The sequence below is a fragment of the Astatotilapia calliptera genome, chromosome 17 (genome assembly GCF_900246225.1).
Source record: "Astatotilapia calliptera chromosome 17, fAstCal1.2, whole genome shotgun sequence".
NCBI lineage: Eukaryota > Metazoa > Chordata > Actinopteri > Cichliformes > Cichlidae > Astatotilapia > Astatotilapia calliptera.
Window position 1 is genome coordinate 14873063 of NC_039318.1, and position 144179 is coordinate 15017241.

Genomic DNA, 144179 nt, shown 5'->3' on the forward strand with positions numbered 1-144179 from the left:
TTAAAGCAACAAAACAACCTGAAGAGCCGGTTCGGAGCCGAAAGAGCCGGCTCTTTTTATTGAGTCGAACCGAAAGAACCGGCTCTCTAAAAAGAGCCGGAAATCCCATCACTAGTTGTTGTACTTTACGTACCTCCGCTGACTGGGGCAAAGGCTAGCATGATGACACGCTCTGTGAATGTGCTGTTATGCAAAACACCTACAGTCGTTTATGGATCCGTTAAAACACAGCCCAGTCATTATCACAACGCCGTAACAAGTTTAATAGAATCAAAAATACTTCAATGATTTGTAAGGGAAATTATATTTCCCCTCCTGTGACTAGATGAACGGATCCTTTAAAAATAGCAGGAATATCGCAAAAATGCTAATGGTGTAAACGGGTAAAGAAAAATCAAAACTCTATTGTAGAGTTCAAGCATTTTTATCCCTTTAGCAAACCTTTTCAGCTGTTAGTGAACGTTATTTATTGCAAACAACGGGATTTCATAAGGATTATTTCCAGCATCACTAGTAATTAAAGTTTTATCCAGCAGGGGGGCGCCACACAACAATAATTATTCTCATCAGCTTTATAATTTATGCTAATTTCGAAGCTGTTGAAACCCTGAGCGCTATTTAACCATTCCATCATTTTTGGCATCTTCAACAAACACAGACTATTTTGTAATAGAAGTTGAATCGATGAAATAATCGATCTACTCATTTAAAGACTGAAATGGACAGTGTTGCATTGTTATAGTGATGAGTTACAAATGAAAAGGAACGGTATGCTAACAAAACCTGCAGCTGTTTCTTATTTTATCTATTTCCCAACTTTGACAAACTATACTGTACTTAACTTCTAGTTTTACCTACGAGCTAACAAACAAAAAGGCACACAAAATAGCACTTAGAATGTATAATATGCAGTATGTATGTATGTATGTATAGTTTTTGGTGTATGCGTCTATCTAGACGTTTTTCTTTACGTTTTTCAAGTCTATGATGTGGAAGATGTCTGTACAAAAAAAACAGCTTTTAGTTTGCACACTGACCAGATAGACATCACAGTGGCTTTTATTTTGGAAATTGCAATAGAACAGACCTTTGTTTTGAAATGTCAGCGGAAGTGCCATTATCGTAATTCTACCTTACATGCTCGCACCCCTCCCGTCTCCGCACTCGACATCCTCCAGCCTCTTTAAACTGTCTCCGCTGCCGAAACAGACGACTTTTTCGGGTTTCGGTCTGTGTCTGTTCGCCCGCACACTCGCACACCCTTCTGCTTGTTTCGGAGGATATTTCTTTCTCTGGCGGAGCGTGTGGAGCACAACCCGAGCACAGACGGAGCTGTGTTTCAGGCTACTTCAGTGGGCGGGTAAAGCGGAGGAGGGCATCCGGGCCTGGCAGCTCCGGAGGGTCGGCTTGAAAACGACGGAATTCACCATTTTCAGGTAAATTCGTTGATGGGTCACTTTCAGGTAACGCTTAATGAACAAGCAGGAGGCTAGGCTTCGCCCGGCGACAAAAGACGAAGTCTGAATGGTGGCCATTGGAAATGGCAAAACAGAGGAAACGGCAGCTGGAGAATAATTCAGCCAGACTCTTACTGTAATTCATATATTACTCTTTATCCAGCACGATTATACGTGTTGTTTTTGCGCCTCAAACAATATCTTATTTCACGGTATGTTTGTTTACATAACGTGGCTCAGGCATCGGCAGCCAGAATGTCACCAGCGATAGAAAGCGAACTGTAGATTAAAGGATGAAATAATGCATCCTCGAAATCGCCCTAAATCCCAATGAAAACAGTATGGATCATTGCAGGTATAATGCAAGACCTGTACACAACATATTCATGTCACCCCAAACCTGCTCACAATACACTGTAGCTATACAATGAGGCTTCCCTTTAAAGGAGTAGAGGTGCATTTACCATCAACCGGCCTTTGACTTCATATAAGTGTGAAAGAAATGGCTTCTCTGCTACAGTCAGCGCCTTTACTTCAGCTTGTGCCACGTTTTTGCTGATGTGAAAGCACTGTGGAACAAAGTTGGAATACAAACATTATGAAACTGAGTTAAATCCCTTAAAATAACCTCCAAAGAACTCTTGACTTTTACCAAACTGTGGTTGTTCCTGTCAAGTTATTTGAATACGGTTGAGACACGTTGCTGAAAGTGGAAGATAAGAGACATGCCCTTGAAAATAAGTATTATGGACTGACTGTGTTTAAGCAGACACAAGCTCAAGGGTATTTTAATCTAATGCACCAGGAACACACTGCCCTGCTGTTACCCTGAAAACAGTGACCTGATCTTAGGTACACTATTGTCCTAGAGTTTCGCCTTTTTTTTTCTTCTCCCAAATCGAATACAAAAGCATAAAAAACAAGCAATTACACAACTAGAAATCCAGCATAAATCATTTCAGTTATTATCACCATTCAATAATATTAGAGCTCTGCCTATATGAAAGTTAAAAATTTCTGATTATGAAATTAGAAAGACAGTTTGCATTGTTGAAAGGGAAATAGCTCTGCAGTATTGAGCACTTCTCACCCATCTTTGCCGGGAAATGCCTGTGATGCTTTTAGGCTCTTTTCTATTTCCCGTTTGACCTGCATTCAATTCCAGTGTCCTTCATCTGGAACAACTAGCTGTTCAATTATGTGTATTTGCGAATCTGCATGTGTGCGTTTTGACCCACATTCAGATCTGGGCTGCTGGCTGTGGGAACGATACACCCTGAGAGAGCGACATTAATTACCCCGACAGCTCCCACTCCATGCCTGTAGGCCCGTATAGCAGTGCACATATCGATCAGTCTCTGCATTGTGCCACGATTGTGGGAGGTGTATGTGTGTGCACACCCACTCTATGTTTCTCTCTTTTGCTCCTGGGACTGACACATGAGGATGTATATTATAATGATCTGTCTTCTAGAAGAATGTGGGATGTGTCAGTGGTTTCGATCTGAGAAATCAAAGTGTCTTGTGAAGGACTTGTGAAGCAGGTGTCAGCGATTAGTTTGGAACTTCCTGTCAGAGCGAGTAAGTGACGAATTGGATCAGAGTACTAACTTTGGTGTAGAAGCAAGTATGAGATTGTTAGAACAAAAGGTTTTTGTTTTGTTTTTTTCTTTTACCATTCAGAGTGACACTGGGCTGTGATTTTAATTTTTCTGTGTCATATTAAAATCAGACAATGTGACTTTGCAGGTGGTTTCCCACATCTCAGAAAAAAATCCTAATGAGATCATCGGGGGATATCCAGTCTTAGCTTAGACAAAAAACTGAAAGGACAGAAAAAGACATGTTTGTGTCATTGAAAACATTACCTTAGTATGGGGTAAACCGCTGTCTCCCTGGTGAACAGCTGTACAGCTCTCTGTATCTGCTATCTGCAATTTTAACTTGAATCAGTTAGTTTTTGCCTGCATCACTGCCGTGGCTTATGTTATGGAGCTCTATATTTTTATTCTACCAGGGTAGCTTTGAGTGATTTACAGGTCAGGACGGTCCTTACTTTTCTTATACTGTGCCTTGATGCAGCACTTAGGATACATCCTTTCTGAACCAAAACATTTTTTTTAAATTCTCCATTGCGTTAAGCCAGCTTTTTTTTCTGATTGGCTGCCACATTTAAACAGAAGGTTTGAACAGTAGGTGAGTGGGGCTTCTGTCCTTACGGCTAGATGTGACCATATTAGGGACCTGCTGACCATTAACATAGAGCAGGGGTCCCCAATCCCAGTCCATGAGGGCCGGTGTCTCTGCAGGTTTTAGATCTCACCCTGGGTCAACACACCTGAATCACATGATTAGTTCATTACCAGGCCTCTGGAGAACTTCAAGACATGTTGAGAAGGTAATCCCAGTCCACCGGCCCTCGTGGACTGGGATTGGGGACCCCTGACATAGAGTTAAAAATCTGAATGTCTTAAACACAGCAGTGGGAGCAGTCTGTAGCCGTACAGGGATAAATTATACATACACTGACCTTAATATTTTAGATTTCTGAAATCTGTAATCTGAGCAGGAACTGCTGTAAGAGTATAAACATAACAGGAAATAAGGAAAAGCTCAGTAGATCCACTGTAACTGCCACAAAGTATTTAGGAAAATATGTTATATTCCATCACATTTTAACTTAGCTGCTGCAGTGATGTAGATGATAATGGCAAGAAAATCATCAGAAAAGTGTTTTGTTTGGTTTTTTTTCTTCTTTTTACTCGTTAGTTTTTCACAAAACACCTAAATGTTTTGTAGGAAGAAGTGAATTAGCGAATGGTGGCTTATAATAATTGTGGCAATATCCCAACATGCTTTGTAGCCAAGCAGACTGCACTTCCAAAACACTGTTGCTATTGACAACCAGTCGAATAGCTTTCTCTCTCCCTCGTCAAAGGAGCTTGTAAAGAAAAGCGTCTGGACTTCTTTAAGTTGCATGAAGACGTTTCACCTCTCAGCCGAGAAGCTTCGTCAGTTCTAAGGTCAAATGGCAGAGAGTCCCAGATTTAAACCCAGTGGGGGTATCCCCCCCACAGAGGGACAAAAGGACCCCCTGATGATCCTTTAATCACCTGAGCCAAGGTGTGAAAGCGGGTGTGGGTCCCAATCAGCCAGAGTTTCGGGTGAGCTCATTGTGAAACCTGGCCCCACCTTATCATGTGATTTCCTGTGGTCAGATGGCCCAGGATGTGTGTGGGCGTTAAGGCGTCTGGGGAGGGATCTCAAAACTGGATTATACATGGCAGACAGTTGGTGTCGTAAACCACCGCCTCTGTTCAAAGATGGTCGCTCACAGTGGACATAGATGGCTTCTTTCACTCCTCTTTCAAACCATCTGTCCTCTCTGTCCAAAATGTGAACATTGGCATCCTCGAAAGAGTGTCCTTTATCCTTAAGATGCAGATGGACTGCTGAGTCTTGTCCTGTGGAGGTGGCTCTTCTGTGTTGTGCCATGCGCTTGTGAAGTGGCTGTTTGGTCTCTCCAATGTAGAGGTCTGGACATTCCTCGCTGCACTGTACAACAAACACCACGTTGTTAAGTCTGTGTTTTGAAGTTTTGTCTTTCGGGTGAACCAGTTTTTGTCTGAGCGTGTTGCTGGGTCTGAAGTACACCGGGATGTTGTGCTTGGAGAAAACTCTCCTGAGTTTCTCTGATACACCGGCTACATAGGGGATGACAATGCTGTTGCGTCTGTCCTCCCTCGCTGGTGTCTGGTCTTCTTTTCTGTGCATCTTTGCTAACTTTATAAACGCCCAATTAGGATAACCGCATGTTTTGAGTGCTTCCTTTACATGTGTGTGTTCCTTCTTTTTTCCCTCACGCTTAGAGGGAACATGTTCTACCCGGTGGTGTAGGGTCCTAATTACTCCAAGTTTGTGTTCCAGAGGGTGATGGGAGTCAAAGAGGAGGTACTGGTCCGTGTGTGTGGGCTTCCGGTAAACTTCGATGTTGAGGTTGCCGTTCTCTTCAATGTGCACTGCGCAGGTGATTAGAGGATCATCAGGGGGTCCTTTTGTCCCTCTTTGGGGGGGATACCCCCACTGGTTTTAAATCTGGGATTCTCTGCCATTTGACCTTAGAACTGAAGAAGCTTCTCGGATGAGAGGTGAAACGTCTTCAAGCAACTTAAAGAAGTCCAGACGCTTTTCTTTGCAAGCTCCTTTGACTACGATGACCTGGATGACTGAGAACCTTCACAGACATCTTCTCTCTCCCTCCTTCTACCTCTTGTTTATATAACTCCAACTTGTGCCATATTTTCCAATCAGATAGGTGTTTTTGTGTGTGTGTGTTTCTGTTTCCACACCTCTTTTTTGACTCTTTGTGCTTTTTAGAATGTTTCTCCCTTCATCTTTGAAAAATGTGTGTGTGTGTGTGTGTGTGTGTGTGTGTGTGTGTGTGCGCGCATGCTGTTTCTGTTTAATTCATGATTTTTCAACTCTGGTGTTTGCTTGTGCTTTTTCATCCTTGTTCTGTGTGTGCGCTGAATTTATTAACCCAATAAGCTTTTCTTCCAGCACTGCGTAGCTTATTGTTGTGTAGAATTTGACAAAAACTAAGAGGTGGACTAGCTAACAGCCAGGGGGAATGAAAGGGAGGCTGTTACTGTGCTGCTACAGGGTGGGCATGATGTAGGTGAAGTGGTAATTTCTGGGTTCTTTGGGGGACTGACAAAATTGTAGGGCTTTCAAATGAATACAGTTAGTGTGGGCTGGGTGCAGCGCAACCACACACACACACACACACACACACACACACACACACACTCTCTCTCTCTCTCATTCACGCACTCAGTCGTAGCCACATGAACACACACAGATGAGAAAGTTATGTGAGCCATGCAAGGAATGTGAATTGGGAGTTGACTGTCTCTTTTACACACACACACACACACACACACACACACACACACACACACACACACACACACACACACACACACACACACAGCTTCTTTCAAGCTTCAAAAAGTGAAAAATTTAGGTCATATCATCAAGCATTTCTGTCAGCCCTACTGCTGTGTGTGGGTGTGTGTGCTGTCATCTTGTATGAATTTATTTGGCTGTTAGAGGTCTTGTAGGATGTATGTGTGTTGGTGTTAAATGGATTGAGCAGGTGTGTTACTTCTCTTTATTCTCTTCTGAATAACAATTTTCATACATTGTCTTTTCACATAAACAAATTTAGTCTTCTATTATTGCTGTATTCTGTAGCATTATGGAGCCCTGTCCAGTTTTCCCCCATGGAAGTCTTTTAATTACACTTCTCTGTGCGATTGCTTGTGTACCCAGGGTTGAGTTGAGTGAAATTGACTCATAATCTGGAGTTTAAGCATTGTTAGAACCACAGCATCCCCCCAGCGAGCTAGAGATCAGTCAGTGCAACTGTTTGATTTGTCGCTTCCCTACCGAAATGGTGTCCAGGCTAGCAGTTGACATCTGCTATTTTGAGCTGTAAGCTTGACTTCTGCGGGACGTTTACATGCTACCTTATGCAGTAACCGGAAACTCCTTTTTGGTTCAAATGGGGGTCCGGTAGAGCAGGGTGATATGACCAAAAATATTTATCACGATATACATTTGAAAATTTGCGATAACGATATAACTGATGATATAATTGACACTAGACAAAATACTTTACAACTCCACAACTTTATTAATACAAAAAAAATCAATGTATTTTCACTTAAACAAGCAGCTGTTTTTATGTGCATTAAAGTTATATAAAAATTTAACAGTGCAAATTCCTTGCCGACAGTTTAAATGGCATTTCCAGTGGAAATTGGCCGACACATCCTCAGCATAACCATGTATAATATCCACAAAACTTAAAAAGAGGTTATATACACACAATACGGTAATATTATGTTGAAGCACAGTACGTATCACTCCGCGAGGCTCCTCCCTACGATAGCCGTAATGCGGGATTATAAGGGACTCTGTCGATTTTCAGAAAAATCAAAGGATTGATTTTAAGTGCGCCGTATTTTCCGAAAAACACGGTAATAACGACGGCCCGCTAGCATGCTCTACCAAAAATAGTGCTTTGTTGTGTATCTGATGGACGAAAGCTAAACCAGTTCCACACCACTGAAGTTGCAGCATTTTTACAAACCAATTCTGGTTCATCCGTTTCATTCAACGATCCGCTTTCGTCCTTCTCATTCTCCGCCATGCTTTTTCCGCCATGTGCGTATGAAAACAAAGGCGATGCGCATGCGCGTTTTACCCATATTCTATCGCGATATTTCATTTTCTTATCGTTGCCCAACATTATACCGGTATTACCGTGAACGGTATGAATGGCCCAGCCCTAGGGTCCGGTTATGGCGTAAGTTACGGCAAGGATCTGAAGCACAAGTATAATTTACATGTTACGCCTTACCTGACAACCCTTTGTCCCCCACTAACTCTTTTTCTCATTGATTGTTTTTTCATTGGAATTATGTCATCTAAAAGATCTCTATCCATCCATTTTCCATTTTCACTGCTTCGTCACAGGGACAGGCACCCTTGGATATGTTGACCAAAATAAACGTGGTTAGGATTTCTGCTGTAATCGAGCAGGCTCACTGCTTCGTCACAGGGACAGGCCCCAGAGCACTGCACTCAGGTGATGATCTAAAAAGGCTACAAGGTCAAGAGGTGGGATTCAGACTACTTCCAACATCTCCCAGTTGCTCTCTGTTGATATAATGGCGCTGTAGCTCAGTAGTCATATTGTATACCATCAGTAAAGCAGATGGATTTGTGTTTCTAGGTTGAAACATAAAGACATTTAGCTGTTCCGCTTGTCAAGTTGAAATTGGATTTTTGGAATGCAACGTTGTACGAGTAGCTGATTTGTGCCCAGAGAAAAGTGGCACAGTGTTGATGCCAATTAGTCAGCTGGAGTTGATGTTCTGCTGTTTAGTTCATCCCGTCCTACACAACTCTCACCATCTGCCTACTTTTCACAAACAATTCTTCCAACATTTCACATAATCACAACAAGGACACGACAGTCGACATTATTCACCATCGGTAACGATTCTCCTTCTTGAGCATCAAACCCGTGAGCTCTTTGAATTTCAAGGTTGTGTAACTGTGTTCTCATTGCCCTCTTTTTAGCCGGCTGCCTACTTTAACTTTAAATTCCACTCTCATTCTAAAATTGAGTTTCCCTTTTAATCGTGAGCAGGAATCTCTAATTATCCCGCTTTCTTCCCGTCGGGTTAATCATTGCCTCCCAGATAGGCGTTATCTGCAATCAATGCCAGCAAAGTGCACCGAAAGTTCACAGGAAACAGACACAGAAATTGGACCGTAGTTGCTTATGATACCTAGAGCGTAAATACTCAGGCCATGATGCTTTTTAATTTAGCCACTTTTAACGATTCTTCTGTGACATGTTGCTGAAAGGAGTCAAGTTTCGCCGTACTCCTCTTCCTATTTCTGGAGCTGTTCTCTGCATTAGCATGAGCAAGTGTCCCCTTCATCTTTATTTGAGAGGTCAGATGGCTGTGGATGCTGATAATCTTATGTAATCACACTAAAGAAACACTCCACGATGAGTAGTAAAACACAGAAGCTTTTACTGACAGCAGTGGTGTGTACTACAAAAGAAGTTTGACATAGCTTGGCTTTCTTTGTATTATCTAGCCTGAAGAAACCTAAAATCCCAGTCTGAGATAACGGATACAACTTTCCACAATCAGGCTGTGCGTGGGCTCAATAAAAGGGGCTGTTTTAATGCGTCATTAGATGTGCTTCTCTGTAGAAAATGGACCATCTGCAGAATAACTACTGAAATGTGGCACTTAAGGGCAATTCACACTCTGACACTGAAAACTGGTTTTAGGCTCAACAAACCCATTGATCTTGCTTTGCAGTGCAACCTTCAGGTCTCAGAGAAGTACATCACAGCTGTGAGCACTGGGTATTAAGGGCACAAGATAAAGTCAGAAAACAGTCATCCACCATGAATTTGGCAGAGTTGCATCGAGGCAAGAAATAGAAAATTTGTTCCATCATGTTTCCTGATTGCTGGCAGCAGGGAAAGAAAATGAGGAGTAGCAGGTCTTTGGTCTTCAACATTATGTGTTAGGGTAGAAGACATGCAGAGTTATTTTCTGAAAACTGAAGCGGTTATTAGGTACAGAGGGGTGGCAGAAAGAAACGAAAAGCGGATCTGGTTTCTGCAAATGAGTGCATGTCCAAATCTAATCACTGCAGTAGACTCTGATGTGGAGTCTGAAATCTTTAGGAAACGCCGCCATAAATTAGTTTCCTTACCATCTCTAGGTACAGTAAATACAGAGCTATCTCCTGCATATAATGTTGGTAAGAGGCTATAGGGGCTTTACAGCAAGGCACAGTAACATGCTTGTGTAAAGTTGGTCAGAAGGTTCCTTTGTGAGTGCGCATGCGCCATTAGCGTGCTGCCTGCTGTAACCCCTAATTTCCCTCGGGATGAATAAAGTATTCTGATTCTGATTCTGACTCTTATAACAGAGTGCCACAGAACCTGTGGGAAACCACAGTGTTGTTTTTACAGTTCTTATATGTTAGCTTTTGGCAGAGATGTAGGTACCATCCAGCTGTAACATATGACAAGTTTCTAAAAATGTCAGGATGTAGGCATTAAAGATATTGCATATGAAAGTCACACACAAAAAAGATGATTTAATGATGTATTGTCTAGTTTTGATCTCCAGCAACCACAAATTTCAACCATGCTTGGGGCACTGCTGCGACAGAAGTTGACATGAAAAATTCTTTAGCCTGCAAATGTGCATTTTAATCAATTTATGGAGAATTTTGCATCTCTGGCTGCCTGGTGAATTTTGTAAGTAACATGCACCTCAGGCAGGGAACACCTGTTTCCAAAGGCCTTGGGGTAATGAAGGTGGTTCTAGAAACTGTGTGTGGGGGGGGATGCGTGACAGAAACCCATTCAAAAGACAGAGTCGAAGAGGAGGAGCAGATGGAAGTAGGGAGGATTAGAGTTCTGTTTTACACATATGAAAGTAGGGCTGCTCGATTATGGCAAAAATGATAATCACGATTATTTTCACTGAAATTAAGATCGCGATTATTTGACGATATTTATTTAACCCTTTAAGACCTACCATAGAACCAAGTCTGCCAGAGCTTATATTATTTTTTACATGTTGTAGTGCCATTTGTGGGAGCATTTCAAGTTGCTATACAACTGTTATAGCCCATATTTTAATAATACGTATGCATTAAGTCCATAGTAACTACATTAATTGCAAAAAAGTGCAATAAACTACAAAAAAATTGAAAATTGTTTTTGTTTTGTTTACATATATTTCTACTTGGAGAAATTTAAGAGGTTTATCCCTCAAAACTTTAAATACAAAAAAGTTTATTTTGAGTGTCTTCATAGTTTTATTTTGGAGATACAGCAATTTTTATATACTGCAGGAAAAACAAAAACAATCCTATGATGCAAATTTGCAAAGAAAACAGCAGGTGCATCAAAATAAACTATTTCCAGCAGTGCAATTCGAGTTCTAAGCATCCCAGAAACTATTCAGAAAAGTCAAACATGACCAGTATAGGCTTTTAAGGCCTACAAGTAAAAAAAAACTACATTTTCCGCAAAAATGACATCACTTCCGGTTTCGGGCAGGAAATGGCGGACATGTGATAGTTAGCGGTGACGTCTGTTTCAATGTGGGAAGTGTTACGAACAGCTGATCGGCAAAGCGTGTTTCTGGAATATTATGTTTTTGTTCCTGCAAGCGCTTTTTATGCAATTTATGTGGGAGGAAACCGTGACCGAGTACAAGCTGATGGCATAAGATGTAAGTTTCATATGCAAAACAAATTATTGCGCTAGCTTACACGGTTCATGTTCTACAGGGATTTAAAAATAGTTACACAAAACAGAGCGTGCTGCTCTGACCGGCTTTAAAGGGTTAACAATAACAATGTATTGAATAATGACTTTAAAAAATAATATAAAATAGTGTGCAACACCACTGAAGTTTTTTTTTTTTTTTTTTTTTTTGAAAATATTTTTATTGAAAAAAGAAAACAGTACTTGCAGTTACCGAAATACAATCAACCTTTCTTAATTTTCCTAATTAACACACACACACACATATACATATATATATATATACATATATACACATACACATATACATACATATATACATATATATATATATATATATATATATATATATATATATATACATACACATACATACACACACATATATATATGAAAAGAAAAACAAAAAAAACAAAACACAACGCCCCCCCCCCCCCCCCCCCGTCCCACACAGATCAACACAACCATCAAACATATTAGAGGAATATAACAGTAACAAAAGTAGATTTAAACAGGCAATACCTCTAGACTAGCAAAATAAGAGATAAAGGGTTGCCACTTGTGAAAAAATTTGGCTGTGCAACCTCTCAACGTATATTTAATTTTTTCAAGTTTTAAAAAAAACATGACATCTTTAAGCCACCGGGAAATAGTAGGACACTTAACAGACTTCCAATGCAACAATATTAGACGTCTCGCTAATAGGGATGTGAAGGCTATAATATCCCTTTGTGTGGAATCAAGTGTAAGTGAGCGAGCAGGAATCCCAAATACAGCAATCAAAGGACAAGGATGAAGAGTTACCCCAAGAACAGTTGACATAATAGCAAAATACCTTGTCCAGAAACCTTGTAGCTCAGGGCACAGAAAAAACATGTGGCTAAGGTGACAAGGAGAACCATGGCATTTATCACATTTATTTTCCACTTCTGGATACAATTCAGAAAGTCTAGACTTAGAGAAATGCACCCTGTGTATGACCTTAAATTGAATAAGTCCAAGACGAGCACAGGAGGTGGAAGATCGTACTCTCGCTATAGCCTGTTCCCAAGACTCCTCATGTATTCGAAATCCCAGTTCTTCTTCCCATGTACGCTTAAGCTTAACATTAGAGTGGTTACTAAAAGACAGAATAGCATCATAGAGTTTCGAAATGGTTCCTCTGTGATGAGGAATAAATGATAACGTAGTTTCCCACTGCTGTTCTGGAGGCAAAGAGGGGAAATTTGGGAAACACTTAGCAACAAAATTTCGAATTTGAAAATAGCGAAACAAATGGGTAACAGGGAGATTGTAACGAGAAGACAAGTTGGGAAAACTATCGAAAACACCATCCACATATAAATGTTTGAACTGTTTTATACCCTTGTCACACCACACTGAAAATGTCGAGTCCAAAAGTGAAGGGGGAAACAAATGGTTGTCGCTTAGAGGACCCGAGGAAGACGGCATTACAAAATTAAAGTGACGTCTAAACTGAAACCAGATTTTGAGTGTGTTAAGAACCACCTGATTATCAGTGTACAGAGAGGGTCTCACGGGTAAAGAGGAATAGAGCAAAGCCGGTAAAGAAGAGCCCTTACATGATGATAGCTCCAATTTACACCACGAGGAACCAGAAGATTTTAGCCAGTAGCAAAGTTTATGGATGTGAGCGGCCCAGTAATAGACTAAAAAATTAGGTAATGCAAGTCCTCCACTAAATCTGCATCGCTGCAGCAAGGTTTTAGAGACCCTAGGTGGCTTCCCTCCCCAAATGAAAGAACCAATAATCTTGTCCAGTGAAACCACTGAAGTTTTTTTTACCTCTCTTTTCAACCAACGGCAGTCACTCTCCTCTCCAAATAACTTCTGCTTAGCTTTCAGAGCTTCCCTCGGGTCCTCATAATCAGCGGTCTCCAACCTTTTTTGCGCCACGGACAGGTTTATGCCCGACAATATTTTCACGGACCGGCCTTTAAGGTGTCGCGGATAAATGAGGGAGGGGCTAATAATCGGCTCAGTCATTTTTAATGATCGTTGAAAGCCCAGATCGTAATCGTGATTAAAATTCGATTAATTGAGCAGCCCTATATGAAAGGCTACCTCAAAGCTGTCAGCAGTTAAGCAGTGTTTTTGTATTTTGTCATCAGATGTGGGTCACTCTAGCTGCTGTTGCATTTATGCAACTGAAATGAATTTAAAAGCTTTAAAATGTGGCTATATTTTGCTTGTTTTTAAACTCTGTGGGACACAGACTGACAGTGCCCAACACTGGTCTGTGACTCATTGGTCAGATAAAGCACTGTTGTTGCATTATCATTACTATGTGCAAATATATAGCACATATATTTATTTTTGTGGCAGAATAAATCATCATTGGGAAGAATGTTTTTTTGTGTGTTTGTGTGTTGTTGTATTTTTTATTTTTTTGTATTATTTCTTTAGTTCTGTTTTTGTTTTGTGTGAGTGCTTGCATGTAATCTTAACATCGCATAATTCCCTGTCCTTCTCTCTGCTGGAATGTGCCATCTGTTTGGACCAACCAAACATCCACACAGGAAAATACACATTCTTGAGTGTTGCGTTCATCCAGCTGTGTGTGTGTGTGCGTGCATGCATGCATGCATGCCAGTTAGACCGGAAGCTTCTTGTTAACCCTGGTTAATCTGGTGAACGTTAAGACGGATGAGCATCACATAGCAGGAGGAATAACAGTAGGACCGAGAAGAAGGAAGGTGTTGTTTTCAAACACATTGTTATTGTGTAGTTTGAAGTGTCAGCGTAGTAGCTGGAGGAGCAAATTGAAAAAGAGAATTGACAGCAGGTGGTTAGTGTCCTTTTAGTTTTTGGAAATACAAACTGATACTTTTTTTTTTTTTGCTGCCTTAAAAAGATCTCCAAGAGTTGAGAGTGAAAGACATGGGGCAAAGCAGGACGGACTCAAACCCGGACGCAGCTGCGTCCGGGTTTGAGTCCGTCCAGGTCACCTGCTCATTGAGCTAAACCAGTTTTCTCAACAGTACATCAATACATAAGTGAGCTTAAAATGTCTGTTTATGGCTTCCTGTTGTACTGTGTAGCAGGCTATAGAAAGCAGAACTTAAACAAAATTTAAAGCTGTGGTTGGCTTTGGAGCACACTTCTACAAGTCAGTAGTAACAAGTAGAGCAGGGCGATATGACCAAAAATATTTATCACGATATACATTTGAAAATTTGCGATAACAATATAACTGACGACATAATTGACACTAGACAAAATACTTTACAGCTCCACAACTTTGATGGGGTTTTTTTGCACTAATAATGTATTTTCACTTAAACAAGCAGCTGTTTTTTTATGTGCATTAAAGTTATATAAAAATGTAACAGTGCAAATGCAAATTCCTTGCTGACAGTTTAACCAAAAGGCATTTCCAGTGGAAATTGGCCGACATATCCTCAGCATAACCATGTATAATATCCACAAAACTTAAAAAGAGGTTATACACACACACAATACGGTCGTACTAAAGTCGTACTAAAACATTTGACAGATTTTCAAGCGCTGTGTACATAAAATCGTTTCGAGGTCAGTAAACACAACCAGAATTCATACAATAAGGCACACAGGATTATAAGAGGCACTGTAGATTTTCAGAATTGGATTGATTTTAAGTGTGCCGTATTTTCCAAAAAACACGGCAATAACGACGGTCCGCTAGCATGCTCTACCAAAAATAGTGCTTTGTTGTGTATCTGATGGACAAAAGCTAAACCAGTTCCACACCACTGAAGTTGCAGCATTTTTACAAACCAATTCTGGTTCATCCGTTTCATTCAACGATCTGCTTTCGTCCTTCTCATTCTGCGTCACCGCCATGTGAGTATGTAAACAAAGGCACTGCGCATGCGCGTTTACCCATATTCTATCGCGATATTTCATTTTCTTATCGTTGCCCAAAATTACACCAGTATTACCGTGAACGGTATGATATAGCCCAGCCCTAGTAACAAGTCACCTATTTATGCAAGTACATGCAACAATGAGCTAAACGAGGCCACACAAACATCATTCATGGGAAATAAAACTACTAGTTGCAGATTGCACTAGATGACAATCACGCTCACTACACAAACAAAACAGATTGTGTGTGTGAGTGGAAGAGGACACAGAGAGCAGCAACACTTACTGAAACAGCACCAGGTGCCTGCCTGTTTGTTTTTTGTGAACTCAGGAGCAATGTGGGAAACCAGTAGCTGTATTAGGCACCAGCTAATTCTGTCATGTAAAGTCGTGTAATAACAGTTGAAAAAATGTGGGTTGCTCGTCATAGAATCCACCCATGAGACAAATGGTTTTTTTGGGAATCCTTACATTTTGGTTGATTGTCCATGAAGATAATGAAAATACAGATTGCATTTGTGGTGGAAGGGGGGCTACAGGGGAGTTTGCATCTGACTTTATTTTGCTTTGCTATTTGAAGAAGTGCCACCCAAACTTCTGAAACCCGTAGTGATCTCTGGCTTTTCATAATTCTTCTGTTTGTACATTCCTGCTGATCTCAGGATTTCTCACACCTGTATGATACTGTAAGGCAGCATCAGAAAATAGCTTCTAGGTGCAAGGCACTATACACAGTACAAAAAAAAAATCACAAAACTGACATACAGTTTTCGTGACCTTCTTTATGTAAGGCTGTAAACATTTTTAATGCCCTTTTGTTGGACATTTTAACATCTGAGTGCACACTGACAAATTCTTTGGAGTCAGCCTCCCTGTGAAAAACAGTTGTTTAATACAGTAACAAAAAGAGCTGAGTGATTAAATTCATGTTCATTACTATGATGTACATCATCATAGTACATCTGGTAATTGCATTCCTTTTATATGAAAACATTGAGGAGTCCAACTTTAAACAAAAAAAAAAATACTCTAGAAAATGTGGTTCATTTTCAAGCCATGCTCCACTCTGCTTACGTCAGTGTTCGTGTTTGTGTTGAATTGTATACAGTTACCTAGATTGCACCAGAGCAGTCTACGTGCTGCTGATGGCTCTGCCGCCTACCGAGAGAGAGAGTATGTGTGTGTGTGTGTGTGTGTGTTTGTGGACTGATTACAATGCTGGTGTGAACAACTGATAAGAGGATAATCTATCCTGCACGCGATCGCCGCTTTGTAATTGGAAGACGGATAAGGTGTATTGCCTTTGGTGTGACCTCAGGCTTACCGGCCTCCCTGCACAGACGTACATACACATGCAGCGTGTTTGTTTCTTTGAACCTCCTCTTGTTGCAAACAGATGACACTGGAGTGTCTGGGCGTGCAGTCAAATCGTGAGTGTGTGCGTCTGTGCATGGATGTGTGTGTCTCTGTCAGCTGAGTTCCTTGTATGTTTTGTGGCCTGTGGGCTTTGTGTTTTGTTTTTTTTTTTGTTTTGTTTTTTTGTGTGTCATGTGGCAAAAAGAGCTATGGGGTAATGGTGCTCTATGTGCTGTGTTAACATATGTTTGTTTGTGTGTGTATTCAGCTGACAGACCCTGCGGCATTTTTTTTTTTCTCACCTAAAATTAACTCCAACGCACTCTTCCTCTCAATCTTTATCTTCATTCTTTCCATCTCCCCCATTATGCCTCAAGATCTGCGTTCTTCTTCTTCCTCTCTTCCTTGTTCTTTCTCTCTCCTTTCAGGATCACATTTTGTTTATGTCTCTCTGTCATAGATTATCACTTAGTTGTTTTTAATGGAAGCAATTAAGCGTGGACTGTTTTGATACAGTAGGTAGACACTAGAAGCATAAACCAAACTGAGATATTTGTCAGGTACACTTTCACATCCATTTAACTGATATGATCACATTTGATCATTTTATATGAACTGTTTTACTCTTCTTGGGCGAAAAAACAATACAGTATTTTTTTTTTTGTTTTGTTTCTACACTTAAAATTTTAAATTTGTTAATGTAAGTCTTAGTGGCCTACATGTAACTCTTTCTCGAGGATAGCCCATGCCAGAAGGGATATGTAATCACACCTGTTAGTAGGATTGTCACGATGTTAGAATTTCAAACTTGATACCGATACCCAGGAAAATACTTTATCACTGTTGATACCGTGGGAAAATTTTTGACCCCATCAAAGTTCATCGTCTTGTCTACATCTCCCAACAGCCTCTCTTACTCTCTCATCAAATCCTCACACTGCTCCGCCTTAGTCTGCAGCTCTTCAGCCTTGAAATCAATCTAATTCTGCTGCCCTGCTCCAGATTTCACTCTTTATATGCTAAGATTAGTTCTCCACACTCTGGACTCTCTGCTCTGTTCAGGTTAGGCTGTAGCTGAAGGTCATAATGAAGATCACTTAGTAAATTGAAGCTTCATCTTCGGGCTTAATCCTGTCTCACTTGGATTACTGATGATGTCAAAGCTATGTGAATGCCATGCTTCATCCTACGCTGCACTATACACAAGACCTTGATAAACACAGTGTTTAAATTGAGGGCTGGGCAGTGGGGAACAGAAATTATAGCTCAGTATTTTTAGATTGAATGGCCTTACACAATACAAAAATGACATGTGAGATATGAAAATCACTTTTGTTTAAACATGCTGGTCAAAAGCAGTTGGTGTCTCAGTCAGGAGCAGCTGCACTGTCAGGAAAATTTGTAAAAACCATCTGATGTTTAAAATAAGCATATCCTGTTTTTGCTCATTTTGGGGCAGTTTTATATCTTTGCAGTACGATTCTGAGCGGTAAGTTACTTACAGTACAGGGCTGCAGGTAAGACCCCAAGCAGACAGGAGCAAAATAGATTAGAGCCACCTAAAAGAATCAATGCTGGTTTAAGTGTACACTATATTTAGAACATCTTTATCACTTTACGTAGCGTCAGACAGCTCTTTCCAACAAAGAAGTAAAGCTGTTAGATACCTCCAGACCCCAGTGACAAAAAAGTCACTTTATCTCATAAAACACAGCAGTTTTCTGCTACTGCTTCCTCTGTTATTAGTTAGGTGGTGTTATTGTGTGGCTTTGGTATTTTAATTGGTTAGTTGACTAACCAAAGCCACACAACTGTGCAAAAGTGAAAACCTACAATTTCTTCAAGGTCTCCTATTTTTTATTAACAACGTTTGGTGGATTTGAAAAGAGCAACACTTAGAATTTTAACATTAATTTAGCTTCTAACGCCAAACTTTGAGCTGTTCCTCATTGTTGCCCCAGAGCTGCGTCTCCCAGGTTGCTGCAGGAAATCTTTGAAAGCTAATTTAAGTTTAAGGAAAATGTTGATCTGTCTGTGCCAAAACATGTGAAGACTTTATTGCAACATCAAACTTCCGTTTATATGTGCAAACTTTTCTAATTATCAATTGAGAAACGGTGCTAAGGTGGACCTGAGAGGTCAAATACACTGCAACTTAAGAAAACATCTGCACATAGAAAAAGTGTTGCAAAAGCACCCAAAAAGTTGAATACAACAAAATGGAAGTAGGAAAAAAAAGCAAATCTCAAAACACAACTAAGGTTTTATTGGGGAGACGATAACGTGACGGGACAGCTGTGAAAGTGAAGGAAACTGGTTTCAAAAAAGGAGAGGGTTGGTCAGTGTATGATGCAGGTAATGGGTTTTAATCACACACGTCACATAATACTATAGATCGGGGTAGGCAACTTGAGGCCTCGACTGCCGGTGTCCTGGGATTTTAGATGTGTCCTTGATACAACGCAGCTGATTTAAATTGCTAAATGACCTCCTCAACATGTCTTGAAGTTCTCCAGAGCCCTGGTAAAGAACTAATCATTTGATTCAGGTGTGTTGACACAGGGAGATATCTAAAACCTGCAAGACACCAGAACCCAAGGCCTGGAGTTGCCTACCCCTGCTATAGATACATATTCACTGTTAGCACTTTACTGTTAGCTTCACACATTTTTTTTGTTTTGTTTTGTTCTATTGAGAAAACCCCTTAGGAGCAAGCACTCGGTGACAGTGGGAAGAAAAAACTCCTTTTAAACAGGAAGAAACCTTTGACAGAACTTGACTCAAAGAGGAGCAGCCATCTGCCCCAACCTCATTTGTGAAGGTTGGGGCTGAACTGAAATTGTGCTGAACTGAAATTGTACACAGCATCCTCTTAGCATATACATTTTGCGACTGAGAGCCTGTGGACATGCTTCTGTTCCTCTGTATATTATTTTAGAGATGGAAGCAGAAACATGGTTATAGACTCTCGTTACATCACATTTTATCTAAATTGGAGCATTTTCAGTCACAATGTACAGTACAACTCACTTAACACATGGCACAACAGATTACAGATCACTTCGATTTGCTGCTGCAAGAAGTTCTTTCTTCTTTTTCCGATCATACTACATTCTTCCTGTTACTCAGCACTCTGAAGTGCTGTGATGGTGCATTAACATTAGCATTGCAAATGACCATGTGGGTGATTCTGGTGTCAACTAGAAAAGCTAACTTCAATCTCACTTCACTTTTTATCCCCACCGAAACCGTTCTCACTTGTTCCTGTTTTCCTCCTACATCTCTTCATCACCCAAAGGCATGCTTTCACTCATGCTCATTGGTCATTTCCCATTCATTAACATTGCAAGCTTTTGTGCACTTGCAGGCACACACATACAGGGTTATTTCAGCTCTGCCCTCTGGGTCAGTCATGCTGAAGCTCCTTTTTTCAGTTTTTAGACAAACAAAACAAAGGGTCTTTCAGTGAAAAGCGCCCACTGCGCTGGGCAATAGCACTGATGCTCTCTGTGTGTGTGTGTGTGTGTGTGTGTGTGTGTGTTTTCTTATAGGCTCACAAACACATACTTGTGACTGTACTCAGTAGGCTTTAGATAAAATGCGTGCTTGAAAGCTGATGACAGTGCTAATAGTTTTGCAGTGACGCTATGCTTGCAGATCAGAATAATTTTTCTTTAATTAATTTTCGTTGGTGTTTAAAAGCCTCCAAAACAAAGATTGGCAGATTTCAAAGTGGTTTTAGTGAGATGTAGGGATTCATCCACCCTGTTGGCTTTAGGGAAGGGACATCCTTTCATCTGTTTGAAGTCTTTGTCCTCGTGCACATCGTGTAAGACAGATGGTGGTACTTTGATTGTAACGTATACCAGCAGTGTGAGGGGAAACTCCCTGGTGTCTGTGTGCGCCCTGCTGTGATCTGATGATATGAGTGGTGTAAGGAAGCCCGAGGCAGACATGCGCATCTTTTATCCTAAGTGGTAAATGAAGGAAAATGAAAAGTCAGCACCTGCGCGAGGTTGGATTTCGCCTTCGAGCTTTGTTTTGGGCGATTTGTATTTTGTTTTCCATATAAACTTGTCCGACTATGGCGCTTGTCACCATCTCATTCAAAGAGCTGTGACTTCCACCATCTGTAGGCAGCGAGCAGCCTGCAAATGTGGGAGAAATGGAGCAGAGAGCCAGATAGATGTCACTCGACAATTGAATTATTACACAATCTGCAAATAAAGGAAATGTTGTGAAACAGATGCGGTGTTAGATAATGTGAACGGTTTGGATGACGGCAACGTTAAGCTTACGTGTCACATCAAAGATTACAGGCCACTTTGATCAACGCTATACATAAAAGGAGAAAAGCAAAGAGTGACTAAATGAGTAATACTTGGGCTTCTCCATGTTCCTAGCTTTAAAACCTAAGCTACAAGACACTTTTTTTTACATGTAGAAAACTAAAGAAATCTTCCAAAATTGATATGTACTGTATTTTCTATCAAATGTCATTCACTGTGAGCACAAAGCTTTGTGGTGCCTTGCCTGTGCCTGCTTTTGGCAACGACTCTAAGCCCGTTTTCTGTGGAAATGCAGGAAACTGGTTCTAATTTAGGCACCAGCATCGACACCACAGTAGTGGAGGTAAAAGAGGAGTATTTGTATTTGTTAGGGATCATTTTTAGTAAGTGCGTACGCCAAAAAATTCAGGCTACATATTTGACCTTCAAAAGCTCTTAAGTAGCTATAATTATTATTGTAGTTCATATAAAGCTAAATTAAACAGAAACATGTATAATTATCCAGCCAGCCAAATTTTAGTGGTTAACATAATCCCAAATTTTTACAGATATTTAAAAATAAACATCCCGTCCTCTAAAATGTCCCAAATAGATGGCATCATCTGGACAATGGATTAAATATGAATGGTTTGCTTACTGACTGCTTTGTCTGGTTCTGTCTAGCAAGTGTAGGAATGTTTAATCATTTAGTTTATTCACCATATGCATTTCTAATTTTGAACACAAGCATTTTTGGGATTTTAAAAAACAGAAATAAAAGGTAAAATCTGAACGTTTTGGTTTTGTATCGGGAGATTTTGCTGTTTTAGACCATTTACATCAGTACCAAGTTATTACTGTGTCCCATTGAGACTTTCTGTTTTGTAAGAATGGCCTAGTCAAAAGGCAGTTCATCACACAAACCCAAAAGCTCACACAATGACTCGATAATCCTTGAGGGATGAACCACAAATAAAACTTAATCATTAATAAGCAGATCAGTGTGGCATGTGACATCACTTTCCCGTTTGGGTCCCGTTCAGTCCTGGCTCCTTTATGTCCACTCTCCAAAAAGAAACTGATGATTTTATCTATTTTAAAAGCAGTTGTGATTCTCATATGAGAGGCTCTATTTTGAGAAACTGCTTTAACAATATTAGCTGTTGTTTTTCCCTTTGAGAAGAAGCGGTGCTGGTGACTATTTAACCTTCTGTTCAACTCTCCCTCTGTTCATTGTTCCTGCTCCGATTCTGTCACGTCTGTAAACATTTATAGAACGGAGAGGAGTATTAAAGGACAGCTCGTTTTTGACATAAGCTGATAAAAATAGCATCTGATGGTGTTTGTACAACAGCTTAGGCTCTGAAGCGTATGCACAGACTTCAAAAAATTGACATAAGTATAGTTAATGTTTTTAGTAGGATCAGAATTCACTTTGACAGTAAATGATAAGCTGAAACTAAATAATTCCTCTTAAATAATGGCCTTGAGAACAGGGCTTCAGTTTGGGGAAATGCAGTCAGTGACTGCGTGAATTAGGGAACAAACAATATTAATAACAGGAACGGCAATGTCACTGAATAAATCCTGTTTAAATCCTCCATTTAGTTGTGCTGTAAATATTCTGCACACCAGCTGTTAGTCTGTTGTGCTTGATGTGTTATCTGCCCCGAGTGGTTGATCCACACATTACCAAGTGGGACTGGAAGCAAATGGACTGAGTGAACTTGAAAATGTATGTGTCTGATTTAGAGCAGATAGCAAGAAAACAGTGGTCCATTCTAGGGTACTGAGGGAGGATTCACACAGATGGCTTTCAGCTTTCAATGCTCTCGCTTCTCATTCACTTTGAATGGAGTGACATCATGTGTTGCCAAACTGAGTGTTGGATCCCATGCTTTGTTTTGCTCCCTCTGATTGAAATTCAACATAAACAAATGCTCCAGCATGGCAAGTAGCCAGTAAGATCACATCATACAGACATCATTTTTTTCTGCTGTTAATTGCATTAGAAAGTTTAATTGCTGGATAGCGCTACACGGTGACCTTTTCTTGATGTGTTGAGCTTATATGCAGACATGCAGGAAATGTCTTCTGTATTAGTTAGCCGAATTTTATTTTAAAAAACTAATTTTCAAGGGTTTTTTTTATACTTATAGAGAGAGCTGCAAAATTATCACATAATTAAACTGGAGGGGCGGCAAGATGCATACGATTTTAAGTATAATAGTTGGGATTGTGCTGCAGTTGCCTGTTATTGGACTTGGAGCAAAAGGGAAATGGACTGATTCTTATATAGTGCTTTTCTCCTCTCCCAGAGGACTCAAAGCGCTCTATACAACATGCCACATTCACCTATTCACACGTGGACTGTTTCGAGTGCTTTCTAACTACCATTAACACTCCGATGGAGAGATGCATTGGAGAGCAACTTTTATATCCTTGGGTTTAATATCTTTCCCAAGGATATTTGGCATGCAGAGAGCCATGGATTGAACCACCGACCTTCCGATCAGTAGATGACCTGTTCTACCTTCTGAGCTACAGACACCTCAGTTATACTTTTCCTTATTTCCTTATTGTGAAACACATGTAGAATTACTCAGCGGGTTAAAAGTAGCTTATATTAAACATGGCCAGAGTTTTAAATACTCAGGTGACCACATGTAGAAGGAATTCCCTGTGCAGCAAAAACTGAAGGCTCAGCTTCAGAAAGTATTTTCTACTCTTACTGTGATGTCAGTCAGAGTGGATATTCCTAATATGGTCATTGCAGGTTGTACCCACCGACTGTTAAAACCTTTTATTTGCGAGTGGCAGTCAATCAGAAGGAAGGTGGAGCTGAAACAGCTTGAAGGCCCTTGATAGGATTGTTTTATACTTTGAACCATGCAACAGTGTTGTAATAGAATTAACAATAAACATATAGGCTATGTAAAATCCCCCCTTTAGTATTGCAGGACACCCTAGTATGCCATAAAAACACAGTTAAAAGGAAAAACATACACTCATCATGTAAGCTTAACTGGGTAGGCTCTAAAGAGCACTTGTTTTTAGTGAATAAATATTGTGTAATTACAATGAGAACATGGACTAGCAGGATTTGGGAATCACACTTCAGTGGTCACCGGGAGTGCTAGCAGTTTCAATTCCCAAGCCTGTGATATGCTAAATTGTAGCTACTGAAACCAAACCTAATTTCAGGCTGGACACCCCCACCCCGACCAGCGAATCTTTCTTGACAGTACTGTACACGCTTGCAGTCACTTGGGTGATTTCATGGCTCTTAACCAAACACAAAGGCTCCATTATGGCTCCGCTCACTGAAATAAACTCACTTTCTCTCCCCTATTCCTTCTCGCCCATTTTGTCCTCTTCCATCTCCTCCCACTCTTCCGCCTCTTTAAATTCACACTTTCACCCACTTCTCTCTGAAATCAAATCTAAAGCCATATTTTCCATTTTGTTACCTCATTCTCGTGTGGAAGTGGGGGAAGACGGAAAGAAGGGGAAATAAGGCAAGGAAGACGAGGAATCGAGGAGAATGCGAGTATAATAATTAGCCCAGTAATTAGGTCTCGTCCCTAGTTCCCCCTCCCACCTTCCTGTCCTTTGAAGTTCCCTCCTCCAGACTACCTTGGATGCACTTGGGAGGCATCCAAGAGGAATGGGGGATCACAGGTGTGTGTGTGTGTGTGTGTGTGTGTGTGTGTGTGTGTGTGTGAGAGAGAGAGAGAGAAAGAGTGGGGGGTTTTTTTTGCAATGCTGATGATGAAAAAGAGAGAAAGTTGTGGTGCACTCCCTCAGTGTCTTTCTGTCATTGGCAGATTGCTTGTTTTTTATGTTGAAACCCCCCACCCCCGTCTCTCACTCACTCACACACACACACACACACACACACACACACACACACACACACATCACTCATATGTGCCAGATGCTGTATTTTCAACACACACAGATTCAGACACACACACACACACACACAGATTCAGACACACACACACGTCACATGAGGTTCTTTGTTTTGGTTTGCTGCAGAGATAAAACCCGGCTCTGTTACACTTCTCTGTAAGGGAGACAAAGAGCGCTTATCTCATAACACTGAATGTGTGTGTCTGAGGGAGAGAATGCGTTTGTGTGAGTGTTTTCCAATGCAGTCATTTTATTTATGCATTGAAAAAATATTTTTTTCTTTAACTAGCTGGATTTTCAGTGTACTTAAGTCTGTTTTTTTGTTTTGTTTTGTTTTGTTTTGTGGGGGGTTTTCCCTTGTGGATCTGTGTCTGTAGTCATGAGATCTACATGCTGATTTAGCCACCAGGGCTAGCATGACACACTTCCTCTTGAAAAGGAGGCTAATCACACGTTAAAAGATTTAAGTTTAAAGTTCAACACAAACCCACTATAGATGGATTGGATGGGAAATTATTCTAAAAAATGCTAAAGCAATAAATAAAAGAAGTTGCCAAAATAAAACTCTAATATCTCTGTGAGCAGTACCTTAGCATGTTTGCAATAGCTCAACTATTTTTTTAGTTCTAATACAGCCAGAGCTGGGTGGCAACAGTGGGGGTGGCAAAAACTGTCCAATAGTAGGAACAAATGCTAAAAAATAGAAAATATACTTTGGTGACTCACATGAGTAAAGTCTTTTTAAGAAACAACATCCATGCACGCACCAATCAGTCCATCCTTTTTATCTGTTTATCTGAGCCTGGGTCGCAGGGAGCAGCAGCCTAAGCAGAGAAGAGGGGACGTCCCTCTCCTCAGCCACCTTATCACCTCCAGCTTATCCAGGGGAATGCCGAGGCATCCCCAGTCCAGCCGAGAGATATAACCTCAACCTGCTCCTTTCTGTGTGGAGTAGTGGTTCTACTTTGAGGACCTCTCAATTAGAGCAGGGCAATATGACCAAAAATATTTATACTTTATTATATTATAATTTTATACATTTGAAAGTTTGCGATAACAATATAACTGACGATATAATTGACACTAGACAAAATACTTTACAACTCCACAACTTTATTAGTGCAAAAAACCCCAAAAAAACATCAATGTATTTTCACTGTTTTTATGTGCATTAAAGTTATGTGAAAATTTAACAGTGCAAATGCAAAATCCTTGCTGACAGTTTAACCAAAAGGCATTTCCAGTGGAAATTAGCCAACATATCCTCAGCATAACCATGTATAATATCTGCAAAACTTAAAAACAGGTTATACACACACAATACGGTAATATTATGATGAAGCACAGTACGTATCACTCCGCGAGGCTCCGCCTACGATAGCCGTAATGCTCAAACAATCCATCAAGCTGTGCAGGTTCGTAGCTTAGCAAAGTCGTACTAAAACATTTGACAGATTTTCGAGCGCCGTGTACGACATAAAATCATTTCAAGGTCAGTAAACACAACCAGAATTCATACATAAGGCGCACGGGATTATAAGGGACTCTGTCGATTTTCAGAAAAATCAAAGGATTGATTTTAAGTGTGCCGTATTTTCCAAAAAACACTGTAATAACGACGGCCTGCTAGCATGCTCTACCAAAAATAGTGCTTTGTTGTGTATCTGACAGACGAAAGCTAAACCAGTTCCACACCACTGAAGTTGCAGCATTTTTACAAACCAATTCTGGTTCATCCGTTTCATTCAACGATCCGCTTTCGTCCTTCTCATGCTCCGTCGCCACCATGCTTTTTTTTTCTCGCCATGTGCGTATGAAACCAAAGGCACTGCGCATGCGCGTTTTACCCATATTCTATCGCGATATTTCATTTTCTTATTGTTGCCCAACATTATACCGGTATTACTGTGAACAGTATGATATGGCCCAGCCCTACTCTCAACTGCACTCTTTACTGTCTCTGAGTAAGAGGCCGGCCGCCTTTCAGATAAAGCTCATTTTCACTGTTTGTTTCTACAATCTTGTTCTTTTGGCGACTACCTAAAGCTTGCGACCATAGGTTACGGTTGTAGCTCGACTGGTAGATTGACGGCTTTGCTTTTGTACTCAGCTCTCTTTTCAACACGAGGGGGCGGCGGAGCGTCTTCATCACTGCAGCTGACGGCGCGGTTTCCTTGGATTGGGCCAACGCGTTGATGCAGTGCGGCCCCAAGCACGGGCGATCTGCAGTAACTCGCTAATGGAGATTTGTCGCGTTAATGCGGTTATGGCGGTAACGTCATTTTAACAAGATTAACGCTGACAGCACTAAAAATAACACATAACACAATTAATGAACAGAAGAAAAGTTATGCAAAATTTTGGCACTTATTTAGTTTCACTTCAGTGTTTTTTACTGACATTCATGGTCGTGATTGTTTCTGCTTCCTGCCTTTTCATTTTTAGTCTTTGCATCTTGTTAGCCAAACTGTATGGAGTAAACAAAAACATTGTTTTTTGTTGGAGGAAAGCATGTATTGTAACTGAGAACACTTGAGAGCTTGGTAGGTGTAACGTTTTTACCTGCTGCTTACCTGGTAGACCCACAGTGAACTAAGTGTTCCTAAAGTTATTTTGCATAAATTATTTTAAAAAATATTTTATTTTTGTATTATTTTGCATAATTATATTGTCAGTAATATTGTAATTTGACACAGACAGTGGTACTCCAGTCAGACCTTCAACAGCCTTTAACCTGCTCTGTTTTGTAGCAAAACGTCTGTGTGATGTTGATGTGCGAACGGCATCACTAAATGTTGGTTAGCATTTACTGATAGCAAAGGGGGCGAGATCAGTGTTATAGCCAAGATTAAATAGTTTTTAATCTTCAGCATTTATTGATCACACATCACTGCAGTCTGGGATGATGCTGCAATATATATTTTTCTCAGGCCTAGTTAACGCACAAAACAAACATTATGGTTTTGTGTTGGTGAGGTTACAGTCACATGTGCTGATATTGACTGAAGCCATTTTCGCTGTGCGGTGTCATGGATGATGTATTAGTGAAGGTGCGCGTGTGTGTGTGCGTGCGTGCGTGGACAGGCAGATGGGGTCTCCTGAGTATGAAGGGAGCTAACGACCTTGAGAGAGAAATGAAAAGAGAGGCATGGTGACGGCAGGGGTTAGCGTGTTTTGTGCCGAGGGTCAGGCAGCATGGGCAGGGCATTTCTGCTGCCGCTGCTTCCTCACTGCATTTCCTCCATTCAGCCTGCCTCATAAGTGCACGCACACATACTCACACTCATGCACACGCACACATTGACGAGGCGATACCGCAGCGACACAATGAACACGGTCTGGCTTCAGGCAGATTGAGCAAGGTGTTTCCTGTGACCTGAACAACTGCTGCGTCAACAGAAATACATTCGTCTGGAACAACACTGGCAGGCGCTCGCAGCCGTGCACAGCGTGTACGTGTGTCTCGGCAAACTGATTTGACTCTGTCAATTAGCGCTCATTAATTTCTCCTCGTTTGAATGCGTGAGCGTGTGTGTAAGTGAAAACAGCTGTGTTCAAGTGCATGATGGTCATCCTTTATTCATGCTTCGTTCATGGTTTATTCATGTACTGTTGAAGCATTTGCAAAGTGAATGAATATTGGATTAAAAGGAGCTTTGAGTTATTCATGAGCGGAGATATTTTGGACTGTACGGGTGCTCACAAAATCTTCAACATCGCACAAGAATACACAAAATAACAGCACAGATGAAAGCAGTCTTCTAAATGTTGCATTCTTTTGTAGCTGACTCTGTGTTTTTGTGTGTCCTGCAGGCCGCACATTGCCCTGTTATGGAAAAGATGAAGAGGATTAAGAAGCGTCTGTCATTAACACTCCGCCCCAGTCAGACCATCGACGAGTCTCTGTCAGAACTGGCTGAGCAAATGACCATTGAAGATGGTGGCACCAAGGACAACGGTATTCACCTTTTCTTTTTACAAATCCTTTTCTAAAAAAGATATGAACGTATAGAAATGTTGAAATACAAAAGAACAAAATGGTAAAAACATATTTTAGTTGCAGTGAATAAAATGAGGATGATTCATTTTAAAAGGGTTACAATTCCATTAAAAAAATCTCTGATTTGAGTCCCTGCCTGATCTGCACCAGCGTAGAAAATTCTACCAGTCTGATTTTTCTAAGTGTTTTCTTGTGCATGCCCTTCAGCTGATATGTAAAAGCTAGAAGGACACGGGGGTTTTGTATCTCGACATCTCTCAGGGACTTCTAAATTATAAATCTCTGAAGCTGATGAAGACAAAGTTCAGCATGTGTGTCAGTAACAGTTGTAAAGGCCTTCCTCCAAGTACCTCTCTACCGAGTTATGTAAGAGGAGTAAGAGCAGAGCACTTAAAGACACACACACACACACACACACACACACACACACACACACACACACACACACACACACACACACACTGAGAGCTTCTCAGACGATCAGAAAGTAGTCCATAGTGAATGATCATTCACAGACATCCAATCTTTTTCTGCTTTTCCCTCATATGTGCTACACCACGTCTCCAGTGAACCTTTGGGTTGATAGACACATGACCATAAGTGGCTGCTGCTTTTGATTGACAGCTGTCAGGATAAATGAACATTAATCACTTCATTAATGTGTACTTAGTTTGTAACTTTTTTTTGGTGTGACAGCATCATGATTGAAACGTTAGCAAAATCCATCCGCTCACAGTTGAAAATGGATGGAGGATGCACTAAAGGACTTTGTTGGAACTTTCTGTTCCCATCAATCGAATCAAGTGCAGAATGAAACAGTGTCTGATGTTTTTGTATGTATGTTAAAGGTCCATATGGGAGAAAGTGTTTTGTAATGTTTTCTTAGAGGAAAGGGAACTTAATTGTTGTGAGAGAGCCCCACATTATGCTTTCAAATATTTGTATACTTGGCCATTTTTCCCTCAGTATTACAATCCTTTTTTTCCGGTTTGCTGTTGTTTCTTTTTTTTAAATTATGTCCACTTAGGTCTGTGAAGGTTCTCAGTCATCCAGGTCATTGTAGTTAAAGGAGCTTGCAAAGAAAAGCGTCTGGACTTCTTTAAGTTACTTGAAGACGTTTCACCTCTCATCCGAGAAGCTTCTTCAGTTCTAAGGGTCAAATGGTGGAGAAATGATGATGATCTCAGGAATGATGATCTCAGGAATGATAATCTCACACCAACTCTCCACCATTTGACCTTAGAACTGAAGAAGCTTCTCGGATGAGAGGTGAAACGTCTTCAAGTAACTTAAAGAAGTCCAGACGCTTTTCTTTGCAAGCTCCTTTGACTATGTCCACTTAGAAAATTATTTTAGATGCCTTTTTTTTCTTTCTAATTTTGGGGTTAGAGAAAGTCTATTCTCGTGGTTGCAGAGGCATTCCCAGAGAGTAATTCCCAAAGGGAATAGTTGGACATTGAGCAGAAAACTTAAAAACAGAAACAAAACTGCTTTTACTTTGTTTGTATTTTGACTTCGCTGTTTTATTCTAATTGCTATTCAAGCAATGAAAGGTGAATCATTTCTCAGTACTGACATCTATCATTTAGGAGTAGACTGCAAACCTCCACAGACCTTTTTTTTTTTTTTTAATCTTATTTTGAAAGCCTCTAGCCCTTCCCTTCTCTTGTTTCCCCACTGGCTGACTCACCGGTCATGTTCTTATCATGGCGATTGTCGTTATCATTCAGTTGCTTTCCCAGAGGCAATCTAGTCCCGTCCTGCAGTGGGGCATACTCTTGACTCCTCTATTTTTGACAGCAGCAGAAAGGGTACACTGCAAATACAGTTCACAGCCAAGCTTTCTTTGCATTAGCTGGCTTGACAAAGCCTAAAAACCCAGTAAAGCACAACAGTTTTGTAAATAAGACAAAAGATGAGTGCTGCACAAAACTGTTAATCTCTCACACAGCGCTAAAATAAATGTTTTAATTCCAGTTGAATTGCTACTGTTGAATTGTAAGGTGACAGCTGGACATTAGATTTCTAAAACTTTAAACTGGATTCATTTAGACATTATTACTGTCCCACAGCCTAATAAAGGCCATGTGGAAATCCCTTTATTATGTCAGCAGTTCAAGTTGAAATCAAACTCACTGATTGAACATCTATTCTTGTGTGTTTTTATCTGTTTTAGTTGCTACAATTCCAGCAATGTAAAAGAGACTTTTACAGCAGATTAGAGTTCAACAACATATAGATATTCCTGTGTCAATGTGGTGCTTCATTCAGGTTTCAGCAAGGAGCAGCTTGACATCTTGCACATATAAGACTTATTGGCCCAAAACATAATCTATATGGCACTTAGAACATGCTGTAAATTAAAGAACTTGAAAAGATGTGGCGCTTCCAGCTGAATTTAAACCACAAGAGCCACTTTCGTGACACAGGAAACTCTGACTTTAAGCTCAACATAGCCCTCTAAGCCTTTAACTAGCTGTGTAGCACACCTCTCTGAACAAGAAGTACCCTCGCAACTGCAGTCTTAAGACCTAGTTGGATTAGAAGTAATAAGCAAGATAATTATGTCAGTTGATCACTTCATTTCTTAAGAAGGACCAAAATGCTCATAGAGCGTTCGCTCTCTATATCAACCTTTGTAGTCAAGGTTTGCACAGTGTGTAGGACTTCTGTGAGCATGAGGGGATCATGTTAGGTATCCCTTTGACATCATACAGAACCAAGAGCACAAAAATCTGTATAAAACAACCTGAAGTCTCAGTCTTTGACTCACGGAGTATTTGTGTGTGTGTTTATTTGTGGTATTATTCTCCTCTTAGCATAGGTTTGTCACTCTGGGCATTACATAACTCTGGAGAATATTTGATGTCGTCTCATGTTTATTTCTACCCATCTCCCTGTAATTGAGGCTGAAGGTTGGTATTTTTTAACATTTCTGGATCTCAACTTAAATGTTAAATAAAATTCTGTTGGTTCAAACAAACCTCTGCTGCACAGTATGCATGTCACATAACCAACACATTTCAAAGGTTGAAGGAGATGGGACGTGATATTCTTTGGTGCTCCGTGCGTGCACCCGAGGATTTGTGATTCCACTGTGGAGCATCTGGGTGTCATGAAATCAGACATCCTGACACTAGCTTTGTTGTGTTTCAGAGCCCTTCATGAGGAATGGCCGCCCACCCACCTCCCACAGCATGCACTCCTTTCTGCACCAGTACACCGGTTCCTTCAAGAAGCCGCCCCTGCGCCGGCCACACAGCGTCATCGGGGGCACTCTGGGATCTTTCATGGTGATGCCGCGCCATGGCAGCCGCCTGGGTGAGAACACAACACACACACACACGGATGGAAGTGAGCGATAGAAAAGCAGATGCCATCCAAGAGCAAACAGGAAACGTCTCACGATCCTGTGATTTCACATTTGCAGACAGATTCTGGGCATTAATCCCATGAACCCTTAGCAGGCTTGCTTTTTACCCAAGAGGCTGCTGGATGGGGGAACTCAGTCAAACGTTACGCAGTTTCCTGCGAGAACTGACTCATCACAGTCAAGCCTAGTGACGAGTCTCATCCTGACTGGTGGAAGTGAGATGATGTCCAGATGATTCAGAGCAGTAGCAGATTTCAAGGTTGGGGTTGAACAACCCACATGGTGGCAAAATGATTCACAGGATGTAGAAACATGGTCTGAGACGCTAATTCTAAATGTCGGTGAATACATCTTGATATTCAGTTCAAGTTCAAATAAAAGTGATGCTAAAATGTGGTATACATCATGGGACTTCCACACAGGACGTGCTGGGTTCAATGGGAGTTCAATTGAGCCACATTAACTGCGCGTTTGTCAAACTTTGTCCTCATAATCTACCGGAGCTCCCAATTTCTGTGCTTTTCTTGGTGCATCACTGTATGACACCATCCACTGAGAATAGAATAAAATAGAATAACTGGTTTCAGAGCGATGTGCTATGTGATAGCACCTTTAGACCAATTTTGTGACTAAACAGTTTTTGTATTCATGCTTGTAGGAAGTCAGAAGACCAGCTTTATGTTCTGTAGCTGGCAATCATTGAAGTTTTAATGTGTTCTCTCCTTTTGTTGTGAGTCTGTTTGTAGCATGTTGAACAAGCTGCTGATTGTTGGGCTTAAAAGATGACTGAGGACCACTAAAAACATTACCAGTTAACATTAGGATTCTACATGTTTACATGAGCATTTAGCTTAAAGCCTGTCAGAGTGGTCACAACCTGTTAATTGTTTTATATTCGTCAGTTTCAAATTTTTCAGATGGTGCCATAAACATTAAGCAAACTTTAAAATATTTTTCTTTTCAAAGTGACCCAACAGCAATAACCAGCATCTGTGCAAAGCATGTGTTCCACACAATGTTAGACATTTTACAGCTCAGGCTTTTTGCTGGTGCTTTTTCTCAGCCAGTGGAACACCAAAGGACCTGTTGAGCCTCACACTGGACCCTGGCCTAGATAGAAGGACTTGGATCTAAAAGCAGGCCAGTTAAGTAGGACATTGATGTACTGCATATTGCTGCTACACTCTGTTTGCCTTTTGGCAAAGCTGCTAATGACCACAGAGAGAAGGAAGACAAGTAGTGAGAGAGAGAGAAATGTGGCGATGTGTCAAAAGCTCTGTAGAGACAGGGAAATAAAAGAAGGATCAGTGAAAATGTTCACCAAAGAAAGCTCAATTATGGGTGGAGAACGAAATCATTCAAGGTTTTTGAGAAAGAAAGAGGTGAAGCAAGACAACCTAAAGGAAAACAATGTGGGAGGAAGATAAGAAATCAGCATAGGGGGATTTGTAAGAAAAAAAGACTGGGTTTGGTTTGGTTTAATGAGAGAAAGTAAAAATATTATTGAGAGAGGAAAAAAATGTGAGAGTTCTTGGAGAGGATGAGGGAAGACATAAAATAGCAGGAGATGATGCAGAGGTATGTGAAAGTGAAAGGAGGTTAACGGGAAAAGAAAGTAGGACAGATTAGATCATTTGAAAGCTTTGGAGAAGAAGAGGCACAACAAGGGCAGGTGGGGGGGATTCTGCTGAAGCAGTAGAGGGAATCAAATGAGCTAAACCCTTTAAAAACTTCACACACACAACAGAAAATAAGCTGGAAGAGTGAGAAATGCATAGAATAAAAACACATGAAAGGCAGAAGTGGTAGCTGAAAAATGCTGAAGTTTCTGAGAAAGAAATAAGTGTGCAAGTCAGAGGATCTGAAAAAGGGGAAAGTGGAATATTTGGAAGTTTTTCGAAGAGAAGGCGAGTTGAAAATTGGGACAAAGATGAGTGTTTGTGGAAAGACAGTAAGTGGGTTAGGTTGAGATGAGTACGAGCATTACAGGCATGAAAAATGGAGTGAAAGCTTTCTGGAATAAAGAAATTAGACAGTCTTTATCTGTAGGCACTCATTTATGAAAACACAGGAACATTCTGAGCATTTACAAAGGTATAACCCATATATATATATATATATATATATATATATATATATACACACACACACATACTCAAACGCACAGTTTTTAAATTGAATGTTGCTGAAACAACAAAGGGATAAAATAATAAATCTCTGATCGAGAAATCACTCATCTTTGGAGAAGAGAGTTTATTACAGAGAAATGGCTCTTTCCAAAATAAAAGCTATACTATACGCTTCTTCTGGGCTATATTCTCAGCAGCATATTGAACATATCAGGTCCCCATAAGGAGAATCATGTGCTAACGGCTGTCTAAATGACTTCGGGTAGTTTGTAGCATGCGTGCTTGTTGTTTTTGTCTGCTTCCACTTGTCTTTGCACTAGGATGATGTCGGCGTAAATGTGCAGTCATATTTGTTGTGTTCCCACTAGTGCTGTCAGCGTAAATCTGAAATGACGTTAACGCCACAACACGGCAAATCTCCGTTAACGAGCTACCGCGGATCGCCCTGTGAGTGAGGCTGGACAGCGTCAACATGTTAACGAGCAAACTGCGCTAATGCAGTAGTTCCCACCCGTGTAATTGAGCATTGCGTGGCACATCCGACATACTGTTTTACTTTTGTCCATGACGCGCTTACCTTCAGGGTCATACTTCACATGAAGACCAAAATAGTTCCAAATGAGGGTGGGGGAGGTTCAGTTTGCCATGTTGCAAGGAGAGCTTAACTTCTGTCTTGCTAGCTTGCCCTGCGCTCAGTAAATCTGTGCTCGACAGTGCAGCCTAGGCAGAGTAGTTGAGCGCAGATCCACTGAGCTCTCAACACAGACAGCATCGTCAGATGAAAAGTTGATAAAATAAATTAAAAATTTTGTATTGTTCGATACATATGCGTACCAAACCGAAAGCACTGTATCGAACGGTTCAATATCGATACAAGTATCGTTGCACCCCTAAAAAAAAAAAATATATATATATATATATATCTCATATGTCATCAACTTAAAACAGAAGCTTCTCCTTCTAAGTAAGAGTAACTACCCATGACAGTTGATAATAGAATTCAAATAATTTGATTCATGGTTGGCCTGGCAAAACTTTAGGTTACTGTTTGAAACAAGCGTACTTTGATACTTCGTGTAAATCTGGGAGCCCCTGCTTTAAAAACAAGAGTGACTTATGCACTGTTTACAGCACAGCCAAACACGGTCATAAAGCAGGAGTCGTTTACTTTGTGGAGTTTGCAGTCCGCAGTCCCATCACTTGCAGATCTTTATTTAACTACTCATCATGCCTGTCCCTGATCAATGTTTGATCAATAAATCCAGAAGTGCAGTTAGTATTAACGTGACCAATTCTTTTCATTTTTCCATAATTTCTTCACAGTAAAAATCACTTTATTTCCCATTATAATGCTTTTTTGTGAAACAGCAGCAGTACACTTTAGAAGAGAGAGTGTGAATAGTTCAAGCTGAAATTCATGCAGTGTGAACCAACTTGAGAATTCTGGTCATGTGACAAAACGACTTAACAAGCAGACTTGGACCCATTAAAAATCCAGATAATTTTAACTGCAGTGGTATATAGTTGCATGTCTACGCTAAAGAAATCGTTTTCTCAATTATGCCCATGTTGTTGACAGAGGTTTGAGTTTTTCTGTCTGTAATTTAGACCTTACTTTACCTGCTGACAGATTTGTAGATACACGCCATCCTCAAAAGTCAGTGATGAATGGATAAATACATCTATGTACATAATTAGTCAGTGAGACTTGGAAGAACTTTGGTTGTTAAAGCACATGAAAGAGCTGATTAACAAGTGTAATGTTTGAAATATGCAAAAAATATGCATATGTTAAATATGCATATGTTATATCTGGGACTCTCCACCATTTGACCTTAGAACTGAAGAAGCTTCTCAGATGAGAGGTGAAACGTCTTCAAGCAACTTAAAGAAGTCTAGACGCTTTTCTTTGCAAGCTCCTTTGACTGAAATATGCAAAGTTAAATCTTCTTAAGAGAAACCTTGCAGTGATTTCTTTTTTTCACCCTCCTGTTTCTCCGCGCTGTGCCATTTGATGATAGTCTGCATGGTTGGAGGTGCTAACACATTGATGACAGAGAACTACTCAAAACTGTGGCTACTCATTAACTCGGTGAGCGTTTTTGTGTATGCGGAGGAGAGGGTGGGCATGTGGTTTGAACTTGAGTGTGTTTGCCTCTTTTGTGTTAGTGGTAGTTTTATTGTGGAGAAGGTAGCGATGTTGTGGCGTGGCATTTTGGGCCTCTGGGGTTATAAGGGTCTGAGAGGAGATGAATGGGAGAAGGTGGGCTCTGTGAAATAAAGCTGTACATTTTTGCTTTCATTAAGTTTGCTTTGGAGACAGACTAGTGATGATCCCCAGGCTTTACTATTTAATCATCACCCTGTGGTCACTGATGGATAGTGTTTCTGTCATATATTCTTTCTGTAAGTTTCTTGTCATGTCTTACTTTTTGTAAGACACTCGATTGATCAAACTTAATCAAACTAAATGTTTAATGGGGTGCTTGTAGCTCAGGAAGTACAGAATGGATCCGCTAAAGGGAAGGCTTGGTTTATCAATCGCTGGCTGCTCCACTCTGCAAGCCAAAGCAAGTGGGGGCAAGATACTGAGCCCCAATTTGCTCTCCAATGCATCTATTGGAGTGTGCATATATGTGAATGTTACTTAGATAGAAAAAGCATAGAAAAAAGTGCTTGTAGATCTGCACGGTGCTGGAATGGGCTGCAAGATTATGAGCATGAACCTTTGTAATAAGGTGATCATCAATCGCCCTTGATCTGGAGCTCCGTGAAAATCATGGGGTGAATGATTATCACAAAAAAGGTGGTGGATATTCCCAAAACTACATGGGAGAAGCTTGTTACACAGGGGACCACAGTCACAAAGAACATCATTTATAACATACAATGCTGTAATGGATTGAAATCTTGCAGCGCCTTAACCTGCATCACCTCATCCCCCATCACACTGAACACTGGTGCTCCACAGGGGTGTGTACTGAGCCCTCTCCTGTACTCACTCTACACCTACGACTGCACAGCCACTAACAGCTCCAACATCATTGTGAAGTTTGCGGACGACACTACAGTGGTGGGTCTTATCACCAACGGTGATGAGACAGCTTACAGGGAGGAGGTCAGCGCCCTGACCCACTGGTGTCAAGACAACCATCTCACCCTCAACATCGCAAAGACAAAGGAGTTGATAGTGGACTTCCGGAGGTGCAGAGAAGTACACACCCCCATCACCATCAACGGCGCTGCTGTGGAGAGAGTGAGCAGCTTCCGGTTCCTTGGAGTACACCTGGCTGAGGATCTTACGTGGTCAGTACACACAAACAAAACAGTGAAGAAGGCGCAGCAGCGCCTCTTCTTTCTCAGGAGACTGAAAAGATTCGGCATGAGCCCCCGCATCCTCAGGACCTTCTATCACTGTGCCATTGAGAGCATCCTCACTGGATGCATCACCACCTGGTATGGCAACAGCACCGCCTACAACTGCAAAGCTCTCCAGCGAGTAGTGCGGTGCTCTGAACGGATAATTGGAGGTGAGCTTCCCTCCCTCCAAGACATCTACAGGAAGCGCTGCCTGAGGAAAGCGGGGAGGATCATCAAGGACTCCAGTCACCCCAGCCATAAACTGTTCAGACTGCTTCCATCAGGAAGGAGGTTCTGCAGCATCCGGTCCCGAACCAGCAGACTGAGAGACAGCTTTTTCCATCAGGCCATCAGACTGCTGAACACGTCATAGACACCTCAGCTTCACTACTGGAACTTCAACATTATGCACTCCACACTGTATATAAATGCCACTTGTTTTGCACATATTCAACTCTGTATATTTTATATATTTTATTATTATTATTATTATTATTTTATTTTTTTACTATTTAATTTGTAAAAATGTGTGTATACACACACACACACACACACACACACACACACACACACACACACACACGTAGGAAAATATTTAGTATACACATCCAGAAATGCATACACTATTATATATTGTACATATATTTATTAGTTTCAGGTTGGCCATTCTTGTATTTTGCTCGTTTGTGTTGTTGTGTTTGCACATCTCTGTTGCTTGTGGGGCTCGCACACAAGAATTTCACTCGCATGTGCTGTGCCAGTGTGCCTGCACATGTGATGTGACAATAAAAGTGATTTGATTTGATTTGAAGGCACACGTACAGGCCAATCACAAGTTTGTCAGTGAACATCTAAGTCAGGGGTCCCCAATCCCAGTCCACGAGGACCAGTGTCCCAGGTTTTAGATCTCACCCTGGGTCAGCACACCTGAATCAAATTCAAAATCAAATTCAAATTTTATTTGTCATGTACACAGTCATACACAGTACGATATGTAGTGAAATGCTTGGACAACTGCTCGTGATCTAAAGAAAACAAAAAAGGAAAAGGCTATGAATAAGATAGGAAATAAATATGAAAAATTAAAAAGGGTAAATTTAACTAGGAAGGAATAAAATATAAATTAAGGTTAAAAATGAAATAACTGTACAACACAAATTAGAATGAAGGGTAAATTTAACTGGGAAGAATAAGATAAAGATAAATATATAAATTAAAGTTGAAAATAAAATAACTGTACAACAAAATACACAATACACAATATAGAACTATATAAGAATGTATGAAGAAATCTAAATCTAAATAAATATATACACAATAACAGCAGCTGTACAAGTATTAACCGGAAATGAAGAATATAGTGACCAGTGTTGTACAAAAACAAAGTCCAGAAAGTCCAGTGTGTGTGTAAGAACCATATGTGTGGGTCAGTACTGTGTGGTGGTGTGATTGTGATTGAGAGACCGTATCGCCTGCGGGAAGAAGCTCCTCCTCAGTCTCTCTGTGTTGGTCTTCAGGGAGCGGAATCGCTTTCCTGACCTCAACAGAGAGAACAGTCTGTTGTTGGGATGGCTGAGGTCCTTCACGATCTTCCTGGCCTTGGTCCAGCACCGCCTGCTGTAGATTGAGTGCAGGTCAGGGAGCTCGGAGCGGATGGTGCGCTCAGCTGACCGCACAACCCTCTGTAGAGCTCGTCTGTCCTGCATGGTGCTGTTCCCGAACCAGGTTAAGATGTTTCCCGCCAGGATGCTCTCTATGGTGCACGAGTAAAAGTTCCTGAGCACCTTGGAGGGCAGTTGGAAGTTTCTCAAGCGTCTGAGGTGGTAGAGACGCTGTCGGGCCTTTTTCACCACGGTGTTGATGTGACAGGACCATGACAGGTCCTGCGTGATGTGAACTCCGAGGTATTTGAAGCTGTCCACTCTCTCCACTGGGCACTCGTTGATGACGGGGGTCTGGTAGTTCCTCTCCTGCTTAGTGCTGAAGTCCACTATCAGCTCCTTTGTCTTACTGACGTTTAGAAGGAGGTTGTTCCTCTGGCACCAGTTCTCCAGATTCCTAATCTCCTTCAGGTAGGCCGTCTCGTTGTTATCAGAGATCAGGCCCACCACGACGGTGTCGTCAGCAAACTTGATGATGGTGGTGGAGCTGGTAGTGGCCACACAGTCATATGTGTACAAAGAGTACAGCAGGGGGCTCAGAACACACCCCTGACACATAGATGAGCTGAGTCCCAGATGCTCCAGCTTGGTAGTGAGTGTGGAGGGAATTACGGTGTTAAATGCAGAGCTGTAGTCTATGAAGAGCATTTTAACATAATTCCCCCTTCTAGTGTCCAAGTGAGTGAGTGATGTGTGGAGGAGATGAGAGATGGCATCGTCTGTGGAACGATTTGGACGGTAAGCGAACTGTAGTGGGTCCAGTGTGTCTGGTAGTGAAGAAATGATGAAGTCTCTGACCAGGCGTTCAAAGCACTTCATCACTACTGAGGTGAGGGCTACAGGGCGATAGTCATTGAGAGAAGCAGGGTGGGGTTTCTTCGGGACAGGAACAATGATGGACTCTTTGAAGCATGTGGGGATCACCGACTGAGATAAAGAGATGTTGAATATCTCAGTGAACACAGGAGCTAGCTGGTATGCGCAGTCTCTGAGGATACGACCTGGGATGCCGTCTGGTCCTGCTGCTTTCCTGGTGTTCACTCTCTTGAAGGCTCTCCTTACTTCATGCTCGGAGATGACGAGCACGTTTCCGGTGCTGGCAGTATCTTCCTGTCTGCAGCCGTTAGCGCCGCTAACACTAGCATTGTTGGAGACCTTAGCTGCAGCCTCGAAGCGAGCATAGAAAGTGTTCAGCTCGTCTGCCAGAGTCACGGCCGCGTTCGTCATACCGGTTGTTGGTGCTTTATAGTCCGTTATTGTCCTTAGTCCCCGCCACAGGCTCCTAGAGTCACTCTGTTGGAGTTGTGACTCTAGTTTCCTCCCGTAGCGCTGCTTCGCCTCTTTCACCGCCCTCCGCACGTTATATGACGCGGCTTTGTACGGGTCCATGTCCCCCGTCATGAGTCCCGTGTTGTAGGCAGCGGTGCGGGATCTCAGAGCGTCGCGGATGGTTTTATCCACCCACGGCTTCTGGTTGGGAAACGTTGTGATAGTCTTTGTCTCCACGGTATCATCCGCTAGTTTCCCGATGAATCCCACAACCGCTTCCGTAAACACGTTGACGTCATCGTCGGAGCTGTTTCTGAACATGCCCCAGTCTGCGTCATCGAGTGCGTCCTGTAACGCGGCCACCGATTGATCCGTCCAGCGCGCGACCTTCCTCTGAACCGGAACTTCCTGTTTCAGCCTTTGTTTGTATTTTGGCATGAGGAAGATGGCGGCGTGATCAGATTTGCCAAACGGGGGGCGGGATTGTGCCTTGTAGCCGTCCTTGACCGTAGTGTAGCAGTGGTCCAGTGTCCTTTCACCCCTGGTGGGGCAGGTGATGTGTTGATAAAAGTTCGGCGCTGCGCGTTTGAGGTTGGCGCTATTAAAGTCCCCCGTCACAATAAGCGCAGCGTCCCGGTGTTGTGTCTGGTGCTGTGTGAGTGCCTCATGCAGCTCGCATAAGGCGGTGACCGTGTCCGCTTGTGGTGGAATATAAACGGCACTTACAATGACCGATGTAAATTCCCGAGGTAGATAAAAAGGACGACACATGATGGACAGTAGTTCCAGATTTGGTGTGCAGGAGCGTGTGAGAGGAACAACGTTCGCACTGTTGCACCAGTTGTTGTTCACCATTAAACACACGCCGCCTCCCCTTGACTTCCCCGAGTCCCGTGTCCTGTCCATGCGGTGAACCGAGAAGAACTCGGCCGGCTGGATGGCGTGGTCCGGCACCGCTGGGTTCAGCCATGTCTCGGTGAAGCAGAGGAGATTGCAGTCCCGAATGTCTCTCTGGAACTTTATCCTGGCCCTGAGGTCGTCAAGCTTGTTCTCCAGTGACTGGACGTTGGCGAGCAGGATGCTAGGCAGAGGTGTGCGGTGTGCACGAGCTCTCAGCCTGTTCCTGACGCCGACTCGCTTCCCTCTAGGCCGCCGCCGCTTCCCTTTGTTCTCCCTCGAGATCTCACTCGGCCAGCTCGGATCCGGAGTTAAAAACTTCGAATTGTGAGTACATTGTTTACCAATAGAAACAAGAGTGTCACTGTCATACCTAATGTACCCAATGGTGATGATTTTGCCGATTTAGAAACGCTGAAAACTAACTTAAAAAACAAAGACAAAGAAAAAGTGGTCGGAGCAGTCGTGACGGCAGCCGACCTCACCGGCGCCATCTTATTTAGTGCATGATTAGTTCTTTACCAGGCCTCTGGAGAACTTCAAGACATGTTGAGAAGGTCATTTATCCATTTAAATCAGCTGTGATGGATCAAGGACACATCTAAAACCTGCAGGGACACCGGCACTCGTGGACCGGGATTGGGGACCCCTGATCTAAGTGTTTCAGAGAAGGCTTGGGAGAAAGTGCTGTGGTCAGATGAAACCTGTGTTGTGGATGAGCTTCACTTTTTCACCTGCCTGAACTAACTCTATTTTTGGGTAATAATGTGATAGCACTGCCAGCTGTTGCTGTTCTTCTTCTTTTCCTTCTTTTTCTTCTCCTGCTTCATTTTCTTGCTCACCCAACACAAGATCAGTTCACAAGTACATTTCTCACTGATTATTGTACTTGAGATGGCCAAAAATCTCATCAGCTGCATTATGTTTAGCAGATGTGTTTATGGTGATTTATCAAATGTCACGATTTAAAAGTCTGAACAAGATTATCCCATCGCCCACCAGGCAACGCTTTGAATATCTGCTGTTGGTTACTTCTGAATGAAGCTACAGAGCCATAAAAAATAAATGTCTAAAATATGGTAATATGTGCTTCTAAATGACATATCTTATGCATGAACACAAAGCAACTGGGACATACTACCTCAGGCTTTATAAGATAGATTTGCAACTCAACTTTTTATCCCTTCTTACTTATAGTAGAAACTGCGCTCTTTTTAGTTTATTGACTTATCCTTTAAGAAATTTAGCTTTGGGTGTTTTCTTCTTTGTTTTTCCCTTTTTTTTTTTTTAAGCAACAGATAAACAGATAATGAAAGTTATTGATTCTTGTAAGTTTAGGTCTGTTCTACAAACAGCATTAATCATTAGCCGGTCTGGATCACTCCTAAACCGTCTTAATCTGGCAGTTCCAGTGTGATTTTTATCCAAAGCCCTCTTGTGCCCTATCCTTGATTTTTTTCAGATATTGTCCACGAAAATCTGAAGATGGGATCTGACGGGGAGAGCGATCAGGCATCAGGAACGTCTTCAGACGAGGTCCAGTCTCCGACGGGCGTCTGTCTGAGGAACAGGGTCCACCGGCGAATCTCCATGGAGGTGAGACGTGCAGAATCCCGACACACATGCACACACTGTAAATCATGTAAAAACAGCTTACGCTGCAAGTCCACATACCACGCTTCACCTCCTCTCATCTCCTTCTGCTCGTCTTCTCCACTGCCTCAAGTGATTTGGGAGGGGGTTGGGACAGATTGTTTCTCGGCTAATGGGTTCTAAGAGTCGGGGCGTCATGATACTGATAGCAGCCCTGCTCCCTGAGGACAAAAGAAGAGGCTGGTAAAGAGACGAGATAATCTGTGCTGGTTACCACAGTGATTTTCTTCATGTCAGCTGTCTCCACTTGAGAGCATGCTCCCCTTTATTCTTCTTGTAAAGAAGAATACAATTATGTTGTGCTATTTTAAACAACTGTGTGACATGTATAAGTGAGTAGTACTTGTAGCATTTCAAATGCAGGGGTGAATTATAATACAATATAAAATGTATTAAAAACAAGCATTAGGCCAATTTTGTTGCATAATCATTTTAAATGACTCCTGTTAGTAATCTCCTTATTTTCTCATTCATATTTTCAGCTTTCGCCACTTTTTGTTTTTCTTAATACCCCAAAGAAAGTTATTTATACATGAAAAACTGGCATTGGTGTCACCCAGGATAGATTAGAATTAGTCCCTTACGCAAGCTCAGATAAGAAAAAAAACAGAAAAGAGGGAGAGAGCTGAATTGAAACAGATCTCATGATTATCAGGGGATTTTTATGCCTTCTAGTTGTTTAATTTTTCAGTGGTTTTGTAATCATTGAACCCTTTTACTGCACCTGTTATGGTGTTACTCACTAGTAAGTTACAGAAAATCTCTTCTCTCCTAATAGAATTAAAGCAAATGCTGACTTTACCATAGATTATGTGCACTATAAAACCTATTTGATATGTTTACTTGTTTGGCTTTTTTTTAATCTGGGGGAATATTGATTTGGAAAGGAAGACTGAATTCACCTGGAGACCCCCTGCCCCCTGCTGGTCAATGGTAAAATATGCCAGAACCCGCCATATCACCTTCCCTGATGTATGCTACCTCTCACAGAGATACACATGCATACTGACCTGTTTTTCACCCCTTTTAAATGTTAGTTTCATTTGTGCATGAAATAAGTGGAAATCGAGGATGTGGTCAAAGACAGCAGATACGCGTTACATGAGGGTAAGCGCACTGCTCTTCTTGTGGTTCTTTGATGGCGGAGGTTTTCATAAAGTTGTCTCAGCAAAGAGGTTAAGAGCACAGCGAAAGCTCGGTCACCTGGTCTTAGTAAAAGATAAACAGGCTTTTGGTTTCTCACTTGTGAACCAGCTCTATGCCTGGGTAAAATCTGTTTCCTATATTATAAAAGCAGTATGGGTATTTTCTTAACCCATTAAACTGATGCTTCAGAAGTCTACAAAGTCTTTGTGTTGATTCATTCTTAAAGAAGATGCACAGCGTAGTTTAAATAGGAAGCTACCTAAAAATCGCACTAGCCAATGAGATATCTCGCAGTATGAAAATGAGTGTTGTAGATCTCAGAATGAATGAGTTGGTTCTGTCCCTTTGTCCACACTCCACCGCCTCTCCACCAAGTTTCATTAAGTTTGACCTGATCAATTTTGTATAACTCTGCTGACAAACAAATGGTTAGAATATTGGCTTTTGGAGAGTGCAGTCCTCCCCCAGGGTCAGTGCCCTATCTTACACTCATTAAGAAACCAATTCACATCTTCACCACAGTTTAATAGGGTCTTCCTTGGCTAGGCTGCCAAGCTTCAAGCAATTGGCTCACAGTGTTGCTGAGAAAGTTACATGTTTACCACTTCCATAAGAGTGTAGGTAGCAGGCAGGTGCTGCTAATTAGGTCAACTAAAAAAAAAGAAGATCATTTTCAATTGTGAGCACCTCTGGAGACATTTTGGTAGTTTGTCCCTTTGTGTTAATACTACCAGTCTTCCCATTGTAGTTGTGTGGTTAGACAGATCTTGTGAATCGAAATGTGAGGCCATCTTTCTGACAGCTAAACCTCGGCCCACGTGAAATCATGCAGCAGAACGATGATTCCGAGCATGACAGCAAATCTACAACAGACTGAAAAAGTAAAGAGTCGAGGCGCTGTGATGTATCACACCCAGACTTCAACCTGATTGAAATGTTGTGGTGGGATTTGTGTGAACAAATGCCCACATAACTCAGTTCACTGAAGCAGCGTTGTAAACGAGTGGACCGAAATTCCTCCACAGGGATGTGAGAGACTGATAAAGTTATACAGATAACCATTTGAGGGTCGGAGGGTAAGATGGCGCCGCCATTGCGTGCAATAGGTCGGCAGTATTATAGTGTGTACCTATTTTTTCACAGAACTGCAGTTCTGTGAAAAACTTTCTTTTTCATGACTCTATCATATATTGACACCATCTTGATGGAGGACAAATTTTCCTTTTACAAGATGTATATGTTGACTATGATCAGACTTTTGTGGGAACTCATAATACTAACTTATTCTCCGAGCAGTCTCAGAAAACAAAAAGCTGTTGTCATGAGAGGGAATAATTTATTTGCGGTGAGGCCAAACTTTAAAGGTAAGTACAGAGATGGGAGGTTTATGCACGCTGTATTTTTAATCCACTAAATGTTTTTTTCCCCATTACATCCATCAGCATTATGTAAGCTCGTCAGTGTCAGATGTGGTGTTCTTGACTTTGATCCTGGAATAGATATGATCTGACATCCAGAACACTTTAGATGTGAGTTGTGCAGTATGAGTGCAGATTGGCTGTACGAGCTTAACGCAGGTACAGTTTTATAATCATGTTGTAATCATGGTGTTGTTTTTTTACCAGCAGTCACACTTCAACAGGCCGCCTCTTATTTTCACCTTCCATAAGATGGTGATCGACCTGTTTTTTGTCGTCTCTGGGAGTAGGAGGAGAAGAGGACGAGTTATTTTAGAAGCAGCAGGGATGTGGGTGGATTCTGCAGGGCACATTGTCTTGTGCTGCTCACTGCTGAAACATGCCCTACACAACATACAGACGACACTTAACAAGTGTCAGCAGCACATGTGTGATCTTGTTACACAGGCTAACTTTACGGTTTCTTTAGGAACGTTAGATAAAGACTTCTTTATATATGTGTGTGTGTGTTTTAGGACCTCAACAAGCGCCTGTCTCTGCCTGCTGACATCCGAATCCCTGACGGCTACCTGGAGAAGTTGCAGCTTAGCAGCCCACCCTTCGACCAACCGCTCAGCCGACGTTCGCGCCGAGCCTCGCTGGTCAGTGTGTGTCTGTTTGTCTCTGTTCTTTTACTGCTTTGTGGCACAAGCAGTCCTGTTACCAGACACCCTCTGTGCCGGGTTTCCATGGTGATTTTCCTGGTACAAGCCCAAGATGGATTAATCTGTAGTCACATGCGCTCACCTCACACTTGTAGCCTATAAAATTAGATCATAATGCTCTGCTGCGGTGTGGTTATCATCACTGACAGGGAGATTCGTGGTCATCGTGAGTTTGCCTTTGAACGTTTTTTGAAAGATTAAATGTAAATAAAAAGGTTTAAAGACGGTAAACACTCATAATTAATCGCCTTTCATTCTTCTTGATATCGATTCTTCTTGTTTTTTGGGGGGTTTTTTTGGTCAATCCCTGAAGACATGCTGTCAGAAACCAGATATGATAGAAAATGTTTGATTCATGCTGCTCTGTGGGCACACATACATGAAATATTCATATGTATCATTATTCATTCTTAGTTTCTTAGGGGATTATCTTGTTCTTGTGCTTTGGAACTACACTTGTTGGTGAGACTGGGTGCATGATTTTGCTACTGAGTTTGTGAGAGATCTGTGGGCTGCTTTGATTTATTTCTTCTGAAGGTCCTGTAATATTAAATATCAGTCCAATTTTTGAGAAAAAGATTTGACTCTATTTTTTTTCTGTTGCACCAGCCAAGTGTAAGGGTCTTTACTAAATATATAAATATTACTGAATATTTATATGTAATACGGACAGATTTCTTTTTTTAGTGAGTGATCAATGTGAGCTCTTTACTTCAGGCTTGAGGCTCCAGGTGTTTTTTTTCCTCTCTTCTGGGCTCTTTTGTTTAGAAGTTATATACCTAATATGGTCATGTTCAAACATGTTGTTGTCTTAAAGTGATAGGAGCTAAAACAGCCCATTTCAGACTGGATGAACTGCATCAGTATAAGATAAATACAGAGTATTTTTAACTGCGCTTCATGCACTGGTACTCTGTAAGGGTCTAGAATAAAACTGGAATAGGACGTGATCCTAATGGGCCCTTAATTGCTTGACAGTTTGAAAACCTTGGATCTAAATCATATCCTGCACACGTGAACTTTGGGTCTTTCCCTCTGAAAGAAAAAGTATGATGTGGGTTTTGTTGCAACATTATTAAAAAAAACCTGCTACAAATAACTAAAGTTTGAGTGTACATGATGGGTTATGTAAAGATTTGAGACGCCTTCGGTTTTCTGAAGGGTGCGGGGACACAGTAAGATGGTGCAGCAGGAAAACACCTGCAAAGCCTGCTCAAATGTGAATGGTCAACAGAACGCAGACTGCATTTGTTTGCAAGTGTCTGTTTGCAGAAATGAGTGCAATTAATATGCTTAAATTCTTCTCTTCCTTAGTCAGAGATTGGTTTTGGAAAGTTGGAGACGTACATTAAACTGGACAAGCTGGGAGAGGTGAGGAAGGCTCAAGTTTCCACATGCACTTCACAGTGTAACTTTGCTATACAGTTAAATTAATTAAATTAATGCTATGTGTTGCTTTCAGGGAACTTACGCCACAGTGTTTAAAGGACGCAGTAAACTGACTGACAACCTGGTGGCGCTGAAGGAGATCCGGCTGGAGCATGAGGAAGGAGCCCCGTGCACAGCCATCAGAGAAGGTTAGCAGGTTTTATGTCCTTTGATACATCAAAGTTCTGGTGTTTCATCTGGAGTCTTGTGTAGCAGTTTAGCTCAGCCATAGTTGACTACAACAAGACGTGACACCCTGAGAGAGACAGCTCGAATGTGTCAATGTTACATTTTAAACCTTCTTATCTCTAAAATAAATTCTGATTTAAAATCCTTTGTTTTATGAACTGTCCTTTTAATTGGTGTTTCATTTTCCTGAGTCAGGTTTTGTTATATAAATGTTAAATGTTTCTGTCTTTGTAAACATCTTTGTGCATCTGTAGTGTCATTATTGAAGGACCTGAAACACGCCAACATTGTGACGCTACATGACATCGTTCACACTGATAAGAGCCTCACACTCGTCTTTGAGTACCTGGTAAGACTCAGAGTGGATTTGTTGAATGACAGAGAAACAGAAAAAGAAAAATGGTCTATCCGTTTATAGACTTTTTGTACATGTACGTCCTGTCTAATGGTGCCACCTCTTCTTGAAGGACAAAGACCTGAAGCAGTACATGGACGACTGTGGAAACATAATGAGTATGCATAATGTGAAGGTGAGGATGATGTTTTTTTTCCCCATGCTATGTAAAGTAAACTCTTTTTTTTCAACCCTTCCAGCTTTGTTATATTTTCTGTGTGTCTAACAGATTGAACTGTTTTGTCAATTTTTCTATATAAATTCTCCCAAGAGTCTAAAAGCATCTTTTGGTCTTTTCTTCTGTTTGTATTTCCATCACATCAGGCAAATTAGATCAGAAAAGCATAAACATAAGTAATGAAAACATGAGCTGACTTATTAATAACATCAAGCCATTTAAAAATACCTTTCCAGATCTTCCTGTTCCAGATATTGCGAGGGCTGTCATACTGTCACAAAAGGAAAGTTCTCCACAGGGACCTGAAGCCACAGAACCTCCTCATCAATGAGAGAGGAGAACTTAAACTGGCTGATTTTGGTAAGAGGAAGACCAGCAGGAGAGGATCTTCACAGATTTGTTGCTGATTTGTTGTGTAAAAACCCTTATGAGTCTGTGGTGGCTTTGCAGGTTTGGCCAGGGCCAAGTCTGTTCCAACTAAAACCTATTCCAACGAGGTGGTGACTCTTTGGTACCGACCTCCTGATGTTCTGCTGGGATCCTCTGAGTACTCAACCCAGATCGATATGTGGTATGTAGCTTATAATAACTACAAATAATCCTTTTTATGGTTTTAAACTGCTATCATCACTAATTAAATGCTGAATCAAATGGCTGCTGGTAATGCAACACGTGTCCCTTGTAGTTACAAACCCACAGGGAATTATGACCTAACTAAACAGCACTCTCTACTGTACTGCACTTCTTATTTCATTCTTTTTACTGCAGCTGCTAATGATAACAGCTTTTCATTTGCTTTGGCTTGTGTATGAATAAATAAATAATGTATTTCTGAAGCCAGAAATAAGTTTTTATCAACTTCTGATTTGAAAAACTAAATTTTAAAGGAGAAGCACGGTTATAAGTAGGAAGAAGGTGAATACTGTAGGCTCCGACGTTACAGTAACTGCTAGTTATTCTTTCAATTTCATGGTGCAAAAAAAAAACTTTAAGAAGGTAAATGACAGTCAACAAAACACCAGTCAGGTGTCAGGTATGAATTGAGGATGATAATGTGGTTCACAGTTGGTGCCTTAAACTAGTTATTTAGTTAGTTGTAGATCTCTTGTTGTTGTAGTTGTGTGGTTGTATTTTCAGTTAGCTGTGGACTTATAAAGTGAGGGAATGAAATGAAGCCAATGTCCCATTTACACAGGCCTAGACACCAGTTGGTCATGAATTACTCTGGTTGCTAGGGAAAAACGTGTATTCTGCAACTGGTTGGCTTGTAGTTGCTAGGTGAAATTGGTCCCAAAGAGGCATGTTACTGCAACACATACCTCCCTGCAAAGGCTTTGATCATTAGCAGATCGCAGTGGTCACCCATACTTTGTATGGGAAACGATGACTCGTCTGCAGACACTTGTCAACTACTTGCTAAGCAGCAGTAAATCTGTGAAAAGTGCGAGAGAAATCGGAAATGAACACCTGGGCACCTTTAGAATAAAAGATTTTAAAGGAAACGGTACAGGTTTTGCTTGCGGTTTTTGTTGCACTCTTACAGTTTCACTACTTCTTTGCAACCCTCAGATCTTGGCTAACAAACCAGTAGTATGCCTACAGTTAGCCAAAGTCATGAAGTGATCTCTGTTTTCCATGATCACCACATACTGCTCTTTGGTCTGTTTAAATGAATGCGTGAAGAGGTAATGCTTAACTTTAATAACATTTTTGTGTCATATAAAACTGTTCGCCTCATCATGAGACCTCTTCAGCATTTTTAATTCAAATTATTCTCAGCTTGAAAACTGTTAACCCCACCTCCCACTCACTCATTTATTGTGTGAAATTGCATGTTTGTGTGTCTCCAGGGGTGTTGGATGTATATTCTATGAGATGGCTGCAGGTCGGCCTCTGTTCCCCGGCTCCACCGTTGAAGACGAGCTCCACCTCATCTTCAGGCTACTGGGTGAGCATTTTCTGCAAGATCTGATCTCTTTAACAACTCAGACGTTTCACCACATGTTATTACCTGCTTAATTGAACATGGCAACCTATATGTGACTATGTGACTTCAGGAACACCTACAGAGGAGAATTGGCCAGGAATCTCTTCTATCGAAGAGTTTAAATCCTACAGCTTCCCCAAATACAAACCCCAGCCAATCATCAATCATGCCCCCAGGTACCGCTCGCACGTGGGATCTGTTTTTCCTTATCTGCCCCTTTGCATTTATATAATTGATATATATTCTTGAGCGTGTGTGTGTGTGTGTGTGTGTGTGCATGCTTGTGTCTGTGTGTGTATGCCTGCTGCAGGCAGGAAATCCTGTAAAACATTTACAGAGGTCTGTCCACTTCCTTCCTCCCATGAGCGCCTAGATTCCCATCAGCCCAAACTGTTCTCTTCTTTTTGTCTTCTTTAGGTTAGACAGTGAAGGCATCGAGCTGCTGCTGTCATTCCTCAGAGTGAGTCTTTACTGTCACAGTAATCACAATACTGTATAAGTAGTTGTATATATATTGCACTGATATTCCTAGTTTTCTTTGTCTTATGCAAGCCTTTGGTTAAATAGTAACAGCTGGTCAAAACTGAGTTCTGTTAAATGCTCCTATTAAACCATTTACACCCAGCTTTTTAAAAACTGATTTAGTTACTCAAAAAATAGTGAGATGTACATGAATATCATCAGTGGTTTGGTGTAACTTAAGCCCCAGTCACACAGAGCGACACCCCACCCCAACACCCGGCAATCACAAGTTGCCAGGTAAAAAAAAGAAAGAAAAGAAGTGTATTGCTCAATGGGTTAGTGAATGGTTACTAGTGGTTGCAGAGAGTCCCAGGGTATTGTTGCAAATAGGTGTACGGGGCTGCATTAAATGCCTCTTTATGTTTGCTATGGGTGCTGGCAGGTTTCCCATAGGTTGCATGGAAGAACCAGCTTGCCTGTATATGTTTGACTTTTAGTCTGGTAGTAGTTTTCAGAGTCTAAGTCTACTAGCAAACAAAGGACTTTAAACTAATGAAAAATAATCTAACTAGTTTAAGGCACCAACCGTGAACCACAGTATCACCAGTTCATATCTGACTTCCAGTTTGTTGCCTGTCATTTCTCTTCTCATCTGCTGGATATGAAAAAAGGCTGATATGTTTACGTTTGTGTGTTTCTGTAATGGCAAAGCTTCAGCTTTGCATCACTAGTCACTAGATTTATTTTAGTAATGAATTCCTTTATGATGACAGCAGGAGGCACAGTAACGAACTTCTTGTGAATTCCCTGATTGCTGCACTGATGCGTTTTTTGATAAAGTCACAGTATCCTTATCGTTTCCTGTTTCTGTCTCCGCAGTACGAATCCAAGAAGAGAATTTCAGCTGATGAGGCAATGAAGCATTCCTATTTCAGGCAGCTTGGGATGAGAGTCCACACACTGCCTGAGAGTGAGCACACACACCTTTGATAATAAAGCTGCTGTCTGTCTTTCAGAGGCTTTGGTTCTCGATTCTTTTATCTTTTCTGTTACTCGTTGGAGTAACTGAACCTCTCCCCTGTGTTTCAGGTGTATCGATATTCACATTGAAAGAAGTGCAGCTGCAGAGAGACCCAGGCTACAGGAACTCCTCGTATCCAGAGTCAGGTAGGTGGAGAATCCAAATGTTTAACCAACTCGGCTTTTTTAGATCATTTAACGAAGAAATGAAATCATGGTCTCAATTACATTTTCAAGTGCTTTTTAATTAACATGATGCTGATTTTATTTATTTATTTTAATTATGGTCCATGAATTCTAAAGAACCCACCCTCTGTTCAGCATGCAGTTGTACCAACCGCCACTCTAAAGAGTCAACCACCTTTGTCCTTACATTTTGTCCTGTCCAAAAATAGCTAAATAATATATCGAAGATCAAATGCACCAAGAGCTAAGCTGATCAGCTCCACTCTCTCTCAAACATGTTCGAATCTGGTTTCAAAAGACGAAGAAGGCATCAGCATTGATCTCAACCTCGAGACTTCAGAAAAGTAGTTCATAAACTGTTCGGTGACCTCACTGTGGAGTCAACCATCCTTAAAATTTAAATGTGAACTTTAAAATGCTTTATTGCTATCATTTATTTATGATGAAAATGCATCTGTTAACTTCTAGCATCCTAGAATTGCCTAAATGCATGCGTGCACACACACACACACACACACACACACACACACACACACACACACAGAAAGTGCAGTTCTGAATGAGGAACACCTGCGGTCTATGGCTTAAACCAAAGGCATTATGGGTGATGTATTTTACATATTGTTTTTCTCTCTTTTAGGTAACAGCAAGATCAACAGGAGGCAAAGCATGCTGTTCTAGTGTTTCATGAAGAAGACGCCCCACTTCATCTACACCTCCCAGCAGCCTCTTGCATGAGCCCACCACCCCTCGGAGTGACACCCACACCACCCATTTAACTACACACACGCGCACGCAAACACTCAATCTGAGCGAGTGACTCTGAGTTGAATCTATTTGGTGACTGTTTATTTATTGGGGGCGGGGGGGATGGGTGAGGTTGAACTTTTTTTTGCTGCTAAACTACTACTGTCTGTATTTAACACAGTGTGTGTCTGCGCGAAGGCGCGTGTGTGTGTGTTTGCACAATGTGAACTCGGGATGCCATGCACAGTTGAGCAGTCAGTAAGGTTACTATTGTTCTCCTGACAACGATCCTCCGGCTTCTCATGAGTCAACTGATGTTGATGTCGATGCTGTGGCCCAAGTTGTTGTTCTTGTTGTCGTCGTCCTTGGAGATCGAAAGCTTCTTTTGTAAAATATGTATATCTCTATATACATATATATTTGGAGATTATGTTTTGTTTTTCTTCGAGCTTCCGTGACTGAACTCTACAACATTTCCAGAAACACTAGATGGTGTTGGTTGTCATTTCTCCAAAAACATTTAGGATGGACTTGCAGAAGACCCGCTGCCCTCTGGGGTTAAACTGAAAATCAGAGAGTGTGACTATGACTGACAGCTGGGCGGTGAAAGAAGCACACACAGAGCTACATGGTCTACATGAGAACATCCACCCCTTGCTTCTTTTTGACCACTGTTGCTCACCAACGGGACCAAAACTGAGGTGTGACGGGAGGCAAGCAGATGAAAGAAGAGGAATACTGGAGCTGAAAAGGAAGTCATGTGACTCCCACAGGAAGCCAGCAAGCCTTCCTTAAAACCTCTCACAGAGCTGCCAGGATTTCAATGCTTTGTTTCCTTTGTTTTCTTTTGTGTGTGTTTTTTTTTTGTTTTTTTAAGATAAATGCAAACTACACTTTCTTGCTTTGTGTACATTCGGAGATGTCACTGCAGTAATTCTTTGTGTTTAACTTGCACTTCATGTGTGTGCGTGTATTTTGTTTTTGGTCTGTTTCAGTTTGTTATTTTGTTTTATTTTTTTCTTTTGGAATCAGGGACAGGAGCCTCGCTTGGCCAAGTTTACCCAACAGTATTAGGATGTGTTCTCTGTGTCTGTGACCTCTCCTTGTGAAACAGCAGTGTCAGCGTGGCATGTTCTCAGAGCTGGGGGGTGGGATAGTGGGGGGGGGGAGGGCTGTTCAAAGGCAATGAGGGTTGCCTTTGAACAACCACTGCTCTTTCAGTATTTGTACAAAAAAAAAAGACATTTCAAATTGAAATTTTTACATTTGCCCGCTATGTTGTTTGCAACCAACAGTGATGCTACAGATGATAAAGCCTGTTGAGAAGTCTTGCTTTTGATTATATGTTTACTGAAACAAAGGGAAGACCTCCTCAAATCACCCTCTTATAAATGTTCACTGGTGTGCTTTGCATCCCTGGCTTATTTTAGTTGTATATGCACTTTTCTTTTTGCCATGGACCAGTGTAGGTGTAATCACTCGTGGTCCAGACTTTGGCTGATCTTCATTGGAAATGGTTACATGAGAAGATTGATGTCACGCTAAATGTGAAGCTTTAGCTTTGGTTGGGTTAGCAAAAAGACTGAAAAGAGTTTGAAATGACGAGCTTAACTCTGTAACGTTTGTCCACACCTACAAAGCTGACAAATCAACGCATTCTGCTTTATTTCACCGTTTAAGTGAAAAACATGATCACCTGTAAAAACCAAAATGTTTTTTTTTTTACAGGTGCTGGGAATTTTAGCTCAGTGTGCAAGCCCAAGAGTTGTGTCAGCCTTGTCATCTTACTTGGGGCACATAAGCATGTTTCTCGAAATGTCAAACCATTTCCTTAAAGGATTAATAGAAAACATTACATTTTTGTGGCAGCAAAAAAGTCACACGCGGAAGAATTACGTAAAATGTCAGCGAACACCTGCACTCACAGTAGCAAAACAGACCTGACTGCAGTGGTTAATCTTGTGCAGCTAAATACCAGGGTGCTTTGAACATCACATGTAAGATGATCTGATGGAGGTTTTCCTGTTACTGCAGTTCTTTTGGTCGACATCTTAATGAAAGTTTTGTATTTACACTCTCTTTTTTTTTTTCTTTTTTAAATGTCTACAGTAGAGATTTCTCTTTCAGATACTGATTGGGTAGAAAAATGCTATAGAAGTGCTCGAGGCACAACTAATTCTTGATAAATTAATATATGAAAGCATTAATGGAGTAAACTAAACTAACACAGTTTGCAGCTAACAGTTTAATAATCCTGTAGATAACTCTTAGGAGGCTTTCCTTATAAGGCGGACATTATCATGTTCAAGAGCTCAACACAAACTGTGACAACACAAATACTGTAAAGAAAATATACTGTAACCAGTTTATATTTAGAATAATGTATAAATTATTGTGTTCCCAGGAAAATGTCATTATATTAATGGTAGATTTCCTGTATTACATCGACCCAAAACATGTCTCTTTAAAATAAAGTAGCTTTCTTATACTGCATGCTTGGATGCTTCACTAGAATAGTTTTTGTTTTTCAGAAGTTATTGATTTCCATTTTACTTCGATCAGACCGAAAGATGCAGGATTATTTCTCCGTGAACTGCAAACTGTTCCTGTTAATAGGACATTTGTGTGCACGAACAGCAGTAACATGCACAAAAGGAGATTTCGATAACAGCTAAAATATTTATCATTGTAAAACTGTACTTTTTCAAAATGTGTGACTGATGTATTTTTCCGTGAACACGTCTGAACGTGTGTGTGTATGTGAGCCTGATGCATGGAAGGCCTGCTGTGTTGTGAACTCGACCTCTCTGAAACACTGAGCTGCCGGTGAACAGTTGGTGTGTGACTCTTTTTACTGGAACTATTTATTTCTCATAACCATGGAAAGTAAATTTAAACAGTTTCCTAAAAGCTCTGCGTAGCAGTCATTCTTTGTTTTTCATCCATCCCAGGACCACCTTGTTGCTACAGCGCTAATCATCGCACCACCACGCTACCCGATAGTTAATTTTGACTTTTAAAAAAAGTACTATAATAATTCTATTTCAAAAAAATGTAACATTTATTTAAAGAATGCAGAAAACAAGCAAATCACTGAGAATACACTTCTATTCATTTCTCTAAAACAAAAAACAAACCATTAAAACAAAAAACAAATTCTTTGTGCAATTTTGACTTTGAATGTCAAACTTAAGCTAAACACATTTACATAAATCTTACATATTGAGAAAGGCACAGCTGGTAGAAGGTTAAAAAATTACAGTGCATTTGAGAAAATACAAGATATTATACAGGAAATAATGACTTCCACAGCGTTGTAGCACTCTGGCTAGCAGGAGTTCTGCTAGGAGTCAGTGAAGGTCCCTTGTCATGTGGTCACATGTCCGGCTCAAAGACTTTTTTATTGTGTTTAATAAAAAAAAAAATCCTGAGACCTGCAACATCCAAAAAATGTGAACATTTGGTATATTAAAAGGAAGGTTTAGCAGGAAAGGAAAGGGGGGGGAAAAGCTGTATCATCCTCATTCATGACTTGCTCGCTGTTGTAGCAAGTTTTCTTTACTGGCCTATGTAGCCTGTAGTGTCAAATTCTTGAGTTATGGTCCCCTTTTGATCAAATTTTGATGAATTCAAAGACTGATCCTTTCATATATGTGCAGTAAACATTAAGCTAGAACAGTTCATTGACTGTTTCAAAGGTTACAAAATCCATTACTAAAGCTTACTAGTGATTAAATCACTAAGTTTTTAATCCACACACACAAAAAGTGTTTTGAAGCTTTAAGTTGTGATTTTAGGGTTTAGGCTGTGACTCTTCTCTTGGTATTAATGAGATTTTGCCTGAAGGTGCTTTATGTTGTAAGGTAGAGACCCTACAAGAATACAAATCTGTCCACAATTCACAAGGATCGCTACTCCTCCTGGAGTATTGGTCAGAGCTGACTCGAACCTGCACACAATATTCACCCAAACTGTGCTCAAGGTCAAGACTATGTTTGAGATTTCATGGATGCCTTTTCCAATTTTCAGAAGAACCACTCCTCCTAGAACACTGGTCAGATTTTAATCTATTGGGATTCATTAACAATTAACATGATAGGACTGTAAACGTCCTTGACTTTTTAGTGAATTTCAGTTCTTGTTTACACAGTTCAGCCAAGTAAGTACTTACTTTGCATACTTTACACATTAAAATAACCTGTGAATTGTGATGAATCATAAGCCAGATGAGCTTCTATGTCAGTGATTTTCTGGGTTACAGGTCAGTTTATTTACAGATAAATATTTCATGAATGAGCTTTCAAGTACTTGGATTTTATTACCTTGTGAATAAGCAGATCTAAACATTTAACTGTCTGGCTCTAGCTTCATTTTCTGCACACATACGCGGGAGTGCCAACAATCCTGGCATGTAACACTAACCCTCAATAGGAAAGTATATTTCTGTGCTTTCTTTAAGCTGCTGGTATGAATCTATTAAGACTAGCCTCTGACACTGTGGTGTACACTAATTAGGAATGTGGATACTGAGTTTAGTTAATGCAAGGGGGGAAAGCAGTATTATATTTCAACTGGTCTGCATCACTGAAGCTTAGACAAAGTGGAATGAGACTGATTTAAAAAAAAAATGACATGAGAAATGTGATGAGGTCTGGCCTTCACTCAGATTCTTTGCTTGAAAACAGTTCAAAGATTTCTGTCCTGAAGGAATGAAAACACCAAACACATGTTAAAGCAAGTAAACATGAAAAAGGGGCCAATGCAGATGCTCTTCTCAGAGAGCAAAGTTTCAGATAAGCTCCTGTTTCTTCTATAATCAATACAAAGCAACAGGTGTTGGATTTAAAGTGTAACAGAGCGAGTCCAAATCCTCGGCGGTTCTTCTGTGTTTAATGGGCACCGGTTCAGTGTTAATGTGGTCCGGCCCATTTCCCTGTTATCTTAGGCTGGCATCAAGACTTGTGGGAGCTGGAGGACAGCAGCAGAGGAGAGGAGGTGTCCATGGCAGGCAAAGGCACAGGGATGGGTCCGTTCAGCAGTGTGGGGAACTGCAGAAGGAGAAGAAAAAACTGGATTTTTGTATTTGTTGTGTTGTTTGTGTGAATGACAAAATAGTCTCCTGACTTCAGTGTTTTCCATGGATATAAATTAAAATAAAAACACATACTCTATTAACAGTCACTAAAAGTGAAGAAGAAAGAAACTCGATAGTTTTAGAGTCATTTGTTACTTTTTCTTCAGTCATTTCTTTTTGTTCTTCTGCATGCTTTTACGAGCAAATCACAAAAAAATCAAATCACCTTTAAAGCATGTTGTTTTTATTTGTGGCTTTACGCTGACTCATACATTAGTCTGTTATATACTAACAATACTATGTTAGTATATAACAGACTAATGTATAAGTCAGTGTAAAAATTGTTTCATGCCAATGTCTAAACAGTCTGCTGGAGGAAGTGCTTCAGGTTTCGAGACATTGTGAGGACGACACTGGGACCAAATCCTGTTCTGAGGACTAAAACTGTGTATTTGATGCTTGGTTTAAAAGTTTATTTGTTGTAGTGTGTGTGTGAGAGCTGACTTGGATGGGAGAGACTCTCTTTTCCCCCTAGACAACAGGAAGTTGCCCTCTTTTCTTGTCCACACCAAAACGGAAACATCTGCAGCTTATTTTGAAACCCTTGGCATAAAGTGAATCACACACACACCTCACACACATTAATGTGAGAAAACAACTGCAACTGCTTGTCTCAATGCCATATGAAATGACTATAAAGAGCAGTTTGTGTAAACTGAGAGTTTATGGGCACATCACTACACTTAAAGATGAAAACATTTATCTTTTCATGTCCTCATCAAGTAGAAACTGCCAAAATTTTTCTATGTTGGTTTTAGGTGAAGACATAGACTGTATATAAAAGATGAGTTCATCATGGTTAGAAGTCCCATCTTGAAGCCTCCAGCTGAGCATTTTAACAGGTCTCAACATGATGAGTGAGGCAACCTGAGGAATTGTGCAGTGTCATTTAATTTCACACTTTGTGGCCATACAGTCATAACCTGCTTTGTGTCTGTTTGACCACAATTTACAAAATGAACATCATTCTGTAACAATCATTATCTTGATATCTTCTGCAGGGATTGTTTTTCTAGCCAATGCAGTCCCCCTGGGAAGTACATCCGTCGTAGTCTATGTAGAAAGAGTGTAGTTTTTGCTGAATAACCATCAGTGACAAAACCAATGTAATCAATGTAAGTGTAAGAATGCAGCAGACATGCTCTCCCTCCTTGGATCTGCTGGCAACCACTTCTTCTTGGAGGTGGGTTCTTTATCCCCACTGTTGCCAAATGTTGCTCATAGAGGATCCTTTGGGGTTCTCTGTCTAATATTTTGATCTTTGCTTTCCAATACCTTGAGTTGTTTTGTAACCTGGTGCTAAACAAAACTGAATCCAGTTAAAATCAAATCAACTTTTAACAATGTAGCTCGAGCCTGTGGTCCGTTCCTGAAGTTAAGATATTTTTAGATTTAACAGAGGCTTGGCAAATATCTGCAGCTGCTGAAGACAGCCCGTGCACATGCATGGAAATAAAAATAAATGACTGTTACCTGGAAGAGGGGCGCGTGGCTCTGCAGTTGGGCAGGGCTCAGGGGTCCCACTGGACTGAGGCTGGACCAGAATTGGATATTGGAGAGCAGAGGGCTGGGAGTGAGCAGCAGACCAGACGGAGTCTACATAGACAAAACCCCAAATGAAATGTCAGGGAATAAATACACTAAGAAATAGATGATGGTGTTTATTCTGGCAGCACATCAGCGGCGAGGCTGTCGTGTCACTCAGTCTCACCCAGAGCTCAAAGCCAAGTGTGCCCTCTAGTGATCTCAAACCGACTTGGCAGACTGTCTCCATGCAGACCAGGAAGCCCCACTCATGCAAAATTCATGACATCTACTTTCTGTCTCGGCTTTCTGAGATATATAAAAGCAGTTTGGTTTTCTTTTCTTCAACAGTCTGTAAAAGGTAAATGAATGCTTTTGTGTTCCCACTGTCAGTACAGTTACACTTTCAGCAATGCTAGACTGCAGACAGCTGTATACTCATGGTTTTTAGCTGATGACCTTTACTTGATTGCCTGCCATTGATCTGTCTGGTAATTCCAGGACCTCAAATGTCTTTTGTTTTACCACTCAAAGCTGTCTTATGAACCTTGTTATAAACCATTTATTGATGTCCGGTCCACTGAACTAGATTAAGATTGTTTGTGGCGCACGATTTAATGGATTTTTGCTTCTTTACCAACCACAACCTACGAAATTTGAAAGAAAAGAAAAAAAAAAGCAAACACCATAAACTTGTTTCTCACAGTTCTATTCTGGTTGTGATCCAGGAAGTGAAAAAGGGGGGGAACAAGGTCTTTAAAAAGTTCCAGACTTTTTATTAAAATTCCCATGTGTTCCCGTGGGTGAAAGTGGGTTATACATACTAATATTAAATAAGTGTGCACATGAACGCAGCTCAACTTTTGAAATAATGAGTGAACAGGTCAGCCTATACTTTTATTTTCCATCAGTGATGTATGCACAGCAGTGTATGATTAGTCAGTCTGGATAAGAGCGTTCGCCGAATGTCTGAATGTAGTCAGACTGTCCTGGTTTGGTCAGTGTGTTGTTGCCAGTGAATCGGAAGCTGCATGAACATATGGCTTCACTTATGAACCTCCTCCCTCCCTCCCTCCCTTCCTCCTTTTCTTTCCGCTCACCTCTTTCCATCTCCTCCCTGTCTGACTTTCCTCATCCAAAAATCTCTTCTTTCGCTCGTCTGACCCTCATCTCCTCATTCCTCACCTATTACCTACTGCATTTCTGGAAGCATGAATGTGTGTATAACAAGTGTGTAATGTGTCACGTTGTACCTGTGCTGTGAAGAAGGCTGAGGTCAGAGACCCAGATGGCAGAGCTGGGCTGTTGAGGGCAAGTGAGACAAGGTCACTTCCTGTCAAGAGATGTGAAGGGGCGGAGATTTCCAAGCCTTTCGGTTTTCTTCCTTTTAGAGGCGTACTATTGGCCAGTCCCCTCCTTTCTGGTGTTGTCCTGCTCTGTAACCTCTCCCTGTCTCTCTGACCAGATGACAGGTTTAGAGGTTGTGCGCTGGGCTCCAATTCATCTGCATCTGTGCTCTGGACTCCCACTCTCACTAGCATATGGGTGGGGCTTTGTGGAGGGGAGGAGGATGAGGAGGAGGAAGAGCAGGCCAGCTGAGGAGACGGCCTGGAGGAATGGGAGTTCTCGGTTGAGGATGGGGGTGGGGTGGAGGGGAGCGAGGAGTGGCCACGGTGGGTCATGAATCGGATGACAGAGGAGCCGTCGTCCGGACGATCGGATCTGGGCTCTGTCTTGATTGGCCGGTGCTGCTCTAAGGAGTGATGCAGGGAGCTGATCTTGAAGGAGGAATACAGGCCGGAGTGGAGGTACTGGTTCCTCTCACCCCCATCCTCATCTTCAGCCTCGGGTTCTGATGCGGTGCCCCCGCTTTCCTCACTGCTGCGACCCGACTCCACCAATGCAGGGTCCATCTTCAGAATCTCAGGGAACGACACAAACTTGTAGACAAACTTCTGACCGATCACCTTCTTGATGATGTTCTGCAGGAGAATCACGATGAGATGTGCAGTTCATTACAACTGAGGAGACAAACCACTTCAATGTTGTGTAGCTTAGATATATAAGTTGCGTACCTTGTCATAGTAGTAGCGCAGTGCTCTGCTCAGCTTGTCATAGTTCATGTTGGTCTTGTTCTTGCGCAGGCCCCACAGCTTGGCCACTTCCTCTGACTTGAGCAGCTTGAACTCGCCATCATTGGATGTCCAGCAGATAAGATGTTTGTGGCTTTGGTCGAGCAGCAGCTGCAGCAAGAACTGCCAGAGTGTGATGGAGCTCTCCATGATGATGGGGAGGGAACGGGGACACCAAAGACACAGGTGATCTGCAGTAAAAAAATCAGATCAGGAGAAACAGTCAATCTGGAATGGCCTATATTCCTTTGCAGGGGTTGCTTCTGTATCTCTTTGTACATCTGTAGAGTGACAATAAATTCTTTACTGTACAAAGAGTGCAGTAAGGAAGAGCGCATCTCTTCTATAGTTGAATCTGTACCAGAACATTCACATGTCAACTGTTGGACGAGTAAAATCATGTCACATATGAATCTCTGGAAGTTATGATGCTGATAGGAAGTGTTCTCCTTGCTGGTGCACTACAAGTCTACAACTTACAGCGGCTTCTGTCATAATAGCTAACAACTCTATGTTCTTTTACTCCATGAATTCACAGTTAAACTTAAGATCTGATATGACTTGGGCCCAAGTCTTGTCATCGTCATCTCCCCCTTTGTCTCTCTTGCCTCCTTCTGGACCTGTTTTTTCTTTTATGTTTTTTTATTGGATGAGTTGGTTCTTTATTGTAGTTTTTAATAATACCGATTACATGTTTATGTTTGTCTAAAGACAATAAACATTTGATAACAAAAAAAGCCCATCTAGCTCTTAGTCCCTTTAGAATGAAATATCTAGTTCTTTAGCTTCAACATGCTACGATGAGTTAAACCAAAACAATGAGCTCAAACTATGATGGCCCTGAGAGGTTAAAAGCACTGCAACTCAAGAAATAAACTCACAAACAAAAAACAATTTAAAAAAAATTACTGCAGGATTTTTCTATTTGCTGGTGTTTCCTAAAGTTGCACTGCATTTGACTTCCAGGGCTGCCATATAAAAGACATTAAAAGGTCTTCTTATAAACTGCACAGTTGGCTGATAGAATTTGTGACACTCTGTGCATTACAAATATTAATTTTATATTAATAATGTGAACTTGGTGTCATAAAAATATTGATTAATGCAGATTTAAAGCTCACTTTTATTAGAAATACAATACACCATTCCCAGTGAACTTAAATAAATGAGAACCTTGAACTTGGAAAAACAATCTAATTGAAGAATGGGATGCTGTGTAAAATGTAAATAAAAATATTTGCAAGTCAGCTGATCCCTTTTACTAATAAATGTTGCTGTGCTTCAAAGATATATCTGGACATTGTTGATGGCATCACATTCAAAGTTCGCATTTGCATTTCACGCAGCGGGTTAACTTTTGTGGAAAACCGTACTTAAAGTACATCACAATACATGCAAGTCATCCAGTGTCCTTAAAAGGTTATAGATTTTAATCTTTCCAAGACTCAATTGTGAAAGAGGACATCATAAAAAGAAAGGAAAAGGGTAGTTGGTGGGTGGAGAAGAGAAAGACTGTTGGCATCAAAACTAAAGTGTATGCTGATCCTTCTTCTGGTTCAAACATGTTTAACACATGTTCAAATAACTCAACCTTTGAATAACAGAGTAATAAAAGAGCTTTTAGAACAGACATGCAACGGTCATCTGTGAATATGGATGTTTATCAAGGCATACGGGTAACTTTCAAGGGGAACACGTCATATTCCTCCCCCATGCGTTGGTCCTCCTCAAAAAGCAAAATAACACACTTGGGGAAACTGTCAGTGTATGTTGAATTATTACCTGGTGCTTTGCATTACAAAAATAAAACATTTCCATTCTATATTGATGCACAAAAGCTGGCGCTCACCCATGCATTTCCATTTGAAATGAAAATCAGCCCATTATTTGGTTATTTATGCTTTAATGACACACCCAGAAGATTTATACACGGGGTATGAAAAATGATTTGCTGCATTAAAGGTCATTTTCTTGCCAAAATCTTCCATTATTGTGAATCTTAAACGATCAGAAAGCCAACAGTTGTTAGCTCTGTTCGTATTTACTTGGACTACTTTTGCTTACAGTTGATTAGTGTGAGATATGTAAACCATGTGTCTGTGGGTACTGGTTTGTGTTCTTTGCTACTTCCTCCCGCTTCTTGTGTGTGTGTGGAAGTGTGTATGTTACAGTACATGTTGGGGTGGATCACTAGTGTTACAATTTCTGAAAAGAGCTCTTTGATCATTTTTCAGTTTTGTTTTAAGATGCAAAACAATTTCCAAAAACAAACAAAAATAAAATCTCTCTGGGATTTCCTCAAACTCCGACACTGCTCTTTGTGCTTCTTGTTATTTCGCATGTGTGCATGAGCTCTAGTATCACGTGTGTGACACAGAGAGAACAAGAGAGAGAGGTTCATACATTTGGTTGGTTGGTTTTTGGATGTTCCCATGGTGATAAAACAGGATGTGGTCAGTGATCTTCTGCCAAGGCAAGCCTGGGTTTTTAACTGACATGTTTACCTGTGGGTGTCTGCCTGTCGCTCCCTGCCTCCTTTGTCAAATAAATTAAATTACAGTTCCTGAGCTGCACACTGCAAAACGAAAAATAACAAACAACCGCTAATATTCGGAGTAATCAACTACTGATTCGATCTAAAAATACAGCGTACACCTTTCCCTTTGTGTCTTTCTGAAAGGAAACCAACCAGCAAAAGGGGGGTAGGGGTGAAAGTGCATTTCGTGCAAACAATGACCCATCATCGTGAACACACACACACACAAGCAAGTGTGTTCTCACTTCCTATTTCCTGAATGTGTGTGTGTGAAGTGATGGAAGAACTGTACTGATGTCCGTCTGTCTAAACGAGGACTTCCTGTCATTCAGTTTCAGGGGCGTCATTCCCGGTGAGAGACCTTTCCTATCCAGGACTTCCTGTCACAGAGACCCACTGGGAACGAACACACACACACACACACACACACACACACACACACACACACACACACACACACACACACACACACACGGTCTATACTTCTATATAGATCTGTTATATGGGGTATACATGTATGCCCCGGTGTCAAACTTTCTGATCTATACTCTGCAAGTCTGTTGAGGAGATGAACAAAGCCACAAAAACTGCTGATTTATTTGGAATTTCAGAATAAAAGCAGTCTGGAGCACTGGTCCGCTGTTTCAGTGCTTAAAATCTGCTTGTCCATAAACTCCCTCTTCTTGTGCAAGCTCACAAGTCATGGAAGATCTGTACATAAAAAATTCTCCTACTGCAAATGTTTATCCATGGGATTTTCTGCCAGTGTCTTCTGGGGGCTCTTCAGTCCAGCAGAAACAAACCAAAAGCCACATATGAGTCTATCCATTTTCTTTAGGCTGTGTATTTCTTATTTTTGGAAGTATGTCTGTGTGTGAGAGTGTATGTCTGTGGAAAGAGAGCAGGGGTTTCTGCTGGAACTCAAACGGTTCTTTGTTTTTGCACCAGTGACTCATTTTCAAGATGTTGTCTGCTGCCAGCTTCTATCCGGAAGCGCATGGCAATTAGTCTGCGAGGTCCAGACAAACCAGAAATTCTACTACTAGATTTTTAAAGGAGCCACGGCTGATTTTTTTTCCACAGCAGCCACCATTCTAACCTCTTTTAATCCCTTTCTTTACCCCCAAATGTAGCTCCCATCAGCGGGGTCAGTTTTGATTCCAAAGCAGAGTGCTAAAACCGCAGCTTTAACACATTTTTACGCACAGCTTTACCTCGTTACGCACAACTTTACGCACGACTTTAGTCGGATTTCAAGTTGACAGTGACTGCCTGACCGTTAGAGGACTTCAGCAGATACACCAACAGCTAACGCGAGCTCGTTTCTGTCTTTCTATTACGCCCAAATGTGCTCAGACACATAACTTCAGAAAGTTGCCCATAGCAGGAAATATGGCACCTACCTAGCTGTGGCTGCTCCTCTGTCCGTGTGCGATGTGTGGGTTTGTGTCTTTAAAGCGGTGTGTGCGAGGTGTGTTGGGGCTCCATGCTGCTGCTGTTGCTGCCCCGCTGTCTGAAAGCGGATCCGCAGCTTTTCTCTCTCCTGCTCAGAGCAGGAAGTCGGGACGCGTAGACGGAGAACGGGCGCACTTCCTCTGGCGCAGTATTCCAGTCTGTGTAAACACATACACACAGGCGCGTGCACACGTTCACACAAAATTTCTACTTCCCATAAACACACCTCCTCTTTTAGAATACTCTCTCTCTGTGTCAGACACACACACACAGAAATATTGTAATCTTGACTACCCTCAGCGCTGAGCCAAGTGACAACTGACGTCACCTTCTTCCTGCTCACCGGGAGGGGTTCCTGTTTTTACACACACACACACACACACACACACACACACACACACACACACACACACACACACAGAAACACACACACGCACACACACACACACACACACACACACACACACACAGAAACACACACACGCACACACAGTACGTTAAGTAAATCTGGGCCTTTGGGTAACTTTATTGTCCAAACTTTAGTTTCCTTATGGAAAAATCATCACCTTCTGGAGGTGGGTACAATGCATACACTTACAAAGCAAAAACTTTATTAAGTTTAATGAATAAATATATATGTAATATTTAAACGATTTAATATAAAACCTTTAATGCTCTCGACTTAAATACTTAGTATGGGGGCTGAGGACTTTGTTAGTTGACGCATCAGCTGAAACCCTTGAAAGGTGCCTTTCAATCTGGAGAGGTCAACCGCAGACTGTTGGAAGAGAAAGGGAAAGATCGTTTATGTCTGCAAAGATGAACCACGCCTCAGCATAAGCGCAGCCCACTCTCTGCTCTCCCTGAAATTTCCATTTCCAAACCCACACCAGAGAGCAACATCAAACGACCTCACAACTTCTAGTCACATACTGGTCAACAGACAGAATTTAGCATAAAATATTAATCAGATTTTGCTTTTTAATCACTGAGAAACCTGTTGTGTCTAAGTCAGACAGTGCTGTATGGTTCAATTCTACATTAAACATTTTTTAGTGAGTGTATGTGTGTCACGGTGGCCTCCAATGCCATGCCAACAGCTGTTGCATCATTTATATCATGCAGCCTTCATGACATAATTCTGCAATCGTTTATTATTGCAACTGCATGCCGATAGGGGTCGCATGTGAGACAGTTTAGAGTCATCAAGCAGTCAGAAGCTAATTTAACCCAACAGGAAAAACACAATGTAATGGGCAGTCACTGGCAGGTAATGCTTACCCAACAGCTGGTGGAGCTGGATTGTCTGTGCACCATGTCAAGTTACTTTCCATAACGCAACACAGATCAATTTGAAATTGTTATGTAAATGTCCCTGGGTGGAGGTTTGAATGTTGGGTTTCCTATGAAATTCCTCTTGTGATAAAGTTACGTTCAGATGCTGTCTGACTGTGTGAGGCAAACGCATGAGAAAACATTTTGTTGTCTTGTCTGCTTTGACCTGTGCTTCATTTGTGTGCGAAATAATAGCAAACTATTGTGCAGGTCTTTTCTCACCTAATAAAAGATTAGTCTGTGTGAGTGCAACTTTACATGTGTCATCTTGTTGCACTTCCTCTCATTTGACTGTGTGGTTTTGCATGTCGTCCTTATGTCATTTGACTGTTTAGCTTGTGACATGCAGTGCAATCGAGCAACATTCTACACTACGTGCAGCACACACTGCTGCGCTTTTTTGAATACCTGTCTTTTAAAGTAGTTGATAACATTAGAAAAAACATAGACTACCAAGAGAATTCGGAGGACTGAATTTAACAAGGCAAGTTATTTTTGGTGGCCTACAAAGTAGTGATGGGATTTCCAGCTCTTTTTAGAGAACCAGCCCTTTCGGCTCGGCTCACTAAAAAGAGCCGGCTCTTTTGGCTCCGAACCGGCTCTTCAGGTTGTTATGTTGCTTTAATTAATTTATTATTAACAACAATAGAAAATTAAGCACAAAAGGAATTACTAATGTAAAAAAAGTGGTTTTATTTATACATGTTTATATATAAACATGTATAAACACGCATGCACAAAGTCCAAAGCAAGTACAAACTCCAAAACACATTTCTAGCGTTAACTGAACTTCCTTAACAGAGCTACCTAGATCACTTAAATTACATAATTGAAAGCATATGTGTATTGTTTGTGTATTTATACACAAGCACTCATATATATTAAAATAATTTAAAAGAAAAGTTAATTTACCTGTTACTACCACACACCAAATCCAGTTGTTGGTACTTGCTGGCTTGTATAGCCACTAGGTAACAAAAGCTCAACACTGCCCCTAGCATCCTGGAGCACTTCTGTCATCTTTTGTACGTGCTTTGGAATTTTTACGTGTTTTGGAGTTTTTATGTGTTTTGGAGTTTGTACGTGTTTTGTCTACATACGTTTGCCACCGTAAATATACTTTTATTTATTCACTCCACATAAAATGTAATAAATAAATCATATAATACTAAAACCAACTATTCACATTTCAACTTTTAACTATTTAAATTTTCAGTGAAACAACACAAAACACTGCAAACCACAACACAATTAAATATAAATTAAAATATGAAAACAAAAAGAAGATGCATATTCTCTGTCATATGGGCCTGCATGAATAAACTTTCTGAATCCTTTAACATCCACAACTGAAAATAGTTGTGGATGATTACTATACCTTTCTAATGTGACGTCATTGTCCCTGGCTCTCTTTCTCTCTCTCTTTCCCTCCCGCTCTGTTCCTGTGCTACTGCGAGTGTAACTCTACCGACCCTCCCCCCTCATCCCAGCGTAAAGCACAAGGCTCGCGTGCGGAGTGAAGCGGAAAAAAGTGCGAGGGAGAGGGTGAGAGAAAGGGAAAAAAAGATCCGCTCTAAGAGCCATTTCGTTGGCGACCGACACATCACTACTACAAAAGGCTCTTGGCGAGATGGTGGGTATGGCTACATCAAAAATGAAAGCGCAGCTATGCACATTTGAAACCATTTTAAGACACTCACTTGCCAAACACTGCCCACTGGTGGTGAAAGTTTTATTTACTTCTTGCCTAGGGTAATTACAAAATACACCTTTAAATGTTAAGTCAGTAAGAAAATCATAACAATACAGCCATATAGCATGCATCAGGACATGCAAAACTGCACAGACAAATGAGAGAAAGGATGAAAGAGGCCAAGTTGCACTGACGGACAATTAATCTGTCTGGTAACCAATCAACACACACAATCTGATCAATAACAAGTTAAAACAAATGCTTTATGTGCACATGTGAACATATTTTGGCGCAAATGGAAATCAAAACTTTGTGTTTTTCCCCTTCCACCCAAAAAATAAAAATAAATAATGAGAAATATTTTTTCAGATGAAAAGACTACAAATAGACAGATATGCATGTGTAAAATCAATTGTCACAGGCATCAAGAATATGTGCTTCCACCGAATAGTTCTCCATCTCTTCACGTTAATCTAACGAACTGCTCTGCAACTCCTAAAAACTCATATACAGAAAAATTAAGCCAAACCAAAGATCAGAGTGAGACTTCCTATTTGTTTGTTCCTCTTTGGTTGAAGTTCCTGATGCCCTCTCCGGTCCGCCCCCATCTTTAAAACGTCCACAGCGCCAAACTTTGGGCTCCCCAACGGGAAAATGACGAGCAGCGAAGAGGATCCGCAGTGGAGGAAAGTGCATTCCGTTACAGGAGTGATACCTCGGTCCAGGCATGGACACCGTGCAGTCGCAATCCGGGAGCTCATCGTCGTTTTCGGTGGTGGAAACGAAGGGATAGCGGAGGATCTCCATGTTTACAACACTGGTGAGCTACCGTTAGCATTCACGCTAACTAGCAGGTTAGCGGCTAATGTTTTTAGCATGCTCGAGAGGGAAACGACCCCTTAAGCTAACGAGCCCTCCACCACGGGCTTTTGTATACTGTATATGTGTTACATATATCTTTATAAAACAACCGCAAAATTATAAAATTGCGTGTACGATATTATTTGGTTGGGTTCTTTTTCATGTTTGTAAACTATCCACTTACTTGACCAGGAGAGTTTTATAGTTCCGAAATGTAGTGAACTGTAAAGTGAATTTGAGCAAGAGCCAAAAAAAAGTAAGAACGTCACATCCTTTGTTTAAATATATGAAGTTCTTTTGTTACTTAAGGTGCAGTTTGGGTTATGTATGTAAAAATATATTTAACGTGAATGCGTGAATTGTCTCCAGGCCAGCTTTGGCCAGTGCATTAAACATTATTAAGACTTGTATAATACATTGGCTAACAGCTACCCTTTTTCCCAGTCTCAAAGCAGTGGTTTCTACCTGCGGTTAGGGGTGACATCCCTCCTGGCTGTGCAGCCCATGGCTTTGTTTGTGAAGGTACTCGAATACTGGTCTTTGGTGGAATGGTTGAGTTTGGAAAATACACCAACAGCCTCTATGAACTCCAGGTAACACTGTCTCTTTTTTCCACTGCAGCTTCTTCTAACTCTGCTGCTGTTATGGGGAAGATGTTAAAAGATATTTTTTGTTTCTCAGGCGAGTCGCTGGCTGTGGAAGAAGCTGAAACCAAGGGCACCCAGAAATGGCTCACTGCCGTGCCCTCGGATCGGACACAGCTTCACTCTTGTGGGTAATAAATGCTACCTGTTTGGAGGGCTGGCCAATGATAGTGAGGATCCCAATGGCAACGTGCCAAGGTACTGTGCAGACACATCTTTACTCTCAAGAATGGTGTAAAAACCTGTAAGTGCTCTGTGGTTTATTGGGTTTTTCCCATTTTAGGTATTTGGGAGACTTGTATGAATTGGAGCTCCAGTCAGTTTCAGGGGCCAGAGGCTGGAACATTCCAGACACAAAGGGCCGTGGTCCCTCTGCACGGGAGTCCCATACATCAGTTGCCTACACTGGCCTTGGTTCCCCGAAGCTCTACATCTTTGGAGGGATGCAAGGAAGTCGGCTAGATGACCTCTGGCAGCTTGATCTTGGTAGGAGTGATCTTGGTTTTATATATCATAGTGACTAGCTGCAGAAAGAAAGCTTTATTTTGATGTTCACTTGGATTAAAATTTAAATTGCACTAGTGATACTTATGCTTGTGATTGTTGCCAATTGTCATTCTCTCATCCTGCCCAATAAATTGCAAGCCAAAAAAGAACAATAGTATAACAACAACAAAAAGAAACAACCTAAATGCAAGTGTGGAGTCGATGGAAGACCAGAGTCGTGGAGGATTTGGGACAGAAGGATAGCAGCAAGAGTGTAACAGGATTAGAAATGAGTATATCATAGGGACAGCTCAGGTTAAATGGTTTGGAGGCAACGCTAGGCAGCAGTGAGATAGTTTGCATATTTACAGAGGAGGGATCGTGGCTGTATCGTACAAAGAATCATGAAGATTGCAGCTGCCAGGCAGGAGGAAAAGAGGAAGACCACAGAATGCGATTCATGGATGTAGTGGAGAAGGACATGCACAGGGTTGGTGTGATAGAGGAGGATTCTAGGTATAGTGTGAGATGGAGGCAATCCCTAAACAGACCAGCCAGAAAAAGAAGGACAAAAAAAGGGTTTAAGCATGAATTTTTAATAAAACTGCCTTAATGATTAATGTGAGAGTAAGTTTGGTTGATATTAACTCTACACAGGATTTGCAGTGTGTGTGTGTATATCTATCTATCTATCTATCTATCTATCTATCTATCTATCTATCTATCTATCTATCTATCTATCTATCTATCTATCTATCTATCTATCTATCTATCTATCTATCTAAAATTCATGTGTTTGTATATTTGTGCAACATGGCAGTAAGTATAAAATGAAAACTGTAATGGTGAAAATACCTTTGGTTGTGCCAGAAGTTGGTGAAGTTACATATGATCAAAATTGTCAGTGTTCAGTCTTCCTCCAAAGTTGCCAACCCTGAGAAAATAAACCAGCGTTATGAATTTAAACCTTTGTTTGCATTGCTCCTCAGTTAGGTGTCAGCTGTGTCATTCCCTGCAGGCTTCATTTTGTTATTTTGACCTTTTTAAGCTAATTTGGCAATCATTCATCACAGAAAGGTAACGTTATATAACTTTGCTCAGCCATGTCTCTAACACATGTGAGTCCACTGAGATTCCTCATAATTAGAAAACGGTCATCCCCAATTAGATGTGAGATTTTCTTTTTTAATGTGCATAAGCATATTAAGTTCAAGGGTTGATGAATTAACTGAAATAACATAAGAAATTATTTCTGGAAAAACTCAAATTGCTAAATAGAAAATCATCAGAATGCAAGAAGTGACATGTTTAACACCCTGATTTTTCTCTTTGATGTTTTAAGCCCTGTTTGCATGTCTCCATTTCTAATTGGTAATGAGGAACAGGAGTTTGGAATATTTAAACACACCTATATCTTTTCTTTGTCGTCGTTAGACACAATGGTTTGGTCAATACCGGAAACAAAAGGTTCCACACCATTTCCCAGAAGTCTTCATTCGGCCAGTGTCATCGGAAACAAGTAAGCTTCTTATGTATTAACACCAGAGAGTTTTTTGTGTTCCTCTCTGGCAACAAAAAGCTACTTTATATTAGGGCTGCCACAATTAGTCGACTAATCACGCTTACGTCGACGATTTATTTAATAGTAGACGCGTCCTTTAAAGCTTTGTAAGATCCCGAAAGACACAGGAATAAGCATTAGGGTTTAAGAGTGTAATAACGGGCTGAAACAGAAGGTGGCAGCACTGCATGTACAAGGATGCCAGCTGCCGTTAAACCCCAAAGAAGAAGCAGCGGTGTCCAGCATCGTTGCTGTGTCCAAATTCAGGGACAGCATCCTTCGGAAGCCGCATTTGTAGGCCTATTACGTTACAGCGACACGACGAAGGCTATCCAAATTCGAAGACTCCGACAGATGTGTCCTTCAGTTTTATATTACTCTTATTACTCTTTCTGGGTCACAAAATAAACTTTTAACATATTTTCAGGCGAGAATGTAGCTGTATAAACTTCAAATATCTGCTCAGTTTATCAAGACATCACATATTTGCAAAAGTGCTCTGACGTTTTCGAGAGACGTCTGTTACCCACTAGCTCGACAGCTAGCCGGGGTTCAGGGCTCACTAGAGCCGGCGAGAGCAGCGGTCTTTCGCTACTCGGGTTAAACACGATATATAAGTCACTTAGTTTAAAAATGTTATTGTTTGGCTTTTTTCTGTGTTTTATTTGTTCCTTAGTAAATCAGTTTGGCTGAGATTAAAGTTATAGTTTTCACAAACTGAATAATCAGTTTTCTATTTATTTAGAAAACTGAATAAACAGAAGTGTGAGATGGTCGAGAATTTACTCCAATGTCCTGTTGTATTTTAGATAGCAAGGAGCAGATGGCTGAGTTTATTAAACTCCACTGAGACCATCTGCAAATTTCATTAAAAATTTAATAAACTATCATCTTGTCTTTATTTTTAGTTAGCACATATTCAAGCTGTAAACTAATGATAGTTATATAAGAGCAGATGCATGCTGTTAAAATAAGCTGTACGCTTTACCTCCAATAGATGCATGATGTGATTAGTCGACTGATCACAAAAATAATCAAAATAATCGTTTGTGGCAGCCCTACTTTATACTCTGCCATGTGGCTAAATCTGATAATGCAGCTTAACTTTATAAATGATTATCTACGTTGATAAAACATCATATTTCAGTTCGTCCTGAGCATAATGCTGCCAAACGTATTCACCCATCCAAGTCATTGAGTTCAGGTGTTTCAGGCTCTTCCATGGCCACAGGTGGCTCAAATAAAGCTCCTAGGCATTCAGACTGCTTCTACAAACATTTGTGAAAGAATTAGTTGCTCTCAGGAGCTCGGTGAATTCCAGTGTGGTACCGTGATAGGATGGCAGCTGTGCAACAAGTCTAGTCATGAAATTTCTTCACTAATAAATATTCCACAGTCAGCTGTTAGTGGTATTATAACAATGTGAAAGCCACTGGGGATGACAGCAACTCCAACATACATGAAGTGGTAGGCGATGTAAAATTACAAAGCAGGGTCATCTGCTGTTGATGCACATAATGTGCAGAGGTCACCAACTTTTGGCAGATTCAGTTGCTCCAGACCTCCAAACTTAGTTTGGCCTTGAGCTAATTGGTCAAGAACAGTGCATAGAGAGCTGTAATGGGTTTTCATGGATGAGCAGCTGCATCCAAGTCTTACATCACCCAATGTTTGTGTGTTATTGTTTTATAGTTCTTGTGTATATATGAAACCAGAATGTCCTTCGACATAGTCTGGTGTGTTCTGTCTGCAGGATGTATGTTTTTGGTGGCTGGATTCCTGCTCCAGAGTCAGAGACGCACATTGCTTTAGGAACTGAATGGATCTGCACTAATTCCCTGAGCGTTCTCAACTTAGGTGAGTTCTTCTCATTATAACCCCTTAAAATAACTTATGAGTGGTTTTGTAAATGAGATCTGTAGCCTGTGAGCCTTTTTTGTTTGTTTGTTTAATCTCATCCATGGAATTCCTACAATCCTTCATGGAGGCCAGCAAGCTCACTGTTACCTGGTTTTCCTATCACAGACACTATGACTTGGCAGAACCTTGGCCCAGAGCAGCACGATGATGATATAGAGTACCAGCTGCAGAGCCAGGGACCACAGACCGATGATCCATATGCCTGCAGGCCAAGAGCCAGGGCTGGCCACTGCGCCGCTAGTGTTGGCTCCAGGCTTTACGTTTGGAGCGGTCGTGATGGATACCGCAAGAGCTGGAACTACCAAGTGTGCTGCAAGGACCTGTGGTACCTGGAAACAGGTGAGAAACGGGGGAGCGAGTTAGGGCAATGGGGTCGGTGCTGGGGGGGCAAAAAGCACAAATCTGTTTAAAAATCCTTTGGTCTCAGATCGACCAGCGACCCCAGAGGCAGTGCTGCTCATCAAATCTACTGTCAGCATGCTCCATGTGGCATGGCGCCCCCTGGCTGCGGCAGACTGCTATATCCTCCAGATCCAGCCTGCAAGTTCCCCCAGGACTACAGTGAGTGGTCCCAAACCAGCGGATCCAACAGGAATAGATGGTCAGAATGGAAAGGAAAAACAATCTGCTGGTAAGGAAAGCACAGCCTTCAGTGACTTCATCAGTTTATATTAAAATCTTTATTGGATTTAGATGGAAACGTTTCTGTGTAGAGCTAATGGTCACTGCAAACAGAATACAGCAAAAAGGGAACAATTTCAATGCTTTCAGACTCATAAAATACACTATTGACACTATCAGTCTTTCTTTACTTTCTTTGTAAAATGGTTTGATCCCATCATTGTCAAAATGAAGAAACCGCAAACCGAGAAGAGAAAGGAGCAGCACAGGTAAGAGTCTTTCTTATATCAATAATAAAGGCTGGGCAATATGGGGGAAGAACAGTGATCAATGTCAATCAAATCACTTCTTGTGGGCGTTGTGCTGTCAGTGGGAGAAACATTTCATCGTCCAAGTGACTTAAGTCTTTGAAGAAGTCACTTTTTTCCCCTTTGTTTTCTCTCTTGTTATTGTTCCTGATTTAATCGTGTACAAAGCTTCAGTCGCCCAAATATCATGTGTGCTATTGCCGGCTGCCAGTCCTACACGGTGCTTCAGTTTAAAATTATGTGGCTATAGCTCAGATCCAGCCACATCATTAGTTCAGTTCAGTACTAATCTTATTAGCTTTTTGGGTTATCTGTCAAAATGTGAATGGAATGAGCTCTACTGGCTTTATCTTAACACTGAGGAAAAGTTACTTCACAATAACTGTATTTATCATTTTATCACCCAGAACTATCTATAAATAAGATTTAATACACAAACACTAACATACAGCCACACTAACACGCCAGCAGTCCAGACGTAGTGCTTAAATTTTCTCCCTGATGTTTTTTTTCTTTCTCAGGGTGCTTTGCTGCAGCAGGATGCTTCAGCAAAATCTTCAAATGGCTCAGCAGACAGTCAAGCACAGGGTGGGAGGATCGATGGGAGAGACTTGAAAGAGGACTCTAACCTAAAACTCTGCAGTAAGTCTCTTATCAGGTGGTTCTTGCTTAAATGCTGTTTTATACAGTTCATTTCAGTTTTGTTTATACGACCTCAAATCACCACAACAGTCACCAAGCCACTTTTATATTGTAAGATAAAGACTACAGTAATACAGAAATAACCCCCAACAATCAGATGTCCTCCTATAAGCAAGCGATTTACAACAGTGGGAAGGAAAAACTCCCTTTTAATAGGAAGAAGCCTCCAGCTGACGCAAGGTCAGGGAGGGGAAGCTATCTGCTGTTACCAATGTGTGTTTAAGAATTTAAGCTCCTGCACAGTAATAGTCAGATATGTTTGCAGAAACATGGCTGTACAAATAAACTCTTACTCCAGTTTATGACTTCTAATCTTAGACTCAACTTGAAAAAAATATAAAAGCAATGCATTCTTTGACGTGGCTAGAGTAGCTTTGTACGAGTCACAGTTCAAATTATCCTTATTTATCATATACTCTGCCTTGGTGCAGGCACAGCACTGTTTATGACAGAATGTAAATGCTTCAAAATTTGCAGGCCACATCAGATTGTGTTACTGAACCGGATGTGACCTATAATGTAATTTAATTTTTCTCCAAAGCAGGATTTTGTTATTATGACATTTTTAGATTGTTTTTGTTTCTGTGTGTTCTGTTTGTAGCTGCTGGGCAGGAGACTGCAGCAGCAGATCTCAGCAGCTCAGCTCAGCTCCAGTCAGGTAATGGTGGCTCTTACGCTCTAACATCAGTGATATTTGACTGGTGAGGATTTTAAAACGTGTTGATTGTTTTACCTTTTTACAGGCAAAAAGCCGGTTTCTGCAGACAAGACAGCAGATTTTTATACCCACACAGATCAGGTCGGATTTTCTTCTGATAGTGAATTTTTAACTCTGCCTCTCAGCTTGGTTCATACTAACACCACAAACCATCACCTACAGGTTCGGCAGAATCCAGACAACGCTGTGTGGTTTGATGTCGGCGTGTTCAAAGCACTATTCTCTGAGGTCAGCCACTACTACCTACCTGCTGATGGTGACCAGGTGACATCTGCCATCAACAGTCGGGCAACGAACACTAAAGAGGTAAAAACCAGAAGTGAATGGTGTTTATGAAGAAACCACCTATGGATTACATCTTACCCTCACATGCTCGCTCTCTCCTTCAGAAGAAGCTGCCAGGGCCTCAGGACTACCAGGGCAGAGAGAAGCAGGAGCTGGCTACCGGTCAGACATACAGGTTCAGAGTTGCAGGCATCAACTACTTTGGCCAGGGAGATTTCAGCCCAGTGAGCGAGTTCAAAACCTGCCAGCCTGGCTTCCCTGGAGCACCCTCTGCTGTTAAGATTACCAAGGTGACACACAGTATCAAGAAATATTGATGCAAAGATCAGGAAAACTGGAAAATGTATTTGATGTGCTTTTCGGTATCGTTTGCATGTAGGCCACTGATTCAGTCCACATCACTTGGGAGGCTCCTTCATCTCCATCGGGCCGGATCCTGGAGTATTCCATGTACATGGCAGTGAGGAAGAGCCGCTCATCCACTTCGGATCGGCCGGGTCAGATGGCGTTCATCCGGATATACCGTGGCACCAAGACCTCCTGCTCGGTCAGTTCCAGCCACCTGGACAACGCGCACATCGACAGCTCTGCCTCCAACCGACCAGCAGTCGTCTTCCGGATCGCTGCAAAGAATGAGCAAGGCTACGGCCCAGCCACGCAGATCCGCTGGATTCAAGGTGGAGCAGCTTCCGATATTATTTATTTAAACTTCCTCTCACATTAAAATGATGGATGTATCAACCTCCTCTTTCTGTGTTTTATAGATCCCAGTACACTGCGAACATCACTATCCAAAGCTGACAGCAGTGCTGAGGCTGACAACGACGCTGCTGACAGGTGATCAGAGTTTTTAACTTTTCTGCTTTGTTTATTTTTCAAAGTGGACACTTGTAATTGGTTCTTTATTTTCTTTCTTCTTGCAGCTCCAGCTGAAAATGTTTTAGGGAAAGGACTTTTCACTCAAGATGCTGGCAAATCTATTTCCCAATAGTTTTGTTAATTTATTTTTAATCTATTTAATTTTTACTTTGTAAATAGATTTACATTTTCACAGGCTGTTTGGCCACTGTTCTGTTTTAGTTAAAGTGTTTTGTTAAGTAATTATTATAGTATTATAAGATGTAGAAAACACTGCAAGTATTGTTTGAAATGCATTCTGGAAGACGTGAAGACGCCTCAGTGTTTACTGAACAAGCCACTGACGGGCTATGAGAAGGAAACACGAGTGGTCCTTTTACAGGCCCCACCGGTCCCACGGGGTTATGAAATATCAGCAATGTTACTCATGTTTTTGTGTCTTACTCAGCCACATGTTACTGCAAACTTGTTTCCGTTATACGTATATATATAATTTCAGTTTGATTTTTCTTTGTCTTTACATTTATCTCACTGTAATGTATGTGTAATACATCACAGTGCTTTTATTAGCATGTTCAAAAGCCATGTACTCTTAACCTATTTCTGACATAATTTCATTTCAATATACTCATAGCCACAGAAAACAGTCATGTACTGGGTGAAAGGTATTACAGCTTTGCCATCTTCTCCATCGTGTTACCGTCTTTACCAGGTGCAGTAAAGATGCCACACTTTTTACCCGTTTCATTTTCCTCTTATAAAAGACTCTCACTCATCCATATATAGTTTCATCAGTTAGCCACTGGAATTTACACTGAGTAAATTGTTGTTTTTATAATTCGGATTATATCAATCTGCACCTGTTTTCTTGAAGATTTATAAATATAAATGTCATGATAGTATCAGCAAACATCAGCCTGTAATTGTCCTATTGAGGACACTCGCAGCTTTGCATGGACCTCAATAATGTACAGACCACAGGCAGTTATTACAGAGGCTGGGTGAAATACTGTTGCAATATAATGGAAAACAAAAAAAGGGGTGAATTTACATTTTTCACTTTTAAAGCAGTGACCAGAGAGTGCACAAAGTTTCTAATGACAATCATTAGTGGCACTGTATAGGATTTAAAAGAAAGGTGCTCAAGATACGACTACCTGCTGGATGCTGGTGTAACACCTGTGTGTGGGCCGGTGGAGATGTGCTTCAGCATCTTTGGTCGGTTTGTTGCTCTGGATCAGCAGCAGCTTCTTCTGGTATCTAATTGCAGATGTGTGCAAGCTGCTCAGGTCTCAGAGGTGATGAAGTCTAATGTGTGTATAACTAATCAATGTGACCTGCAATAATAATAATAATAAAAAAAACATCCATCCATCCATTCATCAGTTTTCTTCCACTTATCTGGGGCCGGGTCACTCGGGTAGCAGCCCAAGCAAAGAAGCCCAGACTTCCCTCTCCCCAGCCACCACCTCCAGCTTGTCTGGGGGAACACCAAGGCGTTCCCAGGCCAGCCGAGAGATATAATCTCTCCAGGGTGTCCTGGGTCTGCCCTGGGGTCTCCTCCCTGTGGGACATGCCCAGAAAACCTTGCCCAGGAGGCGCCCATCCTTGTCAGATGCCCGAACCACCTCAACTGACTCCTTTCGATGAGGAGGAGCAGCGGCTCTACTCTGAGCCCCTCCCGAATAGCTGAACTTCTCACCCTATCTCTAAGGGCGAGGCCAGCCACCCTTTTCCGCCGCTTGTATTCGCAATCTCGTTCTTTCTGTCACTACCCACAGCTCGTGACCATAGGTGAGGGTACGGGCGTAGAAAGAAATATGTTGTTCTCAAATATATATTTAGCATTTCAGTTAAAATATGAAGAGTCGCTGCAACATATTTTGTTGAATGTGGTAAATGTGTGTGAAACAGCTGTGGTAATGTATGGGTTAGTATGAACTATAATGTGGAAATACCAGACTATATATGAAGGTTTGATACAGTAGCAAATATAATTATTACTGTAACAGATATAGCACATGCTTACAGGATGAACACTTTTTAGTAAAAATCTCAGTAATTTTCCGCACTACAACCTGTTTATTTGCTCATTAAAAATGATCTAATCAATAATAAGACAGCAGGCATGTAGACGTGAACGAGATGACCTGCCGCAGTTTAAACTGAGCATCAGAATGGGAGAAAATGGATGATTTATTTGACTCCGGGCATGTCATGGTTGTTGGTGCTAGATGAGCTGGTGCAGCTTCCTTTTCCCTGAAAAGTAAACTTCATTCAGATTGACTGTCCCTCAAAAACAAAATCACACCAAAAAAGTCAATATTAAACACTGAGATCACAGGCTGATCCGGCTCGTTTCATGTGGCTCGGGAGAGGTTCTTAATTTATTTCATGTCTAGGGAATGTGAAGGCCAGTCATCAGCGTCCGTGCCTTCCTCATTTATGAGTTGCCTTCACACTCTGACCACATGAATGACCTTCACAAGGAACCAGAAGTAAGCCTCATAGTAAGGTCTGAAGGGTTCAATAACAGGAGTCAGTACTGTTGGTCTGTGTGGTGCTCCTTGGATAACCATTGCCAAACTATCACTAACTTACTGCCAAACCAGCAATACTGGAAGATGTTATCCAGGTAGCACAACATCTCTCTTGTTCTTTCCACATTTTTTCCACATCTGTCACGTACTCAGTGTAAACCTGCTCTTATCTGAAAAAGAATGAGGTGCCAATGGTGGACCTACCATTTCTGGTGTTCCCCATAGAACAGCACCATGTAGACTGATTGGTGTTCAATGAACACAGGTCCTTTCAGGCCCTCATGTCATGCTCATGGAGACTTCTTGACCATATGTTTAGAAAAATGCACATGAGCACCCTGATAGAGGTTATCTTGTGGGGCTCTTGCAGTGCTCCTCCCGTTCTTCCTAAATCAGTGGAGCAGATGCCAGTCCTACTGATAGATTGACCGCCCAGCCCAGGTCTCCTCATGTAATGGCCCATCTCCTGGTAGCTCCTCCACACTCTTGAAACTACTGGTAGACACAGCGAACTCTCTTGCAATAGCACACATAGATCTTCTAGAAATTGAACTACCTGATTAATCTGAATGAGCTTCAGGTCATGCTGCAAGTAATGACACTTGCAAAAAAAGCTAAATTAGAAACAAAATAGCCAAGGGGCTTAAGGAAAAAGCAGTAGTCTTCAGACCAATGTTCTTTCTAGGAAACGCTGACACTTGAATATTGGTGTTGACCATTCTGGAGGTGGTCAAAGTGGCCAGAAGACAGGAAAATGCCCCAGGGAAGCTGGCAGTGAGTGAATGTCCCCTGCGTGGGTAAATGCGCACGGTTCGCTTCGGAGACTATCACGGATCCTGCTGTATAATAACCTCAGCTGGAAGAAGCGACAAACCAAACATAGGCGAATGCTTTAAATATGGGTTTGGGGCTGTTTACGTGTGAATAGGGAAAGGCACTATCCCGTGAACCAAAGTGCATAAGCTCAGGAGGACGTAATGGACATTACAATCGGCGATTGTAATTTAAAACTTAGCACCTGCACACTCAACACTGATATAGAATAAAACGACTCAACTGAATAAGTTTCTAAGATCTTCATTAAGGAGTCTTTATTCTCCAAATTTACATATTAAAAGATTTCCAAAGGGAAGAAATTGAAAAAATAAGAACTGATTATATCACCTTCCCTATCCCTCCTAAAGGGAAAGAAGACCAATTTAAAATTTTGAATAAAATTTACCTGACAAATAGACTCCTTGGTGATAGATTCAAAATAGAAACTGGTAATTGTGTATTTTGTGAAACAGAAGAGGAGGATTTGGACCATCTATTCTTTTTGTGCAATTTTATACAAATATTTTGGTTGGATTTTCATACCTGGCTTTATTCCAGTGGGATTCAAATGACCCAATTTACCTTAAATATGATAATGTTTTGGAGTGTTTTTGAAAGAAAAGAAAGCTAATTATGTTGTTAATGTGTTATTAATCTTGTACAAGCAATTTATACATAAATGTCGTTTTTTTAAGACCAAACCAACATAGGCTTACTGGAAAAACGACTTAAACCTGTTGGTTGAATCTTTGACCTTAGTTAGAAAGGAAAAGGCTGCTTTTTTTTGTTTCCTTTGTGGAAGATTTTGATTTAGAGAGTTAATAATCTGTTAAATTATGTGACCCCATCTTTATATTATCTTTTTCCTATGCATGAAAGTTGCTAATATGTAAGGAATGGTTATTCTCTGAATGTGTGCATTTTGTTTGTATGTTAATATTACTAATAAAAAAACAACAACAACAACAAAACAAAACAAACGTGTGTTAAATTTGAAAAAACAAAAACAAAAAAACGACTCAACTTGGTTACGGTCGCATAAAGGGGAAGGTAGTGGAGAAAGGTGGTCTCGAACCCCGGAATACCGGTTGATAGCCCTTCGACCTAAGTGCTATGCCACTGCCACCCCACAACAACCGCGGAGCAGTCCTTTACTTAAAGGTCCGCAGAGAGAGGCGTGGAGAAGGGCGGAAATAAGGAACAACGATGAGGACGTGACGCCTTGAAATTCGAGTTTTTCTCTGAAAGGGTCAGGGATAAAGATTTAGACAAAGACGCTGAAGGATCCGAGCAATGCTGTTTGTTGGAAGAACTGAAGTATCACCCACTGTACCAGTTTAACCGGGGAAGGTTGAAATCCATTTTCCAGCCATTTTGTCCCTGATTTTGGAGTCAGATATACAGTTTTCGCAACGGCAGACGTGCGTGTGAAATCAGACAAGTTTATTTAGTTGATCTTTTAAAATATAAGTACAACAGCGCGTCGCAGTGATTGACCGCGCCCAGATTGACCGAGGGATTTTGAAGCCACTTAGAAAGTACAATAAATGTTCACTGCCAATACAGACATAAAACCACTCAATAAAACATACAAATGAAAATTAAAATAATTTACTATTAAACGATTTGGGAACTAGACTTAAAAAACTATGCCGCAAACAGAGCTAAATAAATAGTTGTCATTATATACATTTGGCAATATAGGAAAAAAAAGCACACAAAAGGTAGATGTTTTTCAATAATTAAATAATGAAAGTTTATTAATATATTTGCAACTATTTATAACTGTTTACAACAAAAAGCGAGTGTTCCTTCTGATCTCTTGCTAGTTTCTCGTCCTGTTCCTTTGTCTGCTGGACGTGCTGGACAGGAAAAGAACGCTTGTTTCAAAGCTTTTGCACTAAACTGTGACAAATGCTTAAACAAGGACGCAACAAGCCATCACTGTGAAGTAACATAATGAACTCATAATGAACCTGAAGCTGCTGGTTTCTGCTGACGAGTTGTATCCCGTCTGCTTCTCCTTTATCACCAGCTTTGTTTCTAAATATAAAATTAAAATACAGATATATATTGGTGCCTCAGAATGTATATAAAAGACGGATACATTAAAAGGCAGAGATTTCCGATGCTATGTTTAATATGTTTGCTTATGTCGGTAAATAGACGGTAGGGAACATGATTAATGATAATTCCTTTAGAAAGAAGTGTCGCGCAAGTTGGACTCAATCTCGCGAGAAATACGTTGGAAAACACTACCCATGACCCCACAGTTTGTAGTTTACAGATTAGCCAGCTAGCAAAACAAATAGCTAATAAGGAAGTAAGAAAAAAGTCTCAAACTCGGGAGGTAAGTGCTGTTCGGCAACCACCTTCTCACATCTGGGGAAAATACTGTAACGGTACTTTATGGGTTTCTATTCCGTCGCTAGAACTACAAATGTGCAAGAACGTCTACTTATTATTACCCATGTTAATAAGTTAGAGCTAGCATTGTCCATTGGTACATGGCCAACCAACGATAGCTTGTAGACAACAGCTTAAAGAACCGCGTAAGATTGATTTCAGTGACGCCTGTTTTCGTTAGAAATGTAGCTAGAATGCCAGTGTTAATCATGGGCAGTGAAGCACAGTATTTTCCACAGAAGATAAAAAGAAAACGGCGGAAGTAGTAAGTGTCCGATAACGGACCCACTGGAGCGGCTAGGCGGCTAGTTAGCATGTTTTGCGGCGCGATATTTAAAATAAACGGTGGACAATGTCAGGGGAACATGTTTTGAAATATAATTCAATAATAGAATTTGTAATATTAGCTGTAGCTGTATTGTACAGAGCTAATTTCGAAGACCTTTCACCAACTACCAGAGTTCATGGTTCTGCTATTTTCATTTCTTTAATTTCTGACCAACTGGCAATAGTCTGAAATTATTTTAGGATTAGTCGGGGTGCTTGAGGCTGAAGTGATGTAGCAGTGGCAATCACGGCCCCTGGTATCCGCAGCAGAGCCAGCAGCCAGCTAATCACTTGAGACAGATGCAGAGCTTTCAATGCTAAGAGGCTGTGATTTTAATAAGTAGCTGGGGAGGTTCTTCTTAAAGCCACCATGGTTACTAACTGACAACAAAGCCACCAAGTCATCTCTGGCTTTACTACACTGCAGGCAGTTTTATTACCATTACAAAGGAAGAGATTTTTTGAAAACCTCTGTTCCTTTGCTTGGTTTACCCAACCTTTTTAAAAATGTATTTATTTATTTAATTTTTGTCTCTTCTTGTTTTGGGATCTTTCCTGTAGAGGTGAGATGACCTCCTCCACCCTTGGTCAGTCGGCTCCTCATCTGCCAAACTTGGAACCGGGGATGGGGAAGCCCGCAGCCATGCTGGGGTTGTCAACTGGATTGGGGGGAGCAGAGATGGAGCTGCAGAAGATGCTGATCGACGAGAGAATGAAGAGTGAGAACCACAGGAAAAATTACCAGACATTAAAGGCGGAACATACCAGGTGAAAACAAATTTTATTTGATACTTAATGACACTATATGTCTGTGTAGGGATCACTTGGAAACAAAAATGCTATCTTCTTACCAACACTGCTAAAAATGGGGAAACTTTAGAGAGGACAGAAGATTGTAATAAATGTGTCAGGGGCAAATTTTGGTTATTCTCTTCTTTGTCCGTTGTGCAGCCTGCAGGATGAGTACACACGGGCACAGGCTGAGCTGAAGCGCCTGCTGAGTGACAAACAGTCTGAGCAGGAGAAACTGCAACTGCTGTTGGCCGAGCTGCGTGGAGAGCTGCTGGACAAAGCCAGGGAGCTGGAAGAGCTTCGTCTGCAGGTACACCACCCCCAAGATCAGGGGAAGTCTTAGATAGTGAAGATTAACGTTCTTGCTTTTGTTCCCTGTAAGATTTGCACATTCCTAAATATTAAAGACACCCAAATAAAGTGACATTTATTTCTCATCGTAATCTTTCTGGATGAAAATGTGTGTGTGCTTATGTGTTTAAAAGGTGATGACCCCTCAGCGGCTGGAGTTGCTCAGAGCTCAGGTGCAGCAGGAGATGGAGGCTCCAGTCAGAGACCGATTCAACAAGCTGGAGGAGGTCAGGCACTCTGATTAGTTTTTTGCAAATGAAAGAGAAACAACTTTGCAAAATCCCCAGATGTTCAGAAGAGAAAACAAGAAAGGCATAAAAATATATTTATTTTATAGCTTGAAAAATGTCATTCAAAGGTCTCAGCTGCCATTATTATAATTAATATATCTGTTAAGGCACTCAAAAGCGTCACGTTAGTAAAAAATGAATAAATGATCCAAGCTAAACTGAAAGTAACAGCCATTTCATTTCCAGTCCAGCATCTGCAATAAAGTCATAATCATACACTGGGGTTGGCTTTATATACAGCATGCATGAAGCAAGACATTAAAACTGCACAAGGCAGTATGTCTCTGCTTGTAGTCCATATTCAGGATGTTGTAGTTTAACAACAGCATCCAGTGTTGCTTTAAGCGGCCCGGTGTAAATGCATTGGGATTTTCTTTTCCTAAGTCCTGATGATGACATTATCACATTTTTGTTTTATTTCACAATGTCCACCCACAACCCTGAATGCTAATGTATTTCTTCACTTGGGAGATTTTGCATTCGGGGGGGAATCAGTATAATTGGAAGTACTGGAACAAGATGCTATTTCATGTGAACTGTTTTTACATCATTTTTCTTAGTTTGTTGATGATAATGCACGTGACTAAATGGCCATAAATGGGTTATAGTGAAAAATGAAATTGCTGGGCTATTTAACACTTCTACTGAATCTGTGCATATAAAGTCCATAGCAACAAGAGTTTTAAAGGTCCTTTAAAGCCCTAGTAAAGGAAAGAGCAGCTAATTTCCATGTTCTTTCTTCTAGGAGACGGAGAAGTACAGGTCTGAGTACAACAAGCTGCGGTATGAGTACACATTTCTCAAGTCCCAGTTTGACCATCAGAGAGAGGAACACGCTCGTGTGCTGGAGGAAAGGAAGATCCGCTATGAGGCGGAGGTGGGCTGGTTTGTGTGCAGTGAGCGGTGGCATGATTTTAATTTGTTGTGACTCACCCACGTCTAAATAAATAAGTTCTTAAACTTGTATTATTGTACTATCAGGTCTCCCGTCTGGAGAAGGACAGAGAGGAGCTGGTGGCTCAGTATCAAGGTTCAGATGCGCTGCGTGATGGGAAACGAGTAGAGGCCCTTCTGAGAGAGAAAGCTCAGCTCCACCTACGGCTGAAGGGGTTGGAGGCAGAGGTGGCCGAGCTTAGAGCCCAGAAGGAAAATTCGGGTCAGCAGGCTGAGAATGTCCAGCGCATCCAGATCAGACAGCTGACAGAGTCTCAGGCTGCACTGAAGTCACTGGAGGTGGCTCATTTCATGTCATTATAATAAACATAGCTGCAGAGTGATCAGATTTCCTTTTTTGGGAGTATTTGTGTTCATCATAACTGATGGATCTGATTGGTTGATGTGACAGGCGGAGCGCCAGTCGTTGCGTCTGCAGCTGGAGCGTATGGAGAGCGAGCTTCACCAGTGCCATGAGCAGAACAGCCAGCTCACCGGGAGACTGCACAAAGCTGAGAGAGAGGTCAGCTCTCTCACCTCTCAGGTACACTGTTCTTTGGTCTCTGACCCTGAACTCTGACAATGGACAGTGTTGGGGAGCAACAGAATACATGTAGCGCCGTTACGTATTTAAAATACAAAATATGAGTAACTGTATCCCGTTACAATTACTTTATTACTGTTTAAAGGGGTGGTATTCAGAATACAGTTACTTTATTTAAAAAAAATGGATTACATGGTGGTCTTTTCCTGTTTTATATATAAGGCTATGCCCTCTCTATTTTTGGTAATTTCACGCCGGTGGAAACCCAAACAAAACACGCATTAGGAGGCTCTAATGTCTGTGTCTCAATCTCGCGGCCCATGTCACCCCTACTTACATAATGACCTGAAGAAATATTTTAAAAAATTATTTGAAAAATTATTTAATTTGAAGGCAATAGGCAGAGTGTTACAGGCGTAGCCCTAAAGAATGTAGCCTCATGGGCAGTGTAGTCCGTGCTGCAGGGAGAAAAAGGAGACTCGAAAAGTACGAGCTGTCATCGAGCAAAAACGGTAGCTGGAAGCATGTAAATATAATAATAACCACTGCAGCCAAAAAGAGTGCCTGATGAGCCCAGTTGTAATATCTCGCTATTTACATTTGTGTTAAGAAGTTTTTTTGGGGGGGAAATAAAGGGCTATCTGACATGTTTTTTGTGCATCAGATTGAAAGCCTGAGGCATTCGCATAAGCTGGAAATAGCCAGCGTCAAACTGGAGTGTTCACGTTCTAAAGGGGAGGTGGAGAGAGAGAGAGACACCCTGCAGGGACAGATTGATGGTATGGGTCTCTTCTCTTTTCACATTCATCCAGCTCTCTCACGTAAAAGAGCATGCCAGAAATATGCAAGAAAACTGTCTTCATACCCCACTTTAACCTGACTTTGTATTGTAAATGTCTGAAAACCATATGGATAGTTTCTTTTTCCTGAGATAAAGAAGAGCTCTGATGGAAAATAAATCTACTCATTCTCTAAGACTGGAAAGCCTTTATCACCCTCAAACCCAGTAACTCTGTCTCAGGTCTGCAGGCAGACGTGGAGGTGCTAAATGCAGCGGTTGAACGACACAAGGAAGTCTTGGTGGAAAAGGAGAGGGAGATGGTCAGAAGGGTGCAGTCTGCTCGAGAGGAAGAGTTCCGTAAGATGGCAGCCCTGCATGAGGAAAAGTGAGAGTCGCCTTCATATGTCCGATGTGTGATTTGGATGTATTCTTGCAGTTTGAAACCACCTGTTAACAATGTTACACCATCAGTTATTGAAGCTTCCTTGTTTGTTGATCTCTGTGCACGAGAAAATGCTAACTTCCTGTTTTAAGGCCGGATGTAAGGTTGTACATTTCCGGTAGCTTTATTTTGCGGTCAATTGCTACTGGGAAGATGGACTCCAAAATCATGTCCAAAACACGAAAACGGAAAGATTACGTTAAGTTACAAAGAGCAGAAGGTGGGAACACTCACCATTGCTGTGTCATAAAAAAAAAATCAAATGATTGATTTTGATATTTGAAGAGTGTAGATTGATTGGTTGTTTACATCACTCAACAGAAGCAGAGCCTGCATTACAAAATCAGAAGACACATTGTTCACATACAGAAGCACATCTCTGTGTAGTGACAGTTCTTATGATTTAAACAAGCAAATGCTCAGCATTCAAACTACAGGTGAACAATAGTCAAAGGTTTCCCCCGTTATGTGTATATATCAGCTAGTCAAGTACAGACCTACACACCATGTCAACAAACTGTGAAAAAAAGCCACAGAAAAAAATAAATGAATGATTGCTGGTTAACAAAGGTTATGTTGTGACTTACCTTCAAAATTGCAAGTAAACAAATACTGAGAAATATAACCTTTTAATCTTTTCTCTCTTTTCCTCTGAGGCGCGGGGGGAAAATATCGACAAGTCGATGTACATCATCTACAGATATATTCAGTAAATGCCCAAGACATGTTGTGAAATGTAAATCGCCGCTTGATTCATCCATTTGGTTGACTTGTTTTGGAAAACCAAACAAGGAGCGAATATCACACTGGAAACAAGGCGCTATACAGGAGTTTCCCCAACGAAAGTAGCATATGCTAAGGTGCACAGAGTCTATCTCACCCCTTTTCTTCAATTTGATGTTGCTAGGTTAGAGTTGGAGAACCGTCTTGCAGCACTAGAACAGCAGAGGGCGCTGCATGATGCCTCAGATCAAGCCCAGAAGGAGGAGTGGGAGGAGCGACTCCGCAGCACCCAGCAGGGTGAAGAGACAGCACGCAGAGAGCTGCAAAACCTGAGGTCAGGTTTGTGCTGCAAGACAACCACAGTTACATTAGTAAGAGGGCAAAACTGGGGCATGAGGAGTAGCTGTATGATATCTGAAACTTGCATAAAAGTAGAACTGGGGTTGTGACATGTTGAACTTTCTATGATTGATCTTGATTTTCTTTTTATCATCTTTCACTTTCTATTCCTATTTTGTGGTCAGCTACTAAAATATGTGTCAGGCGTAGAACCTGGAGACTTTTTTCTTGCTTTTTTTAAATGTTGTTTTTGTCTGATACCTTTTTTATTTTATCTCATAGGACTAAGGTACAGCAGCAGAGCTCACAGCTTGAGGAGCTGGAGAGGCAGAAAGCAGAAATTGCTGATTTGCATCAAGTAAGACACAACCAACCAACCATAAAGTCTTATTTGGACACTAAACAAACAAAAAAAACCAAAACAAACAGTGGTAGTTTTTATGCCTGCAGTAATAATTACTGTTTGTTTGACACAACAGCAAAACCAGGAACTTGGTGTGCAGATGGAGGCGCTGTCTCACTCTGAAAGTGACATGATGGAGACGAACCGACGACTGAGAGAAACACTGGACAGAGTGAGGGAGGAGCTGAGGACAGCCCGGGCACAGGCAGAGAGGAGCCAGCACGAGGCAGAGAGGTACACCCGCACAGTTGCCCAGTCTAACACAGGGATGTCAAGCTCATTTTACATGGTAGGCCACATATAGCCCACTTTGAAGAGGACCGACCAGTGAAACACCCCGTTCTGTCAGTGTAAAGAATTCTTTACTACACATTTGATCCCTGAGGTAGTTTGTTATAATGTATGCAACAATACATTTCAGTTTTTCTACACGATAAAGAAAAGTCTTACAGTGCGACTATCTGCTCTCAAATTGTAAGAAAGAACTAAGACGACTAATGGGAGTCTTTGGCGGGCTTAGTGTGGCTCCCAGACCTTATGTTTGACAACCCTTGTTTAACATGTACTCACTCTCATATGGCACTTTTCAAGTCTGAGTGACCACTCAAAACATTTTAACATGAATTTAGTGGCTTTTTGCTCCTTTCACATCCTCTTTCTGTCTGTTCCTTCTGCAGGTTGGTGGAGGAGCGTCGTATCGAGTGGTTGGAGGAGAAGCACAAGCTGCAGGAGCGAGAGGCTGAGCTGCAGCAGAAATATTCTCAGGTCAAAGACAAACTGCAGAGGGCAGCGGTGGCTCAAAAGAAGGTACCGCTTCTTCATTCCCTGCCTTTTACGGCACACCCTGGCAAAAACAGTAAAATCACCACATGTGGATTATAATCATTCAAGCTTTTTCCTAATCTTGAGACTGACAACACATCACAGATATGACACATTTCTTTTGTTTATCAGCTGAAAATTCTGGCTTTATAAATTATTCAAAAAGTTAAAAAAAAAATTAATTTATGCTCCATTTTTTTCCCCCTATCAAGTGAAGCACAAATTGATGTAATTGTCCTCTAATTTTCAGTACTAAAACTGAATAAGCAACACAGTCTACAGCTAACAGAGTTTGCAGTTTTTAACAGGCTTCTGCACCTGGCTGTGTTAAAGGAAGCACGGGCCGAGCTAGAAAACTGTCTGTCGTAACATGAAAAATGCTCATATAGTTCCTGCAAGAAAGTAATCGGTTGGCTGTTCAGTCTGCTGTGTCTGAAATTTCGAGCATGTGTCAGCAAAACTATAAGGAAGGAAAACTTTTAGTTAACTGGTAGATGTCAAAGCATCAGAACAGAAAAGTGAAAGAAGTGTGCCTTTTGGAAACAGAAAATATGCAACAAAAGAAGTGAAAAACAAATGTGAAAAAAAGGGAATTGATGTTTGTGACAGAACTGATTAAAAAAGAAAAAAAGCTGAATTACGTGATGTAATTCATGGATGACTGGACGAAAGCAGTGAATCTGTGTTAGCCAAGGAGGTGAGGCCGATGAAACTTTTTTTCCCCCCAGTGTTATTCAGATGAAACTTGTAAACCACATTTCCCCACTCATGTGCTATATAAGTAACCATGTGGGCGTCATTACCTCAGCAGTAAATGTACTGCTGAGGGTTTTTGTCATTTAACAGATAGGAAGTAGGTTTGCTGCACAAGTTGTATTGATGCATGAACAGTTGTAAAGCTTCTGTTGATGCAGGCAGACCAACTTAATCCAATAGAAAAAATATGCCTGAAGTTAGGAAAGAAAAAAAATCATTATTCCATTTTTTTGTATCTGTGTTCTTTAAAACAAAAGGAAAAACACAAAAATCTGTCATTAATGCACATGCAACCCCTGGTGATTTCCAGGGGTTGCATGTGCATAGGTCCATATGCTTTTAACGGTTTTTTTGTTTTTTTTTCAGACATTTCTTTGTGCTGTTTTTCAGTCATAAATAAACATTTTTAACACACATGTTCACAAGAAGACTTGAGGACCTTTTAATGTTTGTTTGCACTTTAACATTGTTAGGAGTTTTAACAGAGAAAGCAGCTAATCTATCTGTGTCTGTCTGTGTCTGTGTGTCTTTGTGTGTTTAGAGAAAAACGCTGACAGAGAACAAAGAGAAGAGACTGCAGGATAAAATCCAGTTGCTGGAGGCCAAGATTGAGGAGCTGGAACTGGAAGCTGCTGCAGTTAAAAAGTAATTGTGATCGCCTTTTTTAAAAACTGTGCAGCCTGGAGAGTGTAACTCGGGTTGCTTTGTTTTTATTTTTGACAAGATGATTTCTGTAACAGTGGCCCTATTAGATTGGAGGAGCAGTTTTCAGTAAAACTACAAACACAAAAAGCCAGTGTATAACACCAGAGGAGTCACTTGACAACTTAGCTTTTAGCCAAAACCGCATTTGCTCAGTTCGCCAGCAATGCATCTGCCGAGTTTGAAGTCGGATGGCTCAGTGTTTGCCAATTTGGAGAAGAACACAGAATCATTTCAGATTTCTTATTAGTACAAGATGATGTGTTCAAATCAACTTTTGAGACACCGCACTCTACTGTTTCATTAGGAAATGGCTCACAATATGGATTTTTTAACTTTTTGGCCTTGAATGATGAAGCCACACTGACTTTACGGGGGCTCGATGTCAGTATGCTCTTTTCTCTCGTGTGCAGGCGTTTATTGTTCTCACAGGAGCAAGCTCAAGTGAACAAACGGCTGAAGGAGCTGCAGAGGCGTCACAATGAGTTTCGGCGCCTCCTGCTTGGCGGTCAGGGCCCCTTCAGTGCAGGCCCTGCGTTCCTGACCTCTTCACAGGCCCCCTTCGTCTTCCTCGGGTCTGAGGGACAGTTTGGTAACAACCCAGTGAGTGTCTTGTACACTTCATCTCTTTGGTTAGATTCCTTTTTTTGCTTGAATGATTCAAAGCTCAGTATTAAACGGCTTAACCAACATTTCTTTGAAAGTTTGAAAGAGCTTCAGAAAGCCTGTGGAACTGTTGCTGTGGCTTCAGACTGTTGCCCAGTACTACGGATTATTATAATGGCCTGTTTATCCGCTCTTTCTGAGGCAGCTGTGGCTCGTTAGGTTGTCCGTGTCCACTATAGGTATATAAGGGTTGATGAACATATATGTGATTGGATGAAAAGTGCAATGAGTGGTCAGAGTAGTAAAGCACTATGTCAATTTACACTGACAGGCCATAGAGAGTGCACTGGCAGGCTACTAACACATTGTGATGAGAACGCTCATATTAACTCGACTTTATGCTTTTCTGGCTCATGGTGGATTTTAGGATTCACTTTAAAACTGCAGACAGAGCACCTAATGAAGAGTCTAGTGCTTGTTCTCCTGAAACACACTGCTGCTTGCACTCTGCGATCACACAGGATCGGAATTGTTGGCGCTTCAGCTGTGTTCAGTTGACTCTATGTTGCAGAGTTCATTTAGCAGTCTCTATAATGTTATAACTTCTCCTTGCATCTCTTTCTTTGCCTCCCCGCATCCTTTTCTCCTCTCAGGAAGATCATGGTTCTCAATTCTCTCTGTTGCGTCAGAGGCTGGAGAATCTGGAAAGTGCCCAGCAGCAGCAGTTGGAGGAACTGGGCTCTCTGGTACAAAGAGATCGGAGCACCACACCCCAGCCTGAACTCTGACACTGTTTCTACTTCCCATGGGGCTTCAAGTACGAGCACAGTTTGAGATGACATCCTGCTTTCAAATCAAGCGGACTGTGTTTGTATAAAAATAAAACATTTATTGGAAGAATTCCACATTTTATATGTCTAAAATGTGATACCTTGGCACTTTTTCACATGATATCCTCAGGGCTGGATTTTGTAATAAGAAACTTGTTTACATTTGTTATAAAGCCATTGTGTTGGGGGAAAAAATACAGAGGAGTCATACAGATGACACTACGGACTACGTTGCACAATGATGATACAGACTTGAACTGTATTAAAATATTTGTACATTAACCTTGTGCCTGACATGTCTTTGGCTGGAATCATTGTGCATTTGGGTTCATGAGTTTTAACAACAATTACTCCGCTGGTGAAGAAAGTGAAAGTCCATCAGATACAAAAAGCTTTCGGTAAACGAAACATCCTCTGTGAGGTTCACTCCCTTGCTTGATATTCACAGCTTATTCCTATTAGAGAAAAGACAGATGGTTCAACTCCAGGAGCAGCTTTTCAGTCCATCAAATGATTGCTTTACATGTTGTAGCTGCTCCTTCAGCTCAGCAGGGACTCCGTTCTCGTCCAGTTTCTGCTTGATCTGTAAAAAAGCCAGACGAAAGGGGACAAAGACACCTTAGAAAATGCAGTGTTTAAAGTGTCATTTAAACCTCAGTATAAAAAGCTGGTGTACAAAAAACTTGTCTTAATAAGCCTTTAACTGTAAAATATTTCAGGGCACAAAATTAGGAACAATTTAGCTTGTTAGTCCCGTGCCTCTGGAATGTTTTTTCAAGAAGGCTTTGAGGTCTCTTAAAATGGCCTGAAGCTTTAACAGTAAACGAAATCTGTTTTTAAAAAGTGCTGCTCTGCACCCAAGAACAGGAAATAACCCGATAAAGTCAGGCCTGAACACATTTCCTCTGCAGGTGCAGCCTTGTGTGTCACAAGGTTTCACAAGTGAAGTCACCAATGTCAACATCTTAGTCCAAGGGAAAGCAAATAAGATGTGAGTTATGGAGGACCGGTTCAGTTATTTCTAACATTTTGCAGTGATCAGAGTATTTTGATAACATATTGCCATTTATCCCCCCCTTTTTTTTTTTTTTTTTTTTTTTAATTTAAGCCGTGACCAATTTTTGTTGTAACCACTGTTTTCTGTAGTGTGACCCTAGCCTTAGTGGGAACTGTGCTCCCATCTAGCTCTGTGCAGTTTGATTGACATTTGCCAGAGAACACCAGAACGGCCACTGGTTCCCCTCTGACTGATGGGGCAAATGGCAAACCTACGCTGTGAAGCTACCAATAGTGACACAAGCAAAAAGCAGAACTAGAGAAAAATCAGTCAGGAGGGATAAGAAGAGAGAAACGGTCAGAGGCCACCACCTAGAAAACTCTTCCTTTTTAGCGGTCGGGTTGCATCACAAGTACACCTCACTTTCATTTACACGAAAGCTGGTAAAATAGATATACAGTTGTTTATATCGCTGGAGTTTAACTGGGTTATATAGTGATAACCGAGTGTTCCCTTCATTTTTCTGACCAATGAATATCATAATCTCCTCTCCTCCTTCTATTCTTTATAAATGTGAGAAGAGTTTGGGTTTTCTCATCTGTCTGTATGTACCACTGATTTGTTGACTCCGGTCTAGTGATTTGTATCCACCGAGCACTCATCTGGGTTGTGTTTCCTCGAAATTAAGTGTGGTTCATGTCTGTTGTTTTCTTTTTGAAGGACATAGACTTCTCAACCAAGGCCAAACTGAAATGTGTTACTCTTAATCTGTTCACCTCATAAAACTGGCAGTTGAAGCTGTTTTAGAGATGGAAAAGAAAAGAACTGACCTCTGTGAAGTATCGCTCTATGAATTTGTAGAGTTCTTTGAGCGCTGCTGCTTCATTGAATTCATTTTCGTGTTTCTGAAAAGAAAACAGCTTTTAGTTCACTGCTGGGATTTCCAAAACCCTTGATTTTCCTGCATCAGCGCTAAATGGATTCACCTTTGACTCTTCGTGCAGGAAATCCTTGAATTCTGCGGGCGTGACTGGTGACTGGTCTCTTATCTGTTTGTAGTACATCTTCACTTCCTGTTTAAACTTGGGAATGTCTTTGGCATAGAGGAGCTTGTTGGTAGGCGCGTACTGAAATGGAGCAAAAATCAAGCATTATATGTGGCAAGATGCAAAACTCAAATAATAAACTGCAGATGTGTGACTGCTTTCTCCATAACGAAATGAAACCCACCCTTTTGTTTAGCAATAGTAATTAGGGATAAGATCGGTGCTGTACTTACCTTCCCCAGCTGCATCTCACTCAGAGAAAAGGAGTCCATGAAGGCCTGAGCAATGACGGACAGGCAGCCGTCCATATGTGGCGTCTTCTCCATGTCAAAAACAAACTGAGGGTTTTTCAGAATGTTGATCCAGAAGCGCAGCGGCAAACTGGTGATAAGGACATGAGAACATGAAACATCTTAAGACATTTGCTTATGGCCAGTGCTCTTTGATGTTTATATTTCGTGTACCTGTTGGTCTTCCAGATGTGCAGGACATCTGGGTCAGTGATCTTCATGTTTTCCGCCTGAGTGTCCAAGAAGTCAAAGAAGTACTTGACAGCGAACGGAGATCTGCTGAGTGTCAGGCCCCAGATGGACCTGAAGAGTTTCTCCACAAATGAATGCACTGCCACCTAAGAGAGATAATGTAGTGTCATTCTCAGCTTCTTCACAAGCAGCATGCAATGAGCTGGTTTCTGTTCATTCATCTCAGTTAGTTTTACTACATTTTAAGATAGAAAACCAATTTGATAAAGTTCCTCCTAGAGTCAGGAGACCTGTGTCCGAGGGTATAATGACAAGAAGAGGCGATTCTGCTCTCTGTTAGAAAGACTGCATATTTACTATGACAGGTATTTGGCTGCAGCCAGTAATCAACCCGCTGAACACATTTTAAAATCATATCATTCAGGTCTTATCTGGGAATTTTCAGAGAGAGTAAATAACCTTTATCAGTATTAATCTCGTTTTTTTTTTGTTGTTTTTTACTTTTTGTTTTTTGGGGTATGGTTCCCAAATACACTGCTTGCAAAAAAGATCAAAGGTACACTTTTTAAAACAGTGTACTCTCTGACCACTGGCATGTCCCCCATTTCATCTTTCCTAGTTTTTTCACTAGTTTTGGCTAGTGTCACTGTTACTACTGGCACCATGAAGCGATACCTGGACCCTACAGAGGTTGCACAGGTAGTCCAGCTCCTCCAGGATGGAACATCAATACGTGCCATTGCCTGAAAGTTTGCAGTGTCTCCCAGCTCCCAGCACAGTTTCAAGAAAGTAGAGGAGATTACTTTTTCTTTTGTTTTTTTTGTTTTTGCCTGTCCCGTTTGGCCCTTTTGCTTTCAGAATTATTGTCTAAAGGCGAAGAAAGATGCCCAACGGATTTACTTTACCAAATAGACCATCCCAGCCTTACCGTAATGGTCTATTTGATATACCTTTTATTGTTTATTTTGTTTTATTTTCACTTGCTAAATATGGGACAGATTTGACTGGGGAAAAGAAAGGGGAGAAAGAAGGAGGGAAAGAAAAACTGCAGGGAAGAGGGACGGGCATAAAGGGCAAAAAACAAAAACCAACAAAATAAGCAGACAAAAAATACAAATATCAATCATCTGGATCACCTGTTAAAAAAGAAAAAAGAGAAAACAAGCAGAAGAAAAAAAAGAGCAACATAATAAACAACATCACGATGATATATGGGAATATAACAGTAAATACTAAATATTAAACATTATTGTGCAGCACGTAATATTGACAGCGCACAGTGTGCTTTGAGGTAGGAGCCAAAAAGGGTGTAGTTTGTGTGTGTGAGCACCCATGTGTACACCTGTGAGCATGGACACGCTTGTTTTTTTAAAAGGTTCCTTCATGTAATGATCTGCTAGAGGGTGTGGGGGGGCCACAGCCCCGTCCTCCAGGGCATGAAGCAGGAGATCAAAACTCCAGACATCCAGAGGCCCTCAGAACACAAGAGACCAAGGAAGACCAACAGAGGGGCAGCCGCACCACTGTCCCAGAAAGAGCTGAGGAGAGTCCCAGATGAGGGGTCACTCAGCAGCCGCGGAGCAGAAGCCAGGGGGGGTTGCAGTGACGTGCCCGTGAGCTCCGCCAGCAGCCAGCTGTGCCAGAGTGACCGAGCCCCAGGCTGAGAGGCTGAGGGAACCCCACCCCCGAAGTGGCCCGAGCGAGCCCCAGGCTCCAGGCCCCGACAAGCAGCCACCAAGGAGTGAGCCGGTGTGTACCTGGGTGCCCATCCCCAGACACAAAGAACCACCAACGCACCGATGTCTGAGGGCGTCTGCCAATGGCAGGGGAAGTGGTGGGGGAGATAGACCTCCATACCTTGGAGGGCCTGAGATGTCCCTAGAGAGGTGGCATCTGATACCCAACCTGACATATAGACACAGACTTACAGGCATCCATTCCCACCCTCATGCGAGAGCATATGCAATTACTCAACACTCACCCAACGTGGAGACAGACACAAAGAGACACTATACACACAATCACACTCCCCAAGCGTACTCTAAGCCCCAGGTCTAGCTAGAGGAGATTCCTGGAGACGGACAGTTACTCTAGGAGAGCTGGACAGGGCCATAGAAGGTTCTAATCAAACAGACTTCAGGGCCTAATATCCTCTAGTCGGCCCTGTGCTCACTACTCCTCACCCTAGTGCCCGAGTGCCATTTGCTAAAGAGTACAACCACTGGCACCCTGTGCTTTTCACAGATGAGAGCAGGTTCACTCTGAGCACATTTGACAGACACGAGAGAATCTGGAGAAACCGTGAAGAACGTTATGCTGCCTGTAACATTGTTCAGTATGACCAGTTTGGTTGTGGGTCATTGATGGCCTGGGGTGGTATTTCCATAAGGGACATGGAGACCTCTACAGGTTATCCAGCAGGACCCTGACTGCCATTAGGTACTGAGAAGAAATCCTTGGAGTCACTGTCAACCAATGCTGGTGAAGTGGGTCCTGGGTTCCTCCTGGTACAAGACAATGCCTGGCCTGTGGGGAGAGTATGTCGGTAGTTCCTAGAGCAGGGGTGTCCAACCCCAGGCCTCAAAGGCCAGTGTCATGCAGGTTTTAGATCTCACCCTAGGTCAGCACACCTGAATCAAATGATTAGTTCATTACCAGGCCTCTGGAGAACTTCAACACATGTTCAGAAGGTAATTTAGCCATTTAAATCAGCTGTGTTGAATCAAGGACACATCTAAAACCTGCAGGGATTTAGGCCTTTGAGTCCTGGAGTTGAACACCCCTGTCCTAGAGGAAGAAGGAATTGATACCATTGACTACCTCCCCATGCTCATTTGACCTAAACCCAATAGTTTACCACCAGGTTGCACCTCAGACCTCAGGAGATCCCACAGGACACCACTGATCATCTAATCAGGAGCATGTTGTCAGTCATGCATGTGGGGGCTGTGCAAACTACAGAGTACCATTTAGAGTTGCTCCAAGTAAATTCTGTGTTTGGGCTTTTGAACATCCAAATGAAAAGTCCACAAACATGACTGTCAGATCTCCCAGAAGAAATAAGTAGGTGAGAAAACAACCCTCCTTTGAAGAAAGGTTGTTTGTTTGTTTTTTTCAAGCTTTTTAAATGAGTTCTTCAAATCTGCACATCTCATGGTAGTTAGAGACTTTGGACGTTTGGTTTTGGCACAAGCAAGTTTTGCTAGTCTCCTGTTTAGTTTGTGTTTCATTTGTGTACCTTCTCTCATCAGAACCATTTTTCCTGACAGTTAAAAGGGAAGGTTACTAAAAGTAGCCAGGTTAACCATGTAACCATGTCTCACATGGTTATGAGTAACCTTGTGAGAGAGATTCTGGTATCAGTTCTGTATTAGTGGCTGTTTGTGTAAGCATACTGTAGCGCTGTAACTAGTTTCTCTTGCCTTGGTAGAGAGCAGCTTGGTGAGGTGTACTTCCTTTAGCTTTAACTTCTTCCTCTCTGGGTTCTTTGTTTGATCTTCATCTACATCAGGATCGATCTGGATGAAGACACCAGCCGACAGATTAGACAACATGTGTTCTATAATCTGAATCCAAGCATTAGTGATCCAAATTATTATTTTTTATGAATCAGTATTGCAAAAAATAACACAAGTTGTCTCTTACCAAATGGAAGTATTTTCCCGAGAAATTCTCGTCATCTGGATGAGAAAATATAAATATCAGAGAGCGATCAACAGCAATTATTTAGTCATTTTATTTAGTCATATGTGTGTATATATATATACATATGACTAATACATACAAATTTTATGGATTTAATTAAATGCTCTTGTTTGAAATATGAAGACATATGTGGAATTTTTAGTTTGATGCATTCAGTATTTCTTACCTTTCACACTTCCTTGTGGGCTCAGAGGAGGATGAGTTTTCTTAGAGAGCACTTTGATTGTCCCGCCATCATTAGCCTACAGGAAGACAAACTGGTTCATTTTTATACAGTACTTTTTCTAAAATTTAAATGGAACAACTGCTATGGAATAAGAAGCCTTGCATTTTGTATATTTTGGGGTCTTTACCCCACAATATAAATGATCTTTACAAGATTGTTTTGCATTATATAAACAAAATGGAATTTCTAAAACTGCCCTGCAGAGGTCATAGAATCTGTGTTTAATGTGTTTTCAGTTTTTATTTTCTTCATTACCTGCGTGCAAAACCACAACCACCCACCAGATATCTGGGTCTGTACTGGTTGCTTGTTACCCCACACTTGAAAATTGTTTCTTTCTTTCTTTCTTTCTTCATTATATGTGTGAGAGAGTTATTTAAGTTGTATTATTGCTTTGTAAATTGTCCAGCACCAGACTCCAAATCCAGCTTCTGCATCAATCTCTCTTTCCACACAGTGATGGTACTGATAATTGATAGAGACGTCACACAAACAGACTCCATGATCCATTAAAAACATTATGAAACCATCAAAAACCACTCTTCCTCTGCTAGACTTCTTCCCTTTATGTTAAAAAAAACCCCTCTACTGATCTTATTAGCTGTAATGAGAAAGTGAGATAGAATTTCCCATTTCCTTTGTTTCTCTGCCTCTCTTGGCTCAAATTAAGCTAGTCTTTTCTGGTGTTGTCAAAATAAAAGTCCAACTTAACAGCAAATGTAAATGGAAGGTTAGTAAATTTGGGATAAAGACTCAAAACAAGAGAGTGCCAGGTTTCAGCACAGAAGCAGTGGCACTGAAATCTGTCATCTAACACCCCCCCCCAAAAAAACAAACAAACTGCACCTGTGATGAGTTTTCAGTACCAGTGTGTGCAGCCCTATAGCCACTTCCTGGATCATGTTGAAAATTATGTCCAAATATGAAATATATTGCAATGATAGTTATAATTATATAATATGACATTATATTATTAATATTATTATTATAATATAATTATATTATAATAATTATTCCAATTATAATTGGAATAATTATTATACTATAGTTATATAATGGACATCGACATCATGTGCAGACTCTCTGATTTGATTTGAGGGTCCACTTTCAAATTGGATGAAGAGTTTAGGAGTTTCAGCTAATTAACACATGCCACCCTCTTTTTAAAAGGATCAAAAGTAATTGGACAAATGATTCAAAGCCTATTTCGTGGGCAGATGTGGGCAATTCCTTCATCGTGTCATTATAAATTAAGCAGATAAAAGGACTGGAGTTGATTTGAGGAGTGGTGTTTGCATTTGGAAGATTTTGTTGTGAACAGACAACGTGTGGTCAAAGGAGCTCTAGATGCAGGTGACACAAGCCATCTTTAAAATGAAAGTAAATACAGATGGTTCACTGCAAGGTGCAAGGCACTCATAAGCCTCAAGAAGAGAAAGAATAAATTGGACTTTGCTAAAAAAACAACAAAAAACAAACATCTAAAAAAGCCAGCACAGGTCTGGAAAAACATTCTTTAGACAGATGAAACCAAGATCAACCTCAACCAGAATCATAGCAAGAAAATGTATGGAGAAGGCGTGGAACAGCTCATGATTCAAGCATACCACATCATCTGTAAAACATGGCGGGGGCAGTGGGATGGTTTGAGTGTGCATGGCTGCCAGTGGGACTGGGACACCTGTGTTTATTGATGATCTGACGCAGGACAGAAGCAGCTGAATGAATTCTGAGGTGTTCAGTGACATACTGTCTGCTCAAATCCAGCTAAAAGCAGTCATATTGAGGGTGTTTCATAATACAGATGGACAATGACCCAAAACGTACAGCCAAAGCAACCCAAAAGTCAGGGTTGGTTAAGTTACTTGAAAAAAGTAATTAGTAACTAATTACTGATTACTTCTCCCCAAAAGTAATCCCGTTACTTTACTGATTACTTATTCCATCCATCCTCTTCCGCTTTATCCGGGGCCGGGACGCGGGGGCAGCAGCCTAAGCAGAGAAGCCCAGACCTCCCTCTCCCCAGCCACCTCCTCTAGCTTATCCGGGGGAACACCAAGGCGTTCCCAGGCCAGCCGAGACACATAATCTCTCCAGCGTGTCCTGGGTCTGCCCCGGGGCCTCATCCCGGTGGGACATGCCCGGAACGCCTCACTCAGGAGGCGCCCAGGAGGCATCCTTGTCAGATGCCCGAACCACCTCAGCTGGCTCCTTTCGATGCGGAGGAGCAGCTGCTCTACTCTGAGCCCCTCCCGGATACCAAGACTGATTACTTATTTTCTTTTTCTTTTTTTTTTCTTTTTTTTGTGTCCCGTTTGGATCTTTAGCCATCAGAATTGTTGTCTTAAGGCCAAGAAAGATGCCAAGCGGATTTATTTTACCAAGTGGATCATCATGGCCTTGCCATATTGGTCCATTTGATTGACCTTTATTATAATTATGAATTGATTTTATTTTCGGTTGCTACAAACAGGACAGACATGACTGGGGGATAGGACAGGGAGAAAGAATGAAAGAAAGAGAGGGAGAGAAAGAAAACCAAAGGGGAGAAGAGACGGTGAGAAAGGGGGAAGAAAGAAAAACAAACAAAACACCTGGATCACCTGTATGGAGAAAAAAAACAGAAGAGAAAGCAAACAACAAAGAGAAACATAATAAAAAACAGCACCATCACAATAAACTAGCTAGCAGTAGATAACAGTAGATACTAAATATTAAACGATATTGTGCAGCACGCAAGATTGACAGCGCACAATGTGCTTTGAGGCAGCAGCCAAGAAAGGTGTAGTCCGCGTCTGTGAACACCCGTGTGTACACCTGTGTGCATACCTGTGTGGATCAGCATGCTTGCATTCCAAAGGTTTCTCCATGTAACGATCTGCTAGGGAGTGTGGGGAGCCATAGCCCCGTCCACCAGGGTATGAAGCAGGTATGGAGGAGATCCAGGCCCCAGATATCCAGAGGCCCCAGAGTACAAGGACCCGAGGAGACCACCAAAAGGGGGGGAACCGTGCCACCCTCCTGGGAAGAGCTGAGTAGAGCCCCAAACGAGAGGTCACCCAGCAGCTACGGAGCAGAGGCCAGAGGGGGTTGCAGTGGCGTGCCCGCGGGCTCTGCCGGCAGCCAGTTGTGCCAGAGAAGACCGAGCTTCAGGCCCAGAGGCCTGAGGGCATCCCACCCCCCGGAAGGAGCCCAGCCGGGCCACAGGCGCCCGGCCCCGCCAATCGGCCACCAGGAGTGAGCCGGTACATACATGAGCGCCCAGCCCCAGACGACAAGGACCACCAACACACCAACGTCTGAGGGCATCAGCCACCGGCAGGGAGTGTGGTGAGGGGAGATAGGCCTCCGTACTTTAGAGGGCCTGAGATGTACCCAGAGAGGTTGAGTCTAAGACCCAACCTGACATATAGACAATATATAAATATATATGGGGTGCAACGATACACAAAATTCACGGTTCGGTTCGATACTTTGGTGTCACGGTTCGATATTTTTTCGATACAAAAAATGTTCATGCCTTTTTAATTTATCATTTATTAAAATGATAAATATATATTTTAACTCAAAAGTACAGTTTTTAAATGTAATGTTGCTGAAACAACAAAATAAAAAAATTAATCTATCTGATCGAGAAATCACTCATCTTTGGAAAATAGAGGTTTTTACAGAGAAATGGCTCTTTCCAAAATAAAAGCTATACTATACGCTTCTTCTGGGCTATATTCTCAGCAGCATATTAAACATATCAGGTCCCCGTAAGGAGAATCATGTGCTAAAGGCTGACTCTGGTAAAGTTTGTAGCATGCGTGCTAGTTGTTTTTGTCTGCTTCCACTTGTCTTTGCACTAGGATGATGTTGGAGTAAATGTGCAGTCATATTCGTTGTAAATGGCCTGTATTTATATAGCGCTTTACTAGTCCCTAAGGACCCCAAAGCGCTTTACATATCCAGTCATCCACCCATTCACACACACATTCACACACTGGTGATGGCAGCTACATTGTAGCCACAGCCACCCTGGGGCGCACTGACAGAGGCGAGGCTGCCGGACACTGGCGCCACCGGGCCCTCTGACCACCACCAGTAGGCAGCGGGTGAAGTGTCTTGCCCAAGGACACAACGACCGAGACTGTTGGAGCCGGGGCTCAAACCGGCAACCTTCCAATTACAAGGCAAACTTTTTTCGGGCGTTGTGTTCCCACTAGTGCTGTCAGCGTTAATCTTGTTAAAATGACATTAACGCCATAACGCGGCAAATCTCCGTTAAGAATTTACTGCGGATTGCCCCGTGCGTGGGGCTGGACAGCGTCAACACGTTAACAAGCTAACTGCACTAACGCACTTGTTCCCACAAATTGAGCATTGCGTGGCACATCCGACATACGCACTTACCATCAGGGTCATGCTTCACAGATAGGTAGGTAGGTAGGTAGGTAGGTAGGTAGGTAGGTAGATAGAGATACATAATATTTCCTCACCTTGTAGTGTTTGAGTGTGTTGAGCATTGTCACCTCCCCAATAACCATTGAGCTTGCATCAACTTCCTCAAGAGGAAGGAATAATCCATTCTTCTCATACTCTGGTGGGAATAGTAACAGAAGGTGTTGATAGTTTGTAAAACAAGGAACAGTGACAACATAAGCAGTAAATATTATAATCTAACTGTTCATTTTGATGCAAAAGCATAAAAACAAAAGGTCAAACCATCTTCAACAGTGCAACATGCTTAAGATGTAAGCTACATTTATTCTATAGCTTTTTGTCAGCAGCTTCTCCGCTTTGTCTGCAGCTCTTAAGCCCTAAATTTGGACATAATATGCAGATTTTTAATGTACGTAACAAATATACAGGGCAAGTAAAAAAGATTCAGTAAATAAAGGAATCTCTGTATGTGTATCTGTTCCTTGCCTCTTTATACCACTTCAAACCTGGTTGGTGGATGCAAATCACTTATCACTTAAGACATGCTAAAGACATGCTATTATCACTTCTTGCAGGATCTGATACCTACCTATGCAGACATCCCTCAGGGGAATGTTGTAGGGGAAACCAAACTTGGCCTTGAAGCTGGACAGAATTTTCTCTTTGACCTGCTCCACTGTATCACAGTCGAGGACGATGACCTCCAGAGGCTCACTCACCTCCCCGTCAGTGCCCACAGCAAACAGCACTTTGAGCTTCTGTAAGCAGAAAAAATAGTAATCGTTAGCATTTCTGTATTGCCAGATTACCAGCAATATTTCACCATTTAATAAATGGAAAGGTGGGAATTTAACAGGAAAGTGAGACAGGCAAAGGGCAAACACACAGTAAAGGGCCCTAGGTTCGACTAGAACCCATTGAACTTTGTATAGTTGCCATTTCAAACCAATGAGCTAAACTGATGCCCATATGGAGTTGATTCTAAGTGTTGCAACTGATAGCTATTCAGTCAAACCTCTATATGATTTCCAAAGAGATGTTGATACAAAGTGGGCTAACTTTGACACATCTAAGCAAGTCAACAATCAAGAGATGCTCTCATGAATGGAAATACAGAGGGTTTACAGCAAGGTGCAAATCACTGGTTACACTCAAGGACAACCTCAAGCCAAAGCACACCACATCTGTCAAAAATGGTGGAGGTATGTTGTGAGCATGTATGGCTACCAGTGGAACCATATGACCAGTGTTTATCAATAATGTGACTGCTGACAGAAGAAACAGGATGCTACAAAACTGATTAGATCAGCTCCACAGTGCAAATGGATAATCACCCGAAGAATTCAGCAAACGCAACCCAAGAGTTTCTCAAGGCAAAAAAAAAAGAAGTAATGAAATATTCTTTAGTGGCCACAATCTTAACACAACAGATAAACTTTATCTAGTTTTGTGCTCAGAGTAACTCACAAATAAGCAACATTTGGAAGTAATGCCACCAGCATGCACACAACTGAATTCATGCTCATCAACAAATCACAAAAAAATTCCTATTGTGCAAACTTTTGGTAACTGGTTAAGAGTTAAAAAAAAAAAAAGTTTCAAAGAAAGAAAAGCTGCAATATCTTTAACAGCATCTTTGATTCTTTGCAGAGATAATGAGGAAGGGCTTATCTTTATTCTGATTTCCTTTAAACTGGTGGCTAATGCATGTGTCATCTAATATACAGAAATAAGCTCTAAAGTGAGACAGTGGTTTGTCAGATTAGATTAAAATCTAAGAGTCTGAAGAATGATCCAGCTCTATTATAATGCACTGTCAATAGACTGCAAAATGTACAGAAAATTATCATCCATCAGAATCTCGTCAAAGTAAAAACATGTGAAGCTACTGCATTTACTTTCGAACATGGGATTAAAAACAAGACAGCTGGCAGGTTGTGCTCATGCTTCCCGTTAAAACATTAAAGCCCCTGAAACTTTAAAAAAGATTTGTCACCAAATAACAACCAAAGCTGAGGTTAGGAAAATGCCATCCTTGGGTTTTATTCACTAAATGACTGTATGAAACCACAGCTTCACGAAATCTGGCTCATTCCAAGACTGTGGGTGCAACTTCAGATTTGACTCAGATGCAACTTTCTTCAGTACTTCAAGCTAAACAACAGAAACAACAATGCAGTACTGTTCATCTAGAAAACGTTTACATTGTTTAAGTACAGTTAAGGGAAAACATTCTTATTACGTTTTATGTTATTGCCAAATCAGGCACTGACTCCCTTACATTTAAAATGGTACACGGTAGTACTTAAAAAGTTCCTAAGATGCTGAGTAATTAATCTCAGATGCATGAATCGGGGCGATTAGGTTTTCAGCACCTTGCACAAGGTTATTATAACATGCACACAAGGGGAGCTGTGGTTCTAACCACCAACCAATCAATTAGTAGGCGATGTGCTCTACTGAATGAACCACATGTATTATTTACCTGTCCAGGTTTCCTTTTATAGTCATTATTTTATGCTATGTTAATTTTAAAAACTGAAACATACCTAGTATTTTAATCTGGGTGTTAAACCAGGTCTGAGTTCATTTTACTGCCCATAACAACCAAATTAAAAAAATTAGGTCCAACCAAGCAAGTACTGGTGTCTTCTCTACATTATCAGGTAGGGTGTGTCCCACAAAGCATGTTGTACCAGAATGCGGGTTTATTGGTGTGTTTGATCTATGTTTCGCAGAGATCTTCCACTTCCTAGAATTCAATGTTTTAATCAGAAGTGTAAGTGCATGCTTCCTTAAACGGCACCTCGAGTGTGTTGTTTGGCAATGTGCAACGTCTCATTTGTTAGAGTTGCAGGTTGGGCCTACATTCACTGGGGCGCTCGTCAAGGGATTATATCTAGTTTCTTGTCACCACAGCAAACATATCACACTTGCGTGCATGCTGAAAGGGTGCTGTTTTTCAGTTTCATGTGGTTCACAAGTTCACAAGCCTTAAAGAAAATAAAAAAACAAAAGCAGTAGATTTATTAGTGTGATTGACTCGCCCTGTTTTAAGAGTGGTCTCTTCCACAACACCCAAGAAATTTAGAAAGATACCCTGAAAACAAAGTAAAGACATGACAGTGTCCCACGCCATATTAGAATAGGACACTTGGGGTGTTGATCTAGAACCGCTGTGTGCTGTTGTGCTTTTATTTGCCATCACTTTCCCCAACACATGCACAAGAGAATATTTAAATGACTTCTGGGTTACCGTATGTCAGCAACAAGTTAAAGCAAGGTTTGAACTTACCAAACTAAGGGAGCAAAAACAGAACTAATATAAGGAAGTATTAAATATTGCTTCCACATGCACAACTGCCAAACTTGTGAAGGGCTGTCAGACGATTGCTTTCATGCACGGTGTGACTCAGTTGTGCATGCACTTTGTTATGCAGAACGTATGAGTGTGTGTTTGTGTACCAGCGAGCTGAAGTCCTGAGCCTGCCAGAGCAGCCAGTCCTCGTTGAGCGTGTACAGCGCTTTCTCTGTGACACAATCCACTGGGCCTTTTGCAATCTGCTGCGTGAGGGCGCTAACCATCAGGAACAGGTGCTGGCCAACAGTTTCCTGTGGAAAATCAGAAACAGGAACTCAGTCTGTCAAGAGAGAAGCTGAGGCAACGTTATAAAGAAACTTTTGTTGGTCAGTGCAGAGAAGTTTAGCTAGAAGCATTGGTGGCTTCTTATAGCTCACTCTGATTAGTTGATGTAACTAAACGTGTATCACATATTGTCACAGAGAAATAAAACATACTCAGCAGTTATAATTGTTTTTTTTTTTTTACAAAACTGACAGAATAATGCAGATCTAATGTCTGTAACCACCAGTGTTGGGGAGTAACGGAATACATGTACCGCTGTTACGTATTTAAAGTACAAAATATGAGTAACTGTATTCCGTTACAGTTAGTTTAAAAAGGTGGTATTGAGAATACAGTTACTTTGTTGAAATAAATGGATTACACTGCGGTATTTTCCTGTTTCATTTTGTCGCGGGTCAGGACTGTTTGGGTTTTGTTTGACAGCTACGTTCTGTTGTTCCAGGCGGCAGCGTTACGGTTGCCGTGGTTACAGGGTGACGCTCTCTCACTCTGCCTGTGTGTTTCCTGGGTGAGAGAGCGCCTTTTTGTTGTGCTAAGCTAATAGGCAGAATGATACCGGTGTTGTGCCAAAAAGTGATTGTCTGCCAAAAACTGATTTCCAATGTTTCTGTGTATTTTTTATGTGTAATATCTTTACGTATGTTCGTAAATAGACTTCGGTGAACAGGGTTTACAAAGGGGTTATATAGAGAATTAAAACAATATCTGTTTTTCAAGTATCTTTACAACTCTCTGCTATTGTACTTACATTATAACCAATCTGGTCCTTTATCCTTTTATGACACACCATGACACCCCCCTCCTCCAATCCCTCTCTCAGCAGCAAGACATCTCCCCCCCTCCCCTCCTCCCAAACATCTCCCAGTGTCACAGTGGATCAGGTCAGGAGGCAACTGAGGAAGCTTCGCTCCAGAAAGGCAGCAGGCCCAGACAAGGTGTGTCCTAGGATGCTAAAGGCGTGTGCTGCTGAACTTGGGGAGCCGCTACAACGAGTCTTCAACCTCAGTCTGCGACTGGGGAGAGTGCCCGCCCTATGGAAGACATCCTGCATCGTCCCGGTCCCCAAAAAGAACCGGCCCAATGAGCTGAATGACTTCCGACCGGTGGCACTGACGTCACATCTTATGAAGACTCTAGAGCGGCTCTTCCTCAACTTCCTCCGACCACAGGTACAACATGCCCAGGACCCACTACAGTTTGCATACAAGGCGGGTGTCGGAGTGGAGGATGCCATCCTGTACCTCCTACACAGAGCCCACTCACACCTGGATGGGGGAAAAGGCACGGTCAGGATACTGTTTCTTGACTTTTCCAGTGCCTTTAATACCATCCGGCCCTGTATGCTTCAGGAAAAACTGAACAGGATGGAGGTGGACCCCTGCCTGGTGGCTTGGATCTCCGACTACCTCACCGACAGACCACAGTACGTCAGGCTGAAGGACATCACGTCTGACACTGTGGTCAGCAGCACAGGAGCACCACAGGGAACTGTGCTGTCCCCTCTTCTCTTCACCCTGTACACCTCTGACTTCTGCTACAACTCTGAATTATGCCATATTCAGAAGTTTGCAGATGACACGGCCATCATGGGGTGTATCTGGGATGATCAGGAAGAGGAGTACAGAAGTCTGGTGAGGAACTTTGTCGCATGGAGTCACACAAACCACCTGCAACTCAACACCTCAAAGACTAAGGAACTGGTTGTGGACTTCGGGAGGTCCAGAGAAGGTCCACTGCCGGTTCAGATAGAGGGGGAGGAGGTGGAGGTGGTCAACAAGTACAAGTACCTCGGGCTGTGGGTGGACAATAAACTGGACTGGTCATGCAACACAGAGCACCTGTATAAAAAAGCCCAAAGCCGACTGTACTTCCTCAGGAGGCTGAGGTCTTTTAACATCTGCAGGAAGCTCCTGAGGATGTTTTACCAGTCGGTGGTTGCTGGAGTACTTTTCTATGCTGTGGTGTGCTGGGGGAGCAGCACAGCAAAGAAGGACTCATGCAGGCTGGAGAAACTGATCAGGAAGGCTGGCTCTGTGGTCGGCATGAAGCTGGACACTCTGGTGACAGTGGCAGAGAAAAGGACATTAAAGAAACTGATGGACATTATGAACAATGCTGGGCATCCTCTGCACACGGCCATAAACAATCAGAAGAGTCTGTTCAGTGACAGGTTGCTTCTCCCCAAGACAAGAACTAACAGACTTAAAAACTCCTTTGTCCCACACGCCATCAAACTGTTTAACTCCTCTCTGGAGGGGAGAGGGAGGAGAAACAGGAGGACAAAGGAGGGGGGAACAACTAAGCTGTAGTGCCTCTTCACCTCACTGTACAATACCTTGTGCAATACTTTTTGTAAATAGTCAACAGTGCAATAGACTCAATACTTGAAATGTGCAATTCACTTGTATTTTTATTTTTTATTCCTATTTATTCTATTTATCCCCTTTGTATATTTTATTTATATTTATCTCTGTATTTATATGTGTGTGTGTGTGTGTGTGTGTATGTGTATGTGTGTATGTATGTATGTATGTATGTATGTATGTATGTATATATGTGTGTGTATGTATATATATATATATATATATATATATATATATATATATATATATATATATATATAAATAACAATTCTGTAACTGTAACTTCGGTCGTTGCTGTGCTTTTTGGAAGTCGAATTTCCCAGAGGAACCCACCCGAGGGATTAATAAAGTTCTATCTTATCTCTCTCTCTTATCTTATCCCCACTTAAAACATTTTTACAGAAATATTGTAATATTTGCTGCCATGTCTGCTGTCCTCTTGGCCAACTTACTCTTACAAAAGACATTTTTAATGTTAATGAGATTTTTTTAACTGCATAAATAAAGGTTATATAAAAGTCACTGCCAAAAACTGATTGCGGCTTCTACCTTGTTACACGAATGTTGTTTGTGGCTCAAGATGACTTTATGTCATCCATGAGGGATGCATTTGACATATGTTTCACATATTATAGCCCAACAAGTTACTTATAGCAGTTTAAATACGAGCAATCAGTTTTTGGCAAATACCGGAAATCAGTTTTTGGCAGACAATCACTTTTTGGCACAACACCGGCATCGCCCTAAAGAATGTAGCCTCATGGTCAGTGTAGTCCGTGCTGCAGGGAGAATGGACTACCATACACGTTATGTGTCTGTGAGCGCGAGGAACGAGAAAAAGGAGACTCGAAAAGTACGAGCTGTCATCGAGCAAAAACGGGAGCTGGAAGCATGTAAATATAATAATAACCACTGCAGCCAAGAAGAGTGCCTGATGAGCCCAGTTGTAAGTAAGCTATTAAGACTCGACTGTACACTGTGTTTGTGTTTTCCTCCCAAACAATAAGTTCCGTTGGAGCAGCCTTTCAACGCCTCTCTCTGTCTCTCGCAAGCAAACTTGACCCACACAACAAAGTAAAGCTAGTTTTCGGCTACGAGCCGACAGGGACCCCGCCGTATTAGCCAGAGGTCCCTTTACTACGGTTCGGAGCCGCGGACCTTCAGTAACAGTAATAAATAACGTAGCAATAGTACATTCACGTAGTTGTAAAAAGCATGATAATGTATTAAGTAATCCAAAGTATTCAGAATACATTACTCTCATTGAGTAACGTAACGGAATACGTTACAGAATACATTTTGGGGCATGTATTCTGTAATCTGTAGTGGAATACATTTTAAAAGTAACCTTCCCAACACTGGTAACCACGGCGATGTTTCCTTTAGCGATGGCTAAAGTAAGTGAACGGAGGATGTGGAAACTGAACATGATGTTTGAAGTGTTACTTCAGACCTATACATAGCATGAATGTCACTTCGCAGCCCATAAGATTTACTTTCATTGTTTCAATGCTCTAATATTTTACATAATAGCTATAGAGTTTTTCTGTAGTTTGTATTGTAGCCAAAAAAGTTTCAAAAAATATTTGAATGAGAAAAAATGTGAATCAAAAGTAAGAAGAACTGAAACAATGATGCTGTTCTTTAAGATAAACGCTATTGTTAGCATGCGAACAATCATACAGCCACATGCTGACGCAAGCATTAATGTTACAGGCATTATGTTGAGCTCTTCTTCTTCTTTTTTCTCTTCTTTGAGTGTCTTCTTCAGTTTTCACAGTACAGTTTGGATAACTGAACAAAGTGCTGCTTTGCTATGTTGACCTGTAGTGCACGTCTTAATTTAGTAAACAACATTAAATGATACAACTTACTGGAGATAATTTAACTGTTTTTCTGGAACCAGACCACACCCTAAACACTTCCCTTGCAGCCTTTGGTCATACCACTATAAATAACTACTTGCACCACTTGTGCTGATCTCCTCAGTTTGTCAGCCTCTCTCAAAATGATCACGGGGATCTGCCAGGCCCGGGGTCAGTCACGGGTCACCAATTCTTAATGCAGCCTTCCCAAAACTAGCCTGTTGCGTCTTTATTACTAAATGTTTGTCATTTGCATGCAGGTTGGGGTCTGTGGCTGTAGCACATCCATAATAACAACTACAATAATTTCTTGGAGTGTTTAGGCAGCAGCAGCTAATGCAGCAACAGGCTCACACATAATATACACTAATTGACAAAAGTAAGACAATAAGGGCATTAAAAAACATGATAAGTCAGAAGCTGAATTTTCAATTTAGGCAAAACAGCAAAGACATAAAACACTGAGAGCAACAAACCCGAAGGAAGCCGTAGAGGCAGATGGACATCCAGTTGGTGAGCAGTTTCTCCACTATAGACTCAGTGCGTCGGAGTAACAGCTTGGGCTGAGCGTTGCTGCTCTTCTGCATCAGATCCTTGAGCAGAACCTCCATCACCTCCGTCAGGTATGACAAGTTGCTGTGGAGCGCTACAGTGAGCAGAGATGCTACTGCACATCTGAAACAAAAAATTAAAGGAACAAGTTAGAGATGAATAATTGACAGAGCTTCACATCATGAGTTTGAGCTGTTTCTTTTCCAGCCATCTTGGTTAACCAAGATTATCCTAGATTCATTTAGGTAATCTTGGTTAAAACTGTGCAGGCTCCTTTACGTGTTTTCTGGTCTAATCTGTGTGTAACCAGTGGTTTGCACCATTTGTATTTCCATCAAAAAAAGGCACCTCTTCATTTTACACTTTGACAACGGTAAACTTTTCTCTTTGAGGGAGCTCTTTACATGGCTACATGTTTTGAATAACGTTGTCTTAATCTTGGAAAGAATTAACGCTGCTATCATCCACTTTGGTTGTTTTCTGTAGTCTTGAGTTCTACATCATCAGTGCGACACCCCCCCATCAAAACAAAACAAAATATATCGCAGATTAGGCAGTTACATAAAATACAGAGTGCCAAACTGACTTGTCTTTGATGGTGAAACTCTTCTCTTCCTCGAGAGCATGCACCATGGAGGTGAGGAAGAGCTGGTCCTGGATCAGCCTGGACAAGCCCTGGCAACACTCATCAAGCTGAATCTTCACCACATCCTGATCATAACATAACATAACATAACGACAGATGGAATGAAACCATGAAAACAACTGCAAACAACAGATGACGTCAAAACTTACCTGACTGATGTCTTTGATACAGGATTCCATCAAAGATTCATTCTGAAAAACAACAACACAGCTCTACTAAACTGACACCAATTGGTAATTTTTCACAGTTCACAGAATAAGCTTGTCACGTATCAGCATTTGGTTTCTTTTGAGCTTCGTTCACCTCAGGAAAAAAGATTCTGGAGGCAAAGTGCTTGAAATCCAGGAAAGGAATTGTTCCAACATTTTCCAGTAGATCAGCGTTTTCTGTCTGCAACTCCACAAAACCTGTGGAAGACACTCCAGTGAAGCTGACTTGATAAACCACAGGCTACGTGCACAAAGTACAAAGCATGAATGTCTATGTTATCAGGTGAAAAGTGAACTTGTGAAGCAGGCAAGTTCTTGCAGGTCACAGAAAAGAGGTAGTGAAAATGTCTAAGTCAGTGCAGTGTTGCAATTCACTGATTAATACAAAAATGGCCACATATGACTGCATCCTATAATGTCATTCTGTTTTACCATCAGCCTTATTAGTGTTATATAACAAAAACCATAAACAGGAACTCTATGTATGCGACACTAAGCAACCTGAAGATAGTGAAGCTGTAAAATACAGGCCAATATGTGGTAAAGTTGAGGCACTTATCACATACGATGAAACGCAGTTCCGATAATTTGGAACTTGCAGAGAACAAGATGCAAATGTGTCCTGGAAGATAATGTTGAAAGATTACAATAGGAAAACTTCAGAGTATAAAACTAAAAATAAATAATGCAAACTTTTTAACAGCTGCTACTTAATTTCTTAGAAGTATTTTAAATGCCAATACTGGCAGGTAAAGCATAAATCCCTATTGCATTATGGACTGCAGGGCAAATGAATACCGAAGCAACCAGGTATACATTTTAAGATTACATGCAAAGGAATTGTAAAAATCAAGAAAACGTTGGTGGTGTATGTGGTATAGTGAGCTCATGGGGTGGTGCTGGATGTCAGAGGGGACACATGATTATGATGGGACTAATGACTCCGTCTCCTTTTATAGTGACAGAGGAGACTGGCGGGAAGGGAGCATGTAGTGGAGGAAACCATGGAGAGAGTTGGTTCCGGGCTACAAGACTGTGCCGGAAATAGAAAGAGTGCTTTTGGTTAAAAATAAAGCTGAAACCATGAGAACTGTACACTGTGTGGGTAGGGTCATTTCACAACTTGCAAACTACAAACACATATCCAAAATAAAAACCTGTTTAAAATGTAAATAAAAACAGAATGCAATTATATGCATATTTCAGATGCCCACATTTTATTCAACAGAAAAGATGCAGGTTGTTAGAGAAATATTAGCTAATTTTTCCCTTTTTTCCAAGTTGACATCAATAATTACTTCCTCCAAACTGTCAGTGTGTCTATTAGATCCCATGTCTAGAAGTCCTAACAATAAATTTACATTTTGATCTTAGATATAATCAATCAATCCAAAAAGAGGAATGGTTTATTTTTTTTAGTCTGAATTCTGAACTCACAGGACAGAAACAACATTAATGAAGATTACAAATGATCTTGTTGTCGAGTCATATCTATGTTTGTCCGGCTAGACCTCAGTGGAGTGTTTAATATTCTTGATCACAATATTTTGTAACAGCGTTTAGACCATGTTGTAGGCATTAAATGTGCTGCGCTGCAGTGGTTTGAATCATATCTAATTTAGGAATTTTCTTCACACACTAAGGTTAATTAAGGAGTTCCACAGAGTTCTGTGTTAGGACCAGTTCTACTAGTCAGTATTATTAGAAGGCATAGCATACATTTTTATTGCTATGCAGATGATAATCAGCTTTATTTGTCTGTGATGTCAGACAGATACCAATTAGTTAAACCACATAAAGAGCTAAAGACATAAACACCTGCAAGACCTCTAATTTCCTGCTTTTAAATTTAGATATACTAAGGACCTTCTTGCTGTTAGACTATGCCATCATGCTGACCATTGACATTTTTAAAACTACAGTAGTACTGAAGTTGTTGTACTCTAACCAGATACTGGTTACCTTCCGTAACACAGTAATCTTAGACTCCGTTTTAACCAGGATATATCTTTCAGTGCAAATATTATATAATGTAAGACCTTCTCAATTTGCACAACATCTCTAACATTAGAAACATCGTGTTTCATGCTTGCAGTTCATACATTTATTACTTCTAGGCTGGACTACTGTAATTCATGATTATGTCAGGTAAGGCCTTCCCTGAACATTTCAACAAGACAATGCTAAACTGCATACTGGGTCTATAACAACAGCACGACTTCAAGGTATAAAAATTCACTTTAGTTGATGAATTGGCCCGACTGCAGTCCAGACCTTTTACAATCATTCATCTATTGATACAGAACCTCAAACTGACATATTTAAATTAATTATATTTCATCTGTCCACGGCGGTTATTTCTAAAACTGCCCCAAGTAGTTTGAATGTGGTTTTGCAAATGTAACTTTTCTGGTAACTTTGTTTTTGTGGTGACTCTTCACATAGACCTCACTTCCTTTTAATGTTGCACAACTGTGGAAAATTTATTTCCTCTGTCAGATAAACCTTTCTGAAGCGGACAGTGCAAAATATTTCTTATGTGCTTGTGAGGCACATCCACAGAGGGGCACACAGACCTCTACTAGCTAGGTAATAACAATAATAATGGATTGCATTTATATAGCGCTTTTCAAGGCACCCAAAGTGCTTTACAATGCCACTATTCATTCTCTCTCACATTCGCTCACTGGTGGAGGCTACAGTTGTAGCCACAGCTGCCCTGGGGCAGACTGACAGAAGCGAGGCTGCCATATCACGCCATCGGCCCCTCCGGCCAACACCAGTAGGCGGTAGGTGAAGTGTCTTGCCCAAGGACACAACGACCAGGACAGAGAGCCTGGGGATCCAACCGGCGACCTTCCGGTTACAGATACGCTTCCCAACCCCCTGAGCCACAGTCGCCCCAAGGTAATGGCACCCTGACTAACATTTGGTACTAGGAAGAAATCATTGGACTCATTGTCAACCTGTGCTGGGGCAGTGGGTCCTAGGTTCCTCATGGTACATGACAATGTCTGGCCTCATGAGCAGGCAGCTCACAGAGGATGAAGGAATTGATACCATTGACTAACCCCTATACACGCCTGCCCGAAATCCAACAGAACACCTCTGGGACATTATGTTTCAGTTGATCAAACAATGGAGAATACGAATACTTGCATACATTCATAATACTGTACATCATCCAGTCCATATCATTATAGATATCCAGCATGATTTTTTTTCCTTGCACTGACATGCATTTTAAAAGCTTTTCTTTAATTTTCGAGCAGTATAAATTGTACATCAAAGTGATGCTGTGAGATTTTGTGACTGACCTTGTCTGATGTCATTCCTGATGTTGAGCTCAAGGTCTTCCACAAACTTGTTCATCTCATCAGCGAGCCTCTGCTGTTGTCTTTGGTAGAATAACGCCACTGCAACAAGATTATAGCGCAATGCAAAAGAATGGTATGGTTGTTAAAGAGTTGACCTGCACATCCTTTTATAGGCTGGTTAGGGACTAAAATTCACTTCTAAATTGTGTTCTTACCAGTAATAATGGCTGGTATCAGCAGCAGGACAAGGATCAGCATCGGAAAATAAGAAACTCCAGATTTATCTTTATTTTCCAGTGTGACAGATTTGTCTCCGTATTTTATCTATGAAAAACCCCAAAACAAACAAACAAAAAAACAAAAACAAATCACATACAGCATACTATACTGGGAAAAAGGCCTTGCATGTTTACATACTGGATTTTTCTTTGTTTTTTGCCACACATTGCATTAGTTATAGTTTGCAAGCTCCATATTGGGTTCCAGTTTGTTGTCAGAACTATATGCAATAAAAAAAATAATATAAACAAGGTGCTGGAAACATTCCCCACAGAGTCAATACTGAGCTGATATTATCACCCAGTTGCTGCAAATTCCACCATAATAGTCTGTGCAAACTGTTGCCCCAGTTTCCTGTTCTTAGCTGATAGGAGTGGGGTGCTCTGCTGCTGTACCCCAACTGCTTCAAGGTTCAGAGATGCTCGTCATCATACTTCATTGTAATGAGTGTTTTATTGAGCTACTGTTGTCTTCCTAACAACACTCTGGCCATTCCCCTCTGATCTCTAACATCAACATGGCATTTTCCACCAAGCAACCTTCAGCTCACTGCATATTTTCTCTTTGCCAGTCCATTTTCTCTAAACCCTAAAAGTGATGTTGGAAAATCCTAGTAGATCAGCAGTTTATGAAATACTCAGACCAGCCTGTCTAGCCTGAACAACCATGTCACATTCAGAGTTACACTGAGCTTGAATTTCAGCTGTTCAGCTTTACCATGATATTATTGGTAGGAGGGTTGCATTTACGAGCAGGTTAACAAGTATACCTAATGAATTCTATGTGAAAACATTCTCAGTACAATTTTAATTCCTATTTTACTGTACTAAAATACTGAAATGTTTCTACTGCCAGAATGAAACTGACATTACATCTCCACACAACTATTTGGTTTGGTTAACATGAAAGAAATATTTACCAATAATTGTTGAAATTCAGGGTTGGTTGAGCTTTTAATCTCACAGGTGAAAGAGTCAATGTTGTCACTGGTTTCTTTGGCTTCCATGGTGCAATTTTTTGGCTTGTCTTCAACGCCCCACACTGATAACTCATCTATCGTCATCTCCAGCTTGTCTGTTTTTTTCTAAATGAAGAAAAACAAAGGCTACATTTCAATGAACTGATGCCACACATACATATGTATGATAAAAAAAAAAAAGTATATTTAAAAATACCTGAATGGTGATGTGCACATCTTTCCCTGTCCTTGTGGCTGTGAAGCTGGTAAACTCAGGGTCTGGATAGTACGAGAGTTTTCTGGAGCAGGTCAAGGTTTCATTGGCTACTTTCAAATACACAGTACTGCTAGAAATGCTCAGAGCTGCAGGTGAATCATAGGTGAGATTCTGCAATGAAATTAAATGTACACAAAAGACAACACGACGTGACCAAAACAGCACGCAACATCACATATTCAGACACACTGTAATTTATAATTTTTGATATAACATGGCTGGTTAACTTAAACAGTAATAGAAGGTGTAATGTACCTGAGAGCTGATGTATCTGGGAAGTCTGACCTCCTGCATTGTGGGGCTGTGCATTGTGGGGCTGTGCATGACCCCTTCAACAAAGTTAAGATGGGACCCAGTGAGTGTGATCTTCCTCTTCCCACTGCAGGACACAGAGCACCAGAGAACATTTAAAATGTCTGTGTTTGTCTTTAACTGTATCAATCTTAAAATCTCTCAGTTTTAGTTGACTTATGTTGGCATAAAGCTGAATACATACCATTAAGAAACCAATGCCTAGGTAAAGATTGGTGCTTTAAACAAACTCTTAAATAAAATGGGGTTCCTTTTTAAGGTGAAAAAAGAAACTGAGATGACAGAATTTCCTTTTTCAGTTGCAACTAAAAGTGGAAGTAGCCTTATAGCAAAAGACTTTTTTTGGGAAGTGGCTCTCTTTCCCCATCAGATGACCCAGAACGGTTTCTCTGCTGCTTCCTAGAATAAATCTCAAAAATATGATTTAAGTTACTGTCAAAGCAGCAGGTCTTGACTCAAAAATAGTTCTGCTGAAATTTTGTCACGATTCACTACTGTTGCTTTAGCTAATTTATTGATGACAACACATTACATGTGTCACTTTAACTGTGTTGTAGCATCAGTGGAGTACTCAGTACCTCTGTACCTCTGAGCTGCATCGACAAACGCTTGTAAAGGAGAAGGCTAAAATCCTAAACAGATAGAAAGCTTTCTTCATCACTGTGTCATGTTTATTTAATGGTACCTTTGGTTCATTGGTGGATTTGGAGACAGTGTGACATCAGCCAAAGTCTTAGTATTTAAAAATAAAGCCTATGTTCAATAAGGAAGATCTGTAATTACTCATGTGCCTGCTTTCCTGGCAGCTCTGCTGTGAGTCGATTTCTTTACATTGCCTTCACTTTCACATTCTGTTATTTTCTTGCCTACCTGCTCCGAGCCATTCAGCCTCCCCCTCTCTATCATTTCAGCCTTATAGGTTCTTATTTGTGGATCCTGCCACCTCCTCATCTCCATCTCATTGTGTACAATCAGAGCCCCATCTAAACCACCAATTTCATCTTCACCACCACTAACACCTGGACTCCAGAGAGTCCTGTCCTAACTCGTAACTGGGATTCTCTTCTACCATGATGGGTATTAGAGTTCCAATTATATCTCAATATATCATGTTCAGTTTCACATCTCTGCTTATTGAACATTATAAGTTGTTTTAAAGTGTATATCTAAAAGAGATCCGTCATAACTTTAATGTGTTATTTGGAGGTTTCAGTAGAAAAAATGCACCTGATCCAGCTGCTGCTTGGAGTAATATTGGTGCATGATGGTAATGAGCTGTAGGTGATTTTAGCTTTGCCATGGCAATGACCATCTGGGAGGAGAAGACATACGTTGACCACGCCTTTGATATTTGAACTGGGAATGTGGAACGTCAGACTGAAACCAGTGTTGCCCCAAACAGAAGATCTGACCAGAACACACACAGACACAGAAAAAAAATCACTGACATTATCATGATACTCATAAACTGAAAACAGACAAAAGCTGAGTATCAAAATTTTCAACAACATAACTAAATTCCAGTCTAAACTACCAAAGTATGTGTTTTGTAGTTTTTTCAAAGTTACTTTTATTGTGATAAAAGAAAAAACCCTCAAAAGCCCGAAGAAGAAGATCATTAATTAAAACAGAAGAAACCCCAAAACAAAACAGTGAAAATAATTTACGTTAAATTCCTTAAATCCTAAAATAGGACAGTGAGCTTTAGTTTCAGGGTTTACTCTCAGTTGGTCTGTCTGAGAACAATGCTGAGAAAACATTTGTGCTGTTTTTACTTCAAACATTTAATCTATATTTCAGTATGAGTGGTGTTTCCCTGGAATAATCTCTAGATTTTACTGTGTGCTTTGTATCCAAAGCACAAACTATCAGTTGTGCATTAGTTGTGTGTAAAGTAGTGATGGGATTTCCGGCTCTTTTTAGAGAACTGGCTCTTTTGGCTCCGCTCACTAAAAAGAGCCGGCTCTTTCGGCTCCGAACCGGCTCTTCAGGTTGTTTTGTTGCTTTAATTGATTTATTATTAACAATAATATAAAATTATGCACAAAAGGAATTACTAATGTAAAAAAAAAGTGGCTTTATTTATATATGTTTATATATAAATATATGTGGTGGCCCCTAGAGACAAAACACGTACAAACTCCAAAACACATTTCTAGCGTTAACTGAACTTCCAAAACAGAGCTACCTAGATCACTTAAATTACATAATTGAAAGCATGAAAGCATATGTGTATTGTTTGTGTATTTATACACAAGCACTCATATATATTCAAATAATTTAAAAAAAAGTTCATTTACCTGTTACTACCACACACCAAATCCAGTCGTTCCTAATTGCTGGCTTGTGTAGCCACTAGGTAACAAAAGCTCAACACTGCGCCTAGCATCCTGGAGCACTTCTGTTGTCTTTTGTTTTGGAGTTTTTACGTGTTTTGGAGTTTGTACGTGCTTTGTCTCTAGGGGCCACCGTAAATATACTTTTATTTATTCACTCCACATAAAATGTAATAAATAAAATGTAATACAAAAATCAACTAGTCACAGTACAACTTTTAACTATTTAAATTTTCAGCTTTTTCCTTTTAAACAAATTTAAAATGAAACAACACAAAACACTGCAAACCATAACACCATTAAATATAAATTAAAATATGAAAACAAAAAGAAGATGCACATTCTTTGTTATATAGGCCTGCATGAATAAACTTTCTGAACCCTTTAACATCCACAACTGAAAATAGTTGTGGATGATTACTATACCTTTCTAATGTGACGTTGTTGTCCCTGGCTCTCTTTCTCTCTTTCCCTCCCGGTCTGTTCCTGCGCTACTGCGAGTGTAACTACCACCCCTCCCCCCTCATCCCAGCGGAAAGCACAAGGCTCGCGTGCGGAGTGAAGCGGAAAAAAAGTGCGAGAGAGAGAGATGGTGTGAGAGAGAGAGGGTGAGAGAAGGGATAAACAAAAAAACACGGCTTGCAATAAGGAGCCGGCTCGCGTTGTTCACGTCAAAGAGCCGGCTCTAAGAGCCATTTCGTTCGCGAGTGACACATCACTAGTGTAAAGTGACTCACTCTTTTGGAGTACAGTCAGTATCGGCCTGCATCCTCACTGCAGTCACATTATCGAGGTTACGACCTGACAGCACTGCGTGGTTTCTACCGTAGAAAGACACCACACTGGGAGTGATGGAGGAGATCTCTGGGATCTGACAGTAAGACAAAAAATGATCAGCTTTAATCCACGGCCATCAGCTGATGTTGGAAGCTTTGAACACGAATAAGGTGTCAGAGGAACAATGAGTTTGAGGACTGAGGTTCAGACTCACAGAGAAGTTCTTCCCAGACTGCACATTTTGGCAAACGCTGTCCTGCAGGAGGAAGCAGAGGGAATCAATATGGCAGGTTTACTGTCATTGTCTAAAGAAACTATGTAGGACTGATGAGAATGGAAGTTCTGTCTTATTTACAAGGAAAGAATTTAATCACGATTTTTGTCAAGCAACTGAATTGGTATTTGTGAGTTGTCATAATCACTTAACATATTATTGCATATAATATTGCTGCTTTTGAGAAGCAATAGATATTTGAACATTAGACCAACCCACCCTTAATAATGATTGAAAAATCTCAAAAGTAATATAAACTTAAAGTGGAAGACTTAATTATATGATAAGATAGACTTTCTTATTCCCAAAAGTAGATTTAAAAAAGATACATCAAAATAGCCTAAACATGTAGAATGGTATCAGCGAAATAAAATTAAAACAAATATGTTAATGAGGAAAAACCTGAACTAGGTAAACTAAAGGCATGAATTATTACATTGATCTCTGTTTGATCGGCCCAGGAACATCTGTTTGTGTTCCATCCACAACCAGCTTTGATGCACTGCTGACACCTGAAGAGAAACAATCACATATTAGTGTTGAAATCATCAAGAAAACGATAATGTCCAAAAATACAACATAAAACAAAGAGACTCCTCAGTAGTAATACATTTTACTTGGTGATGACACATAATGTTGTGTTATTAGTGATCCATCTTCATAATCTTTATAATTGATTGGACTTACAAGACTGAACTTGGTGGTCCACTGATGTCAGAGCAGTTAGTCAACCTCAGCTGTTCTGACAGTTGTGTTGAACCAAGTCTAAATTTCACTGTGACATGCAGACCTGTTAAATAAAATAAATAAATAAAAAAAACACGATCAGTGTCATAGCCTTCAATTGCTAATTTTTAGACATATATGTTTAATGAGTTGCAACAGTTTGTAATAACGAACAACTCAGATTTGTCAACTAGTAAAGAATATTTCATCTGTCAGAGTCAGCTCTGTAATGTTTCTATTTTGCTTTTTGGGAAGTGTTGCAGATCAGTAAGCAGGTCTGACTGCAAAGTATTTCATTCGTTGGATTATTTATGAAAACTCACTGACCATCAGCAGGAAGTGTACGATCAGACAGGATGCAGGTGCATTGTGGGAACTGTGGAGGAGGGTTATTCAAAGCACAAATCGAGCTGGACCTTGCAGTGAACTGACAGGTAAAGTTGGACGACACTTCCTGGCCCACAGTCAAGTGTGTGTGGATTTTTAGTAAAATCTGAAAATGAAGAACATGTGTGAGAAATACCTGAAAGCCACAAATGATTGCAGTCCCGACTGTGTTTGTAAGCTGTACCTGTCCGTTTGTGTCCTTTTCAACTTTGTGGGAAATCATTTTGTGCTGGGACTCATCAGGAATGGACAGCCAGTCTGAATCTGTGCAGTCATCTTCAAATGTGCAGCTAGGAGAAGAAGGAGAAATGATCACCAAGTTCAGAATAGTTTGGAGACATCAGCTGCATGTTGTTTCTCTCACCTGCTTTTAGAGCCACACCAACCACAGTATGGATCCTGTGCAGACCAACACTCCTGCACACTTGTGTACGTGCTGCACTTTGACACAGGAACTCGCCTTATCTAGAACAACAAACACTTTAAAATGCAGCACAGGTACATGTGACATTAAGATAATCAGTAAATAATTTAAGTACCTGGTTTCTAAATGGCACATACACATGTTTATGACCCACTGGATCCAGATGTAATTTGGGAAACACTTTGCGATCATCACTTGTCCTGTAGAGCACCGTGGGACAGGCAGCGTGATAGTTCCTGTCCACAGACAGCTGACAACAAGAATTTGTGAAAATAAGAATTCACGTTTTTATGTTTAATGAACATTTCAATTGCTTATTTTTCTCTGACCACTATCTTCCAAATGAAAGGCTGTTTATTTTAAGTTTTCCCTCATTCATAAGAAGCTCTTATGTGTTTGTGCTGCTTGGATTCAGTGTCATGCTGATATCTGCTGTATATGTTGTGAAACAGTCGGTATTTCTTATCTGTAAAACAAACTTTCCGACTTAATCACAAACTGTGATCAAAGAGTCGATATTATGACCGAAAAAAATCAAACCATGACAACATCCCTCTCAGCTTGTTTCTCTATCTCTTGCTCTCGTCATATTAGATAAAATACTTGTTGAAGCTTTTTGAGCTTTCAGGGTCACAGCTCTCATTTCTCCACTCCACAAACAAAACCTTGCAGTGTGTGAACAGATGAACTCACAGTGAGACTAAGAGCACACAAAGAAGCTACAGGGACCACAAGTGACTGCAGTTTGCAGCAGACTTCAACAATGAAATAAAATGAGACTAGTTCAAATAAGCAAGCTAAAAAATCATGAATAATTTGCCTCTTAAAAAGTTTTGGTTTTTATTTATCTTGGGTCAATGGTTGTTCGTGATTTTATGAATAGATGCTAATTCAACAAATATATTTTGGTGACAGAACTATCTTTCATGTTTGTTTCATGTGAGGAAGCCAGTGCATTTCAGGATGATGAAATGGCATCTTAAAATCAGGCTGGTAAACTAAGTACTTTAGATGTTTCATTTCATACACACCTTAATGAGCTGGCCGTCTCCTGTCCCAATGAAGAAAACCATCCAGCCTCTCTGCCTCACTGCCAGCACAGAGGTCATGTAGCTGTGCCTGAAGAGGACTGCCTTAGGTTTTAGGATCTTTGGCTGAGAAACAAACACACTGATCATCAAATCTGATATTGTAGATATGTTAAGATTAGAACTTTTTCTGATGATGATCAGAAAAAGGTCCCACATATGTTTAGGCCCCAGAGTTCAGTGCTACACCCCTGCTCTCAACTACATATTCAAATAGTGATGAAGTCAAACATCATTCAGTGAAACTCAGTTTGTCTGTCACATGCACCAGCAGACATACCAGCAGCTTAAATAATTCAGACTCCTTTTTCTTGTGTCTTCAGTAAAACTTTAGAATTTCTTTGATTTTGTGTGTATATATATATATATATATATATATATATATATATATATATATATATATACACACACACACACACACACACACACACAGTGGGGCAAAAAAGTATTTAGTCAGCCACCGATTGTGCAAGTTCCCCCACCTAAAATGATGACAGAGGTCAGTAATTTGCACCAGAGGTACACTTCAACTGTGAAAGACAGATTGTGAAAAAAAAAAAAAAAAAAAAAAAATCCATGAATCCACATGGTAGGATTTGTAAAGAATTTATTCGTAAATCAGGGTGGAAAACAAGTATTTGGTCAATAACAAAAATACAACTCAATACTTTGTAACATAACCTTTGTTGGCAATAACAGAGGTCAAACGTTTACTATAGGTCTTTACCAGGTTTGCACACACAGTAGCTGGTATTTTGGCCCATTCCTCCATGCAGATCTTCTCGAGAGCAGTGATGTTTTGGGGCTGTCGCCGAGCAACACGGACTTTCAACTCCCGCCACTATATGGGGCGGGAGTTGAGGTCTGGAGACTGGCTAGGCCACTCCAGGACTTTCAAATGCTTCTTACGGAGCCACTCCTTTGTTGCCCGGGCGGTGTGTTTTGGATCATTGTCATGTTGGAAGACCCAGCCTCGTTTCATCTTCAAAGTTCTCACTGATGGAAGGAGGTTTTGGCTCAAAATCTCACGATACATGGCATCATTCATTCTGTCCTTAACACGGATCAGTCGTCCTGTCCCCTTGGCAGAAAAACAGCCCCATAGCATGATGTTTCCACCCCCATGCTTCACAGTAGGTATGGTGTTCTTGGGATGCAACTCAGTATTCTTCTTCCGAGTTGAGTTGAGTTTATACCAAAAAGTTCTACTTTGGTTTCATCTGACCATATGACATTCTCCCAATCCTCTGCTGTATCATCCATGTGCTCTCTGGCAAACTTCAGACGGGCCTGGACATGCACTGGCTTCAGCAGCGGAACACGTCTGGCACTGCGGGATTTGATTCCCTGCCGTTGTAGTGTGTTACTGATGGTGACCTTTGTTACTTTGGTCCCAGCTCTCTGCAGGTCATTCACCAGGTCCCCCCGTGTGGTTCTGGGATCTTTGCTCACCGTTCTCATGATCATTTTGACCCCACGGGATGAGATCCTGCGTGGAGCCCCAGATCGAGGGAGATTATCAGTGGTCTTGTATGTCTTCCATTTTCTGATGATTGCTCCCACAGTTGATTTTTTCACACCAAGCTGCTTGCCTATTGTAGATTCACTCTTCCCAGTCTGGTGCAGGTCTACAATACTTTTCCTGGTGTCCTTCGAAAGCTCTTTGGTCTTGGCCATGGCGGCGTTTGGAGTCTGACTGTTTGAGGCTGTGGACAGGTGTCTTTTATACAGATGATGAGTTCAAACAGGTGCCATTCATACAGGTAACGAGTGGGGGACAGAAAAGCTTCTTCCAGAAGACGTTACAGGTCTGTGAGAGCCAGAGATTTTCCTTGTTTGAGGTGACCAAATACTTATTTTCCACCCTGATTTACGAATAAATTCTTTACAAATCCTACCATGTGGATTCATGGATTTTTTTTTCACATTCTGTCTCTCACAGTTGAAGTGTACCTCTGGTGCAAATTACTGACCTCTGTCATCATTTTAAGTGGGGGAACTTGCACAATCGGTGGCTGACTAAATACTTTTTTGCCCCACTGTACATATATATATATATATATATATATATATATATATGTAAGTGTTTTTTATGGGAAAGTTTGAGCCTAACATTAACTGTTTATGTGAAGTAGCAGACTGAGTCTGAATCGATTGATGTTTCTAGTTTTGTGACCACACTGTGTGATAAAGTAATCTGCCTCTCTGTGAACATTTTGCTTTCATGATTGTCCACATGAAAATGTGGAGGCACAGATGGAAACTACATTCAGGAACCATTCAGAACATGTTTAGAAGTTATACAGCGACCCACCGTCACTTCTGATGGCACAGAGGTGTAGAAGTCTGGATCTCTGTCGGTGTTCCTGCTGTAATCAGGGCTGATGTCAAACACCATCAGCTTGGTGTCGGTATCTCCTCCATCCACACTGAACACGCCGCTCCAAAGCACCGGCTGCTCCCCCGGGATGACCGAGGAGGCCACGAGTCTGCTGCTGTCACCGTCAGAGACACTGAGAGTTGCGCCCCGCAGAGACTTCAGTGTATCTGTTTTGCTTTTTTCGCCTTTGAGCCAAATGAGACGGACTCTGTTTGTTTGAGCTGAGAGCGCGTTGGAGAACAGATAGATGGTTGAATTAAGCTGAAACCCGTCAACAAACTCCACATCACCTTTACTTGTGATCTGAGGTGTGCCTGAAGCTCTATCAGTTATAGAAAATATACCTCCACCTTGTTTGTTATCTGTATTTTGAAGGTTGATAGTCTTCTGATTGATACCACACTTGTTGTTTTCGGGCTTTTCTCTGTTTTGTTGGATCGCGGTCAGAATGTAAGTGTCAGTCTGAGTTTTCTTCTTCACATCCACCAGAAAGCTGACTGACCTGCTGCTGCTTTTCAGAGGTCCCACCTGGATGTGTTCTCTGTACAGAAGGTTGGAGATGTTCTTCAGGTCCAGAACCTCGCAGTAACTGCAGTCATCGTCAGTCACACCGCAGCTGATCAGAGAGTCATTGCTTGTAAAAGGCAACAACACGTTGATGCTGAAAGTTGCGTTCCCCTCAGCTGTGTCAGAAACCCGGTGAAACTGCACATCATCCTGCTGGTTTCCGGTCTTTATTATTCCCCTCTGGGTCAGACTGTTGATCAGAGTCAGGTCGTGGCTCAGCTGGTAGAGCCTCTCCTCTGTGGCGATGTAAACCGTGTTGGAGGTCATGGCGAATTGGCGGATGTTTCCATCAAAGGTAAAGCCTCCATCCTCCTCCTGGCACAGACCCAGTTTTCCCCAGAGAACAGAAAGCAGAGCGAGCAGCAGGATCATCTTGTAGCAGCAGTGATACTTGTGCCTGAGACACCGTCATGCACTGAAGGTCTGCATGGCACTCTGCTCTGAGACACAGTGCCTCTAAACTCGTGCGTAAAAGCGCAGTGCGCCTCTGCTGAAAAGAGAAGTGTTGAAAGTGGAAGGAAGCACGCCCAGTTAATAGAAAAATCCGATTTTAATTTTAGGATTTAACATCATTAATATTTTCCCTCAGCTGTTTTCTTCACTTTCTGCCATCTTCTCAAGTCTGTACAGTTTAGTGTGACAGCAGAACCTGAACAAAATCTAAACAGTGACAGCACTCAGCGAATGAGAAAGCGTTTGTTGAACCTTCAGTAAGTTGTTACACACTGAAGGACGACAATGTTCATCCAGGTGCACACTGAGGTTTATTAATCTGAAACATACCTGAATAATAGTTCTGCGTTACTGTTGACTTCCATTACCACGACAGACCTGTGTTACTTTTGTAAGAGATGACTTTGCCAGTCTTTTATTTGTGTGATCTGCCACCTACTGGAGAAACTCAGTAGGTGGCAGATCGCCTTATCACCTTAGAGCCACGTCAGGTGAGAGCAAATGAGCTTTTTCATCTGTACTATGATGTCAAAGGATACACACTGTATGACTTTAATAAAGACAGAATATTTTAATTCGATGTGTTTCTATCTAATTTGAACTTTGCATCAGCTGAGCACAGGTCCACTGATCCCTGCAAAACACACACAACTTCCTACAAGTCCTAATGACAGAACAACAAAGGCGACATCCAGTGTCAGCTCTGGGAAGTTACTTTCTCATGTTTCTGGCATCCGTTAAATTATCACCCACCAAAATATGAAAATATGACTTCTTCTACTCTAACAAAAACCACCAGATTGTTATATAATAACAAAAATTTGATTCATTCTTATTTCTGATGCTAGTCTGAACAAAGTGTTGGTCATAATACAACTGTGAAAATGTCCCACTCTGTGCTACCACTGTGGAAACAATATGAGTTTAATGTTGACAGTGTTGCTGTAAGACAGGTCTGTTCTATAGTACTTTGGATAAGTTGGAGAGATCTTCTCAAATTTGAGCTCTAATCACTAGACCACAATCACATGTTTCCAAATCTGTTAACAGAAACTCCAAACGACCACATCACTCTGAGTCTGAGATACGAGAGCAGCTTTAATGTACGGAACAAACAGAATGTAAGAACTATTAAGACTTTTAATTTGTTCATAGTTCATAGTGTAAATGATTCAAAGAGTCAAAGAAAGACTCTGCAAACAAAGATTAACAGTAGTGATCCAGTTTAAAATATTGACCCACAATAAACATATTCAACTGTCTTTCCTAACCCCAACCCTCACTCTGAGCATCATCTAGCTCAGCTCACTGCTCAAGACAATAATTTAAATTGTTGACTACTTGTAGTATCAGGGATTTCCCAGACAGCGGTGATGAAAGCAACACATCTGGCATTATGAAAAGGGAAAATTAAATGCAGGCAGTAATGACGTCGGCAGTAATGACACCCAGTTACGCTAATCGGAGGTCACTAAAATCAATATTGAATCTGTGTGGAACTTTGCCAAAACAGTGTCAGACTCTGTAGTTTTCTCTGGTCCCCAATCAGACCAGGAGTGACATGTTTAGCCGCATGTTCTCCTTAAATTGTTGGCTTTCTGAGTGGTGAAGAAACTGTGAGCCAGGAGGGAGGGGGTGAGTGAGTGAGTCCTGAGAAATTTTTTTGTTAAGATACTGGATGTTGTTTTCGCCACAATTTTAATTATAAGCTAGATACATTGCTGCTAACAGCAACAGGGATGAGTCAGTGAGTTGGTTGGGCTTGTGAATCACGATTCATGAGTCAGTAAAGTGATTCTCGAGTACTGAACGATTCGTTCATGATTTGCGTATCACTAGCTAGGACCAATTCTGTTTACATTTACATGCTTCCCTTAGGCAGTATCATTATAAAACATAGCATACATTTTCACTGCTATGCTGATGACACCCAGCTCTATCTATCTGTGAAGCCAGATCACACACACCAATTAGTTAAACTGCAGGATTGTCTTAAAGACATAAAGACCTGGATGGCCGCTAACTTTCTGCTTCTTAATTCAGATAAAACTGAGGTTATTGTACTCGGCCCTAAAAATCTTAGAAATATGGTATCTAACCAGATTCTAACTCTGGATGGCATTACCTTGGCCTCCAGTAACGCTGTGAGGAACCTTGGAGTCATTTTTGACCAGGACATGTCCTTCAACGCACATATTAAACAAATATGTAAGAATGCTTTCTTCCATTTGTGCAACATCTCTAAAGTTAGAAATATCCTGTCTCAGAGTGACGCTGAAAAACTAGTTCATGCATTTATTACTTCCAGGCTGGACGACTGTAATTCATTATTATCAGGATGTCCAAAAAACCCGCTGAAAAGCCTTCAGCTGATCCAAAATGCTGCAGCAAGAGTCCTGACAGGGACTAGAAAGAGAGAGCCTGTTTTGGCTTCCCTTCATTGGCTTCCTGTTAAATCCAGAATTGAATTCAAAATCCTGCTCCTCACATACAAGGTCTTAAATAATCAGGCCCCATCTTATCTTAATGATAATGGTCATATCACCCTATTAGAGCACTTCGTTCTCGCTCTGCAGGCCTACTTGTTGTTCCTAGAGTATTTAAAAGTAGAATGGGAGGGAGAGCCTTCAGTTTTCAGGCCCCTCTTCTGTGGAACCAGCTTCCAGTTTGGATTCAGGAGACAGACACTATCTCTACTTTCAAGATTAGGCTTAAAACTTTCCTTTTTGCTAAAGCATATAGTTAGGGCTGGACCAGGTGACCCTGAATCCTCCCTTAGTTATGCTGCAAAAGATGTAGGCTGCTGGGGGATTCCCATGATGCATTGAGTTTTTCCTTTCCAGTCACCTTTCTCACTCACTATGTGTTAATAGACCTCTCTGCATTGAATCATATCTGTTATTAATCTCTGTCTCTTTTCCACAGCATGTCTTTCATCCTGTCTTCCTTCTCTCATCCCAACCGGTCGCAGCAGATGGCCCCGCCCCTCCCTGAGCCTGGTTCTGCCAGAGGTTTCTTCCTGTCAAAAGGGAGTTTTTCCTTGCTCACAGGGGGTCATATGATTGTTGGGTTTTTCTCTGTATGTACTGTACAATATAAAGTGCCTTGATGTCACTTTTGTTGTGATTTGGCGCTATATAAATAGAATTGAATAAAATTGAATTGAATTGATGCAACAGCATTAATGGTCATCTCTGCCTAGCAATGTGAGCCATTCATATTCAGGTGTCATCTTCGCAATGACTCTTAAGCGAATTATGATAATGTGTAGTAAGAGGAGTCCAGGCTGACAACTACACTAATTTAAAGAGTAGAACAAGAGCTGACAGAGGCCACTGAAAGATGGAACCAATAGAATATGTTTTGCAGGTAAGCATGTAAAAGCAGTGACATTTTTTTCTTTCTTTATTGCCAGAAATGTTTGTGGTGATGTACTGATATACCAATAGCCGATCCAAGGACAAGACTGTGCACCCGCCCATCCAGGGCTACACAGCTGTTATAACTGGACTGTGTGACTGTCATGGTCCTGGGTCATTTTGACCCAGCTTTTTTTGTTTCCTTTTGGTATCACCTTGTGTTTTGTGTTAATTCTGATTTTGGTATTAGTTCTTAGGGTTTGGTTCTTGTGTTTAGTGCTTGAGTGTTTTTATCAGCCCTACCTGTGTCTGTCCTCTGTACTCTGTTTGTATCCCCGAGTTTGTGTTGTAAAACAGTCTGTGAGTTTCCTGTTTTACTTTGTAGGTTTGTGTCTCGTTATGCCCATTAGTTCCAGCTGGGTTCCCTTCCTGTGTGCCATTTCCTGATTACCTGGTGTGTATAGTGTGTGTCTGCCTGTGCTCCTCCACTATGTTTCTCTGCGTCTCTCTGTCCAGCCTTTCTCATCTGCCATCTCTGAGTTTCTCCCGCTGACCTTATGTTCCAGGTTTGTTTGTTAGTTTACCCAGTTTAGGGTTATGTTCAGTTCTGCCCTCACCTCTGTTATTTTCACTGTAAATAAACCTCCACTTGCATCTCCATTACCGTCTGCATCTTGGGTTCTCATTTATTCTACCACACGACTGCTGCCCCAGCCGTGACAGTGACTCTCAATGAAGCACAAGGTTGCTAGATCAAAACTGGCAACCTTAAAATGGAGATCCTGGAAACTTCCTTTACCTGGATGGACTTGCATCAAGACTGAAAAAGGAGAGCAGGTCTGAGCTACTAGGCAATTTGTTTTCTCATGTTTACATGATTAGGGGAGTTTACATTTCTTTCTTTTTTTTTAATCATAGATTTAAGAATAGATAGTCTTTCTATAGACAGAGCTATAGAGGTTACACTATAGATTTAAGATTAACCGGTCAGAGTGGGCACGCTCCGTTTTGCGCAACTACTTCTAAATCCTTGTAGAACTGCAACCACGTAAGCTAGCGCAATAATTTTTTTTTGCATATGAAACCGGAGGAGTTGCATTTACATCTTATGCCATCGGCTTTTCCTAGGTCACGGTTTCCTTCCACATAAAGCTATACAAAAACTGCATAAAAAGCGCTTGCAGCAACAAAAACATAATATTCCAGAAACACGCTTTGCCGATCCGATCAGCTGTTCATAACACTTCCTACGTTAGAATAGACGTCAGCGTGAACTTTTGCATGTCCACCATTACTTGCCCGAAACCGAAAGTGATGTCATTTTCACGGAAATCTAGTTTTTTTTTTTTTTTTTCTTTTTCTTTTCTTTTTTACCATCAGGGCCTCATGAGCCTATACTGGTGTTTTTAAAAGTTATGTTTGACTTTATGACTTTCTGTGTCGTTTCTGGGATGCTTAGAACTAAAATAGCACTGCTGGAAATAGTTTATTTTGATGCATATGCTGCGTTTTTGCAAATTTGCATTATAATATTTATTTTCGTTTTTCCTGCAGTATATAAAAATTAGTGTATTTCAAAAATAAAACTATGAAGACACTAAAAATAAATTTCCTGTGGTGGGAAACTATTTTGTGCAACTTTTTTGTATTTACAGTTGAGGGATAAGCCTCTTAAATTTCTCTAACTAGAAATATGTTAAAAAAACAAAAATGATTTTCAATTTTTTTGTAGTTTATTGCACTTTCTTGCACTTTATGTAATTTCTATGCACTTAATGCATACATATTATTAAAATGTAGGCTCTAATGGTTGTACTGATGTATAGCAACTTGAAATGCTCCCAAAAATGGCACTACAACATGTAAAAATATAAGCTGTGGCGGACTTGGTTCTATGGTAGGTCTTAAAGGGCAACTTAAACTGTAATTTCAGGATTTGCTATTGAATAATGTTTCAGTGATCACCAATGTATGTAAGAGTACAAAGTGTGACAACCAACCATGGTCGACCTCAGGGCTGGACAAAACAATCGGCCCTTTTTTCCTTTTTCATCCAAACAGCCCAGTATGATGACTAGTTGGATCGCTGGACAAGAAATGAACCACTGGCCTGCTGCCAATGTTTGTATGGCCATTGCCCACTGCCTCCCCATCTCCAGCTGCCTCCCAATGCACTGTTGTAGCATTTCTCGGCTGGGATGTAGGAGCAATATCTTTTCTTTAATGATAAAACAGGTGTGAGTCATATCGTATGTCTACTTCTTTTTAGTTTGTACGCATGTTATGTGAGGGGTATTTCAATGAATGGGTAGGAAATATATTCACCCGGTCACTTTTATGGCCTTTTCAAGCATTGTAACTTTACCCTACACTCTTCATCTCTCTTGTACACTGTTCATTGCTTTGGATGGTTGACCCCAGGTATTTACAGTAAACTCATCTGCATTCACTACCTCCCTACATATCACATAGTCACCTGTGAACATCGTAGTCCATGGAGACTTCTGCCTGACCTCATCTGTAAAAACTATCCATCACTATTGTAAATAAGAAGGGGCTCAGCACTAATGCTTGATGTAATCCCACCCCAACTTTGTACCCATCTGTCACTCCTACTGCACACCTCACTACTGTCTTACTGTCCTCAGTGTATCAACATCACATACTTCTGTCACTCCTGACTTCAACAGCATTAACAGATTTAACTCTCGGTAGTTATCACAGCTCTGCACATAACCCTTGTTCTTTAAATTTGGCACCGGGACACTTCTTCTTCACTTCTCCACTCTTCTTCTACCCTCACTTCCTCCTTACTAATCCTCTGCACTTTGAAACTCATTAACTGCCCTCCATCTGTCCTCCTCTTTCTCATTTTCTACATTTATGAAGCCTCAAAGTGCTCCTTCTATCTTAACAACATAGAAGAAAGCATTGCAATGGTTTTGGTGATTTTTTTGACAGTGTACTGTTTTTGTAATGTTTTGAAAATTATGTAAGGACACCACTATCTACTATCTTAGATATATCATTCATCTGCCTTACCTTCATTGTAATCTAAAATCACTTCACAGTTTAGTGCTCTCCCGCTTATAATAATGCAAACATAGGTTTGAAAGAAAAGAGTTAATGTGATTTTTAAATTACGGTGATTATTTTATTAACACAAATCCTGTGAGGCGTAAAGCCTCCAAATTCATTTTAGCCACCAGGGATCACCTCAATACAATATTTAGCGTGAAATAAAAGTTTATTTGGCCCGTTTATGAAGAAGAACCAAAGCATTTGAAAATGGAAACTACAAAGAGAAATAGTTTCAGTTCCTAAACAGCTTTGTAATAATTTTGCTTAACTTCATGAACTGAACAAACAAACAGTAAACTTCCCAAGAACACTCAGGCCGATCAGTGGTCAGAGCTTATTCATCTCAACAGTGAGTCTCTTCTGCCAGAAATAGATGATCATCAACACTGAAAGACAAACAGTAACTCACTTAAACTGAAATATCATCCATAAAGTGGAGAAGAAAAATGTTTAATTATTTCTGCTGAAATCAAAGTGGAAAGTGGTGTAAAACAATCATTTTGCCCAAGATTGTCTAAGAAACCATAAATGTAGAAAAGAAACATTTCTGTTGCTTACCTGCAATAACACAGGGTATCGGCATGAAACGTAATATCTGAAGGGCTTCGTGTAACTGGGACTCAAGCCCAAGACTTACTGTCCTGTCACCATAATTTATCTACAAAATAAAGAGAAACATTTTGCAGAGAGAGGTCTCATCTGAGCAATGGGTCAAAATCTTTATTGTATGCATAAATATTATTTTGAAGTTTGAAAGGCTATTGTCTTTCAGCAATACAGACGAAAAAGTCTGTTTGGCCTCACGATACATGGTTATCTCAGTTTCAGGTTTCTCCTCTAGAAAACCTCAAACTGAGAACTTTGATGTTGTCATTTCCACAAAGAAAGGAAGTTTTCTAAAGAACACCTCACCATACAACAAGTTTGGTTTGTTTTTTTTCTCTGTTACTTATCTCTATTGATGGGATTTCCGGCTCTTTTTAGAGAACCGGCTCTTTCGACTCGGCTCACTAAAAAGAGCCGGCTCTTTCAACTCCGAACCGGCTCTTTAGGTTGTTTTGTTGCTTTAGTTAATTTATTATTAACAACAATATAAAATTATGCACAAAAGGAATTACTAATATAGAAAAAAAAGTGGTTTTATTTATATATGTTTATATATCTTCTCTTCTGGCTCTTGGCGAAGGCGGTCGCACTTTTTCTCCTCTCCTCCTTCCCCTTATCTTCCCTGCTTAGCCTCTTGTGTCCTTGTCTTGTCTCGTGTGTATTACTTTACCTCGAACAGTCTCTCACTGTCGTTCTCTAAAACCTAAAACAGAATTATGGATTTGATCAACTGGTCTCTGAATGCTATTGACACCCTTTTCTCAACAAGAAGTCTGGGCTCGGGAGAGCCTGAGTGCCCTGGAGGGACTTTCCCTGCCGGATACACGATGGACGGGTGGCATAACTGGAGGGTCATGTCGATCGAGGACGCTGAAGATATCTATCTATTCGGAACCATGATAACAGGGTTCTTGCTGATTGGAGCTGGCTTGGCCCTGACTTATCGGAGAAATAAGAGAGCGGAACCAGCTGTTCAAACCCCCCCAAGGCTGCCCGCTGGAATCGAAGCGATGGGACGAGGCGCGACCTCTCACAACGAACGCAGCATGGTTAACACCTTGGAGACGCTTACAGCTGCCGTGAAGACTCAAAATAACAACATTGAGCGTATGATGGGATACATCAGAGAGAGGCCTGCTCAAAATGAGACCCTTGAGCGAAAGTTAGATCACATCACAGAATGGCTCACTGCAGTTGTGGGGTCTCAGAATCAAAAGAATGACAACACCACCGAACAGAAGTTTGATACCATCATGGGGAGGCTCGCGGCTCTCCAACGGGAGATCGAGAGACCAGTGTTAGAGTGCTAAATTCGGAGCTGCTCGCATAAAGGAGAAATCAACAATATTCAACATATGGACACCACGGCGCCAGCTGCTCAGGCCCAAGGCTGGAGCCGACCAAAACAACTCCCTGATAACGACTGTGTGATGACTATTCTTCCCATCCCATGCAAGGCCACCTGGGTTGGCTAGCAGACTGTTTACTTAGCCTGATTGAGCGAAGGACACCGTCTCAGCTGAACTCTGGACACGCACACACATACACTTACACTGATAAGCACGCACTCATCCCCCTCCCTTTCCAAACGCCTTCGATGCTTGTTTCCTGTGGGGGAAGACGGCGGGTCCGTGTGCCACGCTGGAATGGTAGCGCTGTGTAGGACGACTGCTGTGTTCCTTCAGATTACTCCTCACCCCCTACCCAACCCCTGTGGCTTGTCACGTGCTCCAATGTTGTAATGTGGACATTTATGTGCGCTCTGTGTAGAGGAGTTTTTTTTGTTTCCTGTTCTCATGCTGTCCTCCCATAGGTGCCCAGCGTGAGAAGAGGTCTCTTTTTTTCCTCTTGTACTTTTCCCATTGTTGTGTACTTTTTCAGTGTTTTTTTTTCTGTAACGCTGCTGATCTCCGACTGTATTCCCATGTGATGTCTTTTTTGTGTGTGCAAGTCGGGGGTCCTATTCCTCTGCGGGGCAACCTGCATATGGCCAATAAAGCATTCATTCAATTCAATTCAATTCAATATAAATATGTGCGGTGGTCCCTAGAGACAAAGCACGTACAAACTCCAGAACACATTTCTAGCATTAACTGAACTTCCTTAACAGAGCTACCTAGATCACTCAAATTACACATTGAAAGCATATGTGTATTGTTTGTGTATTTATACACAAGCACTCATATATATATTCAAATAATTAAAAAAAATACACATTTACCTGTTACTACCACACACCAAATCCGGTCGTTGGTACTTGCTGGCTTGTGTAGCCACTAGGTAACAAAAGCTCAACACTGCGCCTAGCATCCTAGCTAGGGATGGGTATCGTTTAGGTTTTATCCGCCAAATCGATACTTTTGAAACGGTGCCGGTGCTTAAACGGTGCTCAAACCGGTGCTTAAAGAATGGAGAACACAAAATTGGTCCAAAAACCTCTCATGTTCAGCTGTTTTTTTGTAAAAAGATAACAATGTTAGCCTTTTCTGCAGCTATAGGGGATTTATGGCATCACTCTTGGCTGGAAGCAGTGCTTAAACAATGGAAAAAACACAAACTTTGTCCAACAATGTTATGTTTAACTGTTTTCCACTTTTTCTTTGGTCATTTTAGCCTTTTTGGAACTTACATGCATTAATGTAATAACGTGGTTAGCCTACTCAACGTAAATTACACACGAATATTAAGCTACTCACGCAGAGAAGAACGGCTGCTGCTGCCATCATCATCCTTCATCATTTCTGCTACACTGGCAGGGCTAGGGGCCAGGACTCTCCTCTTAGGGTTTTTGGGGGATGTTGCTAACTCCGGGTCCGATAAAAGGCACCACACCCGCAGTAGATGTGCTCGATGTGAGGCCCCAGGGCTCTCCTCAGCTCTTTCTGGGTTAGTGGCGCGGCTGCCCCTCTGTTGGTCTTCCTTGGTCTCTTGTGTTCTGAGGGCCTCTGGATGTCTGGAGTCTTGATCTCCTCCATACCTGCTTCAAGCCCTGGAGGACGAGGCTATGGCTCCCCACACCCTCTAGCAGATCATTACATGAAGGAACCTTTTAAATACAAGCGCGCTCATGGTCACAGGTGTACACACTAGAGATGGACGATCCGATATTACGTATCGTATCGGTCTGATACTGACGTAAATTACTGGATCGGATATCGGAGGGAAATAAAAAATGTAATCCGATCCATTGAATATCAAAAAAGCACCTCACAAAACTTGCGACATGGTGTAACTCTGCTCATAACCGTAGCACGTTGGAGCAATATGCATCACGTGATAGAGCGGCTGTGCATATTTGCAGCCTGGCTAGCAATCCGGCATTTCATCTCTGAGGAAGTTATCCCAGAGAGAAGTAAAGCAAGTGTGTAAGTTCATCTCTGAATGTTTATAAAGCATTCCCGCGTTAAGCTTAACAACCAATATATGGAGCGACTGCCTCTTCTCTCTCCCTCCCTCTCCTGCTGCTACTTCAATCATGAAACTGATCAATGATCAGCTGATCGGTTTTTCTGTCGCGAAGTCCATCTCTCTTGTTTGTTTATTGCCCACTTCGCACCAGAAAGAGGAAACCAGTGGCTGAACAACAGCAGCACGTTTAAGCTTAAGCTGTTGTTAGAATGGATTTATTATTACTTTCTACACCAGGATCTTTTTCTACGTAGCTGACGGCTGGTAACTGTGCAGGGGCGGATCTAACAAAGTTCAGCCAGGGGGGCCGATAGGGCATTAACAGTGAAAAGGGGGGCACAAAGACATACTTTTCTTTCTTATTCTCATTTAAAATGTCTAGCTTTTAATAAATATTTATCTGAATCTTACACCCAAAGTTTTAATCTGATGTAAAATGTATAGAAGTCCATTATTGTATATAGTAACTGTTAAGTCTAATATACCCTAGTAAGCTATAGTACTTTTTCCGTTGGGAAGGTGCGATCTGTGCAGTCTGCAATTCTGTTGAAGAAATTTAATTATTCTTCAAAATTAATTGATTTCGGTGCATTTTCTCCCCCACACCGCATCAAGTTGATTACGTTGATTAAGCATCATGAGGTGGAGGGTGGGTGGTTCCCTTTTTTTTTTTTTTTTTTTTTTTTTTGCTGGGAGTTTTAGGACCCTATTAGTTAGGTTGCTTACTCTTTAAAATACCAGAATAGGGAGGATGGAGTAGGTTTAAGTTTATTAGATTGATCAGTATTGCTGAACTATGAAATATTTTGGGTGCAGTGTATTTTTTGCATACAGGTATAACAGAATAGCTTTAGTGTTTTGTTTTTTTAACTTGTGTATGAACTTATACAAAAAGCAGCAAGATATTAAAAAAAAGTTTTATTGATTAAAAAAACACACTATACAGGGCTCTAGAGTGCGACCAATTTGGTCGCGAATGCGACCAAATTTTTCAGTGGTGCGACTAAAAATAAATATTTGGTCGTACAGGTGCGACCAACTGTTCCGGTAACAAAACAAAAAAATCTCTGTAACTCTCCGTGTGGTCAACAACAGACACACATTATGCCCCTATCGTGGACTAAACCAATCAGAGATAGTCAGGGGCGGGACCTCTCTGATTGGCCGTGGTCCAGTTGAAAGTGCAGGTGGAAGAGAGAGGTGAGTAGCTTGAATAAAGCGATATCAATTCATTAACGGATTCCACACAAAGACCTAAACACGGAGCGGACCCAACACATCAGAATCAGCTTCGTCTTTCTCGGCTTTCTCACCCGACGGCCTGAACACTACACGCTGTCGGAGCTTAGCGATTCTTCGGGTCCGCGCTGTGTTTACGTCTTTTTGCGCTGATTCTGAGCTGCAGGTTTTGCCTCTCTCCAACCAAAATTCACCGAGCCTGCAGCAAAAGAAGCAGCAAACTGCGCTTCACATTTGATCAATGTCGTCATGAATTCCCTCTGACTTTTGCTGTTTTGCTTCCACCACGATAAAAATCACACTCCCTGCACAGCTCTCTCTCTCTCTGTACTTCAGGAACAGTTTCCCGTCTCAAATCTGTTTTCTGCATTATTCATTCGCTTATTACCCACCAGTCTACCATTGTTTACAGCGCTTTTTCTTTTTTCACTTAAATGACCTCGGACAAGAAAGCCTAATTTCTGCTGTTCAATACTGAAGAAATTTAAATTTCTTAAAATTATGCAAAATTGCAGAATATTTTTAAGGTTATCTGCTATAAAAAGCCAGACCAGGAAAATCTCCTTCATGTTTTCCTGTGTTTTATTCTCAGTTACTTTCACACAAAGGCATCTGCTGTGATTTTCACAATTCTGATGAAGTCTCATGTGTATCAGTACTGATAAATGATCAGAATTATAATATTTCTGACTGTCTGAGGCTAAATTGAATCAAATCAGGACTTTGAGAACCGGAATTGAATGGATTATAGAAATCAGTGATGATACTCAGCCCTAGTGAGCAGCCTAGGCCTGAGAGAAGTGGATGTACTGTAGCTGTGGGTAATAAGAAAAGATGAAAAGAACTATTGATAACTTTTTTGTTAAGTTAAGGCCTGATCTGTCTGAAATTCATAGCCAGTGCTCTGACACGGTGCCATCAATATTTGAATGCTGAAAAAGCACATTATATGCTGCAGTAAATGCACTGCCCAAGTGTCCCCTCTCCCCACGGCCTTTCAGCAGCAGACAGCAGCAAACAGGTCGTCAGAGGAGGCCAAGATGATGATTAAGTTTTTAACATTTTCTACAATATTGACAAAGCACTTTAAGCACAAGTTTGTTAGTTAATAATTTAGAAATTAATATTGTCTGTATGGACTTCCCCCCCAAAGAAAGTGCACATGTAAAACTGCGGTGTTAAGCGATGCGGTTGAAAAATTTGAGTGCGCCTAACTTTTGTGCCGGTACGCCTAAATTTTTAAAGTTAGGCGTACCGGTGCGCCCATGTCAAAAAGTTAGTCTAGAGCCCTGCTATATCGGTTTCATATCGGTATCGGCAGATATCCAAATTTATGGTATCGTATCGGACATAAAAAAGTGGTATCGTGCCATCTCTAGTATCAGCACGAAATGCAATATCTGAAGGGCTTTGTGTAACTGGGACTCAAGCCCAAGACTTACTGTCCTGTCACCATACTTTATCTACAAAATAAATGTGGCCCGGTCATGGGGAATGAGACAGGACACAGGAAATACTCTTTTATGGGCTTTTTTATTCTCCGACTGTACTCGGAGGAGTACAGTTTTAATTCTATAGTTTTGAGTGAAAACGGCAAAATTTAACTTATCCACTGGCTCAGCCTAAAACTGTCTTTCAGGGTCTGAGACAACAGTAACTATCATATGTACACATTAAATTCAAACAGTATAGACAACAGTAGTGACCTGTCAAGAAACAAATACATAAAAAGAGAAAACAAAACAAAGAAACACATTGTTTATATCCCACAATTTCGCAGTTCACCTGGCAATAAAGTACACTGTAAACTGTCTTTTAAACATATACATTTCTATGGGAGAACATCATGAACTCACTTTGGTTTCTCTACACAGCCACTGTGCTAGGACAAGTACACATGTAGGAATCACACAGCAAGTGATCCCCCCTCTGAATAAAACAGAAACATACAGAGTTATGCAAAGTGAATAACAGTATATTATTATTATTATTATTATTATTATTATTAATATTAATATTATTATTATTATTATTATTATTATTAATTATTATTAACCTTAACCAGGAAGATCCCATTGAGATTAAAAACCTCTTTTTCAAGGGAGACCTGGCCAAGATAGGCAGCAGCAGGTGTCTCACAGTTACAGAAATTACTCAAACACAGGCAGCAACAACACACATGCAACAATAAGTGAAAGAATACAAATAAAATAAAATAAAATTCAATAAAATTCGAATAAAAATAATAAAGTCAGTTAAAATGACAATCAATCTAATTGAAACAGTTGCATGTTATGAACTTGGCCTCAAGGATCCGTAGTTTAGATTTAAAAGCACTTAATGAAATGAATTCAGTCATTTTCCATTCCTTCTGCAGTTTGTTCCAATCCAAGGGTGCTAAATGGACAAAAGCTCTTTTACCAAGTTCAGTTAGGGCAAATGGAACAGAAAGCAACAAGTAGCCATGCGGACGAAGAGAATACCGACCAGCATGTTTCATTACAAGCAGGGAACATATATAAGAAGGCAGCAACCCAAGTATCGCCTTATACATAAAACTGTATAAATGAGAGTTCCTCCGTTACCAAAGCAGGCCATCCTACCTGAGAGTATAACTCACAGTGGTGAGTCTGAAATTTACGGTTAGTGATGAACCTCAGAGAAGCATGATACACAGAATCAACCATTCGAAGACATTGAACAGAAGCATTCATATATAGAATATCACCATAATCCAGCACAGGCAAGAATGTTGCAGCAACAAGCCGCTTCTTTGTATTAAAAGAAAAACACAACTTATTTTGAAAATAAAATCTCAGTTTTAACTTCAGGTTTTTCACAAGATTCTCTACATGTGGTTTGAAGGTAAGCGAGTCATCAATTAAGATTCCCAGATATTTATAGGTGTGAACCAACTCTATTTTATTACCTTCAAGAGTGGTTACTGATGGGATTGTTTGGGCTCGTCTCCTTGATTTAGAAAACAACATGAGCTTTGTTTTGTCTGCGTTGAGAACAAGTTTAACCTGAAGTAATGAGTGCTGGACAGCAAAAAAGGCTTTCTGCAAGGAGTCAATGGCTTGGACAAGAGTTGAACCATAGCTGTAAATAACTGTATCATCAGCATAGAAGTGCAAGTTTGCATCTGGCACATGTAGACTAAGATTGTTTACATAAATGATAAATAGAAGGGGACCTAATACAGAACCCTGTGGCACTCCGTTGTGCACTGTAACAAAGTCAGAACATAGACCGTCAGATTTATTGCACCGAGTCCTGTTACTGAGGTAGTTTGAGAACCATGCCACTGCTCTCTCAGAGAGTCCTGACTGGAAGAGTCTAAGTTTTAAAATACAATGATCAACAGTGTCAAATGCTTTTGACAAATCGACAAAAAGGGATGCACAGTGTTGTTTTTTATCAAGTGCAATAGTAATATCATTTACCACTCTAATTGCAGCTGTGATAGTACTGTGATTCTTCCTAAAGCCTGATTGATATTCAGATAAAATGGCACTGATGTGTAAAAACTCCTTTAACTGCTCACACACAAGAGCTTCAAGAACTCTGGCCAGCACAGATAGATTAGATATTGGTCTGTAATTAGTTAACACTGCTGGGTCGCCCCCTTTTAATAGTGGAATAACAAAAGCTGATTTCCATACTGAGGGAATTTTATTCGTATCCAGTGTAAGGTAAGGAAAAGTGTTGTGAGAGGTTCTCAAGCATTGCTAAATACAATAAAGGGTTTATGGAGGATGTTAAGATATGGCTTTCTGAAACAAACTGTCACGGCGAGTGAGATGAGCTGTGTGGAAAATAAAGGAGGATCCAAACGCAGGCACTTGTATGGGTGTGAGGGTGGTTTATTAAACACAAAAAGGAAATGGACAAACGGCGAACGGAGCAATGACTAAACTAAACTGGGAACAAACTAACTACAGAACACGAACCTGGACATGAATGAGAGCGGGCGGAAACAGATGATGGTTGACTGCAGGGAAACACACAGATGAAGCAGGGTGGAAACACAGACGGACCAGCAACTACAATGACGGAGGACATGACTTAAATACACCCAGAGAAACACAGGGGAATTACACACAGGTGGTGGACACAGCTGGGAATGATCAACAAGACGAGACAGGACACAGGTCTCATGTGAACACACTCACATGAGACCCAGACCTTCACAATAAAACAGGAAATGAGAACACCACACCAAGGCGCAGACCTGACACTGAGAGACAGACAGAATGACACATGGAACCTGAACTAAACTAAACGTGAGATACAACCGAGAACAAATCCTTAAACATGAAACTCAAATAATAAACATCATAATCATCATCAACACAACAAGAGAACAAGAAAACAATCCCTGATGCAAACTAAAACCAAAACATAATAACCTCAAACATGGAATAACAAAAACATGAAACTCCACATACTGGGTCCAACGGACCCAGACCCGTGACACAAACAAACATTCAGGGAGGCCATCATCTGACAAAGCACAGTCACAGGAAACTTCCCTGGGAGGAGAAGTGGAGGTGCAAGAGCACACTGGAAAAGAACCTCAATCATCTCTTAATCCCCAGAATGATGTTAATGATGATGTGTTGGCATCTGACAGTGTG

The 144179-nt window shown here is 41.1% G+C and overlaps 5 protein-coding genes across 11 annotated transcripts; 3 read left to right on the plus strand and 2 right to left on the minus strand.

Annotated features, from left to right (window-relative positions):
* The first annotated feature begins 1037 nt into the window (after positions 1-1037).
* On the plus strand, positions 1038-55863 carry cdk17 (cyclin dependent kinase 17). 2 transcript variants are annotated; one of them, XM_026146066.1, is made up of 17 exons: positions 1038-1436; positions 28566-28710; positions 31909-32073; positions 42904-43037; positions 46174-46299; positions 47677-47733; positions 47825-47939; positions 48234-48328; positions 48447-48509; positions 48788-48911; positions 49002-49122; positions 50402-50499; positions 50609-50714; positions 50956-50998; positions 51880-51970; positions 52090-52167; positions 52847-55863. In XM_026146066.1, the coding sequence occupies exons 2-17, from the start codon at positions 28584-28586 to the stop codon at positions 52885-52887; spliced, it is 1584 nt and encodes a 527-aa protein (XP_026001851.1). In that variant the 5' UTR covers positions 1038-1436; positions 28566-28583; the 3' UTR covers positions 52888-55863. The 2 variants fall into 2 exon arrangements, with proteins under 2 accessions (XP_026001851.1, XP_026001852.1); XM_026146067.1 differs by lacking the exon at positions 1038-1436 and adding an exon at positions 16483-16643.
* Positions 55864-55990: 127 nt separating this feature from the next.
* Positions 55991-66090, minus strand: elk3 (ETS transcription factor ELK3). 2 transcript variants are annotated; one of them, XM_026146069.1, is made up of 6 exons: positions 66029-66090; positions 65683-65892; positions 61687-61934; positions 60865-61593; positions 59561-59683; positions 55991-58001 (listed from the first exon to the last, which is right to left on the minus strand). In XM_026146069.1, exons 3-6 carry the CDS (start codon positions 61891-61893, stop codon positions 57906-57908), a joined length of 1155 nt encoding a protein of 384 aa, XP_026001854.1. In that variant the 5' UTR covers positions 61894-61934; positions 65683-65892; positions 66029-66090; the 3' UTR covers positions 55991-57905. The 2 variants fall into 2 exon arrangements, with proteins under 2 accessions (XP_026001854.1, XP_026001853.1); XM_026146068.1 differs by having other exon boundaries at positions 65683-66067.
* Positions 66091-69202: 3112 nt separating this feature from the next.
* Positions 69203-79106, plus strand: hcfc2 (host cell factor C2). The gene is made up of 17 exons (XM_026147833.1): positions 69203-69582; positions 70068-70216; positions 70305-70465; positions 70551-70753; positions 72188-72272; positions 74068-74171; positions 74340-74573; positions 74662-74865; positions 75090-75124; positions 75685-75805; positions 76467-76523; positions 76609-76664; positions 76746-76889; positions 76973-77158; positions 77248-77545; positions 77633-77705; positions 77792-79106. Exons 1-17 carry the CDS (start codon positions 69417-69419, stop codon positions 77799-77801), a joined length of 2286 nt encoding a protein of 761 aa, XP_026003618.1. The 5' UTR covers positions 69203-69416; the 3' UTR covers positions 77802-79106.
* A 4165-nt stretch (positions 79107-83271) lies between these two features.
* cep83 (centrosomal protein 83) lies at positions 83272-93411 on the plus strand. Of its 5 annotated transcripts, none has more exons than XM_026146973.1 (16): positions 83272-83432; positions 84377-84583; positions 84767-84917; positions 85093-85185; positions 85994-86125; positions 86230-86481; positions 86594-86704; positions 87390-87504; positions 87747-87891; positions 88856-89005; positions 89293-89368; positions 89490-89647; positions 90091-90220; positions 91533-91636; positions 92107-92296; positions 92953-93411. In XM_026146973.1, exons 2-16 carry the CDS (start codon positions 84384-84386, stop codon positions 93085-93087), a joined length of 2142 nt encoding a protein of 713 aa, XP_026002758.1. In that variant the 5' UTR covers positions 83272-83432; positions 84377-84383; the 3' UTR covers positions 93088-93411. The 5 variants fall into 5 exon arrangements, with proteins under 5 accessions (XP_026002758.1, XP_026002754.1, XP_026002756.1 ...); XM_026146969.1 differs by having other exon boundaries at positions 83274-83432; positions 86594-86725; XM_026146971.1 differs by lacking the exon at positions 83272-83432 and adding an exon at positions 83434-83484 and having other exon boundaries at positions 86594-86725.
* Positions 93168-127837, minus strand: plxnc1 (plexin C1). The gene is made up of 31 exons (XM_026146968.1): positions 126761-127837; positions 124390-124512; positions 123474-123608; positions 123299-123399; positions 123119-123224; positions 122875-123040; positions 122509-122611; positions 122258-122333; positions 121762-121803; positions 121508-121641; positions 119662-119841; positions 118378-118501; positions 118063-118233; positions 117807-117971; positions 116824-116932; positions 116609-116707; positions 113386-113489; positions 113232-113273; positions 113023-113147; positions 112361-112559; positions 107476-107622; positions 104600-104768; positions 104067-104167; positions 99526-99601; positions 99300-99334; positions 99077-99172; positions 95637-95800; positions 95406-95553; positions 95113-95253; positions 94957-95031; positions 93168-93712 (listed from the first exon to the last, which is right to left on the minus strand). Exons 1-31 carry the CDS (start codon positions 127763-127765, stop codon positions 93608-93610), a joined length of 4566 nt encoding a protein of 1521 aa, XP_026002753.1. The 5' UTR covers positions 127766-127837; the 3' UTR covers positions 93168-93607.
* Positions 127838-144179: the final 16342 nt, after the last annotated feature.

Excerpts from the sequence above, each read along its gene's own strand:
- hcfc2 (XM_026147833.1), top strand. The coding sequence starts at position 69,417 with ATGACGAGCAGCGAAGAGGATCCGCAGTGGAGGAAAGTGCATTCCGTT. Across the intron at positions 70,754-72,187 it reads CCTCTGGCAGCTTGATCTTG|ACACAATGGTTTGGTCAATA; the intron begins GTAGGAGTGATC and ends TGTCGTCGTTAG. Across the intron at positions 72,273-74,067 it reads GCCAGTGTCATCGGAAACAA|GATGTATGTTTTTGGTGGCT; the intron begins GTAAGCTTCTTA and ends TTCTGTCTGCAG.
- elk3 (XM_026146069.1), bottom strand. The coding sequence starts at position 61,893 with ATGGAGAGCTCCATCACACTCTGGCAGTTCTTGCTGCAGCTGCTGCTC. Across the intron at positions 61,594-61,686 it reads TGCGCTACTACTATGACAAG|AACATCATCAAGAAGGTGAT; the intron begins GTACGCAACTTA and ends ATTCTCCTGCAG. Across the intron at positions 58,002-59,560 it reads GCCACGCGCCCCTCTTCCAG|TTCCCCACACTGCTGAACGG; the intron begins GTAACAGTCATT and ends CTCCTTCTGCAG.
- cdk17 (XM_026146066.1), top strand. The coding sequence starts at position 28,584 with ATGGAAAAGATGAAGAGGATTAAGAAGCGTCTGTCATTAACACTCCGC. Across the intron at positions 47,940-48,233 it reads GTGCACAGCCATCAGAGAAG|TGTCATTATTGAAGGACCTG; the intron begins GTTAGCAGGTTT and ends GTGCATCTGTAG. Across the intron at positions 48,510-48,787 it reads TGAGTATGCATAATGTGAAG|ATCTTCCTGTTCCAGATATT; the intron begins GTGAGGATGATG and ends ATACCTTTCCAG.
- plxnc1 (XM_026146968.1), bottom strand. The coding sequence starts at position 127,765 with ATGATCCTGCTGCTCGCTCTGCTTTCTGTTCTCTGGGGAAAACTGGGT. Across the intron at positions 121,642-121,761 it reads AGTCTGGGAAGAACTTCTCT|ATCCCAGAGATCTCCTCCAT; the intron begins GTGAGTCTGAAC and ends TCTTACTGTCAG. Across the intron at positions 112,560-113,022 it reads AGTTTCACCATCAAAGACAA|ATGTGCAGTAGCATCTCTGC; the intron begins GTCAGTTTGGCA and ends TTTTTGTTTCAG.
- cep83 (XM_026146969.1), top strand. The coding sequence starts at position 84,384 with ATGACCTCCTCCACCCTTGGTCAGTCGGCTCCTCATCTGCCAAACTTG. Across the intron at positions 86,726-87,389 it reads TCAGCTCTCTCACCTCTCAG|ATTGAAAGCCTGAGGCATTC; the intron begins GTACACTGTTCT and ends TTTGTGCATCAG. Across the intron at positions 92,297-92,952 it reads GACAGTTTGGTAACAACCCA|GAAGATCATGGTTCTCAATT; the intron begins GTGAGTGTCTTG and ends TTCTCCTCTCAG.